Source organism: Episyrphus balteatus, chromosome 1, assembly GCF_945859705.1.
Source record: "Episyrphus balteatus chromosome 1, idEpiBalt1.1, whole genome shotgun sequence".
Lineage (NCBI taxonomy): Eukaryota > Metazoa > Arthropoda > Insecta > Diptera > Syrphidae > Episyrphus > Episyrphus balteatus.
The window spans coordinates 18,053,518-18,197,696 of NC_079134.1; the positions used below are offsets into that span (position 1 = coordinate 18,053,518).

General features: G+C 29.7%; 2 protein-coding genes across 4 annotated transcripts; one reads left to right on the forward strand and one right to left on the reverse strand.

Annotated features, from left to right (window-relative positions):
• Positions 1–17,841: 17,841 nt before the first annotated feature.
• LOC129905608 (uncharacterized) lies at positions 17,842–107,563 on the forward strand. The gene is made up of 3 exons (XM_055981135.1): positions 17,842–17,885; positions 60,084–60,127; positions 103,312–107,563. The coding sequence occupies exon 3, from the start codon at positions 104,019–104,021 to the stop codon at positions 106,947–106,949; it is 2,931 nt and encodes a 976-aa protein (XP_055837110.1). The 5' UTR covers positions 17,842–17,885; positions 60,084–60,127; positions 103,312–104,018; the 3' UTR covers positions 106,950–107,563.
• LOC129905610 (uncharacterized) lies at positions 75,982–80,643 on the reverse strand. 3 transcript variants are annotated; one of them, XM_055981137.1, is made up of 4 exons: positions 78,891–80,643; positions 78,625–78,783; positions 78,230–78,401; positions 75,982–76,859 (listed from the first exon to the last, which is right to left on the reverse strand). In XM_055981137.1, exons 1-3 carry the CDS (start codon positions 78,988–78,990, stop codon positions 78,271–78,273), a joined length of 390 nt encoding a protein of 129 aa, XP_055837112.1. In that variant the 5' UTR covers positions 78,991–80,643; the 3' UTR covers positions 75,982–76,859; positions 78,230–78,270. The 3 variants fall into 3 exon arrangements, with proteins under 3 accessions (XP_055837112.1, XP_055837113.1, XP_055837111.1); XM_055981138.1 differs by lacking the exon at positions 75,982–76,859 and having other exon boundaries at positions 77,483–78,401; positions 78,891–79,120; positions 79,228–80,643; XM_055981136.1 differs by lacking the exon at positions 75,982–76,859 and having other exon boundaries at positions 77,483–78,401.
• Positions 107,564–144,179: the final 36,616 nt, after the last annotated feature.

Genomic DNA, 144,179 nt, shown 5'->3' on the forward strand with positions numbered 1-144,179 from the left:
TTTCATCATTTTTCTTTCTGTCTTATTTTTTTTTTCCAAACGAACGTCGTAGTCATAGTCGGTCGTCGTTGTCGGTTAATAGAAAAGAAAGCAAAAAAAAAAAATCATCGTGTCCTTAAAACCTACTTGAGAGTGTTTTCTATTGCATTCATTAAGTAGATAGCAGCATGGCACCAAAAGTATATACTTAAACAAAAAAAAACACAACACACATCTATTCATATAGTTTATAAGCTGCTCTAGTGTAGTAGATGATGATAATGATGTGACGATGTTGGCCAATATCACCATCACAAGGACACAAACTTTTTTTTTTCTTCTACTTTCTTCCATTTTTTCCATGCATTCTTTCAATATTTTTCTAACACTAGCCTTAGTCTACTTCTTGTATTTAGTAGCAGTTATGGAATAGAAAAACACTAATGGACCACGAGGATATTTTAACAAATTCTAAGGAGAAAAAGGTGTATGACGACGAGAGGATGAGAAAAATTCCATACATACTCCTTTTTTTCCCATCATATTTATTTTTTTTTTCTATTTTTTTGCTTTTGCTTTCTTTTTTTTTTGTCAAAAGGTGTTGTCCTTGTTCTCATTTCGATTGAAAAGAAATTTCTGTTTGTGTTTATTTTTCGGCAAAAAGGAATGGAAAGGAAAAAAAAAAACTAGAAAAAAAAAACTGTATTAACAATTCCAGCTTTTATCCTTATACACAGTCACTTATTCTCGTCCTGGATTAAGGATGAGGATGAGGATGGTGGTATTATGATGAGTCCTTTTAATAAGCGGCCTTGATGTGTAGCATAAATGTTATGCTTTAGTAAAACAATCTAGTTTTGTCATTTATCATAACATGGATCCTGCAGAGAGATAGTAGATAGTTTGTTGTCTATGAAACAATCGAGATATCCCGAAAAGGATTCCACATCCATAGTCACTTTGTTTGATGAAATGATATGATGGTTTCCCATATAATCTTCCTCTCTGGTGTTCTCTTGTGGTGGAAGGAAGTAACCCACCACACCACCGCTACCGACACATTAATAATTTATTGAAGGATAAGAAAATTCTTCCTTATGTATGTGTATAATATGCATGGTATTGGTAATGTGAAAATTCCAGGACCTCCATTTATATCGTTACACATATACAAAACAAATTCAGACATTCACAATGGGGATATTAATTCCTTGCGAATGTTGTTCGGATATTATGTGTACATTGTAGAAACACTATAAATATATATGGTGGGTTCCTTTTTGTGTAAGGATATAATGTTCCCCGCGTGTAGAAGTTCCTCTTGTATATATCCTTTGAAATTCATGGAGAAAAAAAAAAAATAAAAACAAAAACAATATTTAGTTTAGCAGCCTATTGTTTTTTTGGACAAAAGCAACCAACTGGATATCAAAAAACCCAAAACGAAGAGGATGCCAATCTCGTTTCCATATATGTATTGTATATGTATACATGAGGGCCAAAAGGATATGAGCTTTATCTAGGATATTGCGTTTTGTTCTGTGCGGCGATATTGTGTTTGCTTTTACTTAAGTATTTTCTGTTCCCTTTTCTATATTGTTTTTTTTTTTTCGGTTTCGTTTGGTTTTTGGAATGTATTGTTACTTTGTTTTAGTGATTGTTGTATTCTTTTTTTATACATATAGATCTCTACAATCTACATATCTATTTTTTTTTTTTTTTTATAAAACATTGGTTTTGTATTAATTGCCCTACATTTTGAAGAGATAAGAGAAATTGAAGGAAAAGAATGCCTAAAATGTAGAACACAGAGAAAGTGGATTTCTTTTATGTGATGGTTCATCTATTGATAAGATTTGATCCTGTTTTTGTGAGTTATTTTTTTTTTTTTTTTTGTTTTGTCTAATAGGAACTTGATTTTCAGTTGAGTGATTTTTGTTGTTGTTGTTTCTCTTAAATGCCCTATGTGGTTAAGTAGAAATTGATGTTTAATCAAAGTTTTCTTTTGGTTAAATTTAGTGGAAAAAAGGATACAAATTCCTTTTCGAGATGATATACATTTCAGTTGTAAATAAATACTATATAGTTTTTGGTTAATTGTTTGCGTGTTTGAAAGAGGGAAATATACAAACAATCATTAATCATTCTCTAAATCCAGTCAATTTGTTTATTTTTTTTTTTTTTTTTGATTATGTATCAAAGATGGACATTTTGGGTACTAAAAATGTTTGTGTCCTTTTGGGGATCTTAAGTTTGTTTAGGGTATCAAAAAAAGGCTGTAATACTTAGTTTCTAAGTCACCCTCATGAAATACTTTTAAATTTTAATTTAAGCTAGTTATATGTTGATGTGTGAATTGGTCCCGTTTAAACAAAAGAGCTGAGCAACAAACTTTATCATTGTTAAATGTATTTTATTTAAATTTAATCGAGTGTGGTTCAATAGTAAATATGAAATTTTTTCCATTTCATAAAAAGCCTTAAAACTATTTTTGACCTATTTAAGAAAATTGAACTTGAAACTAAAACATTGTTTTTTTTATCTCTTCTCTAAACACAAAATCAAGAAAAAATTCAATTTTTCTTTAAGTTAAATTTTGCACGCACAATATATTACTAGGCAATCGAATTAAAATTTAAAAACAAAACGCACGCAAGAAAAAAATCATGTGTGCAATTCACAAGTGATTGAAGTGAAACCTTAAAAATCATTTAAAAAAAAATCGAAAAAATATAACTTTTTTTATTCCATCACTTTTTTTATATGACAACCTACAATAAATGTTATTCCATCTGAAAAAGCTTATTGTTGCAGCTCAAAATATTTATATCGACCATGTCTATACAACATCTACAAAAAGAGCTAGAATTGTTTTAACCCAATTAGTTTTCATAAAAAAAATCAAAACAATCAACCCATTTTTTAAAAGACAACCTAAAATAAATTGTATATCATTATTATTTCACCTTCTATATGATGCTTCAATCATATTTCTACCATGCCTACAAAAAAATTAAGAATTTTTTAAAGCCAACCATGTCGAAATTTCAAACTGAGATTACGGTACTTCCTCTACTGCTGGCTGGTCATCGGCAACAAATCTTCACAGTTGTTTTGAGGTATTTTTCAAGTTTTTCAAATAAAGATTATATAACTTGTAGAGCACGTATCGTTATGTGTGATATATTAAATGAAAGGTAATATTATCTGCATGCGTATTAAAGTTAAATAAATTTGTTATGTGCTCTAGATCAAAAGATAAAACGTGTTTAGAAAAAGAACATCTATTCACCGTTATCTCAGAATTTTGAATATGAAATTAATTGAAATTTTGCACAATCATAATTTATTTAATTACATATCTACTGTATAAATTTCATTTATCTATTTATTAAAATAAAAAAAGTTATGATCAATTGATTTTTCGTGTCGCTTTTTCGTTTCATCTTGTTTCAAATCACTACGATACTAAAGAAGTTTTCACTTCAAAAATTTCAAATTTCTCAGTGTAGATTCAAATCACTGTAGATTCAATTCTTGTACAGATTCAAGTGAACATTTCATAAAATTGTTTTCAATCGCCATGAGCCAAACAAAGTACATTTCAGAGGATTCTGAGAATTCAACGAATTGCTTGAATCAGACAAGCCATTTAGCTGAAGAATATTTCTTTTCATATTGAAACAATTTCATCTGAAAATGTCTTACATAGAACCTACTTAAGTTCCATATTTAATTGCAATAACTTTATACATTTTGTTCAAAATTATTTATACATTATTTCGTAGAAATTGGGATAAATTTACGCTTGTCGTTTATTCCAATGAAATGTCCTTTCATTAATCATTAACATAAGACAACTTGTAATTTTCATTAAGAATAAGGACTATCATCAATTTTTTCCCTCTTTCTTTTGTTTCGAAGGTATAAACACATACAATTTTACGAATTTTATTTCTGTCCTACAATTTAATGCGAAAGAAATCACCAAAGTTCATAACAATTAAAATTCCTTTTTTCAGCCCGAAACCATCACGCCATTACCTCATCTTAATGAAGCATATTTTATTCTTTTGTTAAATAATTAAAATTCCATTAAAAAGGATATACACTCATCTGTAATCTGCTCATCATAGCAAAACTTTGCTTGCACACAGGCTGTGCCTGTGCTTGTGAAATTTTCTCGCTGATGCTTTCTGTTTAACTTGAATTCAGGTTATTTCGCTTGTAAATACATATAGATTGGTGTATGTAAAAAGGATATGCGAGCCAGAACGTCGAATTTATAATCGCGGGTAGGTTTAACCGGGCAAACCCGCACAACTCTGACTTGTCGCCATTATACACTAGCTGAAGCTGCTTTGATTAAACTTCTCAAAAACCTTTGCAGTCGTGTCGTCGTCGGTCGGTCGTGGTGTATAGGTATACACGACATGAATTTCGATATAATACCGGAATTCCCTAGAAAATGTTCGAAACACTATCAAAATGCATCGCAGCAGCAGCCAGCAAGCAATAAGAGGCGGCTTGTAGCGTCGCAGCATATTCAATGGTGGAAATATGGTTGGCAGCGCCGAAAATGTGGAGCGGTACAACAGAAGTGCAGGGCTTTGATTAAAACTCCTTGGGATGTTGGCATCCTCGTCATCAAAGTATCCCAGCAGCTCGGCATTCTCACATTCTCATTCGCTATTCACTAGAGATGGCCATATCTCTACACACACATATACAAAGAATTCCCGCGTTTGAAACTCTTGCGAGTCGTGAAAATCATAAATTCCTGTGATATTATGAAAATTATCTTCAATAAGAGAGAGCTGTTTGAAGTGATGCTGCAATGCGTATGGTAGAGAATTTGTCCATGGAAGAGCATATGTATAAAGTATATGTGTATATGCCACACATTGCATCCTAATTATTCCCTACAGCTCGTGAACTTGCACTTTGCCACCATTGGTAAAGGGGCATTCAATGGATTCTACATAATTAATGCATCCACACTGAACATTTATGAATCTACTCACACAAGAATGAATCCCGAAACGAGACTTATCTTCTCAGGGGCGCATTTAAATTGTAGATACATACATGCTTGTATGAGGTTCGAGGCTCTAGACGCAGTAATTATGATCAAGTCCTCTAGAGAGTGTTCAGTATAGACAAAAATAAATTGATAAAATGGTTTATGAATTGCAATAGCAAAATAATACCTGCCTAAAGACAAAACAGTCCTGCTGTAATTTCATTTAGAGTTTAATCTTAAAAACAGTTTTTCTTTTAATAATTTAACAACTCCTTTGAACGTTTGAATTTTTTTGTATCTGTCTATTTTAATTAATAAGAGGGTAGGTAGTTAGGTACTACTAGACAGAATACCTATGCTGCCCATTTTCTGATCCACACAGGCCTATTCCTGACATTTATTTGAATGGTGTAGTGCTTCCCAAGTGTGAAAAGTTTAAATATCTGGGGTCTATGATAAATAACGAAGGTACTTGTGATGACGATATCAATCATCGCGTAAGCGTAGGGTGGATGAAGTGGCGGGAAAATTCTGCTATCTTCTGTGATCGAAAAATGCCCCCTAAGCTGAAAGGAAGGCTCTACACCGCAGTTGTGCGTCCAGCACTCACATACGGTTCACAATGTTGGACAATGTACAAAAAGTATGAGAGTAAGTTAACCCCAGATGAGATGAAGATGCTTCGCATGACAGCAGGAGTAACAAAGCTTGATAGAATTAGAAGTACGAAGATCCGAGGAAGCCTTCATGTTAAAAATACCATCTCCCAAAAAATTGAACACGACCGACTCAGTTCGTATTGCCATGTTCAAAGGAGAGATCCTGAGAACCCCGTCAAAAAAGCAATATCATATAACGTTACAACACGAAATAAAAAGAAAGGTAGGCCTAAAAACTCCTGGTACAAGCAAATGCAAAAACACCAGCATTCAGTTGGCCTCAGAAACGGAACAATACAAAACCGGGAGGCTTGCCGCCGATTTCTGAGGTCAACCCGGCGAACCCCACAGGCGGATCACTAGTGTGAAGGAGTTACGTGGGATAGTTATGATCCCCTCGACATCGAGATCATAACAGCGCCGAGAAAAAGGAAGAAGAAGAATAGAAAAAATAATATCACCATTATTTTGTGAATAATATTCCCTTTCAGTAATGTTTTGAAAAAAGAAAGAAAATTCTTAAAATAATCAAAATAATAAAAATGAAAAGGAAAGAAATAATTTTCATTATAATAAACTAAAACGTAAAATCTAGTCTATAATGATATTTTAGTTGTCAAAGTGAAATTTTCACTATCCACTTAAACTGAAAAAAATGTCAAAATGATATTTTAATTGTCAAAGTGAAATTTTCACTATTCCACCTGAAATTAAAAAATGTCAAAGTGATGATAAAATATCAAAATTGATATTTTAATTGTTGGACGACTTTTGTCACTGAAAAATGTTAATTTGATAGCTATTATTATCAAATTTTTTTTTTTTCGATGTAATAAATCTACAAACAGCATTTATGCAGAAATTTCATTCCTTGGACCTTCCGTGATCGAATGCCTCGCTAAATGTCTTCATTGGCAACCTATAATCGGTTAAGCATAACGCAATAGCCCTGATAGAGTTGCCGCACAATGTCTATTGTTTACAAAATTTAATGTTTGGCAATTTGTGTTTTAGAATTTCTTGTTCTAAAAATATTTATTTGCAGAAGTTTTTTTTAAATACATATGTAGATATTAATAAGTTTTTTTTTTTCAGTTGCCTCATGTAACTGTAGGAAATTTCGTTTTGATTCAATATATTTCTTTTTTTCGAATTTAAGACTACCTACCTCTTCCGTCTATACTCGAGGTCACCTGTAAAGCCCCCTGCTTACGTTAGCATTTCTTTTTTAAGTTAATCAAAATTAAGAAGAAAATATTTTAAGATAGCAGCAAAACTGTGACTTGCTTATTGTACATGCGATAATTTTACCTTTAAATTTTTATATCCAAGTTCGAAATTATCATAATCAACAAATTTAAATCGGATACTATTACTGTAGCTCTCTTTCGCAACACCTCTACCTTTTTGTTCCAACTTAAAAAATACATATACCCTTCCCCCCCCCCCCCCCTAAAATAATTATTTCCCCAAAAATATTTGTAGGGGCTTTTTAGAAGTTTTCCAGTGTCAAACAAAATGCCCATACCTACCGAATATCATCCTTTTATCATCTTGTACACATAGGTTTCTGTTGTATTGTACCTTGCTTCGTGTAAAATGAACTACATATCTCTTTGTTTGAATAGAATAATCGCTTTGAAATAATTTTAGTGATTCAACATAATGTGTCATTTAGATTTACAGTTCACAACAGTTCTAACTTTTGCATTACCCTCCTTCACAAAAAAAAACAATTTTTTTTGCTGCAAAATTCTTGCTAGCTTACGAATGTACAAATTATTTAATTTTCTCAAGAATCTACAAAGTTTTTCAACTTTATACAACTTTGTAATACCTTTAAAATACAAAATGCGCATTTATGACGAATTACGACTTCAAACAATTTTATGATATAAAGGTTATTTTTAATAACAGATTTGAAGAATTCAGAGAATCCAACAACCATTTGTTCAATTTAACATCACTTGTCGAAAAATTTGCATTATTTTTGTTCAATAATTAAGGAGTTAGACTATTCTAGGACTTTTAAAAATTTATTTTAATTTGTTTGATTTAAATGATATTTACCTGATACAAAAAGTTTTTTTCTTACTAACACTTAAATTCAAGCTTACAAAAATATTGTCAAGAAGGCGTTTTTTACCAAGGGTTGTTATGAAATAAGGGAAACTAATAAAATGCACAACCGAGTCGCACGTATTTGTTCTTATAGTAACAAAAGATATACATAATTATTAAAGATTTCTAATATTTAAAATTAAAAATATAAAGAAGTGCATTTTTTTTAACGATTTTCATATAAAATTTAAAAACTAAAATAGCTTTCTCAATGATTTTGGTCATTCTCGTAGGTATAACAAAATATTTTTTAATTGTCTTATCTACCTTCACAAAAATTTGAATCAAAATCTTTTTCGCCCGTTAAAAAAGAATCACATCTAGGGAATTCTTAAAAACTGGTAACTTACAAGTTTTATGAAAAGCCGTTTATTTTTAAAATGCGGACAAAATGTTAAAATTCAGTTATTCGCTTACGACTCTTAAATGCGAATATTTAAAAAGACCACTATTCAGCTATTGTTTTTTAGAGAACTCTATCTCCAAAACAAAAATCCCCAATACCAAAATCCCAAAACCTGTTAAATTTTTACTGTAAAAACTAAAATAACGACTTTAATTTTAGAAGAAATAGCTTTTCAATAAATATTAATATCATTTTCAAATCTTCTAATATTCAATTCTAAGACCGTTTGATTTTTCTGCTCATCAAAGTTTTATTACAGAATCAACATAAAATTTTTCTCAAGGATAGTTATCTTTTCATTCTTAAAATGAAGTCAACAAGTTTCATATACCTACCAAAAAATAAATTGTTCATTTGCGTTCTAAAGCAAATCTCGAAAAGTTCTTTAAAGATTGCTTTCAAAGAACTTACGGGAATGCGTAAAGAACGTTATGTCAAAATTTCTACTAAATTTGAAATTTGTTCATCATCAAATCAGCGGTAGACTTTTTTATCATTACCCTGATTGGGTCACTGTGGTGTATGAGCATCTTTTTATATTGACAATGTTATTCATCAAAAACTGTTACGAAAAAAATGTAGCTTTTCATTTTGTATGGAAACATACGAAAAATGAAGTTTTTTGTTTAAATTTTTAAAATGCAAAAACTCTTAGCGCTGACTTAGGTAAGTAAAATTAATTTCAAGATTGATTTCATGATTGAAGATAAGCTATTTTTATAAGAAATCGATATTGCAATACGGGTTTATGCGGCCCCCATTACAACCCAACCCAGGCCCAAGTTAATTAAAATGCGGACATAGAAATCCATAAAGCCAATAGTTACTCGGAGGACTTGAGTCAGGAATGATTTTATTATTCTGGTAGACGACGAACGATACGGACGACCGACGACGCCAGACGCGCTTATTCCAAAAATAGACAAAAAGATGGATTTTTGTGTGTACTCGTATATGGATGCCAGCCAACCAGCGCTTGTATTACGAACACACAAAATGTTTCTCCAGCGAATAATTAAAGGTCATTGTAGAGAATACTCTTCGTTCGGCAGTGAAGTGCAAAGATAGATATCTGTGGTAGAGATAGCTTCCGACATCACCATCGTCATCATCGTCGTCGTCGCCGGTTTTCATTCAGTACGACGGGGGAACAACGTAACAAATAAAATACAAATTTTCCGCAGTAAAACGCTGATTTCGGGCTGAGTTTGGAAAATATTGAGTTTTAGCAGAGTTTTCGAAAAACAAAACAAACAAACAAAACACAAAAAAAAACCATCAGCATTGGAACGTATATAGGGTTAATGGGAATACCCTATAGACCCTCTACCCTACACCCTCACTTCTGAATTTGTGTAGAGAAGAAGGATTATGCTTTTTAATTAGTTTCGGTAAGGCAAAATTTCGAGCGGTTTTTCGGTGATGAGTATATGTTTGGGGGGAGGTTGTGTTGGGGGAGCAACTGTGGGCGTTTACACATTCCTTTGTATGTTTTTGCCCTCTCCTCACTGTGATGATGATGATGATAATATCTACAAAAGGGGTTTGTTTCACAGTTTTTTATTCATTTAAATTGTGCAGTAGTCCGCAGTTTGCAGTCGAACTCTACGAACGCATTGTTATTGCGCGGGTGGTACAAAACTCGCTCCTCCGTCGTACATACATATATTCCACCCATTCTGTTGGCAATTATTTCGCCAGCATTGTTTAAAATTTAAAGCTTTTTTGTTTGAGAATTCAGAAGGAAAAAAAAAAAAAAGATAAAAGGTATAAATTTGTTCGTACACGCGGTTGTAGCTGGCAAAAGTGTAAATTTGTGGGATTCTGTTATATGTATTTTTTTTTTTGTTATGTTCATTTTTTTTTTTTTTATTTTGATTCAGTTTGTATAGTGCGGAACCATTATGTCTTTCATTTAATTTCCCACTTTTGCCTGCCCGAGTGGTGCGCATCCTTTTTAATGGAGTGAATTTCAGTTAATTAGGGTTTTGCGGTACAGTGTGGAATTCTATAGAAATATATCGTGTTGCTGAAACGGTTTTTTTCACTCGTTTTTTTTTTTTTTGTGAAAATTATTTTATTTTATGTGTCGCTGAGCTGTCGGTGCGGTGTTTTGTATTTGAGAAGTGCATTTTCGCATTTCACAAAAATCCGACAGGTAAAGGAGACAGATTGTGGTTAAGTATCAACTAAAGTGCTTGGGTGTGCATAGAGCACACACATTTATACATACATATATCTACATATTGCAGCAGTTTTGAAGAATGGGGGAATGAAAAAGGGTAAAGTGCTTTTGGCTAGGATATATCAAGGATTCAAGTTTTGTGCTATTTTTTATTTTATTTTATCAAGTTTTTTTTTTTTTTGCTGTTCTCTAAAAGTTTATATTATGAAGAGGATTTCGAAATAATTAAGGAAGAATTGTATTTGAATAGTTTTTATGAGATAAAGAGGGTAACTACACGCGCTGAGTTTTTTTTTCATAAACTTAATGCCTATATGAATATGTATATAGGTATGACGCGACGTTTTATTTGCAGACATGAAAGTTATAATAGTCTTGTTCAACATCAAGTTATACGGAGTAGAGGTCTATAGTTTTTAATTGCATTTAAATCACTTAGTAATAAAAATGTTTGAAGAGTTCAAAATGCTAAGTGGCTTCAATAGAAGATATAAATGGATAGTTCATTAGAGTATGAAAAAAGGATTTTTTTTTTTTTAATTAACTTTTAATAAATTCGATTGCATTTTAGAAAAAATAAAATAAAATAAAATAAAATAAAATAAAATAAAATAAAATAAATTAAAATAAAATAAAATAAAATAAAATAAATTAAAATAAAATAAAATAAAATAAAATAAAATAAAATAAAATAAAATAAAATAAAATAAAATAAAATAAAATAAAATAAAATAAAATAAAATAAAATAAAATAAAATAAAATAAAACAAAACAAAATAAAATAAAATAAAATAAAATAAAACAAAATAAAATAAAATAAAATAAAATAAAATAAAATAAAATAAAATAAAATAAAATAAATTAAAATAAAATAAAATAAAATAAAATAAAATAAAATAAAATAAAATAAAATAAAACAAAACAAAACAAAATAAAATAAAATAAAATAAAATAAAATAAAATAAAATAAAATAAAATAAAATAAAATAAAATAAAATAAAATAAAATAAAATAAAATAAAATAAAATAAAATAAAATAAAATAAAATAAAATAAAATAAAATAAAATAAAATAAAATAAAATAAAATAAAATAAAATAAAATAAAATAAAATAAAATAAAATAAAATAAAATAAAATAAAATAAAATAAAATAAAATAAAATAAAATAAAATAAAATAAAATAAAATAAAATAAAATAAAATAAAATAAAATAAAATAAAATAAAATAAAATAAAATAAAATAAAATAAAATAAAATAAAATAAAATAAAATAAAATAAAATAAAATAAAATAAAATAAAATAAAATAAAATAAAATAAAATAAAATAAAATAAAATAAAATAAAATAAAATAAAATAAAATAAAATAAAATAAAATAAAATAAAATAAAATAAAATAAAATAAAATAAAATAAAATAAAATAAAATAAAATAAAATAAAATAAAATAAAATAAAATAAAATAAAATAAAATAAAATAAAATAAAATAAAATAAAATAAAATAAAATAAAATAAAATAAAATAAAATAAAATAAAATAAAATAAAATAAAATAAAATAAAATAAAATAAAATAAAATAAAATAAAATAAAATAAAATAAAATAAAATAAAATAAAATAAAATATAATATAATATAATATAAATAAAATATGAAAAAATATGAAAAAAAATTAGGGGAAACTATAATTTGATTTTATTAAAGCTATGTATTTTATACTATAAAAAAAATAGATAAAACCTGTTTTTTATTTTATGATTTTGACCACAAATCTATCTGATTTCTTGTATGAAAAGTCATTTTGGAAACAAAAATCCCTTTTTTAAAAAAATATTTTTTTTTTTAAATAAAATTATTCCAACATTTTGCAAAAAAATAAATTGTTATGTCATTTGGATTAAATAACTAACTCACAATTAAAAACAAAATTTCGAAATCTCGTTTTCAAAAAATTGATTTAAAAAAAAAAAAAAATTAAATATTTTTTGAAAATAAATGTGTTTTTTGAAAATTTTCTAAAATTTTAATATAACGGTTACTTAAAAGTTTTCATATAAAAACTGATAACGTTTCAAAATTTATACATATTTTTATTTCAAAAGTTGGGTGTTATTCATTACGCATACAAATTTTATTTAAAACCGTGAGAACAGTTTTTGAAAAAAAAAAATTAACATTCCAATTTCCGTTATATGGTAAGTACCGTTAGTTACAGTTTCCCCTGTAGGAAATCACCCAAAACTGTTAACTACCAATGTTGAAGAAAATCGCTTTACAAGTTAAGGCTTTAGGTACGAATTACCGGACCCACTTTTTTGGCATTCTCCTTTGTGTGCAATATTTAAGTTATTATTAATAAACATCTTAAAAGAAAAAACTCAATGCCCTGTTTTCTAAATTCTGATTAAAAAAACAAAAATATTGCAAATAGTTCTTAAAAATTTTATTCAAATTTGTATTACTATTTTGACCATTTTTAACAAAAACTACTCCTTAAGAGCAAAAACCAACACAAAAACCAACTCTAAAATTCGTGTAATTTTTTTTTTTGTTTGCATTTTTGACAATTTTGACAACTTAGGATGTTAATTGCCCCATTATTTTAAATAAATCTGACAAAAAAAAAAATAGAATACCACATACATACGGCCAAAATAATAAAAAAAAAAAAAAATATAAAGAGAAAAAGCCTTGATGAATGAAAATAAAACTTTTGAAATCAAAATGATTTAATTGAGGCAAAAATGGTGCCTACACTGAAAGAACTTGGCATGAATTCATATTTTTATTAAAAATTTTAAATTAATGAGAAATGTTATCACTTTACCATACAAATAAAATGCACAACTAGGGTCGCACGTACTTGCTCTTATGCTTAAAGTAGCTCTATTGTTAAAGCTTTTTAATTCAAAATTTGATATTTTCAAGAAATTAAAAAGTAAATAAAAAATAAAATCTGTTTTTATAATTAATTAAACACCATTTTACTTAAAACCAAGTATGCCATTTAATTTCTTGTATAAAAATGTATTTTTAGAAAAAAAATTTTGAAAATCGTTCGAGCCGTTTTTAAAAAAAAAATAATTTTTTATAAATAAAAATATTCTAACATTTAAAAAAAAAAAGTTGGTATGCCATTTTGAAGAAATAATTAATTTACACATGAAAACGTAATTTCAAATTTTTTTACAAACCCGTTTTAAAAAAATTGATTTTTCAAAAAAAAATCTTGAAATATTTTTTAAAAATCCAAAAATGTATTTTTTGAAAATTTTCTAAAATTTTACTTTACTTAAACGCTTTTGTGTAAAAATTTTGTTTTAAACCGGGTTAGTTTTGCACGAGATATTTAGAAACCAAAAAAACCGTTCTATGGCAGGTACCGTTAATAACGGTACAAAAAATATTTCTTCTATTTCGAAAGTTGGCTCTTATATGTAACACAATACACAAAAATTTTAAACAAAATCGTTAGAGCCATTTTCGAAAAAAATTAGCTTTTCTATTTCCGTTATATGACAGATACCGTTAGTTTTGGTCCTAAAAAAATGTCAATTTCCCCTCTAGAGAATCGCCCAAGACTGTTAACTACCAAGTTTGAAGAGAATTGCTCTAGTAGTTTAGGCTCTAGCTCGAGGTGCATACAGACGGACAGACAGACAGACAGACAGACAGAGTTTCCAGACCCAGTTTTCTGGCATTCTCCATCATCCTAATGTCATGTAAAATTGTTATCTCGAGTTCGATTTTTTTTTTCAAATCCTAAACTTGCCCTATAGTACCTATATCGCAAGTAAAAATGCACTTTTGTACAAAGTTGACTTACAATGGTGGATCGAGCTTTTCTTCGATAACAAATTGCAGTTTTCATAAGAGTCTATATTAAAATAACAAGCAAAAAAATTGGAAAAAATAAAAAATAACCTCTTGAAATCAAAATTCCTACCTGTAATAAAAACAGTATTGTAAAAAATTAATCGATTTTGAAGAAAAGGGCAAAATTTAAAAAGCAATTATTGGAAACTATTATTCACACAAAGGTGATATAATACTTCGATTTTTGATGATTTGTAGGTTCGAGACAGGTTAATTTTTATCAAAAAAAAAACTCCTTTAGTATTAATAAGACTGAACAATTCAGGAAGTTTTTTATTTGAATTTTTTTTAATTTTTGTTCTTTGGGACATAATTATAAATAACTGAACCAAAAATCAGACTTTCAGATTTGACAAGGTTACTAGGCTATTCTTTAGTGATGGAATTGTACTGTTCATATGTTTAAAAACCCTGTTTCATAACTTTTTTCTACGAATTCATAATTCATTTAAGTAAATAACACGGTGTAACACTCAAAATATACGCGGGCGGAGACCTATCAGGTTTTGTAGAGCTAGTCGCACTGAATACGAAACGGTGTTTGAAAATCCCCTAACACCCCCAAAATCTGGAGTTACGGGCAAAAAACGGTTTTTTGAACCTTCACCCATTGAAAAAATTCTAGCTTCGACAATTTTTTACCCATTTTCGATTTTTTTACAGTTTCTGATAGAAGATAAATATACCTTTTTAACAATGTATAAAACATGTAACTCGGTTAAACCACTAAGAATTTATAAGATGTCAAAGTTCAAAAATTCAATTTTTTTTGTCATTTGCCCAATTTCGGCATCAATTTAAAGCATATGTTTTCAAAATAACATACTATTTAAAAAATATATTCTAAAATAATATCTATTTCCCAATTGATCGAGGTATTTTTTATGAAAATCACTTCAAAATTGGCTTAGAAAAAAAAATTTTTCGATTTCAACCCAGATACAGAAATTCGAACTTTTAGGTATAGAACAAAAATGTTGTTTCGGCACGTAGTAGGATAAGTTGGGCGCCCGGATTTGATGAAGGGTTTTTGTAGAGGAGCTCAATACAAACATTTTTTTCTTTGGGAGGGGGGTCTATCTCCCCCCGTTTAGGTGGGAGGGGCATTTTTCTAAAAAAAAATTATCAAAATAAAAAAAAATTATTAAAAAACAACGGCAACACTTACAGTAATAAATGATACCATTTCCGAAAGGCAAAATTGTGCATTTGATTCTAATTTTTAAATCAATATAATATTACCAATAGTTTTTGAAATAATCGATTTCAAAGTTAAAAATAGGGGAACAAAATTTTTTTAAACTCATTTTATACAATTTTTGTCCAGACTGTGAATTTTAGTAAAAAAAATTTCTCACACAGAAAACTACCTCAATTGATTCCTTATCGAACCGTGAAAACTATATGTTTCTATGTCTTCTAGTTTTTGGAAAAAATGAAAAATTATTTTATCAGATTTTTCTTTTTTCAAAATATTTTTTGTTTTTATTTGTTTTTATTTTTCAATTTTCTCAAAAACTAGAAGACATAGAAACATATAGTTTTCACTATTCGATAAGGAATTAATTGAGGCAGTAATTTATTTACTAAAATTCACAGTCTGGACAAAAATAGTATAAAATGAGTTTTCAAACATTTTTTTTCCCCTATATTTAACTTTGAAATCGATTATTTAAAAAATTATTGGTAACATTTTATTGATTTAAAAGTTAGAATCAAATGCACAATTTTGCCTTTCGGAAATGGTATCATTTATTACTGTAAGTGTTGGCGTTGTTTTTTAATAATTTTTTTTTATTTTGATAATTTTTTTTTAGAAAAATGCCTCTCCCACCTAAACGGGGGGAGATAGACCCCCCTCCCAAAGAAAAAAATGTTTGTATTGAGCTCCTCTACAAAAACCCTTCATCAAATCCGGGCGCCCAACTTATCCTACTACGTGCCGAAACAACATTTTTGTTCTATACCTAAAAGATCGAATTTCTGTATCTGGGTTGAAATCGAAAAATTTTTTTTTCTAAGCCAATTTTGAAGTGATTTTCATAAAAAATACCTCGATCAATTGGGAAATAGATATAGTTCTAGAATATATTTTTTAAATAGCATGTTATTTTGAAAACATATACTTTAAATTGATGCCGAAGTTGGGCAAATGACAAAAAAAATTTAATTTTTGAACTTTGACCTCTTATAAATTCTAAGTGGTTTAACCGAGTTACATGTTTTATACATTGTTAAAAAGGTATATTTATCTTCTATCAGAAACTGTAAAAAAATCGAAAATGGGTAAAAAATTGTCGAAGCTAGAATTTTTTTAATGGGTGAAGGGCCAAAAAACCGTTTTTTGCCCGTAACTCCAGATTTTGGGGGTGTTAGGAGATTTTCAAATACCGTTTCGTATTCAGTGCGACTAGCTCTACAAAACCTGATAGGTCTCCGTCCGCGTATATTTTAAAACCTTATTTTTGTAACACCGTGTAATTTTTGCTATAAATAGTTTATTGTGATAAACCAAACATTCTTTAGCTCTAGTTAGCATTCTAAGTGAACATTTTAAATTCGTTATAAGTCTTTCATATAAAAAGTGTTTTTTACCATTTAATCCAAATACATAGTCCTTTTAAAAAATTTGTCCATTTCATGATAAATAAATATGGGTGCAACCGCTTTCATACACCTGCCAAATATTAAATAAAGAGATTATGTTTCCCTCCAAATATCTATAAACTGTTGTCAATTTTGAGAGTTTATATTCGTTGTTAGTCAAACTTTCAATTCATTTATTGATCCCTTTTATTATCACAAAGAAGTTATAACTCAATTGATTTATATAAAAAAATAAAATTCTATGAGTGTTAATTCTTGCCACCTAAAAACTTGAAACATACAAAATACACATGTACGAAAAGAGAATTGCACTTACAAAAATACAGAACAGAGACCTAGACCTGTCTTAACCTTGTCTACATAAAAACTTATTTAATTTAATTGTTCGTTTGCTAGCTTCAAGGTTCATAAAATGTCTAGAAGTGAAGACAGAAACACACAAAAAACAAACATCCTTTTTTTTGTTGTATTCTTTCAAAGATTTTCTGACCCAATTAGTTGGAAAGTTCAAATAAAAAAACACGAATAAGACACTTTAACAAGTTGAACAGACAAAATAATAAAAAAAAAAGAAAAAAAAACTTTCATGAGTCCATCCAAAAGAGAATATAAAAATTGAATCCTTATTGCTTTTATTTAACTCTGAATAAAAGTTAATTTGTTGTTTTGATTAAAGAAGTTTCTTTTATATCGTTTTTTTTTTCTTTGAAATATAAAACCTTTTTGAATAGTTAGAAGCTATTTAACACCTTGGGTAGAAAAATATAAATTTGTTTCACACTCTTTTTTGACAAAGGGGTAAGAGACATTGTCCAAAGCAGTTTAAATGAGTCTATGTAGGATCTAAAAAAAAAACAAAAATCTCCTCAGTCATAACCAATCCTTTAGTTAAGACGCATAATTGTTTTAATTGATTTCTATTTTACTAACAAAATTTAAATTTGTATAAACATTGACACAGTTTTAATTTGAATTTCTTTTTTCTTACAGAAATTCCTTGGAACCTTTTGTTGCCACTTCTATTAAAAATTGTAAGTCACATTACACTTTCGTATTTAAGAATATTTTACCCAACCTTTGATTCAAACTTGGAATGCAAAATTTTTAAAACAGAAAAAAGGTAATGTTTTGCAACTTTAAAAGCGATTAATTAAGAAAATTCCCTTTAAACCACTGAACCTTTTTGTCTTAAAATAAAAGAAGGTTATACAAAAAATAAAAGTAAAGACTACAAATATGCTAATTAACCACATTGCTTACTTCTTAAAGCTCAATAAGAAATTATACCACAACTTACATATAACTGACCTTATTTTTTCATTTTGAATTTTTTTTGATATTTATTTAAATCGCCCTTTGAGCGGTGTTGACCGCCTGATGACGACGACGGGGGCCTTTGCTTTTCCTTCCTTCATTCTAAAATGTTTCTTTTTAAAAGTTTTGTTTAATTTATTTTTTTCTTTTTTTCGAGCCACCACTCGGCTCTCTGACATAAGCAATTTTGTGTGTCGCTTATAATTTTCTATTCTTCAGAATCTTTCTCTTCTAAATTTTGTGTAATTGGCTTAATAATATTTTAATGAGAACGGAAGAAACATTATTTAAATACAAAAAAAAAAAAAAAATAAAACCTGATTTGGACCATGGTGCCTTAGGGAGGTTACAAGGTGACAGATGGACAAAGTAAAAAGGCAAAGGAATAAATCTTATTTTGCGAAAAAAAAGTTAATTTTCCCTTTTTTGCCACATTGCCTGTGGCGAGTATACACTTAGAGGGACACCATTTTTTTCTGCCATTTTAAAAGTAGGCCCATTTCTACCTTTTTTGTTTTAAGCCAATTTTCACATTCTGTGAATTGTCGTATTTTAGTAATTTTATTACAAGTAAAAGCGGGTGATGGTTAAACTTTGTTATCTATTTGATATAGATAATAATAAAATAAAATATTTTATGTTGTGAAAAATGTGACAGATTGTAAGTGGTGTTGGTTTTTTTTTTTTTTACTGATTTTCTCTTTTGATAAGGTTTAAAACAAAATTTGATTGGAGACAAATAAAAAAGCATTATAGTAATTTTTAACCGATTAAAAAAATTAATACACATAAAAGATTTTAACTTTTCAGTGAAAAGTTAATAAAATTAATTTAAATATCGTATATATTGGCAACACTGGCAACTTGAAAAGAATAACCAAATTATTAAAATAGTGAAAGAAACAAAAAATAATCGTAAATGTAGGTAAAACAGATCGGCGAATATATTGTTTTGTATTAAAAAAAGTACGTATACACCCCAGTGAACAAAAACAATTTTATTTGTTTCTTATGAGTTATGATTTTAGGGTTCCAACTTCTAGGACTATTAAGGTCGTATGATTTCTAATGGAAAATGTATACAATTAAGTAAAAGTACATTTGTATAAAATAAAATAAAAAAAAATTGTATGTATGTAATTAAAAAAAAAAAAAACTTTGAAAAGTCGTAATTATTTTAATGGAATCGTTAAACAATTTTTAGTTCAGTTCTAAATTTCAATTTAAAACAATTCTTTAATTTATTTACACCTGTCGTAAAAATAACTTACACGTGTATTTTATTAAAACGTGTAGTTAACGAAAACACGTGTAAGTAAAATACACGCGAAATAAACTGTTTTATTATATTAATCAGTTATACTTGGAAATGGCCTTTCAGCATGAATTTTGTTTGAGTTCATAAAATGAGGCATTTTTCGTTGAAATAATTATATTATTTTCTGCTTTTCATAAGATTCATTAACTTTTACACAGAAATACACAGCCCCACTGATAAGAAGCATAGATACTTTAACTGCAAAACTGACTATTAATTTTTCCATTATTCTCTATGATTTTCTTAGAAAACAGAAAAGATGTGATGTATAGAAGTAGTTTAAGAGACTTATGTACTAAATCAAGTAGAAAATTCAATTATTTTTTATGGGATTTTGTTATGGGCTGAATATATTCAGAAAACTTTAATAAAACGAAAGCAAAAATATACTTTTTTTTCTAATTCTAACGCGGGGTATACACAAAATTCATATTTTAAATTTTATTTCGTGATAAAGTTGAGTTCATGGAAAAAAAGATTTTCATCGGTTAAAATTTCGATTGCATCAAATCAATAATAATAAGCTTTATAAAAATTTTATTAAAAACAAATATGCTGATAAATTATTCATACAAATCGGGGAATACATTGTTTATGTAAAAAAGTACGTATACACCACAGTGAACGAAAACAATTTTTTTTTTTGTCTTTAATGATTACGACCAACCCTAGATGAAAACTGCCAGATAATTTTTTTTCGTTGCTTTATTAGTGCCTTAATTAAATAAAATTTGTGTTGGTCTCCCCGGAATTGCGCTTTTAAAACTTTCACCGGTTTAGTGACTACTCTGTTTACACTTTTTTTTTTAAAAGAAATGATGACAGAAAACAATTTAGAAATTTGGACGGATTTTTAAAAAAAGTGTAAACAAGGATCAAAACGTTTACAGCATTTTTTTCAAATAAATTTCATTTTTTTTTTTTTCAAGTGAACATTTTATAAAATTTTTCAAACAAGAACTAACAATTAATTAAGTTTAAATAAACTCGAAAAACTAGGGTGGGTCAAAAAAAATCGTAATTCGTTTTTTCGATTTTGTACTCCGAAAAATCGATTGCTAGACAGACTAAAATATACACACCAAATATGAGCTCTTTATATTAATGGGAAGGTCCTCCGCTTCGCAATTTTCCATTTTTACATCAAGCTTCTACGCTCTACAAAAAAGGCCTTCCAGACTTTTTTCGTTTATCTAACCGTTTAATATAGTTATTTGAGGTCCAAGAATCGAGAAAATCTTTAATAAATCGTTTTTTTCTTAATTTTGTAACAAATTGAAAAATTATAATAATCAAACGCGTATGAAATATTCTTTTAGGAAACAGATTGCTCCGCAAAAAAGGTCTTATTTACTTTTTTCATTAATTTAACCATTCTAAAGATATTCGAGGTCAAAGTTAAAAAAAATTATAAAAACAATGTTTACTTTTAAAAATTTTCCAATTTACTGAAACTTCATTATTTTCATATTAACAAGATGTATAAACGTTCTACAAAAAATTCCTTGGCATCAAATTTATTGCTTTTACCGTTTAGAAGATATTTGTATCCTAATCGCAATGCATATGGGTCATAAGAAAACTATTGAAATCAGTGGGCATTGGTTTGGACAAAATCGATTTTTTTGACCCACCCTAGTACCTACTCATACCTTATTGACATAACAAACATAGATACAAACATACTAAAATTTTAACAACATAAGTTTTACTAGAATAGGTGGTAAAACATGCATTAGATAAAAAATGTTACCTTAATGAAACTTGTCAAAAATGTTTCTTTCGCAAAAATGATGAAGGGTCAAAATCAAAAGAGTAGATATAATAAAAAATTTTGGGTAAGGTCAACAAAAAATGTTACAAAATTGTTGAATAGTTGAATATAAATATATGACATGTAAGATATATTCTGATGCTGAATATAATGACATATGAATCCAGTCAAAAATCAGAGCCAAAAAAAATCCATAAAAAATCCAACAAATATTTTGGATGAAAGGGTGTTTTATTTTAGAGTAATCGAGAAAGTTGTCACAACATCTGAATTAAATTTGTTTTTTTTTGTCTAAAAATTTCTGTTTGATAAAGGCAGTTAATAATGAAAAATAACAGAACTGCATAACCGAATTGAATAAACCTGAACAACAATATTTTAGTTCCATTTAATTCTTTTTTGTCAAAAATTCAAAAAAATATACACGGTTAAAAATTCTGGAGTATTTTTTAATACTTTTTGGGTTACATATAGGTCTACAACAGAAATGTATTAAAATTTAATACAAGAGAAATATTAAAATTTTTTAGTTAATAAAAAATGTATTAAAATGTAATATAGTTGTTGTATTAAAAAATAATAGAGTTTATATTAGAATTTAATACTAAATGTATTAAATTTAAATTATTGTATATTAAAATTTAATCTTTTCATATTAATTTCTAATAAGAATTTTATTAAAAGATAATACAAAAAATTTCAATTCAATACCAAATGTATTTAAAGTTAATAATATGTATTCTTTTCCTAAATTCATTACTGAAAATAAATATTAATCATAAATAACATAATAATGGTGATATTATTTTCAAACACAAAACTGTGGCATGCAAAATCTTATTGCCGATCAAAATTCATCTGCAATGTATGTATTTTGCTTCGAAAAAACACAAAGCGCTTTCAAATTGAGGAGCGTTTTTTCAAAACTCAACAAGTGCATTTTTCAAATTTTTCAGGAGAAGGTTTTTTCTTTCCCATTTGAATACAAAGTCGAATTTTCAAAAAGTAGAAATGAGGAGTTGTTCTTTCTTGAACAGCTAATCGACAGGCTTAATTGCTATTTCAATATTTGGGAAGATTCGTCCGTATTTTGAACACGAAAACACCGAGTTTTTTCAAAACGCAACAAATACAGGTTTTTGTTGAGTTTTGCAAAAACGTTTATTTTTCTTTTAAATAAATAGATAGATAAATTAGTATTAAAAATCTTATTTATTAAAGAAATAAATACATTGCAATGAACTTATATTAATATTAACTAAAATAAATATTGAATAAAAAAAAACATTATTTTTAATCGCCATAGCGTCTTTCCATATCCTCTGTGGACTCCTTAGCGTTTGCGGAGAGAACAGTTTCATAGAAGGCCTTGGCATCATCCGGAATAATAAAAAATTTCATTAGCTTCTGTACGTCAGTCATCTTTTTTTCCGAAACTTTGTTTTCTGGGGCAACTTTTTAAAATTGGCAGTTTTTGGACACGCTGAAAAAACTGGCTTTTCAGAGGTGCATCCGTTACAGGAGATCCGCTGAAGGTGTCACTGACAGATAATGCTACTTTATTTCCCGGCTTTTCGTAGTATATCGCTCTAGCTTATTTTAAAAGGCAACTTTGACCTTATAAGTTTTTTTTTGAATCCAGCTTGTAGTCGCACACGGTCCAGTCTTTTCCGATTTTTCTTACGGTTTCAATATTTTGAAGAACGTTGTAATATTCTTCAGGAGAAATGATGACTTCTTTCTTCCTATATTCCTTTTCCACTCGTCCAAACACACGATCTGGTGGCATGTAGCTGTGACCTGTTATTGGAAAATAGTGGTTTATATTTTTGAACATTTTGCTTTTTTCCAGAAAAGAGCATAGTGCAATCATCAAAATCGTGTTTTTATTTTGAGAAGCACAAGAGTCAGAAAAAAGACGTAGTTTTTTTTGGCTTTGGCCCAGATTGAGTCTTTAGGCTTCCTTCAAGCTTTTTTAAGTATAGTCCACAACGATGGATGCTACTTCGTTTGCTCCTCTTGGGCCATCCGTCTCCAGCCAAGTATAAAATGTTACGTTTTCTTTAACTTGGCTTTCCATGTGGTTGACGATTCCCATGTTGTAAAGCCACACTTGTCTTATCTTTGCACGTTGATATCTGGACATCATACTCTTTTCATGCCGAACATGTGTCCGTGTGCAGATTAAATTCCGAGTAAAAAATCTTTTTATATTTGGATAGACTGCAGTTTTGTTTTCCAGTTTTCTCTTGTTCCGATACAAAAATATTGAACATTTTTTTGAGAGTCAGCTCTGGTGGAAGATAGCTTCTTTTGGATTTTTTTCTTTCTGGATTCGGCAGTAGAAAGATGAAATGTGAGTTCTAACAGCAGTTGTTATTTCAGAATCAACGGGTTTAGCCCTGTTTCCTCCTCGTCGCTATCTTGCCATTTCATGCCCATATAATAATAATTGCTTTCCAACCACAGGCAAACTTTGTGGAGTTTTGCAAAAACGAGCCATTTTGTTGAGTTTTGGAAAAACCTCCAATAATTTTGTTGAGTTTTGCAAAAACCTCCAGTAATTTTGTTGAGTTTTGAAAAAACGCTCGATTTTAAATATTTTTTTAAATTAAAACTGTTCACTTTTTTAACATTTTTATTTTGTCATCTTGTGCGCCTGGTCGTGCCAAAAATTTCGATACCAATAACTCATTATTGCAAAAAATGCGTTTGTTGAGTTTTGAAAAAACGCTCCTCAATTAGTACAAATTGACAAATATTAATTAATTTTTTTTTTAGAAAAGGCACCTCAAACAATGGATTTTTTTCATTTTTTTTTTCCAAACTGACATTGGTCGCCAAATTGTCAAAACATGACAATTTGGCGACCAATGTCAGCTACCGTAAATCTTATTTCTTTTATTTACCGACAAAAAACGCACAAAATCCGAAAAACCACGCACACCAATTATTTGTTAACAATTATTCACCATTTTCCGCGAAGAAACACACGGAAATTTGTTATTTTTTAATTTATAATTTTTCCAAATGACATTTTATAAATTAAAACAAAAACAAATTTCCTGTTTACTGCGATTGAAATATAAAAATCAATGACAAATTGGTGCCCATTTTTGACAAACAAATTTTGACAACGTTCGGAATATACTACCTTATTATGTGTACTGTGGCTGCTGACGTTTGATTAAAATTTAATATTCTCGTATTACAATTTAATACTTTTTATATTAGTTTTTAATAAATTTGTATTATATTTGAATACAATTATATTAAAATGTAATACAGCGGTATTAAAATTCAATACAAGATTAGAATTTAACCCACGGAGATTATTTTCCAATAATTTTTGTATTACAAGTAGTGAACTTAATACTTAAATATTGAAATTTAATACAAAAAAGATTAAAAATTAATTTAATATTAAGTATTAAAATGTAATATTTTTTTATTGAAAATTGCTTTAATACAAGAGCTGTATCAAAAAATACTCCAGAATTTTTAACCGTGTACTAATGAAAAGACTGTTGACACGTTTATATATTACGTTATAAATTTATAAATATTTACGTAAATATAAATACACTTGTAGCTATATAACTTCAAATAGAAGTGTTTCGTTACGAATAATTAAAACATGTACACGTGTAACACTTAATTTCTGTTTACAAAAATGTACTGCATTTAACCTATGAACTCTACAAATAACCTTTAGAATATACACACCCAAGTTGATACCTTTTCCGGAAAAAAAAAAAACGAACAAATCTTCATCTACATATTTCCCATTGCCATTCAGCCTTTTATCTTTGCATAGAAAAAAATACGAAATTCACTTTGGTAATCGCTAGATTAACAAATATATACAAACATAATCACACAAACGCACACATACATCCACAAATAATGATTATAGAACAATTTTACTGCCAGAAGGCTCAGAAGGACAATATTCATGGGCGAACAATGCGAAGCACATAACGCTTAGAGCAATTGCCTATCTCAATTGTCACCTAAAGGGAATAAGATGGAAGCTTTCTTGCTCCATTTTTATATACTTTTTCTTTTCTTCTTCTTATTTTTTGTGTTACTTTTTTTTAGTCTATTTAACTTTTCTTCTTCCTGTCAGTTTGACACTTAAAAGACGACTTTTCCATTGAATTCGTTTCTATTCACTTCAAAAAAAAAAAAGAAGAAGAAGCAAAAGCAAAAAAAGAAAAAATGTAAAGTGAAATTAACTAAGACACCTTCTTCTTCTCTACTGAAATCTCTCTTATTTCCCTTTCTTCTTGTTCTATCCTATCTAGCAACCCTCTTTGTCACTCAATTGAAAGGAAAGACAGCAAAAAATAAAAAAAAAAATAAAGTCCTATTAAAATAGAAACAATAAAATCTAAACTTTATTTTGTTGAGTCTTTTGTTTTGTTTTCTTATTTTTTATTTATTTTTTTGTTTTTGTATATTTTTTTTTTAGCTCGAAGGACATGTCCAAAAGAAATCACGCCACTTCAAGTGAAATAAACTAGAAAAAAAAATAAAAAAAAACAACAACAACAAAAAAGTTCTAAGGAAAACAATAAGGAGAAATTATATATCTAGATACATATTCCAAGACTTTATCCTTGTCTCTGAAGTAAAAGAAAATTCATTATGTTTATACTTTGTGTATGAGGGAGGTGGGTAGATGATTGTGATGTGATACTGGATAAGCAGGGCTGAGCGGGAGGTCGTTTGAGCTAAAACAAAAATAATGCAAAAAAAAAAAAATGGCCTTATGTTTGATATTCCTTCAGTCATTGCCAAGATTGCCAAGCGACCAATTCAAGGCTGGCGTTTGAAATTAACTTAAACACCCATTTCAAGATGGTCGGCGGCGGCGTTTTAAGCTTGTCTTCTTGATTTTTTATTCTCATTTATTTTCACTCTCTCTTTTGTGATTTTGCTCCTTGGAGATCTGCCAGTCAATTAAAAAAGTTTTTTACAATTTTTTTTTCCACTACATCTTCATCTTCTTTATCATCACTTTGTGCAAAAATTCTTCAAAAACATCTTCTCTTCATGAGATTCTGAGAAAATTAGTGCACGCTTATTAAGCGCCTTGGCTTATTAAAAAATGAGAAAAGTTTTTTTTTTCCAATTATTAGATATTGCATTTGAAGAGAGAGAAAAAAAATAACATGCAACTTAGATTTGCCGTTGCTGATGGAAATGAAAAGATAGATAATAATTTTAATGAAACTGAAGATTGACAGGATACTAACGCTATTTACTTCATTATACTTTTCTTGTAAGAAAATCTAATAATAAAAATAGGATAATAAAGAAATTTTATCACTTACTCAAATAACATTATTGGTATCAGGATTACTGCAAAAAAAATTTTAAACAAACTAGGTTAATTGTTTCTGATGGGGAAGCCAATACTGAATTTTTAAATTTTAATGTTAAATCAAAATGCAAATTTTAATAAAAATTTTTAAGTGCAAGAAATAGTACCTAAGAAATCATTTCAAAAGTGACAATGAAATGTGATTGACAATTTTTTCAAAATATGTTCTTTGCCATGATTTTGAGCTCAAAAAAAATTTCGAAAAAAGTGTGAGCAATTACTTTAGTTAATAAGCAAAAAGTGCAAATACTTAGTCTGTGTATAGGTACTGTTTCTATTGACGAAATTTACTTGGAAGTGGATGGTGCCAGAAATTATTATTTTGATTGATTTTTTCAGAATAAGTACAAGAACAACAAGCAATTTTTAACTAAACAAAAAAAAAAAAAAACAAAAAAAAACCAATTTTCTTTTTCTTTTATTATTTTCGAAAAAAAAAAAAATACAATTTTTCAACATCGATCACCACCCTTTTCTATATTAATTTAGGAGTATGATGTGGAACCAAACTAGGGGGTGGCTCAAATTATTTTTTTTTAAATTTTATTTTTAAAATACAAGCGTGGACTCTCATCGAAAATGTTTTTATAATTAAAAATTTTAACTTAAGCGTTTTCCATTGGTAACAAACTTTGGAAGTTTGTATATGTATCAAACCGATTTTAAAAATGTTTAAACGTTTTGTTTTATAAAATACTTGGTCTTATTTGGTCGACAGTTATATTTTTCTGAAGTAAAAAACTGTTTTAAACATGTACATCTTCGAAAATATAAAATTACAGTTAAAATTTTTTAGGTTAAATCGATCTTTGTTTAAATTCACTAGAAATATTGTAACTAAATTTCATGTTTATAAATATTGAATGCATTCATTTTGAAGCCTTTCTGTCGAATTTGCTTTGCAATTTTTATTTGGTTTCGAAATGAATGAATTCAATGTCCAAAAGGGTAAAATTTGCTTTTAATATGTTGATTTTAATTTGAAAAAAGCAAAGATTTAATTTAATTTGCGAGATGTTGAATTTTATTTAAAAAAATAAACCTGTACAGTAACAATACCTTCTGGTTTCAATTTAAATGAAAAAAAAAGAGGTTGTCTGTAAAGCCGGTTTACGAACGATGATTTTACGTGATAACGTCGTCAGAATACAGGTTGTGTGCTTTTGTTTAAAATGAGTCAATTGAAGAGTTTACTTTTTTCAAACAATCACAATTTACAAGAAAAAGCTAAAAAAATACCTTTTTTATTTTCTCATTATATTAATTTTTTTAAATGCAATTTAAAAGCCAAGTATTTCTTCTTAAGAATAAAACCATTTTTGAATTTTTACAATGCGCAAAAAGTATAAAAATAATTCATTGAAATCAATCATTTTCATCAAAAAAAAGCAAAGAAAACATGAATTTTTATCTTCTCACGCCATTAATTCCATTTTTTTCCCTAACAACCTATACAAAATTTTATACCATCTGAAAGCTTTTTGTCTTAGCTCAATATGTATATATCGATCAGGTCTATGAGACATCTGAACTCGATCAAATTTCATTAAAAAAGAGCAAAAAAACATTTATTTTTATGTTCTCAGGCTATGGAATCAATTTGACAACCTATGCAAAATTTTATACCATGTGAACACTTATTATTTCACCTTTTATATGACGTATCAATCTCATTTAAAATATGCCTACAAGAGAAGTTAGAATTTTTTAAAATCAACCATGTCGAATTTCCAGACTGAGATTACGGTACTTCCCACACTGGTGGCTGTTCGGGCGGCAACATATCTCCACTGGTGTTCTGAGGTTTTTCGCAAGTTTCTTGATTTAACATTGTGTAGCTTGTAGTTAGTCTATCGTTATGTGTGATATACCAAATAAAAGGTAATTGTATCAGGATGCTAATTAAAGTTTAATAAAATTTCTAACAGCTTTTGGTCAAAAGTTATAACCTGTTGAATTCTAAAATTTTATTTTACTGTTATCTCAAAATTGTGTTTACGAAAATGATTAAAACTTCGCACACATATAGTCGTAGTCATGGTCTATCATTACTTCATATACTTTATTACTGTATCTATTTAAGATAAAAATCATTTAAAAACGGTCAAAAAACGTGTTTTTTAAAAACTTGTTTCTTCCGTTATTCAGTCAAAACTCACTAAATAATTCCAAGTTTTTGCACATGTATGCATAAGGCCAAAACCTACATGTCCTATTAGTTTGAACTCTCCAAAAAAAGCTAAAAATCAAATATTACCCAAAAATACCCCTTAAAAACAAGGTGTTTTTCAAAAAATTCATATTTCGAAACGCAGAGTGTTGGAAAAAAATCCGTATCAGACGCCTGATTTTTTTTTCTCTTATCTTTCACTTGGCATCTTTAGAATTGCCAAAAAAAAAATTCCTTTACCCAAAACCATCATTTTGTCATAGCCCCAACACGTGTACAACGTTCAAACAAAACGTTATAGCTTAGTTTCAAAGTTTTTTAGAATTTTTTCTTAAATGCAGTTATTCTTAAATTAATTTCATCTATCTATAGCAAAAAAAATCAATTCTCTACAACTTTGCGTTTTGATTTTAGCCCAAATTTCATCTTTCCGTTTTACCCCTGTTTACCCTATTGAATGACATAATTTTTAAAAAATCCTTCATTTGAATTAAGCTTTAGGTTATTATCTTTCAAATAAGCTATAGAAGATTTTTGTATCTCTAATAGTTTATTTTTAATTTTTAATTGAAATTTTTTGCCGCACTACGAAAGTGCGAGAGTGTAACGTTAGAAAATGGCGTCACTTTTTTGTAGTGGCTGCCATGGTTCATCGATTTATAAGACGTTATCACGTCAAAAAAAAAAAAAAATATATGTACCTACCCATTGTTTTTGTGAAGACATTTTAATTTAAAAAAATGACCGCCACTCGGGATGGATTATACATTATACAACCCTTCGGCCACCAGGCGAGTGCTTTACTTTTACTATAAGGCTAGGCGCACACATGCGATTTTGATCGAGCGATTATTCAGTCGCAAATAATAAATAATCGCGCGACTAAAATCGCATGTGTGCGCCTAGCCTAAGGCTATCACACAAAAACAATATATCTGACAGAAAAAAAAAATAACTACAAAATATTGAGAGGATTTCCACATTAATTTCTAATGACTTAATTTTTGTTTTTAAGAAAACCTTTTAATATTAAAAAGTGTGCACATTGCACATACATAGAATAAATAAGAAATCTTTAAATTGCTAGTAGATTTTTTTTAAAGAAAACTCTTGTTGAAAATGAAATAAAACTCACTACAAATTTAACAGAGTTTAAAGGATTCCGTTTAATTTAATAAGAAATCTTATTATTTTAAGAAGATTAAATTTAGATTGGACATTGAACATCATCTTAGTGCCTTAATTTTTTTCTTACGGATTGACGTATATTTAGTCGAGTAATGTCATTGGGTAGCTATTAAACTGCGATTCTGTAGTATGTCCTTTACACTTTATGACTTTTGTTTTGTTTTTTTTCGAGAAATATATTCATAAAATGTTCAACCTCCATGTGTTATTGTTTAAGCATCTGCAGAGCCATGAATAAATATAAAAGCATTTTTATGAGTTTCCTACCATTTTTTATTTCAAAAAATTGAGAAATTTTTGTTTAAAAACCACTATGCAAACAGGAAAAGCCAAATTTCTCTTATTTAATTACAGTAATTTTCACTTAAAAGTTTTACTATGGGACTGACGTTCCCAAAAAAATAAATTTTAAATCAAAATGAAATATACAGTCTCACATTTCCACCAACCAAGGATACAATAATAATTTGTTAACTTTGTTTCATTTTGTAGATACCATAAAATGAAACACACAAAAAAGGGGTAAAAAAAACAAAAAACATAAACAAAGTGGATATAATTATTTTGAAACCGAAAACCGTTTACAAACAGACATTTAAAAATAATTACAAGCAATTGCATATTTGCGTAGAGTGAAAAAAAAACTCAGTTAAAAAGCTGAAACAAAAAAATAAAAGGACACAAATATAATTTTAATATAATTTTGTTATTTACACCGCACTTAACTGCGACTAAAGTGACCCTTTCAAACGTTTTAATTTGAATTTCTATTTTTTTTTTTAACTATTTTTTGCTTTTTATAAAGTTAACGACCATTACCTACGAGAGTACCTACTTGTTTTTCTCTTTTTTTTTATTTAATTTCATACCAAACTTTGCTACTAAACCACACTTCTACGTCAACATTTTCCCATTTTCCAAAAAAAAAAAAAGGTCATTGGCAGAAAAGAGTAATAGAAGTCTGTGTGGCATGTCATGCGGCAAGAAAATAAGCAAATATTTGTTCAACTGAAAAACATCATTTCAGGCCAAGCAAAGTCAATAGTTTGCTCCTTACTTTTTCTAAGAGAAAAAAACTTTAGCAGGCTGGAGAAACGATGTCGATGTGGTGGAGGTGAGGTTAGGTATGGCTACGGCTAGGTTGCGGCGTTGTTGGAGGCACGAAGTGAATTGTGAATGTGCCGTCCAAATTATACCTACAAACAAAAAATGTGTATTCAGCGATAACATCACGCGAAGCAAACGTGCTTACCGACTATTTTTCGAGCTATAAGAGAGGATCTATGAGGTAAAGCGAGTTTTTTTTTTTATATATATATGTGTGTGTTTCATATCCTGTCGGGAATGCACATTAAGCTAAGAATGAGTGGGGTTTTGGGGGAAGGAGTTTCAGTTTATAATAGTACGCTGGGATTGCTGAGGTTTGAGGATTGAGAGTGAAACACATTTTGCGGATTGCCGGAATATTTGTCTATGAATAAAGTAAACAATAATTTTTTTTTCTTCTTCATTCTCCTGGATATATCTAATCTAGAGGTTCTGTTTGTTTATGTTTTTTTTTTTTTCTTTTGTGTTTGATTGGACTTGGTACACACAAACAAGTCCTAAGAATGCAGATTAGCTGAAGCTGAAAATTAATGAATTTTTTTTACGTTTTTTAGAATATTGGTTATAAGTTGTGTAAGAGAATTTCAAAAAATACATGTCTTAAAAATGTCCATGTATCAGAAGCTTTAAAAAACATATTAGAAAAATTATTACAATATTGTATCGTCGCTTGGATAGTTGTTTGTCATATGTTACATTTGGCTACTTTTGGGAAAACGAAATCAAAGATCAGAATTTTTTTTTGATAAAAATTTTATGACTTATGTAAAAAAAAATTGTTAGTTCAATTACTTTAAAATACAATCGAAATAGTCTATAAGGAGCTATTTAGGACCAATTTTGCTCAGAATGCCCTTGTCGTAGGTATGTGAGTATTTCAACAACAAAATTTTTACAAATGCGACAAAGATTTATAAAATGTTTTAAAGAAATAGTCTCTTACATACGACATAACGACATTTTTGAATTAAAATAGAAAAATAACCATTATAATAAATTTATTTTATAAGAAGATAGTTTAGTATGCTACTGAAGCAAAATGAAAATTTTCATACAAAACGAAAACGAAAATCGTAAACGAAAAAATTTGTTCCACAGAAGACAGAACCGTCTTGACAAAAACCCTACTTATGAATACTTTTCCAATTGCAACTCATTTGGATTTGCATGTTCATAAATGTGTACTTCTTGCTTTTAACGGTAGTTATTGCTTTCATGTCAAACAAAATTAGAGGTTTTCGTATTATTCAGAATTAAAATTAAGATGATAGAGAAGTCCAAAAAAGGGTCGGACGTTGTGTTTAGGTATGTCCATCTGTACATGAAAAGACAGCCTAACCGGGTTTACAGATTTTTTTTAATATGGTACAGATGATTTTTTGTTTTTAAATATCTCCTTTAGAACGTATAAGGTAGTTTCGAAATATTGCAATTTTCTTGAAGATGGCTCTACGCTTTTGATAACATTTGATATGCCTTATTTTGTATTCTAATTTTATTAGGAAGTGCAGATAGTGAATATATATGGTTTTTGAGCATGACAAGATTTTTCTAAATGTTCGACTTAAAAGTCAATAGATTTTTCGTCCAATATTTCAGTAGCCATGCTAAACAAGTATCAAAAGTATTTAAAAGATAAATTAAGTGTATGCAATGTCATAGTTACTACGTATAAATTTCATCTGACAAATTCAGAGCAGAATACTCGTCGTCCAATACCTGGGACATCCGGACACTGAACAACTGCAGCTGAGCTCACAAACTGTACACGTCTGTGTTATTTCTTATGAGACATACGACAAACGCTTACTTAAACTTCAGTCAATTATTGTCGTATGTGTTCAAAAAAGCCACATACGACAATTATTGTTTTCCGAATCGACGCAAAACCGGTTTTGTATGGAAAAATTGTCGTATGTTTAAACTTTGTCGTATGTGTAGCTTTTTTTAGACACATACGACAAAGAAAATGACTCAAATCGTTAGTGTAAATCTCAAAACTTCAATTTTTCACATACGACAAACATTTATCCAAGCGACGGCGACGGTATGAACAAATGTGTATACAAAATACAAATAAAATGAAAAATACTAAGGAATCTTTTGTTAATTTTATGTAGTTAGGTACACAATTAAATTTTTTTTTTTTTTTTAATTTTAACTAAACGTTTTGACCTATAACGCTATAAATGTCATACTTGGCCCCAATGATGGTTTTCTTAATCTAAAGGCGTGGCTAAATTATAAAAATATATACATTGCAAACATTTCAAACATTTTAAGTTGAAATATTAAAATTATATAAAATTAAATATGAAAAAAAGTGGTTTTCCTCAAATAGTCGTCGATGAGTGTGTGCATCTGCAAGTCAATCTGTAAAATGAAGCTGGAGCCGAAACGGGTGAACGGATTTGCTTGAAATTCCAGAAAGATGATTTTTTTTATCTATCTATCATGAAAAGCTACATAAGACTGATTCAAAAAAAAAATTTTTTTTTGATCAAAGCATTATCAAAAATATTGTTGGAAATGACGAAAAAAAAAAACTGTAAAAGTTTCAGCCCTTAATATTAACATTAAGTACCGCCGCAAATTTCTATTTCCCGTACGATTTACATGGGAAAGATTGTTCCGTTCAGAAGTTATTCAACTTTAAAATATAAAATGTAATTTTTTCTTCATTTTTGTTAATTTTTTGGACGAAACTATTAGGTTTTTCCAAAAATTTGGCAAACTTTTCGAATATTTGTATTCTATGTTGTGTTTTGGTTTCACAGATCCTTTTATATAACTCTCAAACCTCTAATACTACCATACCTATTAAATTTCTTCAATAAATTCGAATTATTCATTTTTTCAACTAAAAATTATTTTAATTAATTTTTCTCGTCGGTTTTTTTAAATTTTATAAATGCAATTTTGTAGAGCGTTCAATTTTATACAAGAAAATGATTAAATCTATCCTTTTTGATGAATTCTTAAAAAGTTATAAAATTCCAAACTCAAAAACACAATCTTTAACATGTAAATCATATGGGAAATAGAAATTTGCTATGCGGTGGTACTTAACCCTCTGTCGGCACACGGGTGCGAATTTGGCAGGACAATAATAAAAAAATTACGATCTTTCAAAAAAGTGGTCACAAAAAAGGAAGAAAATATTTTTTTTCGGACTTGTGAATACAATATTCGAATTCCTCGGAATATTCTACATCAATAACATACTTGGTTCTCTATAAAATATTGTGACCGAAAAAAGTTCTAGCTTCATGAAAAAGTATAAACCAAATTCGCACCCGTGTGCATATCACGTCACAAAAAAAAGGTGTGCCTACAGAGGGTTAATGTTAATATTAAGGGCTGAAACTTTTACAGTATTTTTTTTTCGTCATTTCCAACAATATTTTCGGTAATGCTTTGAACAAGCAGTCTAAGCTACATACAGGGTGTCCTGAAACGGCTGATAGCTAAACTTATGCCTGTACTGAAACCAAATAAAAAAAATTCTATCGCAACCAGTTTAGAAAATATTAGCTTTTTTTCGTTCAGTGTATTTTAAATTTCATCATCTTTCGTTTTCGGTTGTGGTAACAACCACGAATTATTGAATTTTACAAATTTCTTTTTTTTTATAATTTTCTACAATAATTGACTTAATACATGAGCATTTAAAAATGTTCATAGCTGCTGCACTTTTTCTTTTAAAAAATATGTTTTTCGACGTAAAAAGTAAAAAAAAATATTTTATGAAAAGTTTTAAACAATTGTGGTACCTATAAAAAAAAATCTATAGAAACGTATGTGGCCAACTTTTTTAAAAATATGCGCATCCAAAGGGGATTGCAGAATGATAAAAGTTTTTATCAAATCTAGAGTTACTAATACACTGAACGAAAAAAAGCTAATATTTTCTAAACTGGTTGCGATAGAAATTTTTTTTTAAATTGTAGAACTCTGGATTTCTATTGTTAGGGTCCAAAAATCAGAAGTTGGTGTTAAATCGTATTCTAATTTTTTCTGTTCCTGAACCTCATAAATTTGAAATCTTCTTTTACCCGACACATTCTAAGAAAATTATATTGTACAGGATCATGCGATATTTCGACGTACACTAACTAAAACTTTATTGTATGCATGTATGTATATTACCGAAAAGAAAATACGTACTACTTTATAATCTTAGCAGAAAAAGTTAGTGTTGCCATGTGCTATGAATTTAACTGTTTAGTTTCTCCTAATAGATTTTCAATATTAGTCATGTGTTTGTATATCAGCTCAGGTGTTCCAATATAATATTTTAAATAAATCATTCAATTTCAGAGTAAAATGTTTTGAAACTATTTCATATCCCCATTGAAAAATTATTGCAACAAAACCACTCTTAACCCATGTCAGTGTAATCTTAGAGGATTTCATTTTCATTCAAATAGATTACTGCCAGAATTTTTGTTTTATTTTTATTCGTAAACAATATTTTCAAAAAAGTAAAAAACTAAAAATCGTAGGCGCTTAACATTTTCAAAAGTTTAAAAATAGAAATCCCTTCCCGTATAATATCCCTTTAGTTTGAATTTAAATACGAATGTTACCAAATCCCACAGCTATTTTTATTTTTTTTCATTTTGAAAAGTTGATGGTTATGGTCTGAAAAGTTTTACCAATGTTTCAAATGTTAAAAAAAAAAAAACATACACCAACTGGTATGTAAACCAAAAAAAAAAGCTCCTTTTATTGTTCCCCTTTGTCGCATGTATGTTGAAGTTATTGAAACTTTTGCTGAACAAAACGAACAGAAAAAAAAAATGTTGTATATTATTTTTATCCTCTTTGGCTCAAATTCCTTTCATAGACAGACTTTTTTTTTTTATATAACCAATATAGGACTGCTTGGGGAGTTCATAGGATGAGAAACTTATACCGGGTGTTCTGTTCGAAAATTGGAAGGAAAAACTTTTTTTTTATAACATTATCAGTTCGAAAGGTTAAGTGAAAAAAAAAATGGAAAGAGAAATGAAGCAAAATATTGCTCCCTAAAAAAAAAACACCATATAACTACTCGTATAGATAAACTCAAAAAGTTGGATTATGTAGCGGCATTTGGTTGAAATAGGAAAATTTTTCCAAAAGTTCATATCGCACCCCCGGTGGAACAACGACGTAAGTGCAAATTTTGAATTTTCTGAGTTAAGTATGCCATAGTTTCAAGAAAAGGTATTTCCTTCCGATGAAACAAAGACCCAATTGAAAATGTTCTATTTGTATCCAGGGGGCAGAAATGTCTTTGGACCGTTACATTGTTTTCAAACGTTTTCAAAATGTTTAATCGAGTTTTCTGAAGAATCAACATTTTTGCACTTACGTCGTTGTACCACCGGAGGTGCGATATGTAGTAGGTTTTATCCGATTCAGAGATTCAGAGATTTCAAAAAAGACATAAAATGTAAATGATAGTTATATAGGAATCACTGAAGTGCTAAACTAGGATAAATGTATTCAAATCACAGTTTTGCAGTTCTTTTGGCCATCATCATTCAGTTGAGAGAAGAAGCCTTTGGGTGAAATGGAGCATTTAAAAGTTTAATTATTTTACAATGCAATAGGGAATACAATATCTATAAAAAAAAAATTATAAAATAAAATAAAGAGGAAAGAAAACTTTTTTTCATCTCATGCCATGGGCACATTTTTGAACATATAAATAATAAAGCCACAAACAGTAAATTAAAATGTTGAGTTTTATGTTGTAGATACAAAGTTATGACCTCAAGGCCTTAGAGTTCTTCATGAGGGATTTAAAAAAAAAAAGTTTTTTTTTTATTTTAAACGTTTTTGATGTACAAATTGTATGCTTTTGGAAGTAAGTAGTAAATCTCATAATGAATTGGCATTTACATTGTTCGACAGAGAAAAGTTTAATTTAACATTAACACAGATTATGTACTTTTAGAAAGCATTATTTGTGCAACAGGTAGTTTGTAAAAAGAGACAAAAAAAAAAAAAACACAATTTTTCTTTTGAAGTTCTTTTTTTTTCATACAAATACAAATTGGCAAATCGAGGAAAAGTTCGCAGAAATATTCTCGTTAAATATGCATATAGACCATCAAACTGCATCATTTAGGTAAGTTATATTTTTCTAAGGTATTATTAGATACATTCAAAATAAAATGCACGACTGGGTCGCACGTACTTGCTCTTGTAGTTCAAAGTATCGTTATCTTAAATATCTATTGGAAATTTAAGATTTTGTTTAATGTCGAGAAAAAATACTAAAAAAAAAATTACATTCAAATTTTTTTTTCAAAAACTTCTTTTTAAATTTTTTTTACATTCGACAGTTCAAAATGATGTCTATAAATTTTGAATAAAATTGACATTTGCTTTGAAGAAATATATGAATTTTAAAAATATGTCAATTTGTGAAAAACGGCAACGCCATATTTCCGTTCTCCGCATTTTTTGAGAAAAACTAAAAACAAAGTTTTGTTAGAATCAATAAGAGTATTACGTACACCAAATTTAATCGAAATCGTTAGAGCCGTTTTCGAGAAAATTATAATACCTCGAAAACGTTATATGGGAGATATGCGTTAAAATGGAGATATTGAAAAACTAAAAAAAACGAACCTAGGGTATTACGCAAAAATCATCTGTACCAAGTTTCAAGTAAATCCATCCATCCGTTTAGGCCCTAGCTCGATGTACAGATGGACGCACAGACGCACACACGCACAGACCGACGGACGGCATGACGAAAACCACTTTTTTGATCTTCTCCATCATCGTAATGTTGGTTTTGATCAAAACCTCGAATTTTTTTTCTACAAGAAACCAATACTTGCCCTATAGAGCAATAATAATCATTTTTAGCAAAAAAAACAAAACCGACTTCCATGGATCAAAACTGGGTTTTATGGTTTTTAAAATAGTTCCTATGGCTAAAAGTGAACGAAATTGAAATGGGACCACACTGCAACCAGCTTTCCAATACAAAAAGAATTATCAAAATTGGTTCACTCAGTCCAAAGTTATGCGGTAACAAACATAAAAAAAAAAAAAAAAAAAAATACAGACGAATTGAATACCTCCTCCTTTTTGGAAGTCGGTAAAAATAAAATATTATTTGCGTTTTTGTTTCCATCTCATAATGATGACAAGTTTAATCAAGGGCGGATCCAGGATTTTTTTCTGGGGGGGCACAAGGGACGGATTGACAAAAAAATCAGCAATAACAGTTAGAAATAAAGTGAAGTATCATACCTGGCTGACAAGCAGCGAATTTTAACGACGCACAGTGCGGTATTTTGGTCTAAAACCTGGCCAAAAATATTTGGGCACATTTTCCACATCAAATAGGTACCAAATGACAAAAAAGTTATTCGGAAGGAAAAATTTACATTTTCTTGGACAGTCACTTAAGTGCTTACCCACTTACCTCCCGATTAGCCGGGAGAAAAAAAAATATTAAAAATCATAAAATGCACGTACAATCCTGTGATATAACTTTTCTTAAAGTTAGTAATTTATTCTTTATTTTATTTTTACTCAAGTTGTTTCATTAAATAGTTTTTGAGAAATTAAGATGAATTTTAGAAAAAAATGTTTCGTTTTTTAATTGATTTTGTATAAAATTTTGCAATATTATGGACATATTTATACCATTATTTAATAACCTGGTAGTTTTTAGTCAAATACTACATTTTAAAGATTATTAAAGTTCCAAAGAATTAAAAAAAAAAACTGCAACATACTTTTTTCCCGGGAAATCCAGTTCTTTTTATTTGCATTAAAATTTTTTTTTTTATGTATATCAGAAATCTTATGTTCAAATTGTAGGTCTATTGGAGCCAAATTGACCAAGTTATGAGTATTTTAATAACTTCAAAACTACTGCACCGATTCTTTTGAAATTTGGAACACTATTTATTTCCATATTTTTAAAGGTTTCCCTAGAGAAATTTTCTCAAAAACATAATGTTCAGTAGGGTGGGTCAAAATACAATTTTTTGGATTTTCAAAATGGCTCAGCGATCAAAAGGTGCTAAATGGTTCGGTTAGCTTATAAGTAAAATTTCATTTCATTATTTTAAGCCTAAGTGCTTCCGGATTATGGTTTCATTTTTGGAAAAGCAGATTTTTGCCTAAAAACCACACATGATTTGCTTAATTTATTATTATCTCATTTCTTATACAAGCAAATTCAGGAACCTGTGCCAAAAAGGTTAAGCGTGTAGGTTGGGTCGGGACAAGAAAAAAATCGTAGTGGAGGGGGTAAATATTCGCCCCCGTTTAGTGAGAAGGGGCAATTTTCTAAAAAAAATGATTTAATTAGGAAAAAATATTATTAAAAATCAACGGTTATACCTACAACAACATGTTATACCTTTTTGTCAAGCCCAAAATCTCTTTTTTATTTTGCTTTCAAATAAAGCTGTTTTATAAAATAGTTTTTGAAAAATTAATTTTCAAAATCAAAATTTTGAAAATTTTTTTTTTTAATTTGCGAACTAATTTTTTTTTCAAAATTTTATTTGATTAAGTACTATTTAAGTTTTTAAAATTCAATGCTCTATTCGTTTGTAAGCAAAAACAGAAAACCGTATGCAAAAATGTTTTGTCAATTTTGAGAAATTAAAAAAAACCAAAACTACATTTTTCTAAGACTTGTCAATTAATTTATGAAACATTATATCTTTCTTTTATTATTTTTAAGGGGATACGACGCCTCCAAGGTAGAAAATCGTTAGTTTGAATATGTTTCCTTTGCACTAACTATAATTCTAATAAGTTTCAAGATTCTAGGGTATTCAGAAGTATACTTTTTAATAATAATTGATATTAAATCTACCAAAATGGGCGGTTACCACACCCCCTGAATGTAAAATCTCAATTTTTCGATTTTTTTCTTTGTATGTAATTCAAGATCCATGACCATAACAAGTTTCTATGAAAACTAGAAGTTTGCCATAATTTTTATCATATGTTAGTTAGTGTGTTAGTGAGTAAATCAGCTACTCTTTTTGCGATTTTTGAAGGCTTTTTTCTCAGAAACTACTAATTCTACGTAGCTGAAAGTTTTTGAGGAGCTTGATTTGCACTATGTTAACAAATAAAACGAGTTTGAAATGTTTGACATTATTGAAACAAAAGTTAGAATGGTTCGAAAAAGGCCTGAGTTTTTTCCTTAGGGTTTAGGACCAAAGTTCATAGAGAACTTGGCTGGGCAACCGGAGGCAGAAGATAAAGTCTGATTATAACCAAACTTTATATTATTGTTCTATTCACAGTTTGGCACCTTTTTATCACTGTGCCCGTTAAAAAATCAGCAAAAAAAATTTCTCCATACATTTGTGACCCAGCCTAATGTTCAGGTGAAGTAAAAATCCTGAGAAACGAGATGGCGCTAAGTCAATTTCCTTTTGACGTGAATTTAGGTTCCCATAAAAATATCCCTTTAAATTTCCCTTATCGAACCCATATTCTACTTTTACTAGCCTAATTTAGTTCACTTTTATAAAACCCATCTTAAAGGTAAGACCTACAAATAGAACTCAATACTCAACCCAATTTCTTACTCATTTTTTCTTATTCAACTTGATTTTTTCTCTCCGAACCATACCCAAACACAATATATTTATAAAAATCTGTAATGCAAGATTGTTCTACATATCCAGCAGTTCAATAATGTATAGATTATGCAATGTTGTGGCGTGTTCCGCTATTTTAAAAACACTAATGTAACAAAAAAACAAAGAAAAAATAGAATGTAGTTTCTATAATACAATAAAAATTTTTTAAGAATACCATTCATAGCTTGATTGTCGATGTCCATATCAAAATTTTTTGACCAAAATCACTTTGAAGTTAAAAAAAAAAAACACTTAGAAAATTCAGTTTTTTTTTTTTAAATCGGAAAAAATTCGTGTTTACCCAACAAATAGTCGTTCGAATTTCCAGTCAGAAATACATAGACAAGAGTTTCACTCAAGTTCTTTCTGTTACTATTCATATATTTTAACAACACTTATAATTTTATTTGCTTGAAGTATGAACCAGTTCTGGGATCCGCCGCACATAGGAGTATTTGCAGTAAAAACCTGGTCATAAGTCGATTTTCTGAAAATCAAAATTGACACCAAAAAGTTTGGCAAAGTGGGTGCAAAATAAACCTGTGTCAATATGCTGCACTCATTTTTGTTTTTCGATCGTGTCTTGTTAAAGTTTGAGTTCAAAGTTAACTGTTACATCTATACCTCATTTTTATTTAAATTCGAAGTATTTTGGTAAGTGTTATTCTATATGCGATATTGAAGTGTTGTGATAGAAATCTAAAAAAATTAAATGGAGGATTCTTCTTCAGTTATTTATTAACGATATTAATAAAGTTTTGAAAATGGTAGATGGTTTTTTCTATTTTAATTCGGGCTTAGAACTAGTATCTAAAAACTTGATATTTTTGGTAAGTTATTATTTGAACTTTAATGATTTTGTTTTAGTATACCCCGTTATTCTGCGATGAATTGAAACTTATGAGTTAGTTTATATATTCTTTAACACAATGTAACAAAAATTGGGTGCTCTTAGGTGCTCTTTAGAGAATCGAGGGTCAATTAGTTTTTCACTTTCTGATAGAAAATACTCCTTACTTTATGCAACGTTTTTTATTTTTAAATTAAATTTACTGATGTTATTAGTGTATTTTATTTTGGGTGATCTTAATTAAGGTTGGGGAAGAGAGAAAAGAAACTGAGAATTGCATATTAGGGATCAGGAAAAAAATTTGAGAAAAATAATGTCGACAGGCGGAGTACAGGCCATTAATCAATTTTTTTAGTTTTTGGTAAAAAAATAAAAATAACAAAAACTAGGTTTACATTGTATTTTCTTGTAGGAATACTCATTTTAAACAGAAATAATAACAAAACCACGAAAAATAATTATGGCCAGGTTTTTGATGACAATACTCCTATGTGCGCCGTTGAGTTTAATACATTGACGTAGCATTATATGATAGCAAATTCGAAGAAAAGCTTAAACTTCAATCATCATCGTCATCATATATGTATATCGTGTGGAAGTTTTATTGTATAATGATTTCTGGAAATACCAAATGGGAACAAAATTCTTAGAATCAGAAAATCCTCGTAAAATCAAAATGTATATTCCAAAACATTTCGGGTTCCTATGAAAAATTGTTTCGTGTTTTTTTTTTCTTTTTATAAATTATCCTAGGTCTTGCAACTGTTTGATAAAAAATTATTGGATTTAAATTTCCGAAATTGTTAAATAATAGCTTTATTTTCTTTTCGATTTGGTCATTTATGGGATTTATTTAAACACATAACAATAATGCCATGATTGTATTTGATTACCGATATCGCTTTAAGCTTTTTCCACGAATTTGGTGCCATGAAATTCGTTCCAAAACGCAGTTATTTCGATTTCAATTTTGTATAGTTGTTTGTATTTTTGTTTTGTTCAAGTCAATATTCCAACGATTTGATATTTTGATTTGGTTTTTTTTTTACTTTTTTTTTTATATATTTTTTTTGTTTGGAAAGCGCATAATTAACAATGTTGTTTATACTAAAAAATACATTCAACATACCAAATTTAAGTACCAAAACTGAACTTAGATGCGATACAGAGAAAAGACACACATTTAAAGCAAAACAAAATTTTCGATTAGCTAGTCAAATGTGTGATAAGTTCCTATACGTTTGTGTTAAATTAGTGGATGAAGACCTAAAGGTCATGAGGCTACCGATAGCAAGAGACATTAAGCTATATACATTATTTGCGATTGATGATGTTATCAAACACAACACAGTTTTGTCTTTATGCTAATTGAATCTCAACAAATATAGTAGAAGTGATTTAGTTTGACTTGAGTTTCAAGGGTGTGTGACATATATTTTGAATTGTTGGAAGCTTTATATTTCATTAGGTATGTAACAAATTAAAAATTAAAAATAAAACACCCTTTTCTTTCAATACGCTCAATTGGTGATATTAAATGAGTCGAATGGTTGTTTACATTTTATAGTTCCATGATTTTATATGTAAATAATAATGAAGTTAGTATATAGTTCAAGAAATTGGAATATAAGCTACCCGACTAACAAATTTGCTTCTATAAAGCCTTACAGGTGGTTATATAGCTCCTGTAAAGCTTTATAGAAGGGATATTGTTTGTAGGGTAATCAAAGTGTACTCAAATAGTATCGACTAATATAATTATTTTGTAATACATACATATGAGCACAGTGAGAGCTCAATTGGTATATTAAACGTCAAACTGTATCAAATATATGACGTCAAGCTCACTATGCAATTTTTATAAGATATACCTACTTAAGTATGTTAAGGAGGTCTTTTTTGATTTAAAAAAAAAATAAAAATAAAAAAAGCAATGTTCAACATAAACCAAAATTTTTATTTTTGTCACTCGCTAAATGAATTTAAAATATATTCATATATGTATTTTAAATATAAAGAGTTATTTTTTAAGTACTTATCTTTATTGTAGTTAACATTTTTCAAGATAATTTTACTGCCAAAAAATTTTGTATTAGTGATCTTTTGTGTGCAATTATGACTAAAACTGAAAAAAAAAATCCGTTTTTTACTGCCATGTGAATTTATGCTTTATTGCTATTTAACTTTTATTTGGGAATAAAAAAATAGAAATCCTTTCTCGCTCAATGTCAACTAAAAATTAACAATTAAAAATTCATCAAGTTACTCTAGTTTACAGCCAAAAAACATAGTGCAAGCAATAAGCAATTAGCAATTAGATCGAAATCATAATATAAAAAATTAAACTCAAAACGTTTTCGAGACATGATTTTTTAAAGTTTTTTCCGTTGTCTTTAAAGAAAATTTTTGACAAAAAAAATCTTATCAACTTGCTGCAAAATAAAATAAAAATTCTTTTCTTAAAAATCTTTACATAAGTTATGTTTTTAAAAAGAAAAATAATATATCGATTCTTTTTGTAATTTTTGTCTTCAACTTGAAAAGGCAGTCGAATTTTAAGTTTTTACACAGATAACTTTTTGTACAAAATTTAGTTAGTTTTCTGTGGATACGAAAAATTGTTAAAAAAATTAAATTTTTTATTAATTAAGTAAAACTATTAAACAATAAGAGAGAAAAAAGCACATTTTTGATGTTTTCAGAGCTGGTTTCAAATTTTGTTTTCTTCTTTTAAGAATTAAAGTTTATTTTTATATTATAGGTACAAAAACTGCTCGTTTTCAGTAGCTTACCTCATAAGTATTTTATTTTTAAGGGGGGAAATCATTCTGGAAGACAGCTTTTTCAATAATTTTTTTTTTTTTTTTGAAAACCGAAAGCATTTATTGAAATTTGGAAAAGTATATGACATTATTGACATTAAGAAATATTGATACAATTTTTTTGAAGTAAAATAAAAGAAAAAATGGCATCTCTTCAGCTCTTTAAAGTATGGCGTCTACAGTTTGCGCTGTGCAATGCCCAAGTCCACAAAAATATTTATAATCAAAAAAGAAATTTTTATAAAAAAATTGTTAAACAAATATTTATTAAAAATTATATTGAACTTTTAGATTCATGCGATGGCCAATAAGTTAACGAATAATTTGCATTTTATTTCAAGTCGATAGCTTTATTAGTTTTTGAGTTACATTGCACGGCGCACACTGGGGAAATTTGTATGGGAGTGCGGAAAAAACTCAATAAAAACTGAACCACTGAATCAATTTGGATGAAATTTTCAGGAATGACGCCTTAAGTCGTAAGAAATCATTATTATTCATTTGCATCCACTGCCACGCCCTTTTAAAAATATTGTAAGAGTAATAAAGGATCCAGATTTTGTTCTTAGATTACTTACAATTTACCTACATCTACTTAAAGCATTTTTTTTATTTGTTTGTATTATTGGAACCACCTTACCGATTTTAATTACATTAAATGCAAACGAATAACTCATTATACTGTTGTCTAGTTCCACGTCCACTCAAAATGAAAAACCCGAATTATAGTTAAAAAATACTCAAAAAACCACTTCTATCACATTTTATACAATTTAAAATATATTGGCATCACACATTTTTCAATAGTTTATTCTGTTAAGAGAGCCATTACTCACTTAAATGACTCTGATTCTTCTTAGTAAAGGCATCTATTCTGTGACATTCCATGAGCTTTCTGCTTAGATCTTCGTATGAAATGCTAAAAACTGCCATTATTATAAAACATTTAAGCTAGGTACATACCTATGTATAACGAAAATTCATCTTTCTGAAGCAAAGTCAGAAAATCAAATGTAATTTTATTGAAGTAGATTTATAAAAAAAAAAATCATGTGTGCAATTCACACGTGGTAGAAATGAAACTTTAAAAATCATTTTTCTTATAAAAACAAAATGGAAAAAATCTAACTTTTTTTTGCATCACCTTTAAATCAATTTTTTTAAATGACAACTTATAATAAATTTTATATCATCTGAAATCTTATTATCTTTTATATGACGCTTCTATCATATTTCTACGATGCCTACAAAAAAAAGTAAGAATTCTTTTCATTGTTATTTCAGGATTTTGAATATGAAATTTATTGAAATTTTGTACAATTATAGTTTGTTTTATTATCAATCACACAGTATAAATTTCATTAATTTATCTATAAAAACAAAAAAGTTATAATCAATTGATTTCAAATCACAACGATACTAAAGAAGTTTTCACTTCAAAAAGTGTTGCGAATTAATTTTACTTTCTACATTTGTCTTTTCGGATAAAGGTCTCTAGCTTGCAGCCAAAAAAATAAAAATCTGACAAAAAGGTAGAAAATCTCCTTTTTGTCAGATTTTCAATTTTCAATTTTCTCGAAAACCAGAAGACATAGAAACATATGGTTTTCAGTGTTTGGTAAGGAATCAATTAAGGCAGTTTTCTTCATAATTCAATTTTGTATGCAAATCCCCAATCTTGACAAAAATAGTATTGGATGTTTTTTTTTTTTTCAAAATTTTGACATTGAAATCGATTATTTCAAAAACAATAAACTTAAAGAACTTAATTTAAAAGCTCGAATTAAGCGTAATATTCTGGCTTTTAAAAAAGGTATCATTTATAACTTTAAGTGTTACCATTGATTTTTAATATTTTTTTTTGTTATTTTAAGTAATTTTTAAGAAAATCATTTTTGCGACCAAATGAAGTTTTCAATTGCCAATAAAAAACGCAGTGGCACCTGGTGGCACCCAAATTTGGCCTTTATCAAAAGGTAATTTCATAAGGAAAATGTTTTTAATAGTCTCTAACTGTAGGCAAGTGTAGCTAAAATTATATATACAAAAATATGAAAAAATTAAGACATGTCTTTCTCAGCTCTTTTGTTTGAAAGAATCTATGTTATGTAATGTATGAAAATAAGTATAAATGCAATTCCTTTCAACGAACGACCGAACGAACATGTCATCAAGAAAAAAGGACATTATTTTTTGTGTTTGTAACCGGAAATTGCAATTGTGCAAATTTCTAATTTCTGATAATTTACAAAAAAAAATTTTTTTACAAAATAAAATGCAAATGAGAGGCTGAGTTTTCTGTTATTTCCATGTGAAAATTAGTAAATACTTGCAATCAAAGAAATGCTGCCCGTTTGTGAGTAAATTGCACTTGAATCTGGCTTATTTTCACTTTGACATCAGAGTGCATATTATCCTTATAGAAGATAACACAATCGAGTTTCTCAAATGCTTAACTCATATTTTTGCCCATTTAAAAAAATAATATCTACGGTCTTGGACTGAACCAAAAAGATCAAAATCTGTAATTTATAAGATGACAACAAAAAAAGGATATTATTCTATAAACACATCCTGTGTCGATAAAACATAAAACCCTTCAACTCCTTACATTATGTAGGATTCAAACCCAATAGAATAAATTCCTAGCTAAAATGAAATCAAATCAAATTTTTGAATTATTTTCAACATTTTTTCTAAACTCAAGAAAAACACCAGAGATGATTTCACATCCTTTACGAGGTAAAGGCAAACAAAAAAAAAACAAATCTCTCCCTTCTTCAATTGAATGAACATTTCATTCACTTTACACACGTGAAATCTGAAATAATAATAATAAAAAAAAAAGAGGGAAAAAGAAAAAGTAGAAGCAAGAAAAACAAATAAGGACCTTCAAGCAGAAAGGATGCATTATGCACGTTTTCTAACACTCCTGGTAGCCGTATGCTGTAGTCGAGTCGAGAACACCGACATGCGACACTACGTCAGCCGCACTAGGCTCATTCGTTATGATAATTGAATGGCATGTGGGTATAGATGATGACAGTGCTGCGGTGCGCGCTTCTCTAAAAGATGCTTCTTCTTCTGACTGGTTTTGGTTTGCTTGGTTAGCTCTGGCTCTAGTTCCAGCTCGACTGATGGTGATGGCTCGAAACGCTGCTAAAAACAATACAATGAATTCATTTTGTTGCATTATGCAATTTGAAGATGTCTGTCTGCCGGAAAGTCTGAGCTTTTTTTTTTTCTTCCTCCGTCGTTCTTCCCGTTTAAGGCGGTTTTGCATCATCATCATCATCGTCATCCTCATTGGAGCGTTCGTCGTTGCAAAGTCGTGTGCTGCAAATGCAGACAGTGTGTGTTCATAATGTTTGCTGCTGACGTTTCCTTGTGGCTGGCAGGATGGTGGTTTTTGCGCCAAGAGTGTAAGCAAGTACTTAGGGTTGTTGTGTAGTGTTTTTTCCTTTTAGGGGACAAGAAAGTACAAAAAAAAAAACAATCTTCCGGATGACGCTGCTTGTGCATCTAATTTAATAAAGAATGCGAGGGAGAGAAGTGTCGTGTGATATTAATGCAGATTTTTTTCATTCTTGTTTTTTTTTTTTTGCTTGCATAATTTGTTTGGCAAAGGACGAAAATGCTGTGTTTCGTTGAGAAACGTGTAAACGAGCAAGTTCTTAGACGTTACCGGTGCCTTAAGTGTGCGTTTTCTTATTTTAATACTACCTACTGCTTTACTTACTGTTATTTATGCTTTGCTAGCTAAAAATAATAAACAAAGTAAAATCTTGAGTAGGTAGATGGAAATGATTGTTTTTTTTTTTTTTTGCATTTTCTTAGAACTTTTTTCATATCAGTGTTATGAAATTTTTTGTTTTGGTGAAGATCTTTGTAAGATAAGATGTTAAAAATAAATTTTAAAAGCATTTCCTAGAAAATATAAAAACACTCAGACATATTTTTATATATATTTTTTTTTAGTTTTAAGTCTACTGCATAGCAGGTGCCTTTTTAACCTCTGCAATTTTTCGTTTGTCTTTGTTGGCTTTATATTTTTTAAATTGTAATTTGAATATTTTTTTTTTTGATTCAAACTAATTTTTTTAAGGTTAGTTTAGTAAGTTTATAATAGTTTGTAAAGACCAAAATTTCTACATGCATTTTAATAAAACACAAAAGCATTGAATTCTTATTTAATGAAATTTTTGGTACCAGAATATTATAAATTATATTTTCTTAAACTTTAAGTATTAAGTTTTTCTAACTTTTGTTTTTGTTAAAAAAAAAGCAAAATTTAATATTACTCATGATTGAGTTTTCATCCTATACATAAAACTATACTTATTTCTTTCATAAATCCTCATCCAAATTGGATGTATTTAGAGCTTAGTATCTAATTTCTTATTGATGATATTCTTAACGGGGTTAACCTTGAGATAGTCGGATAGATTTTTATTTACTTTTTTTTTTGTTTTGGATTTCATACAGATAATGTTACTGAATGTTTTGTTTGCCTCAATGTCGTATTAAAAAGGATACAATAACAGTATAATAATATATTGGCATATCTTTAGCCATCTTTAATGAAATGGATTAATCGGGTCAGAAGAATGTATTTATATAGCTATATCCACTGTAATTGAAACAATGCCAGGATACGTAACCCAAAAATATCTATACAATACATATACATTATTTCTATAGTAATACAAAGATAAAATGAAAAAAAAAAAAAAAAATGTGTGGGAATGGGAATAAAAAAGTGGAATAAGAAATTTTTTGCAATAAAATAAGAGCAAAAAAGTCATCTTTACTTTATTTAATAAAAATAAAAATTAATATTTTAATGTAATACCTACGGCTTCCATAATTTTACTTTATCACTGTGAGTTAATAATCATGAACTCTTTTTTGTAAATGCGTTTTATCTGGAAGTTATAAAGAAAAATTAATTCTTCTTAACATTAATACATTTTGACTGTAGTTCAATGGTGACCTGGTTACCAGCATGGATTATATAACTGCGTTACTTTACTACAAATTTCAGTTGTATTTAAAATCTTATAAGTGCTTTAAAATGACAAATTTAAACTAGGTATTGTAAAGAAAAATAAATTTCAATAAAATATTCTTAAAATAGTATCATAGCGTTATCAAAAATAAATTTGCAAACTTGAACTTTTCTGAAAACGGAGGAAAAATAGCAAAATACTAGTTCATATTACAGTTAGATGCTTCAATTTATGATGGTAAACTAAAACATATAAAGCTTATGAATGTTTAAGTAATCAAAAGCAGAAATATAGTCAGAAATGCAAAATAGTAACATTGAGTAACGCTGTGGTAATCTTAATATATAGGCTCGGATTCTATTCGGAAGTGCTTACACGAGTTTTTTTATATTGCACATAGTTTGTTGACTTTAAAAAAATATATATCTAAAACAACTGCTACCAATATTTATCCGATATGGTAACGCAGTGGAGCAGTAACGCAGTTGTAAGCATCTAAGTAAATATTAACTTGAAAAACAATCTGCAAAAATGTAGCCACCTCCAAAGTTGTTAGCATGAAAACTCTGATTAAAAAAAAAAAAACAATCATACAAATTTCATCCATACTTATCTCAAAAATACTGTGAAATAAGTATTTATTGGAATTGGAATAAATTAAAAAAAAAAAAATTCAAAATTTGGTAGGTATGAAAATTCAGTTACAATGTCATCTAAGACATCAATAATTTTCAGGAAAAACAACTGCGTTATCGAGTTATACTACAATTTTACCGTGATTTGCAAACAATACAACCAAATTTTGCGTTACATGTTTAGGTACGTGAAAAGTGTTCTATTTTTCCTCATCAAAAGTACTATATTTTGTCCCATTTACCTACTGATTTTACTTATTTCAAATCTAACAAAATCAAAACTCAAACCACACAATGTTTCATGATTCTTTATTTATTATAAAATTAATAAAAATTAATGTAGAGAAATGTTGAAAGTTTTTTTTTTCATAAATTGAAAAAAAAAGTACTCTGTTTATTTTTTTTTTTTTTTAATTTAACTTTAAAGTCAACTTTCAAAACCCCATTCCGTTCTATTTCTTTTTGAATTTCCATTTGATTGTATTCCACATGACCGTCATGACAACTTTTTTCGTTTCTCTAGCATATTTTTGAATTTTTATCAAGCAAAAAAAAAAAAAAATATCCAATAACAATATAAAAATAGGTCCCCAAATAAAACGAAAATAGGCTAATGTAAAATTCACCTATACAATCTCTTTATACAACTTTTGCTTACTTGTGTAGCTTTATTTGCGGTTTATACGTGGTAAAGTGATATAAAAATGAAAAAAAAAAAAAAACGAAAATCCTTTTTTTTTTCAACTCCCTCTTCCTACTTAACTCTCTTTCTTGTTGAAGATACCTTGAAAATGATTTCGTTCCAGGTGAGTTGTTGTTATAGAGTCGTGTGTTTTGAAAGAATTGAAAACAAACAAGAAAAATGTATATACAAAATAAACCCATCTTGAAAAGCGGATAACCTCGGGAATTCATATATACTTATATGTCTTTATACTTATAGAGTATAGCTAAGCTAGCTAGTCTCCTAGAAGGTAGAAGGAACGTATCCTTATTCTTGTTCCTTTTTTTTTCGAACAAAAGAATCGAAAAAAAAAGTCCTTATAGACTATAAGGAAGAGACTACAGAATGTTTTCCCTGGCAAAATTGCTCCTTTATGCCAAAGGATACACGAGCATATGAGTGAGGAGACTATACTTCTACACTACTTGAATAGGCGTAGATACTCATAGAGGATAGAGGTAGTTATTTTTTTGTTTTCTCATATTTTCATCGCAATTTTGCTGCTTGCTGGGTTCGACAGTCTGTATATGTGTGCATAGTAATCTGCATCATTCCGGCCTCTGGCTGACAATTTTGTATCATTTCATTGCTCATCTTTTGCTGTGTGTGCTCTTGGTGAGAGGGATAAAAGTTTTTATCCTTTTTTCCTATGAATGTGAATGCTTTTCTTCTTTATGTTTCATATATTCCACAGGAGCAGCTGGCATCCTTCACCTTTATAGGCCCCACGGCTCCCAACGAAACTGTTTTCCGGTTTTCACAACCCAACCCCACAATACCAAGCAAAACAATTTCCACACTTCACCTCTCTCCGTTTGCGCAGATGTCGGCAGCTAGCTAATATGCAAGGCGATTTCAATGTTGTACAGGTTTTTCGTTCTATAGCAGCAGCACTCGTACTTTGCCCATCTATTTTCTTTTTGAAGGATCCTGGTGGCTCCTTCCTTTTCCTACACAGAAACGAGAAAAATCATCACCAACTCTTGGTCGTCGTCGCTCGTCGTCTAAACATAACAGTATATACGAGAGTATAAGTACAGTGCCCCCTAAGAGTTCATAAAGTTGTACTACCGGAAGCGAACTCAGGCACGGTTGTGAATTACAAAAAAAAAAAAAAAAAATAACCTCAGAGTGCACAGAAAAAAAAACCGTCATAACTCACAGGACGATGATTTTAATGGGCGATGTAAGAAAATAATAGGCGCCATTTTTGTCTTGTGCTTGTCTGCCAGAGCCGGCTTGGCTGGCTACAAAGGGAAATGGAAATGGACTTTTTTTTTTTACTTTTTTTTTGCTTTTTTCGCTTTCTTTCCGTTCCTCCAAACTATTTTCCCTTAGTTACATAGTTATTTTGCTTGAGTTCTTCTATTTTGCCAAGCACATCACCCGCTCTCCCGCATCCTTTTTGTGTGTGTATGCTAAGCTCTAGTATAGCAGTAGTTTGTGGTATGGCCTTAGTCCTTGCTCCTTGGACCGTGCAGTAAACTTTGAAGTTATTTAATTTTTTTTCAGTTTTTTGTAGTTTTGCTCATGATGTCGTAGGTGCGCCTCTTCTCTGAATAGCTTAACTATGTTTTTGAGTCTAGAAGAGTATAGAGAAGAAAAAAAACTACTACCTAAGTGTGGACAAATTTCTAACACATCCAGCCTCTGGCTTGGTTGGGGTATAATAATATGGAAGGTAGTGGATAGGTAGGATGGGGTTAGGGTGGTAAGTTTTAAGTTTTTTTTTTTCTTAGGGTTGGTATTCTTGTATACTGTGTGTCATAAGGTCTCTTGGGGTTAGTTTACAGCATTTGAGGAAACCACTTTTCTGTCGTTGTTGTTCAATTTTGTTATAGTTTGTTGTTGTTGTTTGTGTCATGTCTACCTTTTGTGAATTTAATGTTTATAGTTCTTGGGGGTGCGTAGAGTTTTTATTTTTTTTTTTTCAGTTTTTCTGTTTTTTTTTACTTTTTTTGCAAAAAGAAAATTTATGTGCGATGTGAAAATATTTGTAGTATTTCCTTTGAGCAAAAGGATGTTGTCTTTTTTTCGGTCAAGTTTGTTGCTCTAGAGTGAAAGCAAAGGTATGCTTTTGTTTATTTTTGCTGTTTTTCAAGTTTCAAGTCTGGGAGGAATTTTTTTTTTTTTTTTTTTTTCAAAAGGACGAAGTTAATTAATTGGACTCTCTTTGGTTTATGGATGTTGTTGTTTATGGTAGACATTGTCTTTGTTTTTGTCGGTTGTCTGTGAATTTTATACAAAGATCTTTTCAATATTGAACTTGGTTTATTGTAGGTTGCATGAACCAGTAAGTATTTTATTTGAGTAACAAAGAAGGCTAATGAAAAGGAGTAAGTGATGGTTGAGGTTAAAGATATTCAAGGGATGTTTGGATATTTTTTAAACTGCTTTTTTTTAATATGTTTACGGTATTTTTGGAGGAGTGAAAATAAAGTTGTTGATAAACTAAACGAAAAGAACAAAATTTTAATAACAAATTTCGTTCGTGTTCATTTTCGTTGTTACCTACATTATATTAGATTTGAGGTTATATTTCTTAATTATTTTGTTCAGTGTAATTTTGTTGGTAGATATTGTATTTTTTGTACTTCGGTGGAAATTGTTAGTCTACAAATAAAATTATTGGAAAAATGTACAACGATTTGTCGAATTAAATTCGATAATACCGTACACTCTGGCGTATACGTACTTTTTTAACTATCTAATTTATGTTTAATAATAACGAATGAATGAATAAATTTTATTGAGGCTTAAATAACAAAAAATAAAGTGTTTCTTTTTTTTTACAAAAATTCGTAAATTAATAAATAAAATTACCGACTTAGGATTGGTCTGGTATAATATTTTAGTATAATATTTAGGAGACAACATATTGCGATATAATGTTCCAAATAACATACAACATAAATTAGTAAGAAAAGTGTTTGCACAATATAATAACATAAATATTATACATTTGTAGAAATTTATACTTAAAACTAAAGAATAAATAACAAAAAAACAAAACAAAATCAAATAAAATGCACGACTGGGTCGCACGAACTTGCTCTTAGAGTTAAAGTTGCTTAAATTTTTAAGACTTTTTATATAGAAATTTGGAAAAAAAAACAAAATTCGTTTTTTAAAAAAAATAAAATAAAATCTGAAATTAAATTGCCCTCCAAAACAAGTATGCAGTTTTGATTGATATATTAACATGCATTTTAAGAAAAAAAAATTTCAAAATCGTTAGAGCCGTTTTTTAAAAAACTAATTTTTTATAAATATTTTTTTGGAAAAAAAGTTTTAAAATAAAATTAGTATGCCATTTGGTAGAAATCACTAATCAACATCTAAAAACAAAATTTAAAAAAAGTTCAATGTCCCGTTTTCGAAAATTTGATTTTTCAAAAAAAAATTTTCAAATTTTTTTTAAAAATCCAAAAATTATTTTTTTCAAAATTTTATTTTTGGCTTATATTTAAATTATATAAATGCTTCTTCACAAAAAGTTTCGTTGAAATCGAATAAGCAGTTTCGGAGATAATCGGGTTTGAAAAAAACGGCTCTATGGCAGGTACCGTTAATAATGATTTTCAAAAAAAAATTTTTCTATTGAAAGATAGACTTTAGCTCAAAACTAACATTTGAATTTTTTAAACAAAATCGTTAGAGCCGTTTTCGAGATATTTCAATTTTACTAAAATCGGTATATGACAAGTACCGTTATTTTTGGTCCAAAAAAATTAATTCCAAAAACCCCTCTGGAGAGTCGCCAAATAACGCTACATACCAAGTTTGACATTAATCGGTCCATCCGTTTAGGCTGTAGCTCCTTATACAGACAGACAGACAGACTGACAGACAGACTGACAGACAGACTGACAGACAGACTGACAGACAGACTGACAGACTGACAGACTGACAGACTGACAGACTGACAGACTGACAGGCTGACAGGCTGACAGACTGACAGACTGACAGACTGACAGACTGACAGACAGACAGACGGACTTCCGGGACCCACTTTTTTGGCATTGTCTACCATCGTAATGTCATGGAAAAATGTTATCTCAACTTTTTTTTTTTTGTACGAATGCATAACTTGATATATAGTACCTATATCGCAAGTAAAAAGAATAATATTATTATACAGTAAATTGTTTGCTACAATTAAAGTATGTAGTTTTAGTTAAAGATTTGTTTTTACTTAACGTTGTACAATAAAAATAAAAAATAAGTAAAAAGCAATTAAATACAATTTTCAAGAATAGGAGTTCTAGTAGTTTTACCCTCTATGATTTTCAGAGCTTGTTTTTAAATAGAACTGTGGGAGGTGAGAGGGGCTATCATTTTCTGTTTCAAGAATTTCCTCAGATCTTTGATCTAAAATGCTTACCGGTAAAATATAATATCTGTCTTGAATAGCAAAACTTATATTATCGTCACGTACTTTTTTTAAAAGCAGATACTAAACCTAAACTTAATTTAAATAAAATGCACGATTGGTCCGCAATTATAGTAGTGTAGTGTTGTGTTGATTAAAATCTCGAAACCAATGCTTGCTCTATAGAGCAAGTAAAAAAATATTTATTGCAAGAAAAAAAAAAAAAACAAATTAAACAAAATGTTATTGCAAAACAAAAAAATTAATGCAAAATGTATGCATTAAATATTTTTGTTTTCAATATTCGTCGCAATTCTAACAATGTTGACTTTTTGGCCTTACATTATAGCCCTTTTATTATAGTTAATAGTTTAGAGTTGATTATTTTATCCCTCTACCGCATACTAACCCATATATGGTTTATCGATTTCATATCGATTTATTCCCGTTATATTGCACCAAATGTCAAAAAGAAAAAACTATTATAAAACTATGTCTATTTTTTTTATAAGTAACCAGTTTTTATTAACAGTAAGAGAGTCGTGATTCTGAAATAAACTCATTGTTTCAAGAGCATGTGTAAAGTGCAAATCAGTGAATTAAAGCGTGTACTTTTCGAGTGTTTTTTTATATTAAATAAGTAAGTTGCATCCAATTAAAAATAAGTTTCGTATGTATTTATTATACTTTTATATCTTTGCCGCCGGGTACAAAGGGGTTAAGTCATAATTGATAGTTTGCCTGAAAATGTGAAGTTGAGCTAATCGATGAACTTTTGAGCATGGATCCTCTTATTTTTATAGAAAAGAGTTGTTCTAAATTTATGTTTTTGATACAAAAAACATTTCATCGAAACCCGGAAAGTGCAATTTAGTGACTTAACCCCTTTGTACCCGGCGGCAAAGATATGTTAGCGAAGTTTGTTTTTTGTTTTTATAATAATTTTTGTCTTTTTTAGGCCTTTTTTTCATAAACACTTACATTACTGATTTTTGTGGGATTTTTATTTTTTTTGTAAAATGAATTCGAAGACTTTCTATGGAAGATGATAAAACTTGTGATGGCTTTCGAAGTGATGACGATCTAGCTTCAGATTCTGGCCCTTTTTAACATCAAACAAGCCATCTCCGAGCACTTATGCAAAGCTGTAAAACCTACAAAGTCACCCTTCAACTTTGGCTGGTGATCAAAACAGAGATGGCAGAAAACAAAGCTGAGGGAATTATATACAAGTCACGGAAGTCCAGCCCCATCTAATCCCGAAACTTCAATCCACTCACAACAACCAAGGGCAAAAGCCGTTGAATTCAGTGCGAACTGAAAACATCGCTCATATCCCTGAATGGCAAACAAAAACGCCAATATGTCAAATTTGCGGACTGAAGACGTACACAATGTGTAGAAAATGGAATGTGTTCTTCTGCTACAATGATAAAAGAAAGAGTTTGAATAAATTCGATGTATAAAGGAAGGCAAATGTAATAAAAACATACTTTATAAAACATACCTTGAATGCATACTAAACCATATATGGGTTATTAATTTTGAGCTGGTAATCGCCTTGCTGCATACTAACCCATATATGGTTTATGTTTCTAAAACTGTATATATATGATTAAAAAAATAAACATTTCTATGTAATACCTTTTTTCAACCCCTAATAAAGATAAAAAAATTGTTAAACAAAAATTTTTAATTTCATTTCGTTCATAATTCATGCAGTAGAGGGTTATAATTTTTTGTTTTCTTGTTAATCGAAACAAAATTGAATGTCTTGAGTCTTAATTTCTTATTTTATATTTCTTTTATTTTATGGTTTCATAACCCCATTTTATCGATGGGGTATTCTTTTGTCACGGGTGGGACACTTGTACGATAAATTAACTTTTTGTTTCCTTTTCGAATGAGAATAACTTTTCTGGTATTCTGCATTTTGGTTTGTGCCTGGCAAAGTGTCCTCTTAGTGGTAAAACACGCATGATTTACTGACGTTTTATTTTTTTTTTATTTTATATTAATTTTGTTCTTCTCTGGAAAATACTTATTTGAAAGATATTAATTAATATCATTGAACAATAATGGTTTAATGATATATATGTATCATATATGTATAATTGCCATAGTCTATTACTCTTCTAATGTTCAAAATAGTTCTAGATTAAAAACTCATTTAACATTATAAAAAAAAGCAAATTTTTGTTTCATTTGTAGGTACTCGACTTCAAAGTGATATTTTGATTACTCTTTTATATCCCCAAACTAAAACTACAAAACAAAAATATCCGTAACGACAAAATACTAAGTTTCGAGTGAATATCCAATTACGTTTTACTCTCACACCAAATAACAACACAAAAAATATCTAAAAATTCAATAAATATGTAGGAATTCCCTAGAACATTGTATATAAATTGGTTCAGATTTTTTTTGTTTTAAATGAAATTGCCAATTACTTACGAAAAATTTATTGACAGCAATCCAGGCAGGAGAAAAAAATTAAATAAATAAATAAATTTACATATCTACCGCAGTATTCTATTTGTTTTATTTTTTGCTAACAAATTCCAATTTAATTCCCTCTCTCATTTTTATGTATAGGTACCTATCTACTTGTTAAACACACATGCAGATAGATAGGCAATAGTATAATAGAAAAGAATATTAATAAATCTACCATCAATTGTGTGTGTTCATTCGCACCCCCAACCTCTCTGCTTTCACTATCACAACCCCCATTTTTATTCTCATCCCCAATTCAACCTTTTCTCTTAACAAATAAGTAAACTATACAAATCACGAAATACCTAGCCCAGGAATGTACGGAACGGTTCGTTGGACACACGTAATAAATATTATTTCACTATGAATGAACCTTTTTTTCTCGGCTTGGCTATGGGATACGTCGCAACACCTCAAACAATGGGGGCCAGACTATAAAGGTTGCGATGCGATGATACTCACGTGCTTAGTGAGTGCTTGTGTACACATTGAAATAACATATCAGCAAGCCTTTGAACACGCTACGTTGGTTCACTAACGGTTATAAAGCTGTCAAATTCAGGCAGCAAATATCTCTATAACACACATACCGGACTATATTACAAACACACATACACACGAATAAAAAAAAACACAACTAGGACCTCGAATGAAGGTAAATTCATCGAAAAGTTGCTGCTTGTTGGATATATAAAACTGCAGACAGACGTTCAATTAAATTGGAATAGAACAACGAAAAAGTAGATTTAAGGTTGTTTGGTCCACAGAGGGTGGTTTGGGACTTTTACAAAACAAACTCACAAATCAAATGCAAACACTGCAACATGGATTTAGAAAGGTTTTTCCCTCATTTTTTTATTTGTTTGTGTTAGATTTTTCATGCAGAGATGTAGGCTTTGTTCAATAAAGTCTATTAGTTCCAGAGTCGAAATGGAAGTTTGAAAAAAATTCCAAACCAAATCAGTTTGTACCTACCTATATTTTGGTCCAAAGGTTAGAAATCGACATGTAGCTAGGTAAGGGTATTTTTTGGTGTTGCCTTTGGTAGTTTAGGTATAGATTGGGGTAGATGGTCATTGAAATAGAAACAAGTTGATTTAGTGAATTGCAGGTAACTATTTATATACGTGATATGAAGAACCGACATCTTTTATGACTTTTATGGGACCTATACAGATACAGTCTGAAAAGGTATAAAGATAGGAAAGCGTTTTAAGGAAGAAATTTCTTCAACGGTATTGCAGATAACTAGTATGTCAGTGTTGAATCTTTTTTTCACAGTCTTTGAATTGAAGATTTGAAGATAATGTACCATCTTTCGAAAACTTAAATTTATATTCTCTTTTACAAACATATGTATTTAATAAGGCAGATTTTCGAGAACTTGTTTTTTATGAAGCTATATAAAATACATAAGAGGCTTCGAAAATCAACAAGTGGAATCATTTTGTTTGTGGTCAAAATATTTCAGAACTTCAAAGAAGTACATACTTTTTTAACACATGCTGAAGCCAAAATTCATCGATGTAGTTCAATGAGATGTAGAGGGCGCTAGTATACCTAAAGAAAGAAAATTTTTGTCTGTGAAAGAAAGATATTTTTGCACTAAAAATAATCTGTCCTTTTATCAAATGTATAATATTTAATCATAATTTAATAATTATAATAACACGTGTGGCGTCCAAGTTGGGGGATAAAGAAAAGAATGCTGTCTGAGGCAGGGCACGAACCCACACCTCTAGGTTAGCAGTCAACCACTGCAATTTTTTTTTCAATTTTAAATTCATTTTTATTTTTCATCATCTTAAAACTATCTTAAAGCTAGACAAAAATTCATAAAAACCAGCCTACTTATCAATTACTTACAACTAACTTACTTGCCCTATACGGGCACTCTAAGTTATTCTTCATTTTTCTTAATACTAATGCCTTTCGGCCTTAAAACTAAATTAATTCAAATAATATTTCAATGTTTTATTTTTTCCAAGAAATAATTTTAAAAAAAAACTTGGATTCTGATCATTTGTTTGTTTATTTTAAAACTTAAAAACTAATTAAAACTACTTAAACTACTTATAAACTAATTAAAACTACTTAAACTACTTAAAACTACTTTAAAACTAGAACAGCCACAGCAAGCAATTTTGTATTTTTTTGTATTTTTTGTATTTTTTTTTTATATTTTTTGTATTTTGTATTTTTTTTATTTTTTTTGTGCCACCCTGACTGTCCCTACTTAAAACTAAACACATAAAACTATGTAAGCCGGCCAAGGCATAGAAAAACAAAGACCACTCAACCACTACATCCACTGCACCATTGCCACCATAGAAAATATAGCTTTCATAAATTATAAATCCTAATAAATAATTGTCTTATTTAACTATAACTTACACATTTTCCTTATACCTATTATTTTTTATTTACAGAGACTATAGAAGCTTCTTTGATAAATTATATCACTAAAAAAAAGGTAAGAATATGCAATTTCTTAATTTAGTAATGTTTTTTTTTTTTTTACTTTTCTAAATTAAAAAACTATTTATTGAAGACATAATTGTTTAAGAACATAAAAGTAACTTTTCTCTTCTGAGATTGTTTCAATCCTTGAAGTTATTTCTTTTTAATACAAAATGTAAAAGCTGTATGCATTTTTTTCATTCTAAGAAAATAATTATTACTAACTTTACAAAAAAAAAAAATCATGTCCCTAAAACTTTTTTAAGAATTCAGTCTTATAAAACAAAATTAAAAAGGGTAGACCTGGTTAAATTGCAGGGTTATAGGGGGATATATTGAACTGCAAAGAGCACCATTATTTATCACCATTTATCACTGTAAAATAAAATCCAAAAGAAATAAAGCAATTTTTAAAAATAAAAAAAAAAATACCAAAAAAACCGGTACCGCATTTTAAAATCACGTTCTTAAAACCTCGCATCCTCAAATCTCGCATCATCAAATCTCGCATCCTCAAATCTCGCATTACGAAATCTCCTATATCGAAATCTCGCAATTACAAAATCTCGTTTTTCGAAAGCTCGCAACATTAAAATCTCGCAAACTAAAATCTCGAAATTTTTAATCTCGTATTGAAATAAAATATTTATTAATTCCCGTGCCCGAGATTTTATATATATAGCAAGATTTTAATGTATTAACGAGATTTCTTCCTAAAAAGCGAGATTTTAGTTTGCAGGATTTTGAAAATGCGAGATTTTGTTATTTAAGATGTTTAAAATACGAATTTTAGCGCTTTGCTTGATTTTTGCAAAAATGCGAGATTTCGTTATAAGAGATTTAAATTTGCGATCAATGTACCGCTCCCATTTCAAGCATGGTCGTAAAAATTTATATTTTAATAGCTATTTTCCTACTATTACAAATTATTAAATTATTTCTTACAAAGTCACCTTATGTTACTCAAATATTCCAAAAAATTATTTTGGATTTTTTTTTTTTAATAGCTAAATTAATTTTTTTTTTTTGAAAATGTATGTATTTTTTCTAACTCCCTCATATAATGATTTTTTTTTAAACTTTGTTTAAATTTTTTTTTTAAACGGCTCAAACGATTTAAACTTTTTTTCCTAAAAATGGAGTAGGTACTTCAAAACATTCAAAAACGTTTAAACGACGTTTTTGTAATAAAAAAAACTAATTCTGTGTTATTTCTTGCATTTTTAGTAATTTTTTTATAAAATTTAATTAAAAATATTCTTTTACAATTTTTACATAAAAAGTTTTAAAAATCGAAGAATTTACCAAAATAGCAAGCACGTGCTCAGTAAAATTCGTTTAGGTATATATTCCTTCATTTATAACTATCTTTCTCAAAAATTTTTAAAATTTTATAGAGCTGAATTTATTAAAAATGTTCTCTTCCTTTGAAGGTTTCTAGTGACTTTTTCAGAATTTATAAGCTAAGAAACCAAAGAAAGTCTGAAAATGTCCGAAAGATCGAAATTTTTACATCCAAAATTTATAAATGTACATAAAATTATTTCAGATATCATCTTTAAAGTAATTGTAATTAGTAGAATAACACCCATAAATGATAAAAGTGAACATTTTCGTTTCATCTTATTTCTCTTATTTAATATTTCATTAATTACAAATATTTTGTAATTTAACTTTAAAATAAAAACAAAAATGTCGGTTTTTTTTTTTGCTTTTAAAGTAACTGCTTTGTTTTGATCATTAAATTTGTTTGTAAAATTCTTCAACTATAGTTTATTAGGCTCAAGGAATGTTCTTAGTGAATTTTTATTTTATTTTTTTATTTTTCAATTCAATAAAATGTAATGTACTCTATTCACTATCTCTTCTTTTTTTATATCAAATCCATTTCGTTAGCCTCGTTCCCTGAGTGAACGTACAAAAACTTGAACATGACTCAAAACAACAACAGAAATTTCTGTTTAGCTTTATCTCCATCAATCTAATTTGATGGAAGCTTATACCTAAAATTGACATTTCTCGTCAAAATACATATACCAACAACGTATAAAAATACAACAACAAAAAAAGAAAGTGAACGGAACGAGATATGGAAAGTTAGTGTCGTATCGAATATCGCCCCTCCGAAAGGGAATGTGTTTTTTATTTTTTTTTTTTGTCGACAAAATACCCAATCGTGAGAGGTTTTATTAATTTCAATGTCGTTCTCAATTTTCTCTTTCCGCTTTTTGTTTCGTTTACTTTTTTTTTATTTTTGTTATTTTACTGTTTTTATCGTTCAAAACCTGAACGCTTTACCAGAGAAAACAGAAAATAGTATTTTTTTTTCGTATTTGGTCAGGCAGGACACGTAACATGGAAAATAGTTCATTGGTAAAAAAGAAATGAATGAAAAAAAAAACATTATCCTCAAATATCAGTGCAATTTTGTTGACACCCAGACCAGGGTAACAAGAATCAAATGTGACAGGTGTGTGGGATGAAACCAGAGTCAAGGACGACGACGCGGAATTGAATGCAAGGATTCTTTTTTTTTTTTTTTCTTTTTTAAAATTGTGCTTGGTCTTCTACACGCACAATGTAATAAATCTTTTTCCACCAGGAAACAAACAAGGATCTCATGCATAAATTTTGAATATTTTGAAGGACATTTTTAAAATTTACGATTCCTGGAAAATTTTTCACTTCGTATTACAATCAAAAAGGGTTTTATTTTCAGCTTTTTTATCATAACAAGCAGAAAAGTGATAAATATTTCTGACTTTTAAAATAAAATTAAAAAAAAAAGTGTATGTATATTTTTTTTTAAGTATAATCCAAAAATATTTCTTAAAAATAAACTTTATTTTTAAAAATTTAGGTCTTTTCTTCAAAACTTTGAAAATTCAATTATAAATTTTAAATTAAATGATAAACATCATCAATCTTTGTGCCAAAAAATAATTGTTTTCTAATTAAATTAAGAAACGACAAATATAATATTATTGTCTGATGAACCATTGTTGTTTTATATCCTTTTGTTATAGAAGACGAGGCATTTTCCCTTGTGCTCTGTTTCATCATCAGCTCAAGTTTTAATAAATTAGAAACTACAAACGAGCTTAAAACACAACCTCACTTTAGGTTTACAAATACATGTATATAGATTATATCACAATTTCTAAGCAAAAGTGAACGTAACAAGGATAAAAGTTACGTTACGTTGTTGTTTGTTTGGTTGTTATCGGCTACAATTTTCTGTTTGGTGTATAGACTAAAATATTTGTCTGCGTGCTAACAGGCCCAGTGACACAATAAGCCTTAAAAATATATAATAACATTTAATCAGGATTCAAACTTAATTCAAAAACACAATTGGATGTCCTTAATTAAGTAAATCCTTTTCATGAATTCTAAGCAGCTCTCTTTTATGCTTGCCTTCATTCAATTTTATAAAGCAAAAACTCCTTTAACTTGTCGTAGTCCTTGTTCGTTGTTTGTTTTAACTGAAAGTTCAGTTCAGTATTCAGTACCAAGAATTGAGTAGGTAGAGAAAAAATGAACGTTTGGTGTTGTGTGCTTTCCAATTTTAGCCATTTTGTCCCATTCTTCTCACCATCATCATATTTTTTTTTTCTTCTTCTCTGAACTCACCCCCACCCTCTTTTACTCTGTTTTCTGTAAGTATTGTTCTATAATATCGTTTGGTTGTGTATTAGTTGATTGTCTGGTTTGTTTAGGGATATGATTAGAAAAACAAAAACCAGAGGCACACACAGAAAGAAATAAAACTGACAAGATATGACGAAGATTTTATTGTTGTTTTTGTTGTTTTTGTAGTAATTTTCGTATTTTGCCTTAGACAAATAATTTTGAAAGTTATATACACATATAAATTTATCTTTTGAAATATAACAAGACTTTAGGGAGATATACTATACACACAAGCTACATTTAACTTTTGGGTACACACATTCACAGAGAGCAAATAAAAATCAAAAATATACAAAAGAGGAATAAGGGACTTGGGAGGTGAAGAAAAAATAAAATATATTTGAATATCCTAAAGAGTATGTGAATATTTGGTAAGAATAAAAAAAAAAAAATTAAATAAACATTCTTTAGAATGCCTGAAGTACAAATGTTGTGTAGTTGGAATTGTATGTGCGTGTATGTGAAAAATCAAAATCAAATATGGGATGTAAAATTTTTTGAAAATTTAAGCTTAAATCCATAAACTGTAAATTTAATCAAATTCAATTCGTATTTTCTGTATCACTTCTTTTTAATAGAATCTTTCTTATAAATAAGGACTTGAAAGTACACATTTACCTGGTTTTGTATAATGTATGAAAGTATAATATTAGTTATTAGACAAAATAGGTACCTGTACCCAATAACAAAATTGTTATTTGTGCACGTGTTATAGGAAATTGGGAGAAATTCACAATTTTTTGGTTTGATGGTTACAAGATTAAATTTTTTGTAAAAACACATTTTTGTAATTTGATTCCCTATTTTGGGATAAAATAATTTAGATTTAAATGAATGTTCTACTTTGCAGAGTGAAATAAAGTTTTGCTCAAAAGATTAAAGACTTAAGTTTCTGCTTAGTAAAGCATTTTTTTAAATACAATGATGTAAAAGTAAAAAAAGTAAGAGAAGAACACTTTGATAAAAAATTCCGGAAAACCGCGGTATAGAAAGGAAAAAGTTAAAGAGCACCCTGAGACACCCTGTATATATGTAATATAGCAACCAGTGTGTCTAATTCCATTTGACAAGTCGATATAAAATATGAATGGAAATTTGTCACGTGAGGTCTTATTTTTATTCTACAATTATTGTAGAAGATGCAAGATAATTTTGTAGTAGGTCACTGTGACGTATGCGTAATATTTTTTTTTTTTCATTTTTGACACATTTTCGGGTGTGATTCTTTCTGGTATTTTTTGAACCAATAGAAATTCTAAGTGAACTTAAGGTCATTTTTATTTTTTAATAAGAGTTTGCAGTAGAATTGGTTAAAGAACAAAAGCTTTCATTACGCCCACTAAAGATTTTAATTCATTTTATTTAAAAATATCTTGCACGATTTAGATCCGAAGAACTTGCTCTTATGTTTAAATTTGCCTGTAATATTAAAGGTTTTTGAACATATGTACCTACATACATGAGCATTTTTTTTTTTTTTGATAGTTAAAATTATAAAACTTAAAAAATATATTACATAGAATTTTGTTAAAATTTAACAAAAAATCTCCTAAATGGTTTTTACCATGAAACGAAGTATGCCACTTTATTTCTTGTGTATCAAAATTTTTTTATAAAAGAAATTGAAAATCGTTAGAGGCTTTTTTTTATTAAATTTCAAAAACAAAAAAATATGAAATGACAAGAAAAGGAAAATTAATCAATCATCCGTTTTTGATTTTAAATTCAATGGTACTAAAACGTTTTTCTAAAAAAAATTTTTCGAAATTATTCGCGCCACTTAGGACAAAGTCAGACAGTAAGAAAACGGTTTTAGAGCAAGTGCCGTTCATAACGATCCAAAAAATATTTTTTTTTTATTTTTAAATTATGACCGCATTGGCCACATATCAAGCGTTTTTACTTGCGATATAGGTACTATAGGGCAAGTTTAGGATTCGTTAAAAAAATCGAACTCGAGATAACAATTTTACATGACATTACGATGATGGAGAATGCCAAAAAAGTGGGTCCGGCAATTCTGTCTGTCTGTCTGTCTGTTTGTAAGAACCTCGAGCTACAGCCTAAACTACAGAAGCGATTTTCTTCAAACTTGGTAGTTAAAAGTTTTGGGTAATTCCCTAGGGGAGAAATTGAAGTTTTTTTTTTAGGACCAAAAATAACGGTACCTGTCATATAACGGAAACAGAAAAGTTGATTTATTTCAAAAACAGCTCTAACGATTTTGATTAAAATTTGTTTGCTTACTCTTACAGATAAGAGCCTCCTTTAATAATAAAAAAAATATTTTTTGTACCGTTATTAACGGTACCTGCCATAGAACGGTTTTTTGGATTTATGAATTTCTCAAAAACGACAAAACAGATTTCAACCAAATTTTTAATACAGAAACGTTTAAACAATCATTATTTAAAAAAAATTTTATTTTTTCAAAAAACACATTTTTGGATTTTTAAAAAATATTTGAAATTTTTTTTTTGAAAAATTTTTTTGAAAAAATTTGAAATTTTGTTTTTATGTGTAAATTAATTATTTATTCAAAATTGCATATCAACTTTTTTTTTGAAAAATGTTAGACAATTTTTATATATAAAAAATTATTTTTTTAAAAAAACGGCTCTAACGATTTTCGAAAATTTTTTTCTAAAAATTTCTTTTTATACTAGAAATAAAATGGCATATTTAGTTTTTTGTAAAAGATCATTTAAAACGGCATTTAATTATTTATAAAAACAGATTTTATTTTTTTTTGCACCACTAACGAAATTCCGTGAAAATATCAAATTTTAAATTTTCCCTTATTTTGTTCAATGAAAAACTTTAACATTAGAGTAACTTTTACCATAAGAGCAAGTACGTGCGACACCAGTCGTGCAATTTATTTTTTAATGAATATCGTTAGAGCCATTTTTGAGAAAATCATATTGTTACATTGCTATGAAAATGTTATACTAAATTAAAGGTTATATTTTCTTCATAAAGTTAAATCCTATTTGTAAACCTATGTGAAAAGATTTTGCGTATTAAAAAAAGACAACCTTTATACCGTATCTCAGAAATGTGTAGGTACCTATATGAAAATAATTAAAATTTTGCATTTGTCTTTCTTTCCAATAAATTTATATTTTTATTTAACTAAAAAAAAAAAAAATAAAAAAAAAACGGTAAAAAAAACAACAACTTTTACCGTTTCTCGCTAAAAAGTTATTCTAGAAAATAAAAATACTCATAAATACCTTGGTGACCTTTTTATGTCTCTCAAGTTAGCAATTACAAGAAAGTGCCCTAAACTGCTAGTAGAAAAATAGGGTTTGGTATATTATACCAAACCCTATCTTTGGTAAAAAAAAAAAAAAATTTCCAAAAATAATTTTGTTTTTGTGATTTTCGAAAAAAAATTTTTTTTCAAACTGTCTTAAATAGTTAAGTGCTTAACTAATTTAAGTTAAGTACCCCATTTTCCGAAGAATTTTCCTTGATTTTCCATAAAAAAAAATATTTTCATTTTCCATACAAATTTATGTTCTGCTAGCTTGAATTTCGATTTTCTCAAGAAATTTAATTTTTTTCGACAAAATTCGAATGGAATAATTAAGTGCTCAACTAATTTGAATTACCTAAGTACCCCACTTTCCGAAGACTTTTCCGAGATTTTTCATTAAAAAAAAAATATTTTCATTTTCCTACAAATTCGTGTTCTGCTAACTTGAATTTGGATTTTTTCAAAAAATTCCACTTTTTTCGAGAAAATTCGACTTAAATAATTGAATGTTCGACTAACTTGAATTAGGTGCTTCATTTTTTTTTTATGGAAAATCCCGGAAAATTCTTCGGAAAATGGGGTACTTAGCTGAAATTAGTTAAGCACTTAATTAATTTAAGACAGTTTGAAATAATAAAAAATTTTTTTCTAAAATCACAACAAAAAAAAATTTTTTTGGAAATTTTTTTTAGATTCTTAGAGCACTTAATTATTAGCACCTAAATATTATACCAAATATTATTTTTTTTTATTAGTGGAGTACTTAATTTAATTTTGGGGCACTTAATTAGCACTAAAAGATCCAATAACAAAACATATGTTCTGCTGACCTTGCTCTGCTAACTTGAGAGACATGACTTTTTTATAGTTGCAAATAGCAAAGGTCAATTTCTTCTGAACAAGATATTGATTGCCCAACTTATAATAATTCTAATTTTTTGTTAAAAGATCTTAATAGGAATCGAAAACATTCTCAATACCTTGAACAATTATATATAAATAAATAACTGTTATTCTATTAGAACAAAGAGCCATCTGATTGCGGTATAAAGTACAACTGTTTCCGACACATTCATTTAAATAATTTTCAAAGAAATTTTACTCTACACAAATTGTCACAATGTCTAGATACCTACGATTATATTTCTCCCTCTGGAATGTTTTTGTAAAAGTCATTTCAATTTTGTTCATTCGGCCTTTTATGTCAAAAAAAAAGAAAAAAAAAATAAGAAAGCACAAATAAATCTCCCATAAACACTTATAGCACCACACACATCCACACACAAACACACATAAATATAATACTCGAAAAATTCATTACCACAAAATGTCCACATACCTCATTGTACGATACGGTATGGTACCGTAGACAAAACGAAGTAGAGAAATAGGTAGGTATATACAAAACATCAGAAATCCAAAAACCATACTAAGCTATAACGCCTCTGAGCGTTAGAATTGGCAATTTGTATGCAGGAGTCCTTTTTACGATGACGCAGCATTTTGTATCAAGCTGGGCCAGACCATAGGAGGCCTGTCTAAGGCCAGGCCTATCCGCCTCTCGTATACTCATACGATACCGACTTCTCTCTGGTACTTTTAGGATATGTGGCTGAAAGCTGTTATTGTTTTCATTTGCTTTAGTGGCATAAAGTAAGAGCCACCTAGAACCAGGCGAAGAATATTAGATATACATATAAGGACACACACAGTGAGTTTGGTATAAAATGAAAGCTTATTGTGTGTGCCTTATAAGACCAAACTATAGGTATGTGTTCATAAGGGACGAAGGCACACGCATTCTGTGTGCACAAAAGTGCGAATATGGCAAACGAGCTGGCTGCTGGTTTACTTCGTAGGAGAGTGGACCCATTTTGATAATTTGCGTCCTGCAATATCTATTCTCAAGAATATGCCCATTATAACAACAAAACGAAGGACGAACGAAAGGACGAGAAAGGAACGTATGTTCGAGATGATCTTGCCATTTGTTGGAGAGAATTCATTCATTTCGCAGGCACAAAATAGAAAAATATTAGAGAAACCGCCTGGAGTCAACATAAAGTATAATACTCTCTCTCTCTCTGAATAGCTATAGTGCCTATGAAGAAGATGACGGTAAACGCAAGGACCATAGACACCATCATCATCATCATCATCATACCATCATCAGCTTGGGCTGTTGTTATATTCTGTATAGGGTTTGGGTTTTGGGGATTTATGCAATAACAAAGATTATTTTTGTGCTCTGCGTAAGGCCACCCTTTGCAGAATTTTGCATAGCCTGCAGTTTGGTGTTCTTCTTATATTTTGCAAGGATAACAACATCCTGGATGCTAAGCCTAATTTATTCCTTACAAAAGCTCTCTAATGTATGCAGGGACATTTTGGATATTTGCAAAATAAGATTCAACAGCCAGCTTCTTTAATATACACGCTGCTGGGTGACCATACAAGAGAGTATAGAGCTCTTACCGTTATATTGTTAGTTGGTGCATATATACCTCTACTTTCTATACCAATTTCAAGGAGAAAATACAAGGACTTTTAATTGCCATCGCCATATACGAGGATCCAAAGGATAGGTAACGTCTATACATTTTTCTCAATTTCTACCTCAACCACTCGGTGGAATGACTTTTTAGTGCCTTACTTTGTTTTTCAAACAATTTTGAAAAATTATGGTTATTAGGTGGAACGTGAGAGGGATTATAAGGGAATACAAAAAAAGTACATATACACACGCGTTACCATTATAGGAGTGCTATAGGAGTAAGCTCTATAGAAAAAAAAAATCTTCATTTCCAGGTATAATAGAAGTTTTTCTACCCCAAATACTAAAGTTTCTTACCCACTTACCGAGTGGCACTAAAAGATTGAGTAGTTTTGAACTTGGAGTGGGGGATTCGGGGGAAGGTTGGGAGAGAAACTTTTTGATGTTGGTGATGGGTGAAAACCAAAACCAAGTCAGTTTTTCATTCACGATGACGTTAATTTTTAATTAACTTAATGAGCGCGGGTTCCGTGTGGAATCTGATGAGTGACTTGATGATTGCTCAGCTCTCTTCACATTTAATAATATAAGTTATGAGAGTTTTTCCACTTTGCTTAATATATAATATAGCGGTGCGGTAAGAGAGTGTCTGTATGCGGAAAAACTTCCATTTAGGTTTAAAAGTTTTTTTTTTTTTCGTTTTTTTAATGTGTCGTTTTCTTTTCTTGGTTTTTTTTTTTTTTTGTTATTTTGAAAAGAAAAATCATTTAAGTTTATATAGCATGTCATTAACATCTTTCACCACTTGTGGTTGTGGGTTTTATTAGGAAGGAAAAAGTGGTTCATAAAAATGTTCGTTTTGGCTGAAAATCCAAAATGTGAACATAAACCGTTTTAGGTGTTTTCGTAAAGTACACAATATATCATAATTTTAAATGTTCTCTCACTTATGGAGGGAAATTCTTTTGAATTGCTTAGAAAGATTATGAAGTTTTTTTTAATATTTATTTTACACGCGACATTTAAGTACAACACTTCTCTGGTTGAAGTTTTTTCTTATTAATTGAGAAAGTGTGGAAAAGCACTTAACTGACATATGAATCTTAATTGAATATGATATGACACATGGTTCTACATATTTAACCTTTTTTATAATCAAGGTTTAAGGGACAAAATCATGGTAGTGGAAAATTAGGCTTTTAGATATTTATAATCTTAGTTTGATTTAAAGAAATTTTGCGAAATCTCACAGTCTTTCATTAACTTTTCGCGGAGTACCACGTGTTTTTGTGTTTGTTGTATTTCTGATCTAATTTTTGACCACCGGTATGTAAGCGATTTCTGAACCTTATAAAAAAGTTTTTTTAATTTTGAATCAATATTTTGATAGCACTATGCTTAAAGTTAAGTAAATTAAAACCAGTTTTGTAAAAAAATAGTATTAGTTATTGAAAAAAAAGAAAAACAGTTATGAGGCTCCTTAGGGGCACCTTTGACTTTTGCAATGTGGGCACAGTTTTACGTTGATTTTGGGGAATTATATATTTACAAAATTATTTAAAAATAAATCGACATCGATTAATTTTGATTAAGATTTAAATTGAGAGATTTTTTGAAATTTTTTATGGTTTTTTGTTTTTTCTTCCTCGTTTTAGAAAAAAATGTTTTGATTTATTTTTTTCGTCATATTGTTTAGTAGATTGTTTAAAACCAAACATTTTTTTTCCAACTAAACAAACAATAGACGAGCAAGATCCGCTGATAGTTTTAAAAATATTATGCACACGATGCGGGGTTTAATCCACCATTGTCAAATGTACCCCTTTTTAAGTCAAATGTGCCCGGGTCCCGGGGCACTTTTGACAAAATGACTTTTTTTAGAAAACATTATTTTTTTAAATGCTGTAGTGTTGTAAAACAAAAAAATTTACTATTAGTATTATCTTGAATAGTCAAAAAATCAAATACAAAACAAGACATTGGAAAACATTAACAGTTTTCGAAAATACAGACCTTTAAAAACTAAGTGTAAAATGTAAAAAAAATCTACCTATTTTTATTCTATCACCTTCAAATCCATGTTTTTTATATGACAACCTATATAAATTTTACACCATCTGAAACTTTATTGTCTTAGCTCAAAATATATATATCAATCAAGTCTATGTGACATCTACAAAAAGAGCTAGAATTTTTTAAACTCGATGAAATTTCATCCAAAAAGCAAAAAAAAAAAACATTTATTTTTATGTTCTCATGCTATTAAATCAATTTTTTAGTTTGACAACCTATAAAAAATTTTATACCATGTGAAAGGTTATTGTTTCACCTTGTATAATGATGTATAAATCTTATTTCAAAGATGTCTACAAGAGAAGTTAGAATTTTTTAAAGTCAACCATGTCGAATTTCCAGACTGAGATAACGGTACGCCAACAGATCTCCACAGGTGTTTTGAGGTATTTTTTACCGTTATGTGTGATATCAAAAAAAAAGGTTATGTTATCAGCATGCGTATTAAAGTTAAATCAAATTTGTATGTGCACTAGATCAAAAGATATAACGTCTGTTGGAAAAGAACATCTTTTTACTGTTATCTCCGAATTTTGAATATTAAATTAATTAAAATTTTGTACAATTATAATTTATTTAATTACCTATCTACAGTACAAAAAAAAAGTCATAACAAGTTGAAGTCGTGTCGCGTTTTCGTTTCATCTTGTTTCAAATCACTACGATACTAAAGAAGTTTTCACTTAAAAAAAACGGATTTGATTATAGAACTTTTACCTTTAACAACAAAATACAATCATATTTGATTTTTTTATATAGCAATTCATCATTGACCCTAGTAGAAATGCTATAATGAACATGTGAGCACGCAATTATTATCATAAAACAAAGTTCAGTTTTTTTTTTATAAATCAAACCACAAAATCTCCCATCTCCATGATCTAGTAAAATTTTGACTGACCGATTGACAAGTTCACAAAATGTCAAAAAAGTTTAATAATTTCATCAATTATTTAGCAAAGCAACATAATTTGTATAAACAAAAAAGAACTTGTTTAAAAAAAAAAAATGTTACACATACGCCCCAGTGATCGTTGAGTATTATTTTTGAAGTGAAAACTTCTTTAGTATCGTAGTGATTTGAAACAAGATGAAACGAAAACGCGACACGGCTTCAACTTGTTATAACTTTTTTGTTTTAATAGATAGATGAATGAAATTTGTACTGTAGATAGGTAATTAAATAAATTATAATTGTACAAAATTTCAGTTAATTTCATATTCAAAATTCGGAGATAACAGTAAAAAGATGTTCTTTTCCAACACACGTTATATCTTTTGATCTAGTGCACATACAAATTTGTTTAACTTTAATACGCATGCTGATAACATAACCTTTTTTTTTATATATCACTCATAACGTTACGTGCTCTACAAGTTACACAATCTTAAATTGAAAAAAAATTTAAAAATACCTCAAAACACCTGTGGAGATCTGTTGGCGATGACCATCTACCAGTGTAGGAAGTACCGTAATCTCAGTCTGGAAATTCGACATGGTTGACTTTAAAAAATTCTAACTTCTCTTGTAGACATCTTTGAAATAAGATTTATACATCATTATACAAGGTGAAACAATAAGCTTTCACATGGTATAAAATTTTGTATAGGTTGTCAAACAAAAAAATTGATTTAATAGTATGAGAACATAAAAATAAATGTTTTTTTTTTGCTTTTTGGATGAAATTTCATCGAGTTTAAAAAATTCTAGCTCTTTTTGTAGATGTCTCATAGACTTGATCGATATATATATTTTGAGCTAAGACAACAAGCTTTCAGATGATATAAATTTATATAGGTTGTCATATAAAAAACATGGATTTGAAGGTGATAGAATAAAAATAGGTAGATTTTTTCTATTTTATTTTTTTTTTGCAAGAAAAATGATTTTTTAAGGTTTCACTTCAACAACGTGTGAATTGCACACATGATTTTTTTTTTGTTATCATTTCTGACTATAACTTTAAAATGGCAAAACGTTGAACTTATACGTTAGCTATGGAGTTCCTCAAGTAGCACATTGGTGTTTAAATTGATGTAAATTCATAAATTTTAATGTAAAATTGAGCAAATTAAAAAAAAAAAAAATGGTGTATTTGTAAAAAAAAGTGTTGTAAGAATTATACCATTGTCTTTTCGGTACAAAATTTCAACATTTCTTTTAAAATTCTGTGCAAAATATGCACCGATTTCAGTTGTTTTTAATGGTGCATAAAATGATTCGATTGTGAAAGCAACCAAAATGGTATATTTTGTACACTATACTTTGGTGTATTAAGTACACCTTGGAGAAGTAAAATTCACCAAACTACATAAGTGGGAGACTCCATATTTTTCAGAAAAAAAAATGACATTCGACTGGATGCCATTTTAAAAATAAAGACAGCGATTAATTAGTTTACTATTGTATCGACTAAATTATCGCGCATTCTTAATTTTTTTGTTTCGTTCTTAAGAGACCGCTTCTAAAAAAATAAATATAAAAACAAAAACAAAAAAAACCGCCCGGTTTTTAGACGGGGTAGGATATATAAAATGCACGACTGGGGTCGCACGTACTTGCTCTTGTAGTTTAAAATACTTTTATGTTAGTTTACTTGTAGATTTTAAGAGCAGCCTCTATATAGGTAACTTTAAAGAAATTTTGTTGATGTTGGGGAAGCGCCGACATTTAGGGCAAAATTTTGTAAAATGAAAAAAAAAAATATTTTTTATTTGACTTTTTTTGAAAAAACTAAAAATGCAGTTTTATTGTTATTGATTTAAATACAACGTCTGCAAATTTTAATTAAAATCGTTAGAGCCGTTTTCGAGTTATTTGGTACAATTTGAAAAATTTGTATGGGAGGTACACTTTTTTTTACTTTTTATAGATAAACTAAAAAATGCAGTTTTATTGCAATTGCTTTGAATATTACGTCTGCAGATTTTAATCAAAATCGTTAGAGCCGTTTTCGAGTTATTTGGTATAATTTGAAAAATTTTTATGGGAGGTAGGTAAACACTTTTTTGACTTTTTTGAGAAAATCTAAAAATGAAGTTTTATTGGAATTGCTTCGAATATTGCGTCTGCAAAGTTTAAACAAAATCGTTAGAGCCGTTTTCGAGTTATTTGGTTTGAATTGAAAAATTTGTATTTGAGGTACACTTTCTCAGCGAGATATAAAAAAAAAAACAAAAAAAACCAACTTTCAGAATTCTATAAAAATCATCTAGGTACCGCACAGACGCACGGACGGAATTTCGAGACCCACTTTTTTGGAATTCTCCATCATCGTAATGTTGGTTTTGATTAAAACCTCAAATTTTTTTTTCCACACGAAACCAATACTTGCCCTATAGAGCAAGTAAAAATCAGTACTTCGTTTTTAAATTAGGCACTCAAATTCGTATTTATGCATTGTTTTCTTACACTCAGAGAACAAATCGTTTGCCGCAAACGGAAAAATTGCCCAATCGACTTTTTCGTTTGCTGTAGATATTTTCGACTTCGTTTGCATCAAATTCTTATAATCTTTGGGTTAACAACCATTTCACGTTTGTTGCAATCGTATCTTTGGGATTGTGGCAAAGAAAAATAACATTCAAATGCAGTTCGTTTGATGCAAACAACCATTTCACGTTTGTTGCAATCGTATCTTTGCGATTGTGGCAAAGAAAAAGAGCATTAAAAAGCAGTTCGTTTGATGCAAACAACCATTTCACGTTTGTTGCAATCGTATCTTTGCGATTGTGGCAAAGAAAAATAACATTTAAATGCAGTTCGTTTGATGCAAACAACCATTTCACGTTTGTTGCAATCGTATCTTTGCGATTGTGGCAAAGAAAAAGAGCATTAAAATTCAGTTCGTTTGATGCAAACGACCATTTCACGTTTGTTGCAATCGTATCTTTGCGATTGTGGCAAAGAAAAAGAGCATTAAAATGCAGTTCGTTTGATGCAAACAACCATTTCACGTTTGTTGCAATCGTATCTTTGCGATTGTAGCAAAGAACAATAGCATTTGGAGGGAACTACAATTCGTTTTCCTTATACTTACGTTTGTTGCAATCGTATCTTGCGATTGTGGCACAGGACAGGAGCAATTGAAGGGACCATATATTTCGTTTGATTCAAACAAATAACTCATTTGAATCAAATGATTTTGTTCGTTTGTGGGGTATACGTTTGTGGCACACTACCTTCGCGTTTGGGAACATCGATTCTGCTTTTTGGGGTAGACAAAATACACGTTTATAGAAAACGTATTGCGTAAAAAAATCCAAAACTAAAACAAATCAAAAACCAATTTTCTGAAATACAAATGTATTGATCGTTTGTTAAAGCAATAAATTAACTGTGGCAAATAAACTTATTGCTTTAACAAACGATTAATACATTTGTATTTCAGAAAATTGGTGTTTGATTTGTTTAGTTTTGGATTTTTTTACGCAATACGTTTTCTGTGAACGTGTATTTTGTCTACCCCAAAAAGCAGATTCGATGTTCCCAAACGCGATAATAGTGTGACACAAACGTACAACAGTTTCAAAATAACTCCAAAATTCTAATTCTCAGATTTACGCATTTTCCATTCAAAAATATAGATAAAATTTCATTTGTATCTCTTTTTTTATTTAAACAATAAATATATATGTATTAATTTACAAGCTTAACAAAATTTACTTAAAGTTAACAGTTCAAAACATAGACAAGCGAAATAATTAATTTATTGAATTTTAATATAGAATTTAAGTAGTGGGATTGGAATGTATTTTAATAAAAAAGAATATTTTTAAAGTATTTATGTCCGGGGGCCCAACTATGTAATTCGATTCTACAATAAGTGTTCAAATTTTTATTTTTATAATGTATTCGCAAGATTCAGATACATTATGTAGTTTGGATAAAAATTTAAATCGAAAGTAGCTTCTAAACAGATCCGAAAGTAGAACAGAGTTACATAGAAGGGCCCCTATATATTTTGTAAAATGAAAAATTCAGTTAGTTATTTCAATGTTTTTACCTGAGCATTGATTTTAGTTATAACGTATTCTTGCACGTCACTTATTCTTGAAGTATTATTTCTGAAGGATGTTTCTTCTTGAGGAGTTGTATTGTTACTGGAGGATGTTATATTTTTAGGAATTATTTGTATATTCTCGATGCCGGGTTCCTTAAGAGTCTTTAATTTTCTGCACTCGTATCACTGTCACGTATTAATAGGGAACTTCCTTGGGAACCTGACCATTTGAAAAAAAAAAAAAAAGAAATTGATTTTAATTAATAATAAAAACAGAACAGATCAGATCAACAAAACTTATTGTCTGTTAATTACATGAATATAATAAAAGTTACAAATAAACAAATTGAAAACTTTTTATCTTACGAGTAATTGTTAGTTTTGAGTTCGCATTCTTATTATAATAAACTTGCCATATAGTACCTACTCATATTCGAAGAACTTTTTTTTTTTTATTTATGAGCGACTTTATAAGAGTTTACTTTACTTTACTTTTTTTCACAAAATAAAAAAATAGAACATGAACTTGAAATGGTATTTTTTTTTATATAAAAAGCTTAAATTTTGTTTTGAAATATTGTTTTTCTTAAATTTCAAGTACCCCATGATTTTAATAAACTGTAATGCCAAGAGCGGCACTTTTAAATCCATAAAACTTGAATTATTTTGGAAAACCAATATTAAAAAAAAAATTATCGAAATTAGAGTTGCTCGGATAAATTCTGAATAATTTTCTTTAGTTACTACACAAAAAAAATATAAAATACATTAGTTCATACGACTATTATCAGATATGTAAACCGCTACTTAAATTATAAAATTTTAAAATTCTTGCAACAGCTCAATACACCATTTCAACAAGTTAGTAACAAACTATCATTTAATTTTAATATTTACACATTAAATATTTATTATATGTATGTTAAATGCACCTAAGTCAAAGTGATATTAGGTACTGTTTTAGTCACAAAAATAAGAGAGCGCAAAAAGGTAAAGATAAATGCAAAAGAATATATCGTTGGTTGACAACCAAAACTCGTTAACTGCATACAAATTACATTGCAGATAATGAGTTTTGGTTGTCAACCGACGATATGTAAAGTATAATTAAATTTAAATTTTGACTTGTATTTGGGATGTATTTTAATAAAAAATTAGACAGACTGAATTAAATTTATTACTGAACAGAATTTTAACTCTTTAAAAAACGTATGGCGGGATGTATTTTAATAAAAAGTATAATTTTAAAGAATTTAAGTAGTGGGACTGGAATGTATTTTAATAAAAAAGAATATTTTTAAAGTATTTATGTCCGGGGGCCCAACTATGTAATTCGATTCTACAATAAGTGTTCAAATTTGTAAAATGGTATCTCCGTGATTCCGTAGAAAACGAAAATTGAATAAATTTAGTGATGTAAAATTTTTTAATATTATCTATTCGCAAGATTCAGATACTTTATGTAGTCAGACAAAAAGTTAAATCGAAAGTAGATTCTTAGCAGATCCGAAAGTGGAACAGAGTTACATAGAAGGGCCCCTATATATTTTGTAAAATGAAAAATTCAGTTAGTTATTTCAATGTTTTTACCTGAGCATTGATTTTAGTTATAACGTATTCTTGCACGTCACTTATTCTTGAAGTATTATTTCTGAAGGATGTTTCGGTGGTGGCGATGGTGTTACACTAATGTCACTTATAGAAGATGAATTTGCTACAGTAGTATCACTGTCACGTATTGATAGGGAACTTCCTTGGGAACCTGATCATTTGAAAAAAAGAAATTGATTTTAATTCATAATAAAAACTGATTTAAATGGGTTGTTAAGATTTAAGTAGCCCATACACATCACACAAAAGCGCTCACCGGAGGTAGGTAATAAAATCAATCTTTTTTTTTTCATGAGACCGGTGCGGGCACAAATGTGATGTGTATGAGCGACTTTAAAAAATACTAATTTCACATGAACTGGCTAAATGTTTACCTGGAATTTCAAGAACGCCATCGTCTAGCACTCCTAAGGTCCAGCTTGGAGAAGATTTAAACTGGATTGCATACTCAACTACGTCCTCATCACAAATAAAAACGTTAGCTTTTGCATCGTAAAATTTAATATTTCCGATGATTTTAAATTGATCTTTGACTATAATCATACGAAATTTATGTTTTTAGACAATAATTATGCTTATATTGATCATAAAAACACAAGTAATAACTATGCAAACTTTGAATAAACAAATAGGTACTCACCAGCTTTGGCCAACTCTAAGTATGTTAATAAACTAGATTGTCCTTGGACTTTTATTATTGATGATAACCCTTTATATACAGCAGTAATGAAAAGAATCATTTTCTCAACAATCAAAATGTATCCAATACAAAGTTATTTGCTTTTGCTTCCTTAATTTATCCCAGAGCCAGCCTTTGGAATTAATATATATTTAATTTAATGTGGACTTCGATTTAAAATTGATCTTTGGCTGTAATCATAAGAAAATTATGTTTTTAGACAGTAATTATGCTTATATTGATCATAAAAACACAAATAATAACTATGCAAACTTTAAATAATAAAATAGGTACTCACCACCTTTATATCAAAATGTATCCAACACGAACTAACTTGCTTTTGCTTCCTTACTTTATCCAAGAACCAGCCAGACTGAAAACTCAACGCAACAATTTTACCGTTTTCGTTCGACACACACACTTACTGCGCATGTGCGATAGAATTGATGCGATGACCGATGAGTTTGAAAAAAAGTGTTGCCGTGTAGAAATTTTTAAAATGTAATGAAACTTTTCTTAAAATATACCTTTGGAATTAATATATGTATATTTATTTTAATGAAACTTATTAAAACTTAAAAAATGTGTTGAAAACCTTTCATTTTAAGTTTTAAAGCAATTTATGCACTTTTTGCACGCGAAAAAACGGTGGGTGGAGCTAGTAAGAGAAAAATATTTTTACTTTTGCACTTTTTGCAAAAAGTGGCCAATGAAGTTATATCTATAATTTAAAGTGGACTTCGAACAAACATTATACTTACGAACATGTTTTATCGAAATGATTTGTTTTTTTTTTTTTTAAATACCGTTTACTTAGCAACATTTTGTCACTTAAACAATTACTTGGATTCAATAATTCATTATTTCCACGAATGTTAAGTTTCTGTTTGATTTTAACACTTTTTTCTTAACAGAGGTAACACTGATATAGCGAACATAAATGCAACGCAAAGCAACGCTTTCAATGTGATCAAATAAAACGCGGTTTTTTTGCATTACACCCCGTCTACACATGAAACAATTTTTCTCAGGATATTTATTATTACCCGCTGTCTTTTGGAGGTAGATTTTCTGTTTGAGTAGATATTCTGCTTTTACTGTGGGCTGAAATTTGTTGTTTGTTTAGTACTTAAACAGACCTAACATTATATATTCTCTTTTACACTAAATACTTAACGCGAGACTTTTTTCGATATTGTGAGTCGCACTGATTTTACCCGCGACTGACAAGGCCAATTTGTTTTTTCATCTTTTCGATATTTCTTATTCTTTTACTATTATGTAAATCGAAAAACGTCTCGCATGAAACGTCTAGGTATAAAAATGAGTCGCGGGTTAAATCTGTGAACCTCACAATATCGAAAAAATCTCGCGTTAAAATTCTTAAGTGTCTAGCCCTAAAGGCTTACCCACACCGACCTCAAAGCGACAAGACAAGAAAGCGTCATAAGAAAAACGCTTTCTTGTCGTGTTGAAAAACACCGTTGATTAAAAGGAAAATAACAATGGAGAGTGCAAAAATTCAATGTGAAAATTTTTGTAAAGAATGTTTGCGTTTTAATTAAATTTTTTATAACGAAAACGTACAAAAACTGAGACAATTCAAAGAAATGATAATTAGGGTAGGATGTAAGTCAGCGTTTACATTCAACGATGTTTCCAGTGACGATTTTTGTTTATTTTTGTTATTTTGAGAAAAGAAGAAGGAAAGAGTTTTGCAGTGGAACGAAATCTAAAGTGATTACAACAAAAAAAAATCGCCACTGGAAAAATCGTTGAATGTAAACGCTGACTTAGCGATTTTTCTCTGTAACTATATCTTGGGTGCAACGGGTAAAGGCTGTCCCACAACAAAAAACGCACGCGATATAATCGCACTTTGCCTATGCCGTTGAGGAAAAAAGTCTTCAACTTGTTGTTAGTTTTTTCCTGAGCGTCATTCGAAAAACGTGATTTTATCTTGTCGCGTTTTTTGTAAAAAATTTTATTTTGACAGCAAGAAGACATTTTAGTTCAAATCTAGCTACAAAGTGATATAAGACGTTTGTTAACTCTGTAAGAAGTTTTTATTACTCTGAGAGAATTTTCTTCATTTTTACTTATTTGATAGATTTTATTTTTTTTATCAAACATCTCCACTCTGCCAGGCAGCATTTTTGTTTCTCCTTTAAAAAAATAATTCCCCTTTGAGATTATGTGAGAGAAAGAGTCAGCATGCTGGGCACAAAGTGTTTTCCATTTTTGCGTATTTTTTGTGTTCTTTCATACATATAGGTAAGTTATAAAATTTTCACCAATGTTAAGAAAATTACTAATAGGAGGTATGGATCGAAATAGAAAAAAAAGAAATAAGACCCCACCACCGTAGTTCTACGTTTGGTAGAGATACTTTTATTTATTTATTTATAGTGTCCCTTTAATACAAAAAAAAAAGATATTGCAGATTCTTTGAATTGTTTCCTTTTATAAAAGAACATAATTCTAGTCAGTTATTTAGATAAAGAAACAAAAACAAATCATATTCAAATGGATTCTTAAAGAATTCACACAATATTGTCTTCCATTTATGAAAATATGAAAACTAGCTAGTGCGAACTTACCTTTTTTGTTTAAGAAAATGTGAAATTCAACGCGATGCATCGCATCGCGCATGCGCAAGATAATACTGTCTGCAGCGCATCGCACATGCGCAAGATAATACTGTCTGGCGCTTAAATTTGTTCAGTGTTGCCCCCTGAACAAACAAATTAATTTATTTTTGCTATGTAAAATGGTAAAGTATTTACTAAAAATTATTTATCTTACAATCCCGAACTCATTTTCTACTCTTAAAGGTTGTTTAAAACAATTATACTAGGTATATGAATACTCAGTGCCTACGTTCTGCAACTCTCGCATCGTGACAAATTGTGGAAAAACAAATGTCATTTCTTAGCTATATGAATTTCATTTCGATTTAAAATGTTTCTCGACAAATTATTTCGACGCGAGAGTTGCAGAACATTATGCAATGTGTCTTCATAAAGCGATAATATATTCTTTCCAATAATTTTTTACCTAAACAAAAAGTATTTCTGTTACTAGGATAGATAATGAGTTTTTGTACACTTTCAAGGAAAACAAACAGTAAACCACTTTACGTGTTATGGATAATATTTAAACTTGAAAATATATTGGAATTAAATAAATAATACCAACAAGTTTGTTTTTCTATATAACCCAGTAAAGACCATATAACTGGCATAGTGATGAAGTTTCAAGTCCACCATTCTACACTCTTAACCAATTGGGGGCAACACTGAATTGATTCCCATGAATGCATCTCAACGCACTGAGCATTCCTGTTTGTTCGTGTTAAATTGGTAGTGTTACCTTACCATACTTTTTAACTGATCTGATTTTTGTATAAGTCAAAAGAAACCAAAATTATTATGAATTTATAGAAATTTCTTCCTCTTTATTTACATACTAAAGCCCGTTTTTCCTTCAACTCAGTATATACTATTTTTTTTTAATTATTATTGCAAAAACAAATACGTGTGAAGTTTGTAACTAATGTGCTGTAGAAAAGACACGGCTTATATTATACAAATGTACATGAGAATTTTCTATGATTCTAAGACTACCTACCTTACAGTTCATATGTATGCACTTTACATCACAATCGTAGGCCTATTTTTGAATCTACATATAAACTTAAATATCAACTTGCATATTATTCTTTAAAACAAACGCAATTTATTACACTTTCTTGGAACAAAAATATTCGGGTCTAATTTTATAAAATCATAATACCTATACATAATACATTCCTCTTAAGGTGGGTAACCCTAATATTGAATTGGATAAAATGCTTCAATTCGAAAAGCAGGTTTTCCCTCCAAAAACAATTTCTTCAGTCAGCGCATCGCATCGCATATGCAATTTTTTTTTTGCTTTCGTTGTTTTCTCTGGTGGAGGTTTAACCGTAACGTACATATGTGTGTGAGTATGGCTACTTAGACGTCAGACAACAAACAATTGCTTTGAATTAGTTCTCGCTCATCTAAATATGTTTCATATACCTACCTTCATTATGTTAACTTTCTTAATTTTTATTATTGGAATAGGTTAATAACCAAGATTACAAAATTAGTAGAAAATTTGATTGATTTTTATTTAAGCAAATAAAAGTTATTCCAATGTTTGGCTGTTTGGTGTGGAGCTGCATAAGAAATATACGTTTGAGCAAAAATGTATCATATTTCATCAGTAAGCGCATGGCCTCGCATATGCAATTTTTTTTTGCTTTTGTTGTTTTCTCTGGTGGAGGTTTAACTGTAACGTACATATGTGTGTGAGTATGGCTTTGAATTAGTTCTCGCTCATCTAAATATGTTTCATATACCTACCTCCATTATGTTTACTTTCTTAATTTTTATCCAGGATTACAAAATAAGTAGAAAATTTAATTAATTTGTATTAAAACAAATAAAAGTTTATTACAATGTTTGGCTGTTTATATACATATATGCACAAATATTAAAGTGAAACAAGATAGACATGCGTAAAATTGTTTTCAATTGAAAAGTTAAGTTGGGCTTAAACAACTTCAGTTGAAAATAACAATAAATTATATTGCTGCTATCGAATTTCTTCTGTAGAAAACCAACAAAGGGAGACATTTTTGTTCACAAACATGGAATGAATTATTAAATATTAAATAGAAGAAATGTTTCCCGCAACCATTCATTCGTTTGCATAAAAATAATTATTTCTTATTCCATGAAAATAACGATTAAGATTTTTATATTCATTTGTAGTAAATGAAATGTATATTGAAAGAAACAACATTCTGGAAATGTTGTTCGAAAAATATTCATTCGTTTGCTACAAACTGATGATTCGCTTGCGGAAAAATAATTTTCTTATTCCATAAAAAAAACGATCAAGATTTTTGTATTCGTTTGTAGTAAATGAATTGAATATTTACCCCAAATGGAAAGTTCTTTGAAACAAACAACAACAAACAACATTCGTTTGCTACAAACTGATGATTCGCTTGCGGAAAAATAATTTTCTTATTCCATAAAAAAAACGATCAAGATTTTTGTATTCGTTTGTAGTAAATGAATTGAATATTTACTCCAAATGTAAAGTTCTTTGAAAGAAACAACATTCTGGAAATGTTGTTCGAAAAGTATTCATTCGTTTGCTACAAACTGATGATTCGCTTGCGGAAAAATAATTTTCTTATTCCATGAAACAAACGTTCAAGATTTTTGTATTCGTTTGTAGTAAATGAATTGAATATTTACCCCAAATGTAAAGTTCTTTGAAAGAAACAACATTCTGGAAATGTTGTTCGAAAAGTATTCATTCGTTTGCTACAAACTGATGATTCGCTTGCGGAAAAATAATTTTCTTATTCCATAAAAAAAACGATCAAGATTTTTGTATTCGTTTGTAGTAAATGAATTGAATATTTACCCCAAATGTAAAGTTCTTTGAAACAAACAACATTCTGAAAATGTTCTTCGAAAAGTATTCATTCGTTTGCTACAAACTGATGATTCGCTTGCGGAAAAATAATTTTCTTATTTCTTGAAAAAAACGATCAAGATTTTTGTATTCGTTTGTAGTAAATGAATTGAATATTTACCCCAAATGGAAAGTTCTTTGAAACAAACAACATTCTGAAAATGTTCTTCGAAAAGTATTCATTCGTTTGCTACAAACTGATGATTCGCTTGCGGAAAAATAATTTTCTTATTCCATAAAAAAAACGATCAAGATTTTTGTATTCGTTTGTAGTAAATGAATTGAATATTTACCCCAAATGTAAAGTTCTTTGAAAGAAACAACATTCTGAAAATGTTGTTCGAAAAGTATTCATTCGTTTGCTACAAACTGATGATTCGCTTGCGGGAAAATAATTTTCTTATTTCTTGAAAAAAACGTTCAAGATTTTTGTATTCGTTTGTAGTAAATGAATTGAATATTTACTCCAAATGTAAAGTTCTTTGAAACAAACAACATTCTGGAAATGTTGTTCGAAAAGTATTCATTCGTTTGCTACAAACTGATGATTCGCTTGCGGAAAAATAATTTTCTTATTTCTTGAAAAAAACGTTCAAGATTTTTGTATTCGTTTGTAGTAAATGAATTGAATATTTACTCCAAATGTAAAGTTCTTTGAAACAAACAACATTCTGGAAATGTTGTTCGAAAAGTATTCATTCGTTTGCTACAAACTGATGATTCGCTTGCGGAAAAATAATTTTCTTATTTCTTGAAAAAAACGTTCAAGATTTTTGTATTCGTTTGTAGTAAATGAATTGAATATTTACCCCAAATGTAAAGTTCTTTGAAAGAAACAACATTCTGAAAATGTTGTTCGAAAAGTATTCATTCGTTTGCTACAAACTGATGATTCGCTTGCGGGAAAATAATTTTCTTATTTCTTGAAAAAAACGTTCAAGATTTTTGTATTCGTTTGTAGTAAATGAATTGAATATTTACTCCAAATGTAAAGTTCTTTGAAACAAACAACATTCTGGAAATGTTGTTCGAAAAGTATTCATTCGTTTGCTACAAACTGATGATTCGCTTGCGGAAAAATAATTTTCTTATTTCTTGAAAAAAACGTTCAAGATTTTTGTATTCGTTTGTAGTAAATGAATTGAATATTTACTCCAAATGTAAAGTTCTTTGAAACAAACAACATTCTGGAAATGTTGTTCGAAAAGTATTCATTCGTTTGCTACAAACTGATGATTCGCTTGCGGAAAAATAATTTTCTTATTTCTTGAAAAAAACGTTCAAGATTTTTGTATTCGTTTGTAGTAAATGAATTGAATATTTACCCCAAATGTAAAGTTCTTTGAAAGAAACAACATTCTGAAAATGTTCTTCGAAAAGTATTCATTCGTTTGCTACAAACTGATGATTCGCTTGCGGGAAAATAATTTTCTTATTTCTTGAAAAAAACGTTCAAGATTTTTGTATTCGTTTGTAGTAAATGAATTGAATATTTACTCCAAATGTAAAGTTCTTTGAAACAAACAACATTCTGGAAATGTTGTTCGAAAAGTATTCATTCGTTTGCTACAAACTGATGATTCGCTTGCGGAAAAATAATTTTCTTATTTCTTGAAAAAAACGTTCAAGATTTTTGTATTCGTTTGTAGTAAATGAATTGAATATTTACTCCAAATGTAAAGTTCTTTGAAACAAACAACATTCTGGAAATGTTGTTCGAAAAGTATTCATTCGTTTGCTACAAACTGATGATTCGCTTGCGGAAAAATAATTTTCTTATTTCTTGAAAAAAACGTTCAAGATTTTTGTATTCGTTTGTAGTAAATGAATTGAATATTTACCCCAAATGTAAAGTTCTTTGAAAGAAACAACATTCTGAAAATGTTGTTCGAAAAGTATTCATTCGTTTGCTACAAACTGATGATTCGCTTGCGGGAAAATAATTTTCTTATTCCATAAAAAAAACGTTCAAGATTTTTATATTCGTTTGTAGTAAATGAATTGAATATTTACCCCAAATGTAAAGTTCTTTGAAACAAACAACATTCTGGAAATGTTGTTCGAAAAGTATTCATTCGTTTGCTACAAACTGATGATTCGCTTGCGGGAAAATAATTTTCTTATTCCATGAAACAAACGATCAAGATTTTTGTATTCGTTTGTAGTAAATGAATTGAATATTTACTCCAAATGTAAAGTTCTTTGAAACAAACAACATTCTGAAAATGTTCTTCGAAAAGTATTCATTCGTTTGCTACAAACTGATAATTCGCTTGCGGAAAAATAATTTTCTTATTCCATGAAACAAATGATCAAGATTTTTGTATTCGTTTGTAGTAAATGAATTGAATATTTACCCCAAATGGAAAGTTCTTTGAAACAAACAACATTCTGAAAATGTTCTTCGAAAAGTATTCATTCGTTTGCTACAAACTGATAATTCGCTTGCGGAAAAATAATTTTCTTATTCCATGAAACAAACGATCAAGATTTTTTTATTCATTTGTAGTAAATGAATTCTATATTTGCACCAAAAGTAAAGTTCTTTGAAACAAACAACATTCTAGAAAGGTGCTTCGCAAAGACTTCATTCGTTTGTTGCAAACATTAATATTTACTAGTAAACAACAAAGAGTTTAGATGTAGGACGTATTTTCTTTCCCGCAATGAACACACGAAAATTGACCTCCAAACGAATGGGTTGTTTTGCATAACGTTTGCTGCTATGGAATTATTATTTGGGTCGAATGTAATACAATTGCTGTGAACTCTTAACTATTGCGGCTAATGTATTAACATTGCAGCAAACGATTTTCTTTTGATGCAAAAGATATTCTTTAGCCGCAAACGAAAAAAAAAAATTTAATTCTCTGAGTGTACGGCCTTATTATGGAAGTGAATAAAAATTCATTTTCATTTATTTCATAGGAAATGGTTCAAGTTTTAATTCATAAAACTGTTTGAGGTCGAAAAAATAAACTTGGGTACAAATTTTAAATCAGAATAATTTTAATATTGAATTTTACGCATAGGTTTAATGTGTACTTTTCAAACTCAAAGAAATAGTTTTTCACCAAAAATCAGATCGTGCTATTTATTTATATACCGAAAATCGGTATAATTTTTTAACCACCGGTGTTTATTACCTATATGCGAGAAAACGGTGTATTTTGTATGCAAAAAATACTCCAAATATTTTGGTTTATTTTAGACCTTTATGCTACTTGAGTCTCTGCTCTTTTGTACATTTTTGAAAGCAAAAAATTATATTCATGTGCTTTTGCTATTTTGTCTTCTAATAACAATTTCATTTTTACGAAAAAAATGTCAACGAAACTGATTGCTCATTGGAATCTTTACTTGCTTTTTATCTTGATAAAACTGATTATCTTTCTTAGAAAAATTAATTAAATCCATTTTCCATCGAAATTCTTGTTGAAACTGTAAATTTTTTCATCTAAAAACTCAATCAAAGTAATTGAAAGGAGTTGTGTTATTTTAACGATCTCATCCCACCAATCTTTGTCACCACATAAAATAATCCTCTTTCATTTATTTGAAATATGAAAATAACAAATAATATTCATCAATCAGTTTAATTTCCCGTCATCAAAATATGATTTCCAATTCAAACGGATTGCGTTCTGCAAAACAAACAACCACAAAAAATAAAAGCAAGAAAAATCCTTGAAGACATCACAAACATAGCGAGAATCATCAATCACACTCGCCCGCCATATTCGCAAACTCAAAATGGCACTCGAAGAGTTGATTTATAGAAAATTCAAATCAATTATTCACCTGGATTGAGGAGAAAATTATACTACGCTATACCAAGTAGTAGAGTACGATTGGAGTTTGAAGCTTGTATAAGGTCGGTCTGTTGGTTGGTGTTGTAGGTATGTTTTTATGGGTGTGTTAGCACATAGACCATAAAGTCTAGTCATATTGCTTGATTGCCGTTGTATCCTGTTGTCGGTTGTCGTTTATGTCGGATGTCGGTTGTCCTGGTTTATGTTCAATCAGAATCAGAAACAGAATAATGACATGGTAATCATGCAAATCCTTTATATAGTTATAGATGTTTGTGTGTGTATATAGAAATATACATTCAATCGAGGTTATAAATAAAGGGATGACGGGTTTGGACATGGAGATGGAATATAGAGAGATCAACAATGTTTAAATGTGAATACAAAATATGCATAGAAGGGATTGTCCTGACACAATTTATAATCCATGATGTGTTTTGTGTGTGTATGTGCATGAGAAGTGTAAGAACTTTATGATGTCCAAACTCCCAATGGGAAATAAAGTCGTAAACATGATTTCTCTATTATTTTTTTTTTTTTTTTGTTCTGTCACTTTTCACTTGCAATTTGTAATATATTTTATGTGAGTATACACGCTCAGAGCATCAAGCGATGCAAGTCAACATAAATTTTGTAGTATGACATCATAAACAAGATTACAAACTATATTATGTGTTAGAAATGGATATTTATGGGGTCATGATTTGGATATGACCTAGCAAGGAAATTCTGTCCATTTGACACTTTCAAAAAATTTTAAAATTACAAGATATCTATAATAATTCTCTTTGTGTCGGTTTATTATGTTGGTAACATGATCAATTTTTCATAATGACATTTTATAAATTTGTAGTTCTCTTGATTTATGTTTTTTTAAAGTTATTAAAGTCCTTATTTATGAGTAAAATTGTTTTTCCTCAAAATATATTTTATTTTTTAGCTTTGTTTTAGATTGCTATTTTTTTTTGTTATTTTTACTTTTTAATTTTAATAAACTTTCTTTCTACTTTATTTCATAACTTATGTATGCCAAACAAATTTTTCGATACATTTTAATTAATTTGCCTGGGTAACAACAAGATATAGATACAATTAAAAACTAGAGCCGCTTCATTTTGATAGACTATTTTTAAAGAAATATTAAAAAAAAAAAATGGTTTTCTGTAAAGTCGGTTTACGGACGATGATTTTACGTGATAACGTCATAAGAAAACAAGTTGTGTGCTTAAAAAAAAAAAGTTATTTAGAAATTGTATTACCTACTTATTTGTCAAAAATTAAGAAGATAATAAATCTTATAGTAAAACACCTAAGATAAAGATTAAGACCTTACATATTTATGTCTGTATGTTTTGTTGAAAAACGGAATAACTCTTTGAATCAAATCATAACTTACAAGAAAAAGCTAAAAAATACCTTTTTTTTAACCCTCTGTCGGCACGCCGCGCGGGTGCGAATTTGGCAGGACAAAAATAAAAAGTGGTCACAAAAAAGTGTCTTCATAAGGGTAAAAATAATTTTTTTTGGAATTGTGAATAGAATATTCGAATTCCTCGAAAAATTCTACATCAATTTCATATATGATTCTCTATAAAATAGTGAGACCGAAAAAAGTTCTAGCGACATGAAAAAGCATACATCAAATTCGCAAAAAAGAGGTTTGCCTACAGAGGGATAATTATATTAATTTTTTTTATATGAAAAGCTTACAAAATTTAAATTTTTACAATGAGTAAAAGGTATAAAAATAATTTATTGAAAACAATCGTTTTTTTTTCATGAAAAAAGTGCAAAAATCAAGCCTTTTTCTTCTAACACCATTAAATTCATTTTTGTACATGACAACTTATAGTTAAATTTATACCATCTGAAGGTCTATTGTTTCAGTTCCAAATATTCATATCAATCATGTCTGTACAACTTCTGCAAAAAGAGCAAGAATTATTCGATTACAAACAATTTTCATAAAAAAATAAATTTTTTTATCTTCTTACACAATTAAATTCATTTTTTTATATGACAACCTATAATAAATTTTATATCATGTGAAAGCTTATTATTTCACCTTTTCTATGACGTTTCAATCATATTTCATGAAAAAACAGTCGCGAAAAATTTTTCGAAAAATTTCAATTTAGGAAATACTAAAAACTACATAACACCTGCGTAATTATTTCAATCCATTGGTGTTATTACTTAGCCAGTTAATTACGAGAAGATTTTTTTGAAAATGCCCTGTACTGATTACGTTTTTCATATATCATTTTGACGTATAAGCAAAACATATGCAAAACAGTTCGACCTTTTTCAACCCCTAACCTAAGAGAATCAGTTGTAAAGGACGCTATTCTTGACTCAACACGTTAAAATTTCCCTTTTCCTTCTCATAACTCTCGTTGGAGAATTTCTATCTTATTATTCCTTATCTTAAAAATAAGATACAGATTTAAATACCTACTTTTTTTAAGATTCTACTCTATTGAGACAATTTATGTTTTTGATAACGCTAAAGTTTATTTCATATCGTTTTAAAAATTTCACAGGACCAATTGAAACATTTTCAAAAAGTTCAGTTACATTGATTAATGTTACGGTTTTTGAGTAATTAAAGTGTAAATTTTAATAAATAGTCCAGAATTTTAAATAATGATAAAACATTTTTCGAATTCAAGCTTTTTGCATTTTCTGAGAACATGCACTTTGGTGTACTAATGTAAATTTTTGTTTACACTATTGGAAAGTAGAGATTTTAACGAACAAAATGCATACCGATTTTTTGAAAAAAGCTGATATTTTGACACGTGAATTTTCGATTGAAAATTAAGGTGTTTTTTTGGTATTAAGTAAAAAAAAGGTTAAAAAATAAATATTTGAAATCAAATAAATTACTGTGTATTCGGGACATAATAAGGTAAGTTTTCACTACATTTCGTAGAAAAAAAAAACATTTTTTGAAAAAGATAAAAATAAAAAACCAAAAACTCGGTTTTTTTTAATTTTTCAAATAAATTTTGAGGTTATGTGAAAAAATTGTTGATACATAAGTTGTAGATCTTTTTATTACCTACAACCTTGCCATACAACTTTTTTCCATAGGACTTGTAGTTTTGCCGGAAATCGAGATATACCATTTTTCACCATTAAAAACTCAACCCTACCACTTCCCGAACTCGGCTCTCCCGTAATTTATTTTTCCTTTAATTTTTATCATATTCACCTCCTTTTCCAATGGGTTTCATCCTACTATGATTTTTTTTGGTTGCAAAAATTATCGACCCTGGGCTATTTGTCTGATTCATTTGCTCAAAAATATGATAACCGGTTAGATTCGTACATAATAAAAAAAAGTTACACATACGCCACAGTGACCCTTCTAGTAAAACCGCTAAATACATCAAAAGTTTACTTTTTCGCTGCCTCAACCATCAAAGGAATTTTTTTCTCTTAATAAACACATGAAATGAAATTTGTAATTGATAAGAATTACGAGTATGATACAAGAAAGTTCTTAACCTACCTACATTTGCTCTAACAACAAATCAAATATTAGTTATTTTTAACTTATTTCACCCATGGGAACAATCTGGTTTGGCGTTAAAGTAAGCTTATATGAGCATAAACTTACACCTACACACAAAATCAGAGATGGCAACTTTTTGCAAACAAAAATACGTGTCACCGATAGCGAATTTAACTGCTTTCACAATGCAAAGCCCTAAATTTCACCTGTATCACGCACTTAAATCGAAAATTTAAATTTTAACGAAGTACTTATACACATATATACCAAAACAACAATAACAAAAAAAACTCATTCACAACACCAACGGGGGCCCTTAACCTTATACTATAATAATAAGCACGCATTACCGCCATTCAACAAAAACGAACACGACCCATATTAATATAGCCCATAAGGATCAGGACAAACACTTTTCAACTTCTCCATTAATACATACAATTGTATTATACGAGTACCTTGAAAAAAACACCCACGATATTCCTTTTCTCCTCTCCCGCCTGCGATATAAATCTCTTGCCATTCTTCTGAGGGCAAAAATTTGTTCCTTCTGTATATTTATGTACTTCAGCGATACTTTTGAATTCTTAATCGCAAATTTCTATACACGTCATTGCCACAACCGCATGTAGATGGTGTTCCTAAGATAAATCAATGATTAATGTTTTTTTTTGTAAGGTTGGAACGAGAGTAGGTACCTAACCTAACCTACATCGTTATAATATGTGTATGGTATACAAAGGTATACCTACAAGTTGAGAAAAAGTCTTCGGTTGGAAAGAGGTGCAAGTGCGTACCTAACTACGTACTAAGTTCATCGCCATTAAGTTTTCTCTCTAGTATACACTCGTATACCAACCTATTTTGAGGTTTTGGTTTTTGTGTTTTTCTTACAAGTTTAATGATTCGTGAAATAAGGTCATTTCGTTTAGCTTTTGTTTTCTGAATTTCAATTTTCTATTAAAACTAATTTGAATATAAAATAAAAATATTGGTAGAAAGGTTAAATATATAAGGTACTCATGAGTCTATAAAGTTAGATTTTTAAAAAGGTCTAAAATATAAAAATTAACAAGGATAATCTGTGTTCATAAAATTTGTTAAAAAATAGAGAAGAAAATTTTAAGTTCAATACCAATACAACTCATAGAATCTACAATTGAGCTAGGAAAAAAGTTTTCTGGCAAAATATTTTCGCCACTTGTTCGAGGACAGCAGATTTTAATTTAATATTTAAAAGAGTTTGTAATAGAATAGCTTGTAAAGAAATAAAGAAATCTATAAAATCTAAATCAAAAAAAAGCATCTAGAAAATTAACTATCCAATATTTTTCATGGCACCGAAAATGTAGATAGCTACCTCAATTTATGTTAACATGACAGAATTATCAACATGTTAAATTGTTTGAAAAAAAAAATTCTAGCCAACTAAAAATGAGTTACAAAAAATGTTACACATACGCCATAGTGACCATTCAAATTTAATAATTTGAAAAATTGTTAAAATTTTTTAACGCACTGGTTTCGAGCTGATAGCTATGAAATGTTGAACTAGCCTTTTATATAAGAAACTGGGCCACACAAACAAGACATCTAAGTGAGAAGTATCAGGTATAAAATTTGCCTGACAGCAACCAGAAACTATGTTACTAGTTTCAGAGATGTTACCAGTCACGATCCCATTCTACAGGGTGTTCCACAGTCACGGCCCCAAACGAAAACCATGGATTCCTGAGGTCATTTTAAAATGAAAAACTTAAGAGGTAATTTTTTTGTTTTCGTACCGTTTTCGAGATATGACGGTTTTCGCGATTTTTGCAGAGAAACCTGCAATTTCGAATCAAAAGCAATTTTTTTCGTTTTTTTAAGTCTTTTTTTTTTACTTTCATATCATTTTATTAAAAAAAAAAACTCGTTAATGAGTATTAATTTTTTTGGCTTATTATTAAAGCCCAGTTTATTTTCTTACAAAAACATTTTTTTTTTTGACGTGATAACGTCTTATAAATCGATGATCCATGGCAGCCACCACAAATAAGTGACGCCATTTTCTATCGTTACACTCTCGCACTTTCGCAGTGCGGCAAAAAATTTCAATTAAAAATAAACTTTTAGAGTTACAAAAATCTTCTATATAAATCTATAAAAATCTTCTATATCTCAAGTAGCACAAAAGTCTAAGATACACCAAAATATTTGGTGTATTTTTTGCACTTTCGTGATATGCATTTTGAATATAAAAAATACACCATTTTCTCGTACAAAATAAACTCCGGTTTTTAAAAAAATATACCGATTTTGGTGTATAAATGGCGCTAGTGGTACCTATATTAAATGATCTGGTTTTTGGTGAAAATTATATCTTTTAGAAATTGAAAAATACACAATAAATCTATGGATAAAATACACCATTTAAATTATTCTGATTTAAAATTTGAACCAAAGTTTATTTTTTATCTCAAACAGTTTGATGAATTCTAATTCACACCATTTCTTATGAAATAAATGAAAATGAATTTTTATTCACTTTCATAATATTGCCATAAGAAACCAATGGTTAAATATGATTTTGTTTGCCAAATTTTAAAACGAAACACATTCTATCTACTAATTTTAGATGCTACCCCCTCTAAAAATCGAGCGCCTCAAAAATGTCAGTAAATTAATGATTTTTTTTTTTCGATTTTAAGAATCAATTTTTCAAAAATTATAATTTTTGTGTTGTTTTAAATTTTTTTAAGAAAAGTTATTTTATAATGAATCGAAAAAACTAAGAATGCGGGACTATTAGGTCGATAAATATACTATTTTAATAAAATAATTAATCGCTGTCTTCTATTTTTAAATGGCGTCCATTGAAAAATATGGCGTCTCCCACATATGCATTTTGGTGAATTTTATGTCCACAGGGTGTGCTTCCTACACCAAACAGAGTGTACAAAATAAACCGTTTTGGTTGATTTCAGAATCAAATAATTTTATGCACCACTAGTGGTATATTATAAAAACAACTGAATATCGGTGTATTTTTTGCACTGAATCTTAAAAAAATGTTGAAATTTTGTACAGAAAAGACAGTGGTATAGTTTTTATACCACTAATTTTGAGAAATACACCATATTTTTTCAATTTTCTCAATTTTACACCAAAATTAATGAATTTACACCAATTTATACACAAGTGTGCTACTTGAGATTATATAAGACCTAATAATAACCTAAAGCTTAATCCAAATGAAGGATTTTTAAAAATTCCGTCATTTAATAGGGTAAACAGGGGTAAAATGGAAAGATGAAATTTGGGCTAAAATCTAAACGCGATGTCGTAGAGAATTGATTTTTTTGCTTTAGATAGATGAGATTAATTTAAGAATAACTGTATTTAAGAAAAAATTCTAAGAAATTTTGAAACTAAGCTATAACGTTTTGTTTGAACGTTGTACACGTGTTGGGGCTATGACAAAATGATGATTTTGGGTAAATTAAACTTTTTTTGACAATTCCAGGTAAAAGATGAGCAAAAAAAAATTTAGCGTCTGATACGGATTTTTTTCCAACACTCTGCGTTTCGAAATATGAATTTTTGAAAAACACCTTATTTTGTAGGGGTATTTTTGGGTAATTTTTGATTTTTAGCTTTTTTTTGGATCGTTCAAAAAATCTCAAACTTATAGGATATGTAGGTTTCTGCTTTATGCATACCTGTGTAAAAACTTGCAATCGTTTAGTAAGTTTTGACTGAATAACGGAAGAAACAAGTTGTTAAAAAAAGTTTTTTGACCGTTTTTAACCGATTTTCATCGTTTTTATTTTTATCTTTTTTTCTTTAATAGATACAGGAATAAAGTATATGGAATAATGATATACCATGACCACGACTATATGTGTGCGAAGTTTCAATCATTTTCAAAAACACAATTTTGAAATAACGGTAAAATAAAATTTTAAATTCAACAGGTTATAACTTTTGACCAAGAGCAACAGGTTATAACTTTTGACCCCGAACAGCCACCAGTGTGGGAAGTACCGTAATCTCAGTGTGGAAATTGGATATGGTTGACTTTAAAAAATTCTAACTTCTTTTGTAGGCATCTTTGAGATTGATACGTCATATGAAAGGTGAAATAATAAGCTTTCACATGGTATTAATTTTTTATAAGTTGTCAAACAAAAAAATTGATTCCATACCCTGAGAACATAAAAATAAATGTTTTTTTTTTGCTTTTTTATATGAAATTTGATGGAGTTCAAAAAATTCAAGCTCTTTTTGTAGATCTCTCATAGACCTGATCGATATATACATTTATTTTGAGCTAAAACAATAAGCTTTCAGATGGTATACAAATTTTTATAGGTTGTATGGGAAAAAAATGGAATTAATGACGTGAGAAGATAAAAATGCATGTTTTTTTGCTTTTTTTTTTTTGATGAAAATGATTGTTTTCAATAACCTATTTTTATACTTTTTACGCATTGTAAAAATTTAAAAATTGTTTAATTCTTAAGAAGAAATATTTGGCTTTTAAATTGCATAATTTTTTTTTTTGTAAGCTTTTAAAATAAAAAATTAATATAATGAGAAAAGTAAACGCTTTATTTGACTTGCAAATATAACCTTATTTGCCGCAGTACATAAAATTCTGCAACCTAAAATCTTGCTTTACAAGTTTCTAGCAGTTGATATTATATTTGGTTATTTTATACATGCATAATTTTTTTTTATAATAAAAATACATTATGACTTACACTTTGCCTGAATTGGGATCAAAACTGAGCCGTTGACCAAATAGATAAAAAAAAATCAGCTTTCAAAATTTTGCATTTCAAAATTCTTCAAAAATTAAAAACAGAATTTTAAATTTTGCAAAAACAAAATTTTACTTCGGCAGAAATATCGACCCCAATCCAAATTTAATTATCATTTATTTTGATACTGACATCTATTTTTATTTTTATTTTTTTTTTACTACTAAGGAAAACAGAACCGAAAATCATTACATGTAAAAAATATGATTTTATATCATCCAGGAAAATATTTTTATTTGTCAAATGATGTTTTTATATTGAGATACATAACAGCTTAGGTATATCAATTCTGTTTATTTTGAATGAAATTTTTTCATTTGTTAAAGAAACTAATACCATTGAATAAATACAACAATTATTCATTACTATACCCTTAAAAGCTTCTAAAATTATCTGGAGTGAAACGGTGATTTCAGAATAAGAAACATAAAAACTGTAGGTAACAAGAACTGTACCCAATAAAAACTGCAAAAATTGTTTTATTTAACACGAAAATCAAGAAAGTTAAGAGTTTATTTTTTTTTAGTATTATGTATTATTATATTAGATATTATTATATTGGATATTATTGGAGGGCTTATGATAACAAAAAGACATGAGTTTTAGTTAAAATTGAATTTTTATTTTAAGAACGAAAATTATCGGTATTTGCCCTATGAATAATATTGAAAAGCTTGTTTTTTTCAAAAACGATTTCGATTAAAAAAATAAGCGGACATTGGCAAATAATACAAATTGAAAAGTTTTTGAAATTTGCTTAAGTTAATCCAGTAATTCATTATATAATAGATTTTAAACGAAATAGTTAAAACGATATACCTACGGATAAAATTATGTAAAACTTTTCAAAAATATACTTTCCGAATTTTTTGACAAGAAACTAAAAATAAAAAAAAATAAAATATAGGAGCTTTTGATAGAGCAAGACGTCAAGTTAAGCCATTCTTATCTCTGATCGTGATTTTTTTTTTTTTCCAAAATAAGTAAACGTAAGAGATCTCCAAATACCGAGGACAACTTAGTGTCCTCGGGTAGTAAATTCCCTAAAACAAAAATTATGAATGTGAGTGCAAAGGGCTCCAGAAGAAATTACTGGAGTCCTTTACAATGTTTGCCGGATAGCGACACAGACAATGAAAATGATGTCGAAAAAATGGACGATTCCGCATCGCCAAGCAATTCTAATAAAAAAGTGCAAATTCCCCCAATCAAACTTTTACAAAAATCGTGCGAATATGTTCATACAACATTGAAATCGTTAAACATCTTAGATTATTCAATCAAAAAAATGTCGATTGGCATTAAAATTATGTGCGAATCTATGAATTCATACAATTTAGTTCTTGGCAAATTAATTGCAGACAATTGCCAATACTTTACCCATGCCCTCAAAAGTGAAAAAGCTTTTAAAGTTGTCTTGTATGGTTTAAGTGAAATAAACACAACTGAGCTAAAAAATGAATTGATCAAACTTGGCCTTCTATGCAAAGAAGTTAAAATGATCACCAAAAAATATGAACAATATACAGATACATTTTACATAGTATCTTTAGAAAATGGATCTATCAAATTGTTCCAGCTAAAGAAAAGTTATCGCTCGATCTTTCATACACAAATCAACTGGTCATATCAACGTAAACAAAAAAATCGATTGACACAGTGCAGAAACTGTCAAATGTTTGGTCATGGCGAAAGTAATTGTCATGTAAAAACATATTGCTCCATATGTGCGGGACCTCACAAGACTGATGAATGCAACAACACTGAAGTTTATAAATGTGCAAACTGTAACGAGCAGCACAAATCTACTGACAGCGCATGTGCAATCAGAAAGAGATACCTTGAAATGAGAGAAAAACTTTCAAATAAAGCAAGTCATCGTATTCAAGCACAGCCTAAAATTACAAACAATGCCGTCAATATCAGTATGCAGAAGCTCAGTCCTTCTTATCAGTCATTGAACGATTTCCCAATTATGACAAACCGTGTACGTGAAAGACAAGGACAGAGCATGAAACCAACTACATGGCAGAGAACAACACCTGTGGTGAATACCAACCCTGTGGTGGATACACATCTTGCCGAAGCTTATCTGAACAGGCCAACGCCATCTACTGGTGAGTTGTTCTCTATGGATGAATTAAATACTCTAGTAATGGAGATGATTACTAAATTAAGTTTATGTAAAACAAAACTAGAACAATTTCAAGCTATCGCACAGTTAGCAACTAAGTTTTTATATTCTAATGTCAAGTAATACGACTATATTAAATACAATGCTAGATTATAATTTAAATATTATAACATGGAATGCCAAAGGCATTCGTAATAAAATTACGGAATTCTTAAATTTTTTAAATCAAAACCAAATTGATGTAGCTCTTGTAACAGAAACATGGTTAAATTCAAATATTAGCTTAAACAGTCAAAACTACAAATGCTACCGTGTAGATCGATCTGATCAAAGAGGTGGTGGTGTAGCAATTTTAATTAAGAAATCAATTCAACATTCTCTCTTGCCCATTGTGGGTACTCGTTACGTAGAGAATGTTGGTGTAGAGATTAGGTTGAGGAATCATGCAACAGTAAAAATGTTTTGTGTGTATTTTCCAGGTAAGAATTCTTCTGTAGAAAAAAGAATGCACTTTAAAAGAGATTTAAGAAAATTAATAATTAGAAACGAAAGCTATATCATTGGAGGTGACCTGAACTGTAGACACAGAGATTGGGGTTGTATTCGTGCAAATTCATGGGGTAATGTTCTTTCTAGTATGTCTTCCTTGTTTCCGTATTCCATGTTGTATCCGTTTAGTCCAACTTATTTTCCGTCTGGTTCGAGAGGCAGTCCTTCTGTTCTTGATTTGTTTATAACAAATATTCCTTCGTTTTTAAGTCAACCTGAAACTATCAACGAACTAAATTCTGACCATGTTCCAGTTTTTTGTAAAATGCATGAATCAGCAGAAAATAGAGTTAGTTATTTTTTAGATTTCAATAATGCTAATTGGAGTCGTTTTAAGTCAGAAATAAGATCCAAACTTAGAACAACTTCTACTGATTTGGATAGAATATGCTCAAAAGAAGACGTTGATGCTAGTGTCCAGACCTTTTCTAATCAAATACTTGATTCAGTACAGTCATGTGTCCCTAAAAGAGTAAAAAAACCATTTCTTAATAAAATGCCGGAACATGTATTAGAATATATACGTATACGAAATTCCTTTAAAAGGCAATGGCAACGTTACCGTTTACCTGAATATCGAATTCAAGTCAAGCTTTATGATAAAAAGATAACAGATGAAATTAATTTGCATCGGAATAGAAAATGGAATAACACCCTTAGCAATCTAGACAAAAATGCAAAGCCTTTCTGGAATATTGCTAAAATTATTAAAAATAAAAGTAGGCAAATACCTAATCTTGAAAATTTTGATGAAATTGTCTACCAAGATTCAAGAAAGGCCGATGTGTTTGCATCAACATTTTCAAAAAATCATTTAGTGGCACAACATCTAAGTGATGACGCTACTAACCAACTGGTAAGTCGAACGTTGAGCTCAATTCACATCCAAACTAGTGAGACTCCTATTGATCAGTTTGTTACGAAACAGGAAGTTAGACATATTATCTCTAGCCTGAAAACAAAGAAATCTGATGGACTAGACAAGATCAAAAATATTTATTTAAAGAAACTACCGAAAGCAGGGTTTGAATTTATTTCATTTTTGATTAATGCATGTCTCAAAATTCAGTACTTCCCAAAGACATGGAAACATGCAAAAATAATACCTATTCCAAAACCAGGAAAGCCTGCAAAACTTCCAACTAGCTATCGCCCGATAAGCTTGTTAAGTTGTCTCAGTAAAATACTGGAAAAGGTGCTTAAGAACAAAATATTAAAGATTGTTGATGAAAAAAATATTCTTCCTAACGAACAGTTTGGATTTAGAATGTTTCATAGCACTTCTCATCAAGTCTTAAGGGTCTGCGATCACGTAAGGAAAAATCGAAATCTTGGTAAATCGACAGGTCTTATTCTACTTGACATCGAAAAAGCATTTGATACTGTATGGCACGATGGGATTGTGCACAAAATGGTATGTTTAGGTTTTCCAGTGTATTTAGTAAAGATAGTTCAGAGTTTCTTGTCCAACCGATGTTTTAATGTCTTTGTTAATAATATCCCGTCAAATTCTTATCCTGTTAACCATGGTGTACCCCAAGGATCAGTATTGGGTCCTTTCTTGTACAACATATATACATCAGATATTCCCAGATTACCAGAATGCCAATTAGCTATATTTGCTGATGATACTGGCATCTTTTCCTCGCATGAGTTTAGTCTCAACATTGAGACAAATTTAAGACATGCGCTGGATCTGATGACCAAATATTATACAAAATGGAAAATTAAGCTGAATTCTGACAAATTACAAGCTATCTTTTTTAGTAGAAAAAGAAAATCTTGTTTTCTTCCTAGCAATCAGCTTAATGTCAATGGTGTAAGTGTTATGTGGGAATCGAGTGTCAAATACCTTGGGATCTATTTAGATCAGAAACTAACATTTAAGGAACACATTGCTAAGACACTGCAAAAAGTAAGCATAGCGATAACTATACTCTATCCATTCATAAATAGAAAGTCACAACTTAGCAACGATAATAAAATCATTCTTCACAAAGCGATATTTCAAGCAATCCTTTTATACGGATGCCAAGTATGGGGAAATTGCGCAAAATGCCATCTTAATAAATTGCAAGTATCGCAAAATAAACTACTCAAAATGATGCTCAACCTTTCTCGATACCACTCTACCAATGATTTACACGAAAAAGCAAATGTTGAATTGATTTGTGATAGAATTGAAAAACTTAATTATTCTTTTGTAACCAAATGCGAAATGTCAGATAATCCACTGATAAATCTATTAATATCTTAACCATATTTCTGATTATGTAATTCATTTATGTATTATTATTCATTAATGTTAATAAATCTAAGAAAAGTCAAGAATTGTAATTATATGTTAACTGTAACTAATTGTTAAATTATATCATATTTCTTTTTTGTGTTATTATTTATGTTAATTTGCCCATTTGATGTTATTTATTACTTGTTATTTATTTAAACATATCTTATTTATATACTTCTTTATTTATTATTTATTAATTCATATCTATTTATTTATTTATATATTTATTTATTTATTATTTATTTATTTATTTATTTATTTATTTATTTATTTATTTATTTACTAGTTTATTTATTTACTTACTTATTTATTTATTTATTCATACCTTTTTGTTAATTATTTATTTAATGCAGAGCTATTTATTATTTATTAATCATTTATTTATTTTCTTACTAACAAGTACTAACGACCCTTATTATATATATTTATTTAATATTCTTCACTAACAAAACTCTACTAATCTAACTGCTTCAAATCATTATCTTACGTTTTGAAGCAAATTTTTAGTTCTAGTCACAATGTACCTGCCCTTTCATTTCAAATTGAAGGTTTTTTGTTGTATTTTCCTTCAAATATTTATTTAATAACAAATCCTTAAATCAGAAATATTTAAATACTGATTCAGTAGAAAGATAAAATGTAAACATTATCAAATCTCTGTATGTAAACTGTGCGGTAGCTTACCAAATGTAAATCAAATAACGAAAATAAAGATCTATCTATCATCAAAATTGAAATCTTTTAAATGTTTTGTTAATATTTTTTGAAAAAAAAATTCGAAACCCTTGCTGTAAAAAAAAACAAATTTTGATTAATTAAAAAAAAAGTAATTCTAAACTAAGTTTGTATGCTATTTTGAAGTATTTCATGTTATTCATCATCTTTAACAATCTCCCGTTTTTTTTTGAAATTGTATTTTCTAACAAAATTTGCATTTTTTTTTTCAAATCCAAAATTTTATTTTTGCAAAATTTTGTTCTTGATTAAATTTACAGAAAAGCATTTTTTAAAAAGGGGGAATGAAGTTTTTTGAATAGGATACTTTTCTTATTTTGTTTCAAGTTTTCAAAATAGCTACGATTTTTCGAACAAAAATGTTTTTTTAACTAACAAATATTTTAAATGAAATTAAAATTAAAAAAAAAAAAACATGATTTTAAAAAAGAACTAAATATAAGAAAATATATTAATCTAAAATCTAAGATTTTCCAACTTTTTATTAGCAAGTAATAATAAATTTCTTCTAAAGAAAATAAAATAAAAAGTTTTTAATTAACAGATCTAACAACTTAATCTTCTTCCTCCATCTTTATTTTAAAGTTTATATAACCAACTTTTGCTTTTAGTAAAAAAAAGAAGTGAACTATTTCCAAGTACCCTTAAGCTATTAACTCCCTAGGTACATATAATTAAAAATTCTTTCCGACACTTAAAAAATAAAAAAATAAAGAAATGAAGACAAAAAATAAAAAAAAAAGAAACAGAAAGAATGCATTGGGGCAAATTTATTATATCCTAGTGCCTTCTTCCAACCAACTTTTTCTTTTGTTCTCACCTTGTGCTTGTGCATTCGACCCGGTCGGTTGGTCGCTTTGGTGTTGAGATTCTTTTGTGTTATAATAATCTCCCTCGTGCTGTCGTAATCAGCCGGATTCTTTTTGTTTTAACCATTTTTCTTCTTTTCTCTCAAAATAAAATAAAACAACAAAAAAATAACAAATCTTTTTTTTTCTCCCTCTTTTTTCATTGCAGGAATCATCATCACCATTTTCTTCGTCTTCAACTTTATTTATACAACCCAAAGTCTAGAAATATCCTTAAGCTGGAAACTGTTGTGATAGCTGCGTTAATGGAGTATTCAAAGTGAAATGCCAGACTGAGTGACAGTTTGGGTAAAAGTAAGACAACGCCATTAGCACACAACGACGACTACACAAACTATAGTGACGACAACAAAGGTAAACGACGTGATTTCCCTAGACGGCAGCAGCCAGCAAAAACAACGACAGCCCCATTTCATCCCTCCTTTCAGCGAATGTCGCAGCATTATCGCCTCAGTCTTCCAAAGAGGAGATGATGCAATTGTACATGTTAATTCAAAGTCCTTCCATCAAAATTTGACACTAAGGCGCACAGGAGCTCAAATGTCATACGCATCGACACCACCAGGTGGAGAAGCGACATGCGAAAAGCTGGTCGTGGTGACACTGACAGCAGCAGCGATAGAGAATACTTTATTCTGCTCCATCAATTCAAGGATTTGAATTAGAAGGGAGAGTTTTGTTTACCACAACATAGTAGTATCGTCCTTGTGCCTTTTTGTGGAGAGAAAGAGTGAAAGAGATAGAAAACATTTTCCAAGATAAATTTTAATTTATTTTTCCTCCTTTTCGGTTTTGAAAAAGGAGCAACAGGAGTACAAATAAAAAAAAAAACGAAAAAAAAAACAAGAATAGAAAATGATTTGTCATCCTGGCTGGCGTGAGATCAAGCAGCAACGACGAAGACCCGGCTACAACTCATGGCTGATAGTAGTCCTCCTTACACTTGTCACAAAGTTGGATGATAAATTGATACTTGCCTGTCCCTCAGATGTGTGCATCTGCAAATGGAAGGGCGGCAAGCAAACGGTCGAGTGTGGCAGCCAACAGCTTGCAGCCATCCCCGAAGGCATGGATCCCGGCACACAGGTACTGAACTTTTCCGGAAACAGTTTGCAAGTCCTCCAATCCGAACGTTTCCTTCGCATGGACCTGCTTAATCTGCAAAAGATTTATCTGTCACGCAATCAACTGATACGAATTCATGAGAAAGCATTTCGAGGATTATCCAATCTGGTCGAGCTGGATTTGTCGGATAATTCATTGCAGCATGTACCCAGTGAGACATTCCAAGACTACACATCCTTGATGAGATTGTCGCTCAGCGGCAATCCAATACGTGAATTGAAAACATCAGCATTCCGACACTTATCGTTCCTAACCACACTCGAGCTTAGCAACTGCCAGGTGGAACGAATCGAAAACGAAGCCTTTATCGGAATGGACAATCTCGAGTGGCTTCGTTTGGATGGCAATCGTATTGGTTTTATCCAAGGAAGTCATATACTGCCCAAGTCCTTGCATGGAGTTAGTTTGCAGTCGAACCGATGGACATGCGACTGTCGACTGATTGACATGCATGCTTGGCTAGTCAACTACAATACCCCCCAGACTGAGGAGCCCAAATGCGTTGAGCCACCCCGACTGAAGGGCCAAGTGATAAAGGCTCTGAAAAAGGACGACTTGGCCTGCTTACCCGAGGTCACTCCCAAATCAACATACACCGAAATCTCGGAAGGCCGCAACATATCAATCATGTGCGTGGTAAGGGCACTCCCTGAACCCAGAGTCCTTTGGCTCTTCAACGGCCAAGTAATGACCAATGACAGCTTGCTAGACAACCTACACATGTTCTACTACATAGATGAATCTGGCGGGGAGGAGAAACGCAGTGAAGTCTTTATATACAATGTTGGACCCGAAGATAACGGCACATTCTCGTGTGTTGGCCAAAACATTGCCGGCACAACTTTCAGCAATTACACACTGAGAGTGATTATCAAGGAGCCACCCGTAGTAAAGGAGGTATCCTTTCCCAAAGACTACATGAACTACATCATAGCCAGCAGCCTGGGAGCATCGGTTATATTTGTCGTCCTCCTGTGTACGGTTGTGATCAAGTGCCGGCAAAAGAAGAAGCCAAAGATGAAAAACAAGCCCCAGGAGACCCACACAACCACAAATGACAATGGCATGATGAAGTGCTCGTCCATAATCAACGGCGAGGAAGAATTGTCCTCGCCAAAGATGGCCAAAGAGAATGGTGTCGTTATCGGTGGCCAGATGAAACAGAATCTCATGATGTACGCTCCTGTTGCCCATCACATCATGGATAACGGAAGCATGCAATTGACATCGAGTGGAGCACCAACACCACCCCTAATCGGTGGCAGCAATGATGGGAGACATCCTTTGGGGATGATAAGCGGTAGTATAGCATATTGTTCGCCACCGTCGTCGGTGCGCAATTACCAGGAGAAAAATCCGGACCTGGTCAACGATGCCGAGAGTGTAAAGAACAAATTGAAGGCTTCAGCCTCAGATTGTGGCGGCGGCGGTGGTGGGGCAGAGTATGAGGTAAACAGCGATTGTTCCGGACCATGTAGCATACCGCCTGGGGGTGGCGGTGGTGCCTTTGACAACTGCTACCAACTATCGAATCAATTTGGCTCTCAAATTATTCGACCGAGCAGTGGTGTGGCACATGCTCGTTTTACCGCTGCCATGTCAACAATTCCTCGGGGATTGCATCTAAAGGCGATGAATAGTAGCGGCAGTATTGGGGGCGGTGGTGGCAACCAACATCAGGTGGATGTGCATTTAAATCCTGTGTGCTTCCTGGGACAAGACGGCTTCGCCTATGACTTTAGTAACAATCACTTGCAGCAGCAGCAGCAGCAACAACAGCAGGCGGTGCAATCCAATCAGCAACAGCACTTTTATCGTACACTGCCACACAACAGGGCCCACAAGCAGCAGCAGTTCGCTGCATCAGCAGCTAATCCAGGTACCCGTTATAGCTTGGAAGCGGAATTCCTTCAACGCACCGGAACACCAACTTATGAGAAATACCACCTACCACACGTTCGGTTCACGGCCGAGGGATATCCGGTTCATCCAATTGTGCAATACCCATCTCCACCGGAGGGCTATAAGGCTGATTATAGTGAACAGCATCATCAGCAGCAGCAGCAGCCAGCAATGTTGGCAACACAACAAACAGCAGCAACTATATGCAGCACAACGAGTTCGGGCTTCCAGCAGTGGCCACCATGTCTGCCGGGCTATCATGCTCAACCAATCCGATATCCGCCAGGAGCAATGACAACTTCAACTATGCAATCCTTACAACAGCAGCAGCAGCAGCAGCCACAGTCAATTGTGTCCTCGCCACCAACACCACAACAGAAACAGCAACAACAACAAAAACAATTGTCAAACTCTTCTGCAAACGGAACTGGGCCAACTGCATCAGCAGCTACTGGAGGAACAACCAGCATTAGCGGCACCACTATCAATCAGGTACCAGTGACCTCGAGTCACACGCAAACCAACACAAGCAGCACGGCGACCTCAACGTTCGAGGTAAAGAAGCGATGCGTGGGCGCTCAAACAACCGACATGGAGTCGTCCTCTCCCATACCGGAGGGTGATGAGGAGATGCTACCAATGCCAGCAGGCCAACAACAGCAGGAATCATCATCTAAATTACGTCATTTGACGGGACCGCTGGCTGATAGTCCCGACGAGGGTTATGTTGGCGATTCGCAGGAGGGCTCAGATATTTGACAGAGGGACGATGATGGTTCGACGTACGTAAGTGCTGGTTGTCTTGATGATTCAGTTGCTCTATAAAAGAACGAATATCTCTAACAGCAATATGTATCTATCAAAAACTGTAAGTAGGGTATTAATATCAGAGAAAAACAAACACACATATACACAAAAACACACTTATATACGCATGTTAGTGGTGATGGAAGGTTTTTTTTGTGAAAAATAAAGCTTTGCAATTGAAGTTTCGTTGCCATCAATCGAAAAGTTTTGCGGAGCGCAGAAATATAAGATAGACAGTTCGACTAAAGTTACAAATGAGATGGATTCTTTCATTGGAATTGTTTATATGTGAGTAGGGTGTCGTTGTTGTCTCGTCCTTTAAACATGTATAGGTACATGAGAATTTCACTATTTGACGGGCCCAGAAGTAGTGTGGTGGTGATAATTGAAAAAGTTTTCATCTAATTTAAAGTTCATCTTTCGTTAAGTTTTTTTCTGCTTTTTATTTAGATTTTTTTTGTTTTGCTTATATTTGAACTCTATAGCTGTCACTCACACATTAAATAAAATCCTTTGTATATCCTTGTTGTTTATGGTGTAGCTGACGTTTGTATCCTTGGTTTTTTTTTTTTCATATTATTATTCGATGCGAAGCGGTGTGGTAGCTGTCGTTCAATGTCTGTGTGTTGTTCCACACGTGTTGAACGTGAACGTGAAAAAGTTTTCATTTGTGTTTGAATATTTTCCTTCAAACTATTAAATGAAATGAGACTTGAAGTTACTAACATTATATAGTTTGGCGATATACATGTAGGGGAAAAATAGTATCTTTCACTTCATGGGTTTTTACGAGGGCACGGAAAAGTTTTTCCTTGATATCAGTTTTTTTGTTTTTGTTGTTAGTTTGATGTTAAAATTTAGCGGAAGTTTGTTTTTTAACTCAAAAACGAAAACAGTAAAATGTTGGAATATTGGTGAAGGTATTTTTAATTGTAATAATGATTCTGATTTTTTTGAGAATACCGAGAATTTTCAGTTTTTACTTGACTCAATTATGAACATTTTTAGAAAATTTTCAAACAATTTCTAATAACTATTTAAAACAAAAAAAAAAAGTTTTAAAAATAAGTAGTTTTTTTTACTATAGTGTGACGGTGCGGTGCTTAGCCGGTGGTTATGCGGGATTTCAATTTTACCAAAATTCCGAAATCCAAAATCCAGAAAATACGAAATCTAGAATACCTATATCCAATATTTGTGCAAATTTTTAATTTTTTATGATTAAAATTCGAATTTTGGGTTACGGGGATTTCGGTTTTCTGGATTTTGGATTTTCTGGATTTTGAGTTTTTGGAATTTTGACCCTAACCCAAACTAACACCAATTATGATTTTTTACTTTATATGTTTTATTTTCAGTCTTTCTGGATTTTTGGTTTTCCAGATTTTGGGGTTTCAGGATCGTGGGTTTTCTGGATTTTGGATTTCAAATTTTGTAGATTTTGGATTTTAGGGATTCTGAGTTTTCAGGAACCTGGGTTTTCGGGATTCATAATTAAGGGATTGTGTTCATCTCCCCTATTAATGAAGGTTTGCTGCTTCCTTTTGTCAGGTGATGTAACTAGATTTGAGCACTTCTCATTGGTGGCAATGTTGGCTTCTCTTGCAAATAGGTTTATTTGAAAGTGTCAACCTAACCATACTCAATTCAATGGACATAAAAAACACTAAAAATATTGAAAAAAAAAATACTTCATCAATCAATGAATCAATAAAAAAAAAAAAAAAAAAAAAAAAATAAAATTATATACGAAAATATTTCTTCTATAAAATGTAAATATTAATAAAAACAAAAATAAATAAATAGGAATAAAAAAATACAACTTTAGGTACCTAAGACTAATTAAGTGCACTCTAAAATAATTCTTTTAAGACTTAGTTAAAAACTAACAATAAGAATAAAAAATATTATACAAAAATATTAAATACAAAAATGAAACACACTTAAAAAACTTTAACAAAATTAAATGTAAATAAAAAAAAAAAAAAAAACTATAAATCAAGAGGAAATTTGTTTGAAAAACAAAAACATCATACAAAAAAAAAAAAATGTTTTAAACAAAAAAATAAATATAAGATTAACATAAAATATTTAAATTTAGGAAAATATAAATAAATTCAAAAACACAAAAATAAAAAAAAAAATATTTGAAACGAAGAGTGACAATTTATGCAAAATGTTTTATTTTTCTTGTTTTTGTTTTTCTTAATGATACCAAAACAATGTATATTCTGATTGAGGCAAAAATGCGGGTTTTTTAAAAAAAGTGTAATAATTTAAATAAATATCATTTCGTCTATGGATTTTTTTTTTTTAAATAATGTTAAATATAATTGTGGCCTCCAATCCAATTTTCTAACTTGTTTTGGTTCTACCCTGTACCTATGCAATTTTTCACTTAAAAAAACAAAATAAATTAAAAAAAAAATTCAAAATTACTATTTAAAACAATGAACACAGAAAACACCACTTAAAGAAAAAATTAATATTATAAAAATTTGTATTAATGTAAATACTGGAAGGAAAAATAAATAAAATTAATTCACAAGCAAAATTTAAAAAAGTATATAAGAATAAACTAAAAACCACTAAATAATATTTTTGAGTTGCATTTTATCAAATTCTCTAGGAAAAAAAATCACATTTTAGAAAAATCAAAAACCAAAAAAAAAAAAAAATGAATAAATTTCACTTCGTGTATACCTACTTAAAAAATAAGAAGAAGAGGCAATTTGGTTAAAAAAAAACAAAAACACACAAAATTAATTAAAAAAAAAATAAAATAAAAAATTATGATTAACTAGGCAAAGTCATGTACAATGAAAATGAATTTTAGGTATTTTATAATGTTTTTTGTATAAAGAATTAAAAATTAAAAAAAAAAAAAAATGAAACACACAAAAAAAAAATATTATTAAAATTATTTCATACAAAATGTATAAATATTTAAATTAATAAAATTTAATAAAAACATGTATAGATAAATGATGAAAATATTAAAATACAAATTAATTAATTATAATTTAATAAAAAAAAAAAAATGAAAAATAAAAAAAAAATTGAATCACAATTTAAGTAGTGTTGATATATTTGGTACTGTAAGTTATGGATTATTATAATAATAAAAAATAAAATGACGAACAAAAATTGAAAATATACAGTGTTTTGGAGTTTTATTTTGAGAAAAGTATGGAAAAGATAATAAAAGTGTCCTGATCAGGTAAGCATACAAAATTATGATGCTCGAAGCGAAGTGGTTGGAGTCAAAGGTTCTCATAAAAATAAAATAAGTTTAAACAATAAAACCCAACCAATCTCAAATTACACTCTTAAAAGTATGAAACAATAAAATATTTTCATCGGTAGCAATTCGTACGTGATGTTAATTCCATGGATGTGGTCATGTCCCACTTTAAGTAACAAAACGACATATTCTTGCAGTTAAAAGTAGCATATTACATGGCTATCGAATGAACATCGCACGTAACAATTATTTCTGATGAGAATATTTTCTTGTTTTGTATTTTTTTATCGTGATTATAGACCAGTCAGGTTTAAGTGTTTGAAGTTGAAATCATTTTTTAATAATTTTTGAGTTCCGTCAGACTTGAGTTGAGATTGAAATTATACCAAATTAGAATCAAAGTCTGGTAAGATACATACTAATTAAAAATGGGATATTTTATTTATTGTTGGTGATAAAAAAAGCTACAATTGGTTGAAACAAGACATTACTAGTGGAAAAGCGAGACGCGTGAGTTAAAGTCTTTTAACTAAAAAAAAAATCATGTGTGCAATTCACACGTGGTTGAAGTGAAACCTTAAAAATCATTTTTCTTGCAAAAAAAAATCGAAAAATATAACTTTTTTTGTATTCCATCCCTTTGTTTATATGACAACCTACAATACATTTTATACCATCTGAAAGCTTATTGTTTCAGCTCATTGTATATCGATATATTTATATCGATCATGTCTATACAACATTTACAAAATGAGCTAGAATTTGTTTAACCCAATTAGTTTTCATAAAAAAGCAAAACAATCAATCTCTTTTCTGTTATAACGCCATTAAATCCATTTTTTAAATGACAACCTATAATAAATTTTATATCATTACTATTTCATCTTTTAATGACGCTTCAATCATATTTCTACCATGCCTACAAAAAAGTAAGAATTTTTTAAAGCCAACCAGTTGAAATTTTAAACTGAGATTACGATTACTTCCACTTCCTACACTGGTGACTGCTCATCGGCAACAGATCTTCACAAGTGTTTTGAGGTTTTTTTTTCAAGTTTTTCAATTAAAGATTACATAACTTGTAGAGCACGTACCATTATGTTTGATATGTCAAATGAAAGGTTATATTATCAGCATGCGTATTAAATTTAAATAAATTTGTTATGTGCTCTAGATCAAAAGATTTAACGTGTTCAATGTGAAATGGGATCACATTGCAGCCACCAGCTCTCCAATACAAAAAGAATTATCAAAATTGGTTCACGCAGTCCAAAGTTATGAGGTAACAAACATAAAAAAAAAAAACAGGCGAATTGAATAACTCCTCCTTTTTGGAAGTCGGTAAATAAAACAACTTTTTTAAACTGTATAAACTTTAATTTCCACAGATGTGGTTTATTGAAAAATGCAAATAATAACGATCCATCTTCTTTTATAATGGTCTTCTTTTATTCTGTACACAAAAGTGCTGGTGTCCAATCGTAAACATGTTTACAACAAAATCGATCTATTCTGTTAACTACTGGGAATGTACCTTAAGATGTACAAAAAGACGATGCAGCTGCTGAATGCTTATTGCTTATGCTTTGGGTAGATCGGTATTTCGGCATAATATATGTATGTTGACGATGTTGGTGTCATTGATCTTGACTGCCTTGGTGGTTGCATATGTAACTCGTGTTGATAGTTCTGACACATTCTTGATGAAATGAGGATACAGTTCTTGATACTTGATCAATAATTACATCAAAATAAAGGGCTCAATTTTTAAACATATTCTATGTTTATAACCATAGGAAAACATACACTGAGAGAAAAAACAAATTAAAATAAACGAAAATCACGTTGATTCAACTAATTTTCGGAATGTTTTTGCGTCGAAGACAAACAATTTTAAAAGCAAAGAAGAACATCGTTAGTTTAAAGTTTGGTTTGCCGTTATGAAACATCTTTAAATCAAAGTTGTTTCAAGTTTTACAAAAATTGGCAGCCACTGGGGATCGAACCTACAACAACTCTTGGGTCACTAAATGAGTGCTTTACCATAACGTGCTATCTCACTGTTAAAAATAAGGGTGATAAAATGCAACATCATTCGAATAGTTTTCTTAAACGATAATTTTTTCATTCGAATAGTTTTGCATACGATAGTTTTCTCATTCGAATATTTATTTTTATTCCATAGTTTATTCAATAGATTTTTATTCGATAACTTATTCGATAGTTTTAATACGATAGTCTCATTCGATTGAATAAATGAATGAACTATTCGATAGTTCAAATCATTCGATAGTTCCCATCACTAATTTCAAAACTGTGTTCAAAACTGATCCTTTTGATAATCTAACAAGATCAGTAAGGTCCAACTTTAAATCGATTACCTATTCTCGACTGCCAATTCCTTAAGACCATCACAGTTGGCCGTTTGTTTGACTGAATTTTTTACAATAAGATACTGTAGTACCCCATGGCGCGATGTTTACTGCAAGAACAGAATTTTAAATACAATATATTATCATGATCCATTAAGTATTTCAAAGACATTAACATTCCCTTACTCGTGTTTTTGAATAACAAAATCTTTAAAGTAAAAAGAAGAATTCACTTTCTATATGTTTCAAAACGCAAACATTGAAATCGACCGTATAATAAATAAAAATGTTATTCTACTTGAAGCTTATAATCCAATCTATTTTTCTGTTTTTTTTTTTCCACAGTAGTTTTCAAAGAAGGAATCCCATAACATTTTGTTTTTCTTCTTAAAGACCCTTCCAATTATTCTTTCGTAAATATTGTACTTTTACCGAGTTATTTGATCAGTAGGGCCCAATGCACTTTTGGAAATATTCAAAATGGTGGAACTAGTACATACTCGATGTAGAAAAATCGCAGTTTTCATAAAAGTCAATATCTTAACAACATGTTACAAAATTAGAACACTAAGTTAAAAACCGCAACGTAAAATGTAATATGTTCAACGTTGATTTAATGTTGAAAAAACTAACATGAAATATCTTTAAATTAAAATTGAAACAACTTAAGAAATTTATTTATTTTTGTCGGACTTCAGCTTTTGTAGCATTTTATTACCCTAATTTCCAACAGTGAGATAGCACAGTGGTAAAGCATTCACCTAGTGACCCAAGAGTTGTAGGTTCGATCCACAGCAGCTGCCAATTTTTTCTTTTTTTTTAAATAAATTGATGATTTTTTTCAAAGTTGAAACAACTTTGATTTCAAAATGTTTAATAACGGCAAACCACTTTAAACTAACGATGTTCTTCTTTGATTTTAAAATTTTCGTCTTCAAAGCAAAATCATTCCGAAAAATTGTTGAATCAACGTGGTTTTCGTTGATTTTAAGTTGTTTTTTCCCTCAGTAAATCCGCTTTTTTTTCAAAAATATTAATTTTGGGTTTAAAAAGAAAAATTAAATTTAATGTTGAAACATCAATTTTTTTCGAATTACTGAATTTTCTTGAAACTTTGCTTTAACATGTGGAAGTGGATACATTATTATTTTCAAAAAGTGGTTCCGAGAATTTTAGAAACGAATTTCCAAAAATTTTAAAAACAACTTCTAATACTTTTTTGAATAACTTTATTAATATTATAATGATTATAAAATAAAACTAATGCTATTCAACTACACGGTGTTACAAAAATGAGGTTTTAAAATATACGCGAGTGGAGACCTATCGAAATTACGAAACGGTATTTAAAAAGTCATTAACACCCCCAACAACCTGGAGTTAGGGGCAAAAAACGTTTTTTTTTTACCTTCACCCATTGAAAAAAATCTAGCTTTTTACCCATTTTCGATTTTACAGTTTCTGATAGGAGATAAATATACCTTTTCAACATGTATAAAACATGGAACTCGGTAAACCACCTACAATTTATAAGCTGTCAAAGTTCAAAAATTCCATTTTTTTCGTCATTTACCCAACTTCGACATCAAATTAAAGTATATATTTTCACAACAACATGCTGTTTTGAAAATATATATTAAAATAATATTTATTTCCAAATCAAACGAGGTATTTTTTATGAAAATCAGTTTAAAATTGGCTTAGAAAAAACGATTTCAAGGTATAAAACAAAAATGTTGTTTTGGCACGTATAGTAGGATAACTTGGGCTCCAGGATTTGGTAACGAGTTTTTGTAGAGAAGTTCAATACAAACATTTTTTTCTTTAGGAGGGTGGTCTATCTCCCCCCGTTTAGGTGGGAAGGGCAGTTTTCTAAAAAAAAATTATCAAAATAACAAAAAATTATTAAAAAACAACGGCAACACTTACAGTAATAAGTGATACCATTTCCGAAAGGCAAAATTGTACATTTAGTTCTAATTTTTAAATCAATATATTATAAAACCAATAGTTTTTGAAATAATCGATTTCAAAGTTAAAAAAAAGGCGAAAAAAATTCTTTCACAATCGAAGCATTTTCTACTATAAGAGCAAGTGCATTTTCTTTAACGGACAATTCATTTTCTAAACGATTTTACATTAGTTTAACATTTATAAATCATTTACTTACTTGCTTACTCTTTACATGGTCAAATTTGTATTTGAAATTTTACTTTCATGATGTAGTTATCTTCTTGCGATAACGAGAAAATTAAGTTATTTAAATTAAAGCTTAAAGGAGTCATTGAACTAGATACTCAGTAGGTAAATAAACATTTGAAAAATGATTTTGAGTGAGCCAAATATATTAGGTAGTTATTATAGTAGAAGTTAAAAAAGTACCAAGACATCAAAATTCAATTTTTTAAAAGACCCTTAAGACTTATAACATTGCAAGATCTTATCACTCACTATTGACATAAGAAAGAGAATAGAATCTCTATCCAATAACCATAATTTGTTTGTTTTCTTTTTTTTAATCAATGTTTTCTTTTAAGTTTTTAAGTAGGTATATAAAAGGATCCTATAATAGCTCCCAGGGTCCTTAAAATAAAACAGATCAATTGTTAGCATCAAACAACAGTTGACATCATATCTTTCAGCTGCTGGATGCTTACGGGTGTTGATTTTAAATTTCTATAGTCTTTGCCATTAATTTTAATTTTTTGTTTTCCTTTTTTTTTTTCCTATAACAACTTCTGACTCCAACTCATCGTCAACGACGATGGCTTTTGACGACTTAAACAAACAAAAAAGTAATCAATTGAAACACATTATTTCTTATTATCATGGAATAGTACGAATTGCAATTGATATAGAAAAAAGGAACTTTCAAACAAAACAAAAAAAATATAGGAAAAAAAAAAAAAGATAATGTCGCGCTCTTCTTCCGTCAAAAGGAGATATGTTTTAGTTTCTTTCTTTTTTTTTTGGCACAAACAATGTCTATCTATTGTATAAATTTTCAGTGTTAGACAATTTCCAACCAGCTCAAATTTTACGATGTAATTTACATCTTTCAATCCCATGATGGAGTCAAATTACCCCATTTAACTTCTGAAATGTTCATCCATTCATTCTTTTTTGAGAAATAGTTGCCTAAGGGTACGCAACACAAATACATATTTATATATACAAACATGCGTGTGTATATGAAATGTTTGTCACTGTCAAAACCATCACACCTACACATCTATACCTCGTATAGAAAAATAAATATATTTGCGTATTCGCTGCGAATAGCTTGTCAGAATGATTTTTTTCCGCATTCCGTCAGTCGTATTAGTCGGAGTCGAGTCGAGTCGACTCCGACTCGGATATAGACAGAGTCAACCCCTCTCTCCAATTTATAGTTGGTTGCTCGATGATATCTTGAATAGTCAGATATTTTTCTCTATTGTACTGCCGTAATGCTATTGTTCTATCTCTCCATGGGATCCTTAATATAAATGCAAATAAGTCTCTACTAGAAGAAGAACAGAACCAAAAAAAAAAAAAAATGTTTGAACACATATAAACGCTATAGGAAGGTGAAGGACAAAAGACAAAGACAAACGAGAGCTCATGAACTTTAGACATTGAAAGTTGCTGACAACAGTGGGAATCTGTGCTAAACAAAAAGCAATAAATGAGCATAAACGATGGTAATAAATCTTAGTAAACACATCCCAAGCTGATATTCTTTTATGATGAACTTAGAGAGAGACTTATAATATATTGACAAGCATAACATACACACAGATACACTCACACGCATTTTCTAACAAGGACGTCGTCAATAATAAAAAAAATTAAATATAAAAAAAAGAAATAATTTGACACGGCAAGGATTGTTATTTTGTTATCACACAAAAAAAGATACCTATTTTGTACTTTTTTTTTGTCTTGTGCTCTTTGTAAGTATATGTCTGGGAGCTCTTTTGATGATGCCTACATAAAATCATTGTGGAGCTTGATAATTAAATACAAAGAGAAGCTGAATCATGAATTTATTGGATTATAAGAAGTAATTTTATTTTTTTATTTTACCACACACAATAAAAAAAAAAAGAATTTTCTTTTACATATAAAATATGTGTCCTCGTTTCTTTAACTTCGTGAAAAAAAAATTCTTAATCAAATAACCTCAAAAAAAAAAAAAAAACTTAATAATTTAACTTTTCATGGCAAAAGAAATATAATAAATTTCCAAAAATTTATGACAAGGTAATATTGATATTGACTTTTAAACTTACTTTGTTCATTCCATTCCATTAATTTTTTTGACTTTTTTCACTAGAGGGCGCTACAGTTTTCTTTAATGTGATGCTTTAGAGCTTATAATCAGGGGACAAAAAAGACGTCTTTAATAATATCTCATTTGTCAAATTATGATAAATAGTTTAAGAGATATTAGAGAACATGTGAACATAATATTATTATAAGCCAATAACTTAATTATTCTTTTTATCTTGTCTTCGAAAATTCGAATCTAACAAAATTTGGATTCCTTTGGGATTATTCATCTACTGCTTAGTACTTAAAGCTGCTTTGAACTACTTTTTCAATAGGTACAACAAAAGTAGTTCAAAGTAGTTTTAAGTACTTAGTAGTAGATAAATGTTCCCAATGGAACGGAGCTAAAATTTGAACAAGAAAGACCTTTTATGCTTTCCTATCATCGTATTATTTTCCTGGTTTGGTAAAAACAGGAACACATACAATATCATTTCACACTGCAATGATTGTTTTAGTAAAAATAAAATAAAATTTAATTTACTTTTAATTAAATTTAAACTGCATTTTTCTAGAAACTCCTTTGTTTGAAATGAATTGTTACTATTCAATGAAAACATAGCGACCAAAAAAAAAAAACATGTTTAAAATTTCTCAGAATCTCTGGTGGACCCATTTCGTTTAAAAGTTTATTTTCCTGGATTTATGACTGTGTAAATTTCAAATAACATTTTAGGAATAGTATTTTAAATGTATTTAATTTAATACTTTTTTTCAAATTGCCTTTGCACGTTTTCTTGCAAAATATTAAACATTTAAATTGGAAAAAAAAAGGTTAAATTTATGTTCTTTTTTTCTTTAAACTTAATAGTTTATAAAAATACATTTTTTCCTCAAAAATACTACCAACTTTAAAGAGCTTTTTAAATTTATGAAAATTCTTGCAGTTTCATACAAAATAAAATGCACGACTGGGTCGCACGTACTTGCTCTTGTAGTTCACAGTATCTTTATCTTAAAATCTATTGGAAATTTAAGATTTTGTAGAAAAAAATCAAAAAAAAAAAAAAAACAAAAGTTTGAAAATTTAATTAAAAATTTCTTTTTTCAAAAATGTTTTTAAAAATATTTTTACTTGCTCAATAGGGCAAGTATTGGTTTCGTGTAAAAAAAAAAATTCGAGGTTTTAATCAAAACTAACATTACGATGATGGAGAAGCCCAAAAAAGTGGGTTTCGTCATGACGTCCGTCGGTCTGTGCGTCGGTGCGTCGGTGCGTCCGTGCGTCCATCTGTACAAGTAGCTACAGCCTAAACGAGTGGACGGATTTTCTTGAAATTTGGTATGGATGTTTTTTTCGTAATTTCCAAGGTTGGTTTTTTTTTGTTTTTTAATATCTCGCTTAGAACGTGTACCTCCCATACAAAATTTTCGAGTTATTGCAATTTTATCGAAAACGGCTCTAACGATTTCGATTAAATTTAGCACACGTAATGCTGTATATAGTTCTAACATAACTGCGTTTTTAGTTTTTCTCAAAAAATACGGATAGTGGAAATATGGTCTTTATATTTTTTTAAATCGCGGATGTCGGCTCTTCCCGTACATTATTATGGAGTTATTGCAATTTTCTCAAAAATGGCTATAAGGATTTTGATAAAATTTTGCATACGTAATATTCAAAGTAATTGCAGTAAAACTGCGTTTTTAGTTTTTCTCAAAAAAGTCAAGTCAAATAAAAAAAAATTTTATTTAACTAACATTTGGCCTCCATGCCGGCTCTTCCCCTACATCAACCAAATTTCTTAAAAATGTATATAGAGGCAGCTCTAATAACTTACAAGTAAGCTAACATAAAAGTGCTTTGAACTGCAAGAGCAAGTACGTGCGGCCCCAGTCGTGCATTTTATTTTTTTAACATTTCATACTTAATGATCTCTGTAAATTTTAAATAAAATAACTAATGCTTTGATGAAATATATGAATTTAAAAAATATGTCAATTTTTGAAAAACGGCAACGCCATATTTCCGTTCTCCGCATTTTTTGAGAAAAACTAAAAACGCAGTTTTGTTAGAATCAATAAGAGTATTCCGCACACCAAATTTTATCAAAATCGTTAGAGCCGCTTTCGAGAAATTTGCAATCCTACCTCGAAAACGTTATATGGGAGGTATGCGTTAAAATGGAGATATTAAAAAAGTAAAAAAAACGGGTCTAGGGAATTACGTAAAAATCATCTGTACCAAGTTTCAAGCAAATTCATTCATCCGTTTAGGCCCTAGCTCGATGTACAGATGGACGCACAGACGCACAGACCGACGGACGGCATGACGAAAACCACTTTTTTGATCTTCTCCATCATCGTAATGTTGGTTTTGATTAAAAAATCGATTTTTTTTCTACACGAAACCAATACTTGCCCTATAGACCAGTGCCGATGCCTTCAAAAACATTAAAAAGTACAAAAAAATCATAGCAGGATGAAACCCATTGGAAAAGGAGGGGAATATGATAAGAATGAAAGGAAAAATAAATTACGGGCGAGCCGAGTTCGGGAAGTGGTAGGGTTGAGTTTTTAATGGTAAAAAATGGTATATCTCGATTTCCGGCAAAACTACAAATCCTATAGAAAAAAGTTGTATAGCAAAGTTCTAGGTAATAAAAAGATCTACAACTTTTGTATCAACAATTTTTTCACATAACCTCAAAATTTATGTGAAAAATTCAAAAAACCGAGTTTTTGGTTTTTTATTTTTATCTTTTTCAAAAACAAACATTTTTCTACGAAATTTGGTGAAAACCTACCTTATTATATCCCAAATACACTGTAATTTATTTGATTTAAAATATTCATTTGTTCGCCTTATATTGACTTAATACCAAAAAAACACCCTAATTTTCAATCGAAAATTCACGTGTCAAAATATCAGCTTTTTTCAAAAAGTCGGTGGGCATTTCGTTCGTTAAAATGTCTATTTTCTGATGGTGTAAAAAAAATTTTACATTAGTATACTATAGAACATGTTCTAGTAAAATTCAAAAAATGAAAAAATCTTGAATTCGAAAAAAATTTTGTATCATTGCTTACAATTTTGGTCTATTTATTCAAATTTACACTTTAATTACTCAAAAAAACGTAAGATTTCATGTAACATTGATTAATCTTACGTTTTTTGAGTAATTAAAGTGTAAATTTGAATAAATAGGCCAAAATTGTAAACAATGATAAAAAAAATTTTCGAATTCAAGCTTTTTTTCATTTTTTGAATTTTACTAGAACATGTTCTATAGTATACTAATGTAAAATTTTTTTACACCATCAGAAAATAGACATTTTAAGGAACGAAATGCTCACCGACTTTTTGAAAAAAGCTGATGTTTTGACACGTGAATTTTCGATTGAAAATTAGGGTGTTTTTTTGGTATTAAGTCAATATAAGGCGAACAAATGAATATTTTAAATCAAATAAATTGCAGTGTATTTGGGATATAATAAGGTAGATTTTCACCAAATTTCGTAGAAAAATGTTTGTTTTTGAAAAAGATAAAAATAAAAAACCAAAAACTCGGTTTTTTGAATTTTTCACATAAATTTTGAGGTTATGTGAAAAAATTGTTGATACAAAAGTTGTAGATCTTTTTATTACCTAGAACTTTGCTATGCAACTTTTTTCTATAGGATTTGTAGTTTTGCCGGAAATCGAGATATACCATTTTTTACCATTAAAAACTCAACCCTACCACTTCCCGAACTCGGCTCGCCCGTAATTTATTTTTCCTTTAATTTTCATCATATTCGCCTCCTTTTCCAATGGGTTTCATTCTACTATGATTTTTTTTGGTTTCAAAAATTATCGACCCTGGTCTACTATAGAGCAAGTAAAAATAAATCTTAAATTATATAATTTTAACTCTGAAAAAATTACTCTTATTAAATGAATTTTTATTCGAAATAAAGCCACGAGGTTACACCCTTCCTCCGTAAAACTCATCGTATTTTATGGAGATTTTTAATTTCATAAATTTGTATCCTAAATGAAGTCAAGATTTAACATTTTTACTCCGAAAAAGTCTTTATGTCATGCAGATTATAATTTTTATAAAGTTGCATCTTCAATGAAGCCAAGACTTAACATCTAAACTCTAAAAAAGTCTTCGCATGACTTAAAAGACTATTAATTTTATAAAGTCTCATCCTCAATGAAGTCAAGACTGAACATTTTACTCCGAAAAACTCCATTTATTTCATGAAGATTTTTAGTTTTATAAAATTGCATCTTCAATGAAGACAAGAGTTAACATCTTTACTCCGAAAATTTATTCGTTTTTTATGAAGACATTTAATTTTATAAAGTCTCATCCTCAATTAAGCCAAGACTGAACATTTTTACTTCGAAACATCCTCTTATTTTATGAAGATTTTTATTTTTACAAAGTTGAATCTTGAATGAAGAAAAGACTTCTACTCCGAAAAGGTCTTCTTATTTAATGAATTACTTTAATTTTATAAAGTCTCATCCTCAATTAAGTCAAGACTGAACATTTTTACTTCGAAACATCCTCTTATTTTATGAAGATTTTTATTTTTACACAGTTCCATCTTCAAAAAAGACTCAATATTTCTACTCCGAAAGGGTCTTCTTATTTAATGAATTATTTTAATTTTATAAAGTCTCATCCTCAATGAAGTCAAAACTGAACATTTTACTCCGAAAAACTATATTTATCACATGAATATTTTTAGTTTTATAAAGTTGCATCTTCAATAAAGAAAAGACTTAACATTTTTGCTCCGAAAAGTCTTCTTATTTCATTAAGATTTTTAATTTTACAAAGTTGCATCTTCAATGAAGTCAAGATTTAACATGTTTAGTCCGAAAATTTATTCGTTTTTTATGAAGACATTTAATTTTATAAAGTCTCATCCTCAATTAAGCCAAGACTGAACATTTTTACTTCGAAACATCCTCTTATTTTATGAAGATTTTTATTTTTACAAAGTTGCATCTTCAATGAAGAAAAGACTTAATATTTCCACTCCGAAAAAGTCTTCTTTTTTAATGAATTACTTTAATTTTATAAAGTCTCATCCTCAATGAAGTCAAGACTTAACATTTTTACTGCGAAAAACTATATTTATCACATAAATATTTTTAGTTTTATAAAATTGCATCTTCAATGAAGAAAAGACTTAACATTTTTGCTCCGAAAAGTCTTCTTATTTCATTAAGATTTTTAATTTTACAATGTTGCATCTTCAATGAAGTCAAGATTTAACATCTTTACTCCGAAAATTTATTCGTTTTTTATGAAGACATTTAATTTTATAAAGTCTCATCCTCAATTAAGTCAAGACTGAACATTTTTACTTCGAAACATCCTCTTATTTTATGAAGATTTTTATTTTTACACAGTTCCATCTTCAAAAAAGACTCAATATTTCTACTCCGAAAGGGTCTTCTTATTTAATGAATTATTTTAATTTTATAAAGTCTCATCCTCAATGAAGTCAAAACTGAACATTTTACTCCGAAAAACTATATTTATCACATGAATATTTTTAGTTTTATAAAGTTGCATCTTCAATAAAGAAAAGACTTAACATTTTTGCTCCGAAAAGTCTTCTTATTTCATTAAGATTTTTAATTTTACAAAGTTGCATCTTCAATGAAGTCAAGATTTAACATGTTTAGTCCGAAAATTTATTCGTTTTTTATGAAGACATTTAATTTTATAAAGTCTCATCCTCAATTAAGCCAAGACTGAACATTTTTACTTCGAAACATCCTCTTATTTTATGAAGATTTTTATTTTTACAAAGTTGCATCTTCAATGAAGAAAAGACTTAATATTTCCACTCCGAAAAAGTCTTCTTTTTTAATGAATTACTTTAATTTTATAAAGTCTCATCCTCAATGAAGTCAAGACTTAACATTTTACTCCGAAAAACTATATTTATCACATGAATATTTTTAGTTTTATAAAATTGCATCTTCAATGAAGAAAAGACTTAACATTTTTGCTCCGAAAAGTCTTCTTATTTCATTAAGATTTTTAATTTTACAATGTTGCATCTTCAATGAAGTCAAGATTTAACATCTTTACTCCGAAAATTTATTCGTTTTTTATGAAGACATTTAATTTTATAAAGTCTCATCCTCAATTAAGTCAAGACTGAACATTTTTACTCCGAAACACCCTCTTATTTTATGAAGATTTTTATTTTTACAAAGTTGCATCTTCAATGAAGAAAAGACTTAATATTTCCACTCCGAAAAGGTCTTCTTTTTTAATGAATTACTTTAATTTTATAAAGCCTCATCCTCAATGAAGTCAAGACTTAACATTTTTACTCCGAAAAACTGCTCTTATTCCATAAGGAATTTCATTTACAAAACCTCATCTTCAGTGAATCCAAGACGTAATTTTTCAACTCCGAAAGAGTTCTTTTAGTGACGACTGTCTACAATTTTCATAAATTCACATGATGAGTGAAGCAAGTTTCTTCCTCAATGAAGTCAAGACTGAACATTTTACTCCGAAAAACTCCATTTATTTCATGAAGATTTTTAGTTTTATAAAGTTGCATCTTCAATGAAGAAAAGACTTAACATTTTTGCTCCGAAAAGTCTTCTTATTTCATTAAGATTTTTAATTTTACAATGTTGCATCTTCAATGAAGTCAAGATTTAACATGTTTAGTCCGAAAATTTATTCGTTTTTTATGAAGACATTTAATTTTATAAAGTCTCATCCATAATTAAGTCAAGACTGAACAGTTTTACTCCGAAAAACTCCACTTATTCCATAAGGACTTTCATTTTTACAAAACCTCAATCTCAGTGAATCCAAGACGTAATTTTTCAACTCCGAAAGAGTTCTTTTAGTGACGACTGTCTACAATTTTCATAAATTCACATGATGAGTGAAGCAAGTTTCTTCCTCAATGAAGTCAAGACTTAACATTTTACTCCGAAAAACTATATTTATCACATGAATATTTTTAGTTTTATAAAGTTGCATCTTCAATCAAGAAAAGACTTAACATTTTTGCTCCGAAAAGTCTTCTTATTTCATTAAGATTTTTAATTTTACAATGTTGCATCTTCAATGAAGTCAAGATTTAACATGTTTAATCCGAAAATTTATTCGTTTTTATGAAGACATTTAATTTTATAAAGTCTCATCCATAATTAAGTCAAGACTGAACAGTTTTACTCCGAAACATCCTCTTATTTTATGAAGATTTTTATTTTTAAAAAGTTGCATCTTCAATGAAGAAAAGACTTAATATTTCTACTCCTAAAAGGTCTTCTTATTTAATGAATTACTTTAATTTTATAAAGTCTCATCCTCAATGAAGTCAAGACTTAACATTTTTACTCCGAAAAACTCCTCTTATTCCATAAGGAATTTCATTTTTACAAAATCTCATCTTCAGTGAATCCAAGACGTAATTTTTCAACTCCGAAAGAGTTTTTTTTAGTGACGACTATCTACAATTTTTATAAATTCACATGATTAGTGAAGCAATGAGGACAAAGTGTAGAAAATTTACTATGAAAAAGTTTTCTAATTTCGGATATACATAAGTTCTCAACCCCAATTATGCTAAGGCGTAATATTTTTACTCCAAAAAAGTCCAATTATATCAAGAAAACCTTCAAATTCTTCAGTTCTTATCTTATCCTTATCTTAATAAAGTCAAGGAGTAACATCTTGACCCTGAAAATGTACTTTTATTGTACGAAAATATTGAACTACTAAAAGAAGGAAATTTTTTGGATCTTATTTTTGGACCACGAGTCTCAAGACTAAACAATTCTTCCTTAGTGCAATTTGTACTAATTTTGGCAAAAATTCACATAGAGTCTATCACATACTTTAAAATTAATTTCAGCAAACCTCTTAATCAAGTACCAAAACATTTCCGTCTTGAAAATGATATACATAACTGAATTCAATTTGATTTGAATATCAAAATTGTGCAAACATTCTTTTTAAGGAAATGCAAACAGGAGCTAATTTTTAATTGGCTTTTCCGTTCGTCAATTCGTTATCCTAACTAGCCCTTTTGAAGAGTAGGTGCCCCTGAAATATGTATAAACATACATGACTTTTTTAATTGCCACTCCCCATTTTTACCACCGCCCCCTTTTTATCCTCATCCAAATTTTTTTTTTCTTTAAATATATCTTTTACAAATGTTATGCAAATGTTGGAAGTTTTTTTTTTCCTTTTTGTTCTTCTCTCTTCATCATCATCGTCATCTCGTGTCGTTTTACTTTTATATTCAAATCACAAAAAATAATACTGAAACGAGAGACGACTTTTTGTATATATATAGTTAAAAGAGAAAGAAGAGAGAGAATATTTCATATTTCCGCTTCGTTTATTTCTGTTTGCTAGAAATTTTTCAAAGGACAATCCTCTATTAGCATTTTGTAAGAGGATTATAATTCGCATGATGAATACACTGAGTGATGACGACGAGAAAGTCCTCCTATCCCAAGGAGAAATAAAAGGAAGGAAGAGGAAGTGCTCACCATCACCATGGGATGGAGAAAAAGTACCTTACACATAACCGCCCTCCGCCACCGCAACATCCCAAACAAAAGTGTCCGAAAATTTCATCATCTCTCAGCATTTGTCCACACAATTCATCAGAAATTGTGCGAATAGAGGATACACACTCAGCTGAGCATAGCGGATGTGTACAGTGTACAGAATTTGTAGACTTTAGATGTTAGAGATGTGTAGAAGATTTGAAAGGCTTTTATGTTCCAGCAGGGAAAAAAGCCACATGAGTTTTATTTCTAAACGTTTTGGCTGCAATGGCGCCATCAGTCGGTCGAGCCGCGCTGCTGTAATGTGGATTTAAGGATCGCTCCTCAGCGGGTTTTTTTTTTTCTAACCCACCCCCAGGATTCATAGACATAGACACCATATAGTTTGCTGACAGCCCGGAAGCGCTTTTAGTTATTTAATTAACAGTAAGAAAAAATAATTGCGGATTTGTTGAATGCGAATGCGAAATGTATTTACAACTGCTGCCAATGCGGTACACTCTCGACTCTCCAAGGACGTTTCGTTTCCTTTCTTTTATATTCATTGTTGAAAGAGGGTTTTGGGAGGTCCTGGTGGATATATGTAGGCTCTAAATGCCTCTCTCTGAAAATGAAATATGTACACACGCAATTGTAATAGATATATATTTTTAGCAGCGCCCCCAAAAGAGAACCATCAGAACCAAAACCAACTCTCAACGAGCAGCAATTCAAACAAAGTTGAATGAAATGACTCAAGTGTATCTAATGGTCAGGTTTTTAGTTTGGCTTTGGCAAAAGGACCTTTTGAGTAGCTTTATCTCTTTTCTCTTCTTTTATAATGAGTCCCAAATTGTGAATGAGTTATCTGCCGAGTTAAGTTAAATACAAAGAAAGCAAAAAAAAAAAAAAAAAAAAACATTTATATATCAATCCTTTATTATCCTTTTGGGAACCAATTAGGCTTTGGAATGACTTTTGCAAAAGAGTGCGAGCTGTGTGGTGGTGCAAGGGGTAAATGAACGGAAATGAAAAGATTTTTTTTTTGTTGAGAGTCGTAAATAAATTAGTTTGTGTGTGGAAATAGAAGATAAACTTTTGTAAGCCTTTTTTCCTAAAAAAATGGTTGTAAAGGGTATTTTTTTGTCAGTATAAAAATATAGAATATGGCTTTGACAACCCTCATTTTGGTAGGTTTGCATTTCTTTTCTTTTCAGTTTTTTTTTTTTTTTTTTTTTTTGCTGAAGAAGTTTAGAAGCTAAAAATGTTCTTCAACAGGAAAGAGTTAAAAAGTTGAAGAATTTAAAATGACCTAAATCATTTAAGAAACGAATTGTCATTTATTTTTTAACGTTGAATGATGGAAATTTTCATCTACTTTCATGAAATGAAAAGAAGGTTTTAATTGAACTCGAAGACAATATAAAGTAAGTTAAGAGACTCTGGCATGGAAATAATATAACTTTATCGAACAATAATAACCCCGTCATTATTGTGAAGGATGAAATTGAATTTTTTTTTTGTTTAAAAAATTGGAAGTTTTTGACAGTGAAAAGCACTTTAACACAATCACGATGAACAGAAAAGTATAGTAGAAAGGAGGTAAAAGAAATCAGCTTGATAAAAATGAGCTATTTTTTTTTACAAAAAATCTTATTCATTGAATTGGATGGAGAAGAAAAAGAAAAGGAAAAAAACGATAAGTAAATTACGATAAGTATTCAATTCGTAGAAAAATTTTGAACAGTTTCTATATTGCAGTGATTCTATTGAACCACGTGCCTATGTTAAAATACTGAAGTGTTAACTCAAACTGACATTACATAAACTTTGCGCTTTGTGAAATAATTGGGTTTTTCCTGTTTTTTTACTATATTATTTTTTTTATTAATGTTTTTCTAATTTCTCAGAAATGAAAAATTTCTAAGATACATGTGCAAAAATAAAGAGTGACTAGGGGAAAATCTAAGTCCTTTATTAGAAATATCAACAGTTCGTCTAAATTTTGTATGCCAATTGTTAAATAATCCGTGCCTACTCGCAAGAAAAGCCTTTCAACACACACAACGTCTCAAAGGAACAGGAGACCAGCGAATAATCTGTGTGTATCTCCTTTTTCTACAACAACAATCAACACCAACCAACGATCGTGTGTGTTTCCTTATTCTTCCCTCCCTCTCTTCTCCTCAGTCGTAATAAGATCTTTCAATAAAGAGGACACGCAGTCCAATTAGAACAAATACAATGTGTTGTGTTTTATTTATATTATTTATTATTCATAAATTATACAGTCCACTATAAAGTTATGAACACATTATTGTCCACGGTCCTTCGTAGCCCAATATTGAGCTATGCACCTCTAAAAGCTCATTTATTAGAATATATCAGTTCAGTGCCGTTAATAACAAAAAAAAAAAAAAAAAACATTTCGAATAAATAAAAAAAAAAGAAAAACAAAAATACAAAAAAAAAAATTCTCGTGAGTGCAAAAAAAAAAAAAAGGATAACAGAATATAAACAAAATAAACCCTCGCGTGAACAAAGAAATACAAGTTAAAAAAAAAAAAAAAATATCAATAGATACCTACATTCATATAATGTAAGTGATTCAATTGGGTAACACAATGTATGGATCTTCAAGGACTTCCTGACTTATACCTATTCATCGAGCGAAAGTGAAAATCAGGAAGCAGATCTGGGTGTGCGTAGTCAACACGAATTCAACTGGGCAAGTTCCTGTGAAAGCATTTCACATACCAACACATTTTTGTGTTTTAAGTATCAAGCAGCTACATAAAAACAAACGTAAGTAGGTAATATCTACCATGATTTTATAAATCAAACAAACATTTTATAATAACAATACATATAGCTACTCAACACCTTATAAATACATATGTATGTACAAGTACATCATACATACTAAATAATTATGTACCTACATACTACATATACCTGCCTTCATTTGTACATACATTCATTTGCATAATTATGATAAATAGACACCTAATTTGTAATGAAATGAAATGATCTCGAATTCAAAAAGTACGCCCATAAAAAATGGTAAAAAAACTATTACAAAAAAAAAAAAAAACAACCACCACAGTACAACATCACCAAATCTGTTGGTATGTAGGTTCTTCAAATTGTCTCATTTATAATATTCAATTCAATTACAAAACAAAAGCAAAACAAAAGATCAGTAGGAACAAATTCGATTTCCAATATTGCATCTACATACATAGATACATATCTACAAAATACCATTCAACTTCATAATCGCAAAACAAGAGACATAATTTGTCTATGGTGTAGTGAAAATTAAGCATCAACCACCATAGTGTAGATTTCCATGTAGGTAGGTAGATGGTGATATTTTTGCACTATGTACACAAAGGATCTATCTATTTGCACTGCTATCTTTCAAGATCTAGGTATCTACTCCTTTCGCTATTTACTTAGTGGTGCAGCTGTTGGAATGGAAACCCCGTTAGGTCATTTTTGTTTTTGTCGGTAATTTAGGGATGCATTGCTTGTGTCGCGTGTCACTCGAGTACCTACAACCTTTTGTTTTTATGGCTGTTTTCGTTGAAATCGCGCACTGTTTTTATGGCGCAGGTAGGGAGATTTGTGTAAATTTTGTTTTGATATGAATCACAGAATCGTTGGGATTTCTTTTTCGCAACCCAAATGATTTTGGTTCTCGCACCGTTAGAGTCTCAGATATTTTGATAGATCTTCTCTGTCTGTTGGGTTCATCCAAATTTCTTTTAGTGATGAGTCTGGGTATGTACCTACATGAGCACCAAGTAAGAACATACATCTCTACACACAAATATGCGATGAGATGATCGTGTATACAGTAAATAAAGTACTTACCTACCTATGAATCAATATATCAAAATCAAAAACAATTAATAGTTTTTTTTAATAGTTTTTTAGTAAAATATCCACCGCCAAGAATAACAATTAGGATCGAAGATATAGCTACAACTAGTGCTCTTTGTCTTTGCAGGCTTGGCACACATAAAAAAAAAACAGAAAATTATAAAAAAAAACATATCTACATTCTACATACCTATTAAGAAAAATAAAAAGATTCATTTTTTGTAAATTTCAATTAATTTAAATTACTTATCTCACATATTAATATACCATTTTGCGGATGTATATATGACCCGCCAAACTATTTGCAAGAAAATAGAAATAGCGGTTTTACACCAATAGTGTAAGAATGTATCTAGTAGTCGAGAATATACCTACGCGCTACGCATTTATCTTGTTTGCAAATATATGAATGTAGCCCAACTCGTTTTTTGTGCGAACAATTTCTTTTCCTTCGTTTTAGGGTTTGTTGTTGAGAAATCTTTGCAGCTGTTGTCTGTTGATACAGAAAATTCCGTTAGGTCGTTTTTATTCTCCTTTTGTAGAAAAAGAATTTTTTTTTGTAACCGGCCTGGTAGGCAGGCATACATTTGTTTGTACGCCACTCATTCAACTAGGACAGTAAGATCTGTACCCTTTTTTGTCGGCTCAGATTGACAACTCATGTTTTATGGTGTGAAAATTAATTGTGTGCGAAATTCTTTTATGATAAAGGGAATCATAATCGTAGATCGCCGAGGCAATTAGGAATTATTTTACGATCTTTTAGTTTTATTTTCGCTGCTTTTGTTTCCAAAAATGTTGTCGTTTTGCGCAGTGAGTTTGTGGTTTAGATCTGCCAGGGTTGAATTAAATTGTTTTGCTTTCTCGAGGTGGTTGGTAATTAGGATAATTATCAACCTACTTGTTTGGGTCGGAGTGAGACTTTTCATTGTGGTTATTCAAATTAATCGCAAATCACAAAGACAATTTGGGTAACTGTTCTTTAAAATCCTCAAGGAACAAATTGAGAGTAATGGAAAACAAAATAATAGCGCTTTTCATTTTACAGACTAAATGTTTCACATTTAAGGATCTTAGCTTTAATGCAAGATATTTTCATTTCATTCTTTTGCAGTTATATATACAAAACATAAGCAAATCATACAAACAAACAAAAAGAGTCAAAGCAAACTGATTTATATGGAAACGCCAAACCAATATTAAGCATTTTTTCTAACATAAAAAAAACGAATGCATTTTTAAAAACATATTAATTCATGATGAGAGACAATAAAACAATGCAAAATAATATACGTCAATTAACATTAACAAAATATTTTAAAAAACCAACAAAACAAAACAGACGCATATAAGGTTCACTCCCACCCAAACTCAAATTTCACTTGTTTATTTCATTTGTTTTCTTTAGGCATAAATCACATGCGTTAATTTCACTACCAGGGATTTTATTTGACTTTTACACTTTTGTCCTGTTCACAATTCGATTTTGAGTGTGCGTTCGCAGGGTGAATCATTTGTTCTTGAGACAAAGTTCATCCCAGCGTACATTCTTCCAAAAAGGAAAGCAGATTGCCTTCGAAGGGCATCCTTTTCACAATTCGATTTTGAGTGTGCGTTCGCAGGGTGAATCATTTGTTCTTGAGACAAAGTTCATCCCAGCGTACATTCTTCCAAAAAGGAAGGCAGATTGCCTTCGAAGGGCATCCTTTTCACAATTCGATTTTGAGTGTGCGTTCGCAGGGTGAATCGTTTGTTCTTGAGACAAAATTCATCCCAGCGTACATTTTTACAAAAAGGAAAGCAGATTGCCTTCGAAGGGCATCCTTTTCACAATTCGATTTGGAGTGTGCGTTCGCAGGGTGAATCATTTGTTCTTGAGACAAAGTTCATCCCAGCGTACATTCTTCCAAAAAGGAAAGCAGATTGCCTTCGAAGGGCATCCTTTTCACAATTCGATTTTGAGTGTGCGTTCGCAGGGTGAATCGTTTGTTCTTGAGACAAAATTCATCCCAGCGTACATTTCTTCCAAAAAGGAAAGCAGATTGCCTTCGAAGGGCATCCTTTTCACAATTCGATTTTGAGTGTGCGTTCGCAGGGTGAATCGTTTGTTCTTGAGACAAAATTCATCCCAGCGTACATTTTTACAAAAAGGAAAGCAGATTGCCTTCGAAGGGCATCCTTTTCACAATTCGATTTGGAGTGTGCGTTCGCAGGGTGAATCATTTGTTCTTGAGACAAAGTTCATCCCAGCGTACATTCTTCCAAAAAGGAAAGCAGATTGCCTTCGAAGGGCATCCTTTTCACAATTCGATTTTGAGTGTGCGTTCGCAGGGTGAATCATTTGTTCTTGAGACAAAGTTCATCCCAGCGTACATTCTTCCAAAAAGGAAGGCAGATTGCCTTCGAAGGGCATCCTTTTCACAATTCGATTTGAGTGTGCGTTCGCAGGGTGAATCGTTTGTTCTTGAGACAAAATTCATCCCAGCGTACATTTTTACAAAAAGGAAAGCAGATTGCCTTCGAAGGGCATCCTTTTCACAATTCGATTTTGAGTGTGCGTTCGCAGGGTGAATCGTTTGTTCTTGAGACAAAGTTCATCCCAGCGTACATTCTTCCAAAAAGGAAAGCAGATTGCCTTCGAAGGGCATCCTTTTCACAATTCGATTTTGAGTGTGCGTTCGCAGGGTGAATCGTTTGTTCTTGAGACAAAATTCATCCCAGCGTACATTTTTACAAAAAGGAAAGCAGATTGCCTTCGAAGGGCATCCTTTTCACAATTCGATTTGGAGTGTGCGTTCGCAGGGTGAATCATTTGTTCTTGAGACAAAGTTCATCCCAGCGTACATTCTTCCAAAAAGGAAAGCAGATTGCCTTCGAAGGGCATCCTTTTCACAATTCGATTTGGAGTGTGCGTTCGCAGGGTGAATCGTTTGTTCTTGAGACAAAATTCATCCCAGCGTACATTTTTACAAAAAGGAAAGCAGATTGCCTTCGAAGGGCATCCTTTTCACAATTCGATTTGGAGTGTGCGTTCGCAGGGTGAATCATTTGTTCTTGAGACAAAATTCATCCCAGCGTATATTCTTCCCACAAAGGAAAGCAGATTGCCTTCGAAGGGCATCCTTTTCACAATCCCATTTGAGTGTACGTTCGCAGGATGTATCATTTGTTCTTGAGACAAAATTCATCCCAGCGTACATTCTTCCAAAAAAATAAAAGCAGATTGCCTTCGAAGGGCATCCTTTTCACAATTCCAGTTTGAGCATTTGTTCAAGAAACTAAATTCAATCCAAAAATATCAGTGATATCAAATGTTCACCAATACAAAACACCTCAAACACGTGTGTACTTAATTAAAAGAAGAGTTATCCATTAAAACTGCTCAAGAAAAGGCAGCTAATATCAGATCGATTACATTTTATATCCAATAAAAAAAAAGGTTTAGCAATTGAAAAACAATAAATTGATAAAATACAAAAGTTTTTCATTGACACCTATGCAAGAAACCTGTTCAATTTTTTATTTTCAAATAACACAAATTAACCTAGGAATCAAGTCCTTGGAAGCAGAGTCATAAAACTGCTCAATAAATAAACTTAAGCAAACCAAGCAAAATCAAATCATAAAAATTTTCAAAGAGTATTTATTGACTTAAATTTAAATATGATATATTTATTGTGCAAGAGCAATGAATATATCTCTATTTTAACTGGGTTTAAAAAAAAAACAATACCTTTTTCAAAAATTAGTATATGCAAAAAATTTAACACCCAGCAATTGCTTATAAGCCTTTTAACCTTTAAACCTTTTATTTTGAGTGTGCGTTCTTACAAAACGCACATTCTTTCAGGAAAGCAGATTGCCTACGAAGGGCATCCTTTTCACAATTCGATTTGGAGTGTGCGTTCGCAGGGTGAATCATTTGTTCTTGAGACAAAGTTCATCCCAGCGTACATTCTTCCAAAAAGGAAGGCAGATTGCCTTCGAAGGGCATCCTTTTCACAATTCGATTTGAGTGTGCGTTCGCAGGGTGAATCGTTTGTTCTTGAGACAAAATTCATCCCAGCGTACATTTTTACAAAAAGGAAAGCAGATTGCCTTCGAAGGGCATCCTTTTCACAATTCGATTTTGAGTGTGCGTTCGCAGGGTGAATCGTTTGTTCTTGAGACAAAGTTCATCCCAGCGTACATTCTTCCAAAAAGGAAAGCAGATTGCCTTCGAAGGGCATCCTTTTCACAATTCGATTTTGAGTGTGCGTTCGCAGGGTGAATCGTTTGTTCTTGAGACAAAATTCATCCCAGCGTACATTTTTACAAAAAGGAAAGCAGATTGCCTTCGAAGGGCATCCTTTTCACAATTCGATTTGGAGTGTGCGTTCGCAGGGTGAATCATTTGTTCTTGAGACAAAGTTCATCCCAGCGTACATTCTTCCAAAAAGGAAAGCAGATTGCCTTCGAAGGGCATCCTTTTCACAATTCGATTTGGAGTGTGCGTTCGCAGGGTGAATCGTTTGTTCTTGAGACAAAATTCATCCCAGCGTACATTTTTACAAAAAGGAAAGCAGATTGCCTTCGAAGGGCATCCTTTTCACAATTCGATTTGGAGTGTGCGTTCGCAGGGTGAATCATTTGTTCTTGAGACAAAATTCATCCCAGCGTATATTCTTCCCACAAAGGAAAGCAGATTGCCTTCGAAGGGCATCCTTTTCACAATCCCATTTGAGTGTACGTTCGCAGGATGTATCATTTGTTCTTGAGACAAAATTCATCCCAGCGTACATTCTTCCAAAAAAATAAAAGCAGATTGCCTTCGAAGGGCATCCTTTTCACAATTCCAGTTTGAGCATTTGTTCAAGAAACTAAATTCAATCCAAAAATATCAGTGATATCAAATGTTCACCAATACAAAACACCTCAAACACGTGTGTACTTAATTAAAAGAAGAGTTATCCATTAAAACTGCTCAAGAAAAGGCAGCTAATATCAGATCGATTACATTTTATATCCAATAAAAAAAAAGGTTTAGCAATTGAAAAACAATAAATTGATAAAATACAAAAGTTTTTCATTGACACCTATGCAAGAAACCTGTTCAATTTTTTATTTTCAAATAACACAAATTAACCTAGGAATCAAGTCCTTGGAAGCAGAGTCATAAAACTGCTCAATAAATAAACTTAAGCAAACCAAGCAAAATCAAATCATAAAAATTTTCAAAGAGTATTTATTGACTTAAATTTAAATATGATATATTTATTGTGCAAGAGCAATGAATATATCTCTATTTTAACTGGGTTTAAAAAAAAAACAATACCTTTTTCAAAAATTAGTATATGCAAAAAATTTAACACCCAGCAATTGCTTATAAGCCTTTTAACCTTTAAACCTTTTATTTTGAGTGTGCGTTCTTACAAAACGCACATTCTTTCAGGAAAGCAGATTGCCTACGAAGGGCATCCTTTTCACAGTTCGATTTTGAGTGTGCGTTCGCAGGGTGAATCATTTGTTCTTGAGACAAAATTCATCCCAGCGTACATTCTTTCATGAAGACAGAATGAATCATTTGTTCAAGAGACAAAATTCATTCCAAAAACATCATTAAATATCTATTTTTTACCAATAAAAAGACTTTAAACATACATATACATATAAAATTTCAAAACACGAGCATTCCAAAAACATATACATGCATTTATAATATTCCTTGAAGAAGGAAGCATAACTAAATATTTTCTCTTTCTTTTATTTTCTTTCCGAGCATTTCCAACACAGAGAAATGGCTAAGAATGCCATATGAGATACGACACAGCTTTATCAATTCTCTTGATTCTGTAAAATCAAAGTGGGCAGGGACATCTGTCCACAGGCAGATCAAACCCAAAACAAAAGCACACGATGCAGCTTACCAATGGCAGCAAATCATTCCGTCAAAATGCTTATCAGGAAAAGCAGGAATCTGGTCCGTTGCAAGCAGCAATAAATCTACAGTAGCAGTAACGGTATCAGCATAGCTACAAAAGCAACAAGCAGCAAGAACACCAGCATTAATTCGTCATACATCAGTATTTTAACAAGGACAACAAACAAAGCAGCAGCAAAAACTACAAGAATGACAGCACAGCACCAACATGAGCTTGTGATTCATCAAACCATCAACAGAATACACCAACAACTTCCAATAGCTGTTCAATTTTAACCACAAGAATGCAGCAGTAACTACAAGTCTCACAGCAATCATCAGCAAAAAATTTGCAAAATAAAACAGATCAAAAAGTTAAGCACACTTTGAGAACACTCCAAGATCTCTCCAGCTATCCATTTCAACAACAATAGCAATAAGATCCCACTGCATAAACAGCTTTTACATTATCTAACACAATTGGTGGACCACATCAAAATCTCCAAATGATTCAACAGACCTTCAGCCAGCAAAACAGTCACAAGGTCTATACGAGCAAAGATCCCCTCAGTACATTACCCGAATCGACTTGGTTTTTTCCATTGGCATTTATAAACATTCAGGGGCGCCAATGGTTTTCCCAATGTCCTTGAGCAAATGCTATTCGTAAGAAGCCATCAATCCATCGAAGATCAACAATCATCAAATATTAAACCGAAGGTTTAAAGTGGGCAGGATGTTAAATAATCCGTGCCTACTCGCAAGAAAAGCCTTTCAACACACACAACGTCTCAAAGGAACAGGAGACCAGCGAATAATCTGTGTGTATCTCCTTTTTCTACAACAACAATCAACACCAACCAACGATCGTGTGTGTTTCCTTATTCTTCCCTCCCTCTCTTCTCCTCAGTCGTAATAAGATCTTTCAATAAAGAGGACACGCAGTCCAATTAGAACAAATACAATGTGTTGTGTTTTATTTATATTATTTATTATTCATAAATTATACAGTCCACTATAAAGTTATGAACACATTATTGTCCACCAATGCTGATTTACCACGATATTTCTATTTTTAGCTCTTCAGAAAAAGGATATTTTGCCGAAAAATCTAGCCTGACAGAGATCTACAACATGATGGTAGATACCTCCTGTACTTGAGAAGGATTAAAAAAAACTTACTTTCAAAATAAACAAACAAATAATAAGTAGTAAACTCGATTCCATTTTATTAAAAATATACATTTTTGAAGAAATAAACGATTTTTTAAGAAATTGAAAAAACACGATTCAAAATATAGTTGGTATGCCATTAATTGTGATTGTTTAAACACTAAGAACCAAGATTTGATAAAAAAAATTGTTGAGTATATTGGTTTTTGATCATATATGTGGGGGTCATGACTCCCAAAAGTTACAAGCCAAAAAAAAAATTAAAAAAAAAACTTTAAGTTTTGAGGCCTTTTTGTAAAAATTATAAAAAAGATTGTGTACCTTAAAATTCCATACATTTCTGCCATATAACTTTTTTTAGTATCGCTATAAATACAAAAGTTATTTACCTTTTTGAAGTGAAAACTTCTTTTGTATCGTAGTGATTTGAAACAAGATGAAACGAAAACGCGACACGAACATTCAACTTGTTATAACTTTTTTGTTTTAATAGATAGATAAATACAATTTGTACTGTAGATAGTTTATTAAATAAATTATAAATGTACAAAATTTCAATTAATTTCATATTCAAAATTCTGAGATAACGGTTAAAAGATGTTTTTTTCCACACCACACGTTATATCTTTTGATCTAGGGCGCATACAAATTTGATTTAACTTTAATAAGCATGCTGATAACATAACCTTTTATTTGAAATATCACAATTAACTGTACGAACTCTACAAGTTACACAATCTTAAATTGAAAAATTTGAAAAATACCTCAAAACACCTGTGGAGATCTGTTGACGATGGCCAGTGTAGGAAGTACCGTAATCTCAGCTTGAAATTTCGACATAGTTGGCTTTAAAAAATCTTTGTTTTTTTCTAGGCATGGTAGAAATATGATTCATACGTTATATAAAAGGTGAAATAACCTTTCAGATGATATAAAATTTACTATAGGTTGTCATTTAAAAAAATATATTTAATGGTGTTAAAAGAGAAAAAATATTGATTTTTTTGCTTTTTTGATGAAAAGTGATTTGGTTTGAAAAAATAAGCTCTTTTTGTAGATGTTGTATAGACATGGACGGTATAAATATTTTGAGCAGAAACAATAAGCTTTCAGATGATATAAAATTAATATAGGTTGTCATAAAAAAAACATGTATTTAAAGGAGATAGAATAAAAAATAGGTAGATTTTTTGTTTTTTTTGCAAGAACATTTTTTTTTAAGGTTTCACTTCTACCACGTGTGAATTGCAAACATGACTTTTTTTTATCTTTACTTTTTTCTTAAATTTTTTTTTACCAAATCTTGAATTTTAAATGATTAGTGAGTAAAATACTCAGATAAAGTGAGTAAAATATTCAAAAAAAAATAGCCTTGTGATACAAGAGCAAGTTCAGAAAGCATTTTTTTTATTTTTAAACATTTTCATTTGGTAAAAAGGGGTATTTTTTAACAAAAAACTATTAATAACTTTGGTATTAATAGATGCAGCATTCTCGCACAGAAAATTTGTGAAACATAACGCAATATCTAAGATCGCATTACTTTTTTTTTGTCAAAAATGACTTTAATTCTTCATAAACCAAAAAATTGTTTTAATACAGTATAAGTCATTAAAACATTACGACGAAATTCGTAGGTACCCGATTTTTCAAATAATAAAATATGGATTTTGCAACGCATTTGAAGATAATATTAATAGAGTTTTCACTTAAAAAAATTGCGCATAAATTTTGTTGTCAATAAATTATTCAAAATTTCCGTAGGTATGTAGATTTTTTCGAAGCACATTTTTAGAAGTTCGATTTATAGAGACATCATTTTTGATATTTTAATGGAAAGTTTTGTAGTTACACTTAAATACCTGGCTATTGATAGTTTTTTGTTTTTTTTTTGCAATAAACTTTCACAAAATTAAAAAAATCCATTTCTAAGAAAGGCACCATTTTTCAATTACCTTATTTTATTAGTACATATACAATTTTGTACGGGGTCCAGGAACCAAATTGCAACTGATTTAGTACCAAACAAAAATAAAATAATCACAACATCAAACATTTGAAGTGAATCTTTGTTTGATTTATCCGTTAGTGTTGTTATTGTCATTAGTTTTAATACTCTTTGCCAATGGTATAAAAGTTTCTAAACATTTACCTTTGTAATTGCCCCCACCATATGCATAGAATTTCGCTCTTTGAATTTGCTACTGTAAATTAGTTAACCATCAAATACCAACCTCCAATATGGCCGCACCCATTTCCATATAATAACCTTAATACCTACCAACACATTCCCAATGTTAACGTCAAATCTTCGATAACATTATTTGTATGCAAGTCAAGTCTTAAAATGACATCACACCATTTCAAGGAGCCGATTGATTTGATAGCCATGCTTGATTTCATCTTTTTGCTTCATTGCAACAACTCTTAACTCTCTCACCTCTTATACAGAAAAGCGTATCCTTATCCTTCTTCCATAAAAAAAAACAAGAAATATAAAATAAAATCCTTGAAATGCCACCACTTTACCGTTGTTGTAGGGCAGAAAGATAAAAATAAAAAAAAAAAATACGAACAAAAATAGAAAACCTCTTTTCCCACAATCTATAAACAACACCAAGCCAAGGATATACACGACGAGTACACACATAAAACTCTCGTCCATCAATCCAACTAACGCTATCCAATCAATAGCTTTCCATAGAAGTGTGAAGAAGTCGTCCCAATTGCCGTCTTCATATTCTTTCTAAAAATACCACACAGCTTTTCCATCTTCCTAAGAAAAAAGTACAGATGAAAACTGTGTTTATACGAATATAGCTTGAAGCCTGCAGCAGCACAAGTAAAGACCATCTGCTGTGAACAGCTTGTATCAACAATTTTTCCAGTTTTTCTTCTTTTTTTCATTTTTACTGTGTTTTCAATTTCACACTCATTCAAACGCGCGGGGAACTTCTCAAGCGATTTATTGCAGTGCAATCCCTCTAAGGATTCGTGTCGTAAAAAAAACTTTGATAGTGCGAGAGCCAAGGAGGTGATACTTGCCTGAATCCAAGACATTTACAAGGAAAATTTAGAAAATCCGTTTTTCATTATGCAGTTTTGAGAACTGCACTGTGAGATCAACGAGGGAAATCGTAGCTTGGTTTTCCAATATTTCACGGAACAAGAGTATTGCAATCGTGAAAAGGAAATTTCTGCAAACACATTCCTGCAGCATTTACACCAATCCTAATGCAAAAGGATTCATTACTTAATGTTAAAAAAAGGTTAAGGACAATTTCAAGGATTTGAATATTTCTACGAAACAAAAGTCCCATCTCTGGGAAAAAATATCATTTCCCACTAAGCGCTAAAAACTAAGCTCTTCAATAACTGTTTCGGAGTAATAAGGGAATTATGAGGAAATCCTTGTTGACACAGAAATTGAGAGAGTCCCCGTTCGTTCATTTTTTTTTTTTTCGTTGAAAACAGAAAACGCATTACGACAAAACATTACAAATACAGTTCAGAGTAATTTTTGGAGAACAAAGTAAACTAATGGCCGTCGAATGATGATGCACACAAAAAACGGATACTTTTCTCTCCCAAAAGAACTGAACATTAAAATTCCATTTAAAATTTTCTTTGTCCTTTTCTGTGTTCGAGGACGAAAACGAGTACGAGTCCGAAACCGAGTCCTTTCCCGGTCGCTGATATAATAAAAAAAAAAAAAAAATGTAAAATCGCTTGCAGTCTGTGCATCTCTGCGGATACAAAACGTGATATCATAGCCAACACAAAGTATTTGTGCTTTTTACATGCTTCAGCCGCTTACTGGTACAAAATTTTAAATCCGTTTGGATCTATGGGTGCTTTTGTTCTTATCTCTCCTCCTCGGCTTCTATATTATATTTACCCCCATCCAACGCCACATTTTTGCCCTTATTTAGCCCAAGCGATGGAGAAATGAAGAGAAAATAATTGCCATTCAGTTTTTGTTAGGAGTAAAACGAAGAGTCCTTGTTCTTCGCTTTATATTATTTTTTTTTTTTTTTGGTTTTATTTTTGTTGTTTTTTGTTTAACATTCGTTAGTTGTTCGGTTTTTGTATAGTATCTTTTTTGGTTTATTCTTGTCTTTTGCTTGGGTTATATTTGTTTTTGGCCCGAAGTAATTAAACGGAAAGTATTTTTGGTCATTTAGAGGTGGATTTTTGGGGGTGCAGTTAAATTTAAACGCTTCAATAGCACAGGCACAGAGCCCAGAGGATAATCGTTATTCATAGTAGATATTTTTAAGGGTAAAAGTATCTATCTATCTTAAGGATTATAATATATATATAAACTGAACGTTAGTATAAGAATAACTCTATAGGGGATTTTTAAGGAAAAGAAACGAAAGAAACAGTTTCATCTTTTCCTATCTTTTATTTTTTTGATTTTATTTTATTCGACTATCCTTTAACAGACAGTTTAATTAAAGACCATTGGCAAAAGCTAATTGCCTGCAAAGAAGATTTTTTTGGGGGGGAGTTTTGTGTGCAAAATCGACATGATTACCTAACAACTCTTATTTTGTAAAAGCACTGTCTAGCCAGGAAATTATACGTTTTTGTGGTATATTTTGATTATGCAAATTGTTGTTATAAATTTTTCGTTTTCTATCTGAGTTAGTACCTAATGCGATCTCTTGTTGTCTAAAATTTAAAGCTGAATGGAAATGTGTATACTTAAAGAAGAAAATGCTTATTCCAAGAATTAAAAGAAAGAAATCATTATGGACGGATTGTACATCATGAATTTTCAGAAAACGAACGAAGCAATAAGATGTTTCCATTATTTAATTCGTTCTAACTTCTAATTGGAATAAAAATATGTAAATTCACTATCATCATACAAAGAGTCACAAATATTTTTATTTAGAATTACTACCATTTTTTGGTTTATGTTTTATTCAAAATATGCAAAGTTAAAACAAATTAAATTAAATTTAATATGTCGCTTAGAAAAGATAAGAAATTGAGTATTAAAATGCACGACTGGGTCGCAAGTACTAGCTCTTGTAGTTCAAAGTCTCTTAATCTGAAATATCTATTGGAAATTTAGTGTCGAGAAAAAAATAAAAAAAAAATAAAAAGTTAATAAAATTAAATTTAAAATTATTTTTTTTCAAAAATTTTTAAATTTCTTTTTTACATTTTACACTTCAAAAATGTCTGTAAATTTTGAGTAAAGTTGACTTATGCTTTGATGAAATATATGAACTTAAAAAACATGTCAATTTTTGAAAAACGGCAACACGTATAGGTAATTCCGTTCTCTGGAAATTTTTGAGAAAAACTAAAAACGCCGTTTTGCTAGAATCAATAAGACCATTACTTACACCAAATTAAATTGAAATCATTGAAAAATCGGCTCTTAAATTTTATAACGAATACAGGTATATTAAGTGGCAGTCTTAAAAGTACAATTAATGTCACCAAACGCCAATATTAAGCCACAACTTTTTATACATATTTGACTAATTTTATTTTTTAACAACTTAAATATAATTTTTTTTTCAGAAGAGGTTCGTGTATAGCTTTCATACTTGCAGGGCAGCTGCTTGTGTAATCAATTTATATTTAAGGTTTTAAATGAACAACAACAACTTTTTTTATAACGAAAAAAAATTAAAAATATGTAATTTATTATATTGTTAAGCTAAAACAAATAAATTATCATCCAAAAACTCACAAAATAATCAAAAACGGACAATTATTATTAAATTCAGTGTCCTTAGCGGAAACACTGCGTTTTTAACCCTTTTTACGTGATAACGTCTTATAAATCGATGAACCATGGCAGCCACCAAAAAAAAATGAACCCAATTTTCTAGCGTTCCACTCTCGCACTTTGAAAGATAATAACCTAAAGTTAAATATATTTGAAGGATTTTAAAAAATTCTATCTTTTAATAGGGTAAACAGGGGTTAAACAAAATTTCAAAAAATTGGCTATTTTCTAAACGCCACAATGTAAAGGGTTGAATTTTTTTTTAATCAATAGATAAATTTATTGCAAGACTGACAAAGGTATTGAAAAAATTCTAAAAAAAAATAAAAAATTCTCTGCGTTTCGAAATATGAATTTTTGAAAAACACCTACTTATTTTGGGGTATTTTTGGGTGAGTTTTTATTTTTTTAAATTTTTGGTAGCATTCAAAAAATCTTAAGCTTAAAGAACATGTAGTCTATGACTGTGCACATATATGTGCAAAAAATTGGTATTTCAAAATGGTTTTTGACCGAATAACGGGAAAAACAAGTTTTTTTGTCCCAAGTTTTTTGACCTTTTGGAAATCGAATCTGAATTTTTTAGCCAAAAATAGTACCCAAAGACTGCTAATAGAAACATTTATAATTTTATCTAATTTGATTTATTGCTTCTATGTCTATTTATGTATTTAATTAAAAAATAAAATTTAAAAAAAAATTCAAATCAGTGTTGTTTTTACGTTTTTGAAAAAAGCCTCTTTTTCAAGTCAAGTCGAGTGTGCCACCTCTAGATGTTGTCATAATTGGCTAAAATTTTGGCTGTACACTTTTTGGGTCAAGGATCAACGATATATAATACAGGACACACGAAAATCGAAAAATCTGTTTTTTTACTCCACTCTATTCAACAGGTTCTATCTTTTGATCTAAAGCATATTCAAATTTGATTTAACTTTACTAAGCATCCTGATGATGTTACCTTTCATTAGGTATATCACACATAACTGTACATTCACTACAAGCTACAAAATGTTAAATTAAAACAACTGTGGAGATCTGTTGATCATGAACAGCCACCAGTACCGTAATCTCAGTTTGGAATTTCGACATGGTTGGCTTTAAAAAATTCTAAATTCGTTTCTAGGCATTGCAGAAATAGGACTGAAACGTCATTTGAAAGATGAAATAATGATCTTTCACATGATATAAAATTTTGTATAGGTTGTCATTGCAAAAATTGATCCAAAAGTACGAGAAGATAAAATTATATGTTTTTTTGCCTTTTTTGATGAAAATTGATCGAGCTCTTTTTGTAGATGTCGAATAGACATAATCTATATATATATTTTGAGCTAAAGCAATAAGCTTTCAGGTGGTATAAAATTTATTATAGGTTGTTATATCAAAAAAATGTATTTTTGGGTGATGGAAATGAATTTTTCACTTATTCCATAAGAAATGATTGTTTTTAATAAATTATTTTAATACTTTTTGCGCATTGCTTTTAATGGTATAATTTTTTTTTGTAAGCTTTTAAAATAAAAAAAAATTAATATAATGAGAAAAGAAAAAAGGTAATTTTGTTTAGCTTTTTCTTGTAAATTATGATTGTTTGAAATAAGTAAACGCTTCAATTGACTCATTTTAAACAAAAGCACACAACCTGTTTTCTTACGAAGTTATCACTTTAAATCATCGTCCGTAAACCGGCTTTACAGACAACCTCTTTTTTCACGAGCTTTTCACTGATTAAAAGAATTATTGAAAATGAAATAAACCTAAATAATAACAAGTAAAAATAAATTATTTGCAACTAGGATCATAAATTAGGGATGGAATAGTCGGTCTCTAAAATTTTTAGTAAGTTTTATCACATTTAGTCTGGCGCGAAAGTTAATTTAATATATAAAGTTCCATTATTAGTACACGTGATTATGAAAGTTGTTGTATAGTAACTTACCTCATAAGACTTTAAATAGTTCAGTGAAATGCCAATTTATTTTAAACTTTAATATAGACTTTCTAATCTTAGTATTTTTTTCATAAATTTGCATTTTTTTTTTACTC

Bases quoted from the DNA above. Each gene is read 5' to 3' on its own strand.
- LOC129905610 (XM_055981137.1), bottom strand. From the start codon at position 78,990: ATGATTCTTTTCATTACTGCTGTATATAAAGGGTTATCATCAATAATA. The intron at 78,784-78,890 runs GTGAGTACCTAT...GTATGATTATAG, and splicing joins CTTAGAGTTGGCCAAAGCTG to TCAAAGATCAATTTAAAATC. The intron at 78,402-78,624 runs GTAAACATTTAG...TCAAATGATCAG, and splicing joins TGGCGTTCTTGAAATTCCAG to GTTCCCAAGGAAGTTCCCTA.
- LOC129905608 (XM_055981135.1), top strand. From the start codon at position 104,019: ATGATTTGTCATCCTGGCTGGCGTGAGATCAAGCAGCAACGACGAAGA.